The sequence below is a fragment of the Bubalus bubalis genome, chromosome 4 (assembly GCF_019923935.1).
Source record: "Bubalus bubalis isolate 160015118507 breed Murrah chromosome 4, NDDB_SH_1, whole genome shotgun sequence".
Classification (NCBI taxonomy): Eukaryota; Metazoa; Chordata; class Mammalia; order Artiodactyla; family Bovidae; genus Bubalus; species Bubalus bubalis.
In genome coordinates this window covers 22,990,450-23,134,628 of record NC_059160.1, presented here as the reverse complement: position 1 = coordinate 23,134,628, position 144,179 = coordinate 22,990,450, and the positions used below count along the sequence as shown (strand labels likewise).

The 144,179-nt window shown below is 44.2% G+C and overlaps 2 protein-coding genes across 6 annotated transcripts; one reads left to right on the top strand and one right to left on the bottom strand.

Moving 5' to 3' along the window:
* Positions 1-60,946: 60,946 nt before the first annotated feature.
* GSG1 (germ cell associated 1) lies at positions 60,947-80,016 on the top strand. Of its 3 annotated transcripts, none has more exons than XM_025283289.3 (6): positions 60,947-61,320; positions 73,012-73,330; positions 74,794-74,841; positions 75,770-75,922; positions 76,738-76,849; positions 79,601-80,016. In XM_025283289.3, the coding sequence occupies exons 1-6, from the start codon at positions 61,273-61,275 to the stop codon at positions 79,938-79,940; spliced, it is 1,020 nt and encodes a 339-aa protein (XP_025139074.2). In that variant the 5' UTR covers positions 60,947-61,272; the 3' UTR covers positions 79,941-80,016. The 3 variants fall into 3 exon arrangements, with proteins under 3 accessions (XP_025139074.2, XP_025139072.2, XP_006075736.2); XM_025283287.3 differs by having other exon boundaries at positions 74,794-74,964; XM_006075674.4 differs by lacking the exon at positions 60,947-61,320 and adding an exon at positions 68,958-69,124 and having other exon boundaries at positions 74,794-74,964.
* An 828-nt stretch (positions 80,017-80,844) lies between these two features.
* FAM234B (family with sequence similarity 234 member B) lies at positions 80,845-120,007 on the bottom strand. 3 transcript variants are annotated; one of them, XM_044941182.2, is made up of 14 exons: positions 119,877-120,007; positions 119,641-119,757; positions 109,156-109,554; positions 104,987-105,085; positions 101,246-101,434; positions 100,062-100,192; positions 95,098-95,245; positions 94,630-94,771; positions 92,751-92,894; positions 92,526-92,607; positions 90,835-90,990; positions 87,695-87,812; positions 84,822-85,042; positions 80,845-81,343 (listed from the first exon to the last, which is right to left on the bottom strand). In XM_044941182.2, the coding sequence occupies exons 2-14, from the start codon at positions 119,675-119,677 to the stop codon at positions 81,314-81,316; spliced, it is 1,896 nt and encodes a 631-aa protein (XP_044797117.2). In that variant the 5' UTR covers positions 119,678-119,757; positions 119,877-120,007; the 3' UTR covers positions 80,845-81,313. The 3 variants fall into 3 exon arrangements, with proteins under 3 accessions (XP_044797117.2, XP_044797118.2, XP_044797119.2); XM_044941184.2 differs by lacking the exon at positions 80,845-81,343 and adding an exon at positions 83,095-83,932 and having other exon boundaries at positions 119,877-120,006; XM_044941183.2 differs by lacking the exon at positions 119,877-120,007 and having other exon boundaries at positions 119,641-119,870.
* Between the last annotated feature and the right edge of the window lie 24,172 nt (positions 120,008-144,179).

Below are 144,179 nucleotides of genomic sequence, written 5' to 3'. Positions count from 1 at the left end.
AGCCTTGACTAGACAGACCTTTGTTGGCAAAGTAATGTCTCTGCTTTTGAATATGCTATCTAGGTTGGTCATAACTTTTCTTCCAAGAGTAAGCGTCTTTTAATTTCATGGCTGCAGTCACCATCTGCAGTGATTCTGAAGCCCAAAAAAATAAAGTCTGACACTGTTTCCACTATTTTCCCATTTATTTCCCATGAAGTGATGGGACCAGATGCCATGATCTTAGTTTTCTAAATGTTGAGCTTTAAGCCCACTTTTTCACTCTCCTCTTTCACTTTCATCAAGAGGCTTTTTAGTTCCTCTTCACTTTCTGCCATAAGGGTGGTGTCATCTGCATATCTGAGGTTATTGATATTTCTCCCGGCAGACTTGATTCCAGCTTGTGCTTCTTCCAGCCCAGCATTTCTCATGATGTACTCTGCATATAAGTTAAATAAGCAGGGTGACAATATACAGCCTTGACGTATTCCTTTTCCTATTTGGAACCAGTCTGTTGTTCCATGTCCAGTTCTAACTGTTGCTTCCTGACCTGCATACAGGTTTCTCAAGAGGCAGGTCAAGTGGTCTGGTATTCCCATCTCTTGAAGAATTTTCCACAGTTTATTGTGATGCACACAGTCAAAGGCTTTGGCATAGTCAATAAAGCAGAAATAGATGTTTTTCTGGAACACTCTTGCTTTTTCTGTGATCCAGCAGATGTTGGCAATTTGATCTCTGGCTCCTCTGCCTTTTCTAAAACCAGCTTGAACATCTGGAAGTTTACATTTCACGTATTGCTGAAGCCTGGCTTGGAGAATTTTGAGCATTACTTTACTAGCGTATGAGATGAGTGCAATTGTGCGGTAGTTTGAGCATTCTTTGGCATTGCCTTTCTTTGGGATTGTAATGAAAACTGACCTTTTCCAGTCCTGTGGCCACTGCTGAGTTTTCCAAATTTGCTGGCAATAGCAAAAAAAAAAAAAAAAATGCTAAATAGAAGAATGAATAATTATGATTAAATATCTCTAGCAGTTAAAGTGTTTTGACATGGATAAATCCTTAAAAAAAATTAATTTGGAACAAAAAATTAAAGAGAAATTGCCTCCTGAATATCTCTAGCAGTTAAAGTGTTTTGACATAGATAAATCCTTAAAAAAAAGACTAATTTGGAACAAAAAATTAAAGAGAAATCGCCTCCTGAATGACACATGCAGTATGATACCGTTTATATACATTTTTAAAACACGAAAACATCTTTAAAAACATCTTGTTCATAATATCTTAAAACTCATTATCCAAGAAATTCAAATAAAACTAAGTAGATATCATTTTCTCATATTAGATTATAAGAAATATTTTTCTTGGTAATAATATTGACAAAGGTATTATTCCATGAATGCTGATATACTTCTAATAAAGGTATGAATTATAACTAATATTCAGAAAAACTACTTGGCAATTTGGATAAAAGTGTCCATAGTTTTTTACTTTGTAATTATACTCCTAGTTACTTATTAGGAGCAAAAACAAGATTTGTGCTCAGAGATGTTATTTATAAGAGCCAAAAAGGAGCAAACAGAAAATATCCAAAATAAGGTAATGTTTAAATAAATTACAGATTATAATTTATCTGTAAGATAGACTATTAGTAGTCATTTACTTAAATGATGTTTATAAAGATTTCTTAAAGACATTGAGAAATAACTGTCCTCAGGATTAAGTAGCAATATAGAGTATAGACCTGTATTAAAGTGTTATCCCCACTATATAAACATACACCAGGGTCCTCATTATCTACGTAGTCATAATCTAAGTCATCAGAGTTCCAAGACTTAATGAAATGAGAGAGAGTCTGGAAAGCACAAAATCACTTGCAAAGCTGCTAAAAGATAAGAATTCAGAGAGTTAGATCAATAAAAAATTGAAGATAAAGTTAACAAGGGTGATGATAAAATGTGCCATACAAAAGAGAATAATCTGACTAGTAAAATATTCTGAGAGGCCAATAAGGAAATTGATGAACTCTTCAAACATTTCTTCAAAATTGGTCCTTTTTATGCCTATGTTTCAAAATAATCCAATATGAATCGAAATGTGTAGTGTTAAACTATCTTTCATTTTCTTTGTAAAAATTATCTCCCAATCCCCTCCCCTGTCACTTTATTTATTGATATTTTCTTCTAAGAACTGGTGTATAGTTGAAAGTATAACCTACATTTCATTTTAAGAAGGCTTATGATAAAATTACTTTTACATCTTTCATTACATTTTCAAGATGAAAAATCATAAGGATCCTTTTGAAGAACTGTTATAAGATTCCATATATGTGTGTTAATACGCAATATTTGTTTTTCTTTTCCTGACCTACTTCACTCTTATGACAGACTCTAGGTTCATCCACATCAGTATAACTGACTCAATTTCATTCCTTTTAATGGCTGAGTAATATTCCATTGTATATATGTAGCACATCTTCCCTATCTATCCATGTGTTGGCATAGAGGGTAGGAGGGAGACTCAAGAGTGAGGGAACATATGTATACATATAGCTGATTCATGTCCTACAGCAGAAACTAACACAACATAAATAAATAAAATTTTAAAATTGAAAGTGTAAAAAAACAAAAAGGAACTGTTAAAAGACAAATGAGCCATATTAAAAATTTTAAGAGTTTATTGGAGCAAATATTTGTTGGGATCAGGCAGCACCAAACCAGAAATGATTAGGAGCATTCCAAAGTCAAAAGCCAGGGGAAAGAGTGACATAGAGAGCCTGGAGGCAAAGAAAGGAAACTGGTTATAACAGAAGCCTGGGTGACTTGATTGGTTTTCTTAAAGAGATGGGAATACCAGACCACCTGACCTGCCTCCTGAGAAATCTGTATGCAGGTCAGGAAGCAACAGTTAGAACTGGACATGGAACAACAGACTGGTTCCAAATAGGAAAAGGAGTACATCAAGGCTGTATATTGTCATCCTGCTTATTTAACTTGTATGCAGAGTACATCATGAGAAACACTGGGCTGGAAGAAGCACAAGCTGGAATCAAGGTTGCCAGGAGAAATATCAATAACCTCAGATATGCAGATGACACCACCCTTATGACAGAAAGTGAAGAGGAACTAAAAAGCCTCTTGATGAAAGTGAAAGAGGAGAGTGAAAAAGTTGGCTTAAAGCTCAACATTCAGAAAACTAAGATCATGGCATCCGGTCCCATCACTTCATGGTGAATAAATGGGGAAACAGTGGAAACAGTGTCAGACTTTATTTTTGGGGGCTCCAAAATCACTGCAGATGGTGATTGCAGCCATAAAATTAAAAGACGCTTACTCCTCGGAAGGAAAGTTATGACCAACATAGATAGCATATTCAAAAGCAGAGACATTACTTTGCCAACAAAGGTCCATCTAGTCAAGGCTATGGTTTTTCCAGCAGTCATGTATGGATGTGAGAGTTGGATTATAAAGAAAGCTGAGCACCGAAGAACTGATGCTTTTGAACTGTGGGGTTGGAGAAGACTCTTGAGAGTCCCTTGGACTGCAAGGAGATCCAACCAGTCCATCCTAAAGGAGATCAGTCCTGGGTGTTCATTGGAAGGACTGATGTTGAAGCTGAAACTCCAATACTTTGGCCACCTCATGTGAAGAGCTGACTCATTGGAAAAGACCCTGATGCTGGCAAAGACTGAAGGCAGGAGGAGAAGGGGACAACGGATGATGAGATGGTTGGATGGCATCACTGACTCGATGGACATGGGTTTGGGTGGGCTCCAGAAGCTGGTGATGGACAGGGAGGCCTGGCGTGCTGTGGTTCATGGGGTCGCAAAGTCGGACACAACTGAGCAACTGAACTGAACTGAACTGAACGTTTCAGTTTGGTAATCTTGGGGCATTTACAGGTTGAGATTCTGATCTCTTTACATAAGCCACCTCAACATTAGAGCCGCCTCAGTCTCACAACCTCTTTATTTAACCAATTTAATGTATTTATGAAACTTCTATTCCCATTTTAATTGAGTAACTTCAGATGATTCTAGGTTTAACAAAGTCTTCCTGGTTGTTATGTATAGGAAATAAAAAGTAGATAGCACCATCAGATAGAAATATAATGTGACCCACTCATGTCATTTAGACAAAATAATTTAAAATATATTATGGTTAACACAATTTTCTAAAATATTATAATTTCTATACATCAGTTCAGTTCAGTTGCTCAATTCATGTCTGACTTTTTGCATCCCCATGGACTGCAGCTTGCCAGATTTCCCTGTCCATCACCAACTCCCAGAGCTTGTTGAAATTCATGTCCATCAAGTCAGTGATGCCATCCAACCATCTCATCCTCTGTCGTCCCCTTCTCCTCCTGCCTTCAGTCTTTGCCAGCAGCAGGGTCTTTTCCAATGAGTCGGTTCTTCACATGAGGTGGCCAGAGTATTGGAGTTTCAGCTTCAACATCAGTCCTTCCAATGAACATTCAGGGCTGATCTCCTTTAGGATGGACTGGTTGGATCTCCTTGCAGTCCAAGGGACTCTCAAGAGTCTTCTCCAACCCCACAGTTCAAAAGCATCAGTTCTTCGGTGCTCAGCTTTCTTTATAATCCAACTCTCACATCCATACATGACTACTGGAAAAACCATAACTTTGATTAGACAGACCTTTGTTGGCAAAGTAATATCTCTGCTTTTTAATATGCTGTCTATACATTTGTATACATAATCAATATAAAATTATTAGTAAATCTAATAATAAATAAATTTTACTAACTCTCCAAAATACAGCATGTATTTGACACTTAAAGCACACCTCAATTTGGACTAACCTTATTTCAAGTATTATATAGCTCAGGTCTAGAAAAAAATGCATACGAAGTGGTTATGTATAATTGAGGGATTAGATGTGAGAAAATATTTTCATGATTAACATTTTTTAGACTTTGGCTTCAAGTATATCAGACTTTTAGCCTTCTTTTTTCTCTTACAAAGGTAGTATTTTTTCTACATCTCTCATTTATGGCTTTGATATTTAAACAATACATTTTTTTTCTGCTATTTTTTCCTAACGTTCTTCACTAGTTACATTTCATTTCCTACTTTGGCTTTTCTGGTTTTCTCAGCAAATTATTTCCATTTTTTTCCATCCTTTTCTCTGGTAGCCTGGCAAACTTCCACTTCTGAGATCATTTTACAGCAACCCTTGGCCACACCAAGTTAATTTCCTTCTACCCTTCCCTGCTTTCTCATGGGTCGAGATCATTTTTTCATATGTTATTGAAACCATATTATTTTCTTATGAAGCCAGCAGTTCTCTTACATGTCTATGTCTTTTTAAAAAACCCTTCCCAGGAGACTCTTTAAGCTACTGGAATTCACTTTGTTGATTTTCATTCTTTCTCTCCTTCAGGTTTCCTCCTGTCCTTCAGAATCATACATTTTAGAATGCATCAGCTAGGTTGCTAAATTAAAATCTTAAATACTTTATCCCTGAACAGGAGTATCACATCAAAAGTCCTGTTTCCAATCCAGAGCTTTAACTTCTCCACATCTTGCCATAAATGGCTATTTTTCATTAAATGAGCCTGAGAACTTATTTTGTATCACTTCCACACTATCCGCTTTCACAGAGAGAGACACAGAAACTGCGGTGCTACAGTATTGCATTCTGTATTGAACATTTTGGGGTAAGTCATTCAAAGAAAAATGGGGCTTGATCAAGAGATGGTGTATCATTTTCTTGAGGGTAAATTTCACTTTTCTGATGTCCCTAAAATCTCTGAGTTAGATGAGAAAAGCACTGTCAATATACATATTGGGTTGGCCAGAAAGTTTCTTCATGCTTTTCTGTAGCACCTTACAGAAAAATCCAAACAAACTTTCTGATCAACCCAACATAAGCAAAATAATGTTGAAATCTTCCTAATATATTAGGACATATATTTTTATGTAATATATTATTGATTGTACATCATGAATGATATATTCCTTACATATCATTAGAGCTTTCCCTGTGGCTCAAAGGTAAAGAATCCGCCTGCAATGCAAGAGATTCAGGAGGCCCAGGTTCAATCCCTGGGTGGAGAAGATCCCCTGGAGGAGGAAATGGCAACCCACTCCAGTATTCTTGCCTAAAAAATCCCATGGACGGAGGAATCTGGTGGGCTACAGGCCATGGATGGGGATGCAAAAAGTCAGACACGACTGAGCACATTCCTTACATACTATTACTGCAAGACGCTACACACTCAGAATATAGAAGGTACGTGTGTGTGCTCAGTTTAAATAATAGAAAAAAACAGAAAGGGGGAAAATAACAGAGGTGCTAGGGAGAAGTACTCAGGTAGCAGCTTACTGAATACTAATATATTCCTGAATACTAACAACTTACCAAAGTGATTCAGACACAACTTTAGAGACAAAATCTAATTCTCAAAACATCTGCTTGGAAACCCTCAGAGGCCACCCACAGAAAACAAGAAGATCTTTTTTCTCCCCTCAGGGCTGGGAGAGGAAGACTGTGAATAATAGCTTCTTACTGAAGGAAATGGAAAAATAAAATAGAACAAACACTTGAATTTGGGGTGGAATGAATTCATAATAATTTATATTTGATATGTGATGGTGCTCAGGTGCTCAGTATCATCTGACTCTTTGTGACCCCATGGACTGTAGCTTGCCAGGTTCGTCTGTCCATGGGATTCTCCTGGCAAAGACACTGGAGTGGGTTGCCATTTCTTCCTCCAGGGTATCTTCCCAACCCAAGGATTGAATGCATGTCTCCTGCATTTCCTGCATTGGCTGGCAGATTCTTTACCACTAGCACCATCTGGGAAGCTCCATGTGATATGCATTGTGGGTAAAAGTGGTGAAACAGATCAAATGAGGTCATTTGAGAGAACCACATTATCTGTTTATTTTCTGCCCCTCTCTATTTAAGGCTTAAAAGGAGACAGGTAGTCATGCTAAAGATGGTAACATTTTGTACGCATCACTAGTTAGGAGCAGGTGGAACTTCCCTGGTGGTTCAGTGGTTAAGCCTTCACCTTCCAACGCAGGGAGTGTGGGTTCAATCCCAGGTTGGGGAGCTAAGATCCTGCATGCCTCACGGTCAAAAAATCAAAACATATAAAACAGAAATAATATTGTAACAAATTCAATAAAAGACATTAAAAATGACCCCCATTCAAAAAAAAGAGGGGGGTAAAGTACAAACTTTAAAAAATATACCTAGGAAGAGGTAAGAAAGAAAGAAGGGGAAGGAAGAGAGAAAGGAAGAAATTTCAGTTAAGTATATTTCATTTGTAGAATTGGTTTCCTGAAGGGAGGGATAAAACAAGACAAAATATTGGTTACCATTTGATTAAGTTAAAAAAAAACATTTATTGAGTACCTGCTCTGTCCTAGGGCTTCCCTGATAGCTCAGATGGTAAAGAATGCACTGCAATGTGGGAGACCTGGGTTCTATCCCTGGATTGGGAAGATCCCCTGAAGAAGGGAATGGCTGCCCACTCCAATATTCTGCCCTGGAGAATTCCATGGACTCTATTGTCACAAAGAGTCAGACACAACTGAGCAACTTTCACTTTGCTCTGGCCTAACTTGCACTGGGTGCCGAGGAGTGTCACGAGATAACCGGTATGAGAAGATCTCCACATAATGCATAAACATGTCTTCCTTCCCTCCATCACACGCTCACAGAGGATGGTTTAGTTTTTACCCCACCACAAGGCAGGAATCCACATCAGGATGGAGCCCAAACCAATGCCAGGTCCTTCTGGGCAAGACCCATCTGGGGGAGTCTCAGAAGGAAGGCATGATTCCAAAATCCATCTGAGTCTTTCAGAGTCAACTTTAATCCAGAATTATTGTCAGCTCATCTAACAGCCATCTCTGACCATTCCCAGGATTCTCTCTGTCTTCTCATTAACCTCTAAGCTGGCTAGAGAGGAGCTCTGGGGAATGACTCAGGCCAGAACAGAATATTTAGGGAAATGTATAATGCATTATATATGACTAGTAGGTGCCATCTACTTGTGGCAGGTTACTCTCTTCCCCAAGAAAGAACAAAGGTGCTATAAGTTAAGGGAAACTGTGTAGTGCCAGGGCTGAAAAAAGGAAGAAGAGGGACTTCCTGGTGGTCCAGTGATTAAGAATCCACTCTCCAATGCTGGCGTTGTGGGTTCTATCCCTGAGCAGGGAACTAACATCCCACATGCCATGGGGCAACTAAACTACAGGCCCAACTAGAGAGCCCATGTGCCACAACCAAGACCTGAGACAGTGAAAAAATAAATTTTTTAAAATTTTAATTTAAAAAAAATTTTTTTTAAAAGAAAGGAGAAGTAGGGTCTGGGGAAAGCCAAGAACCCTGGATTTGGGAGCCAGTCACCAGCTGTGCACCATTAAATAAACTACTCAACTTTTCATGTATGTTTTCTCAAACTCCAAATGATAATATTACCTATATTACTGATGATTAAATGAGTGAAGAGACCTGAATATTCCAGAAATGTCTAACATAGATGTTAATTAATATTTGTGAAATTATGAAAGAGATATCTGGGTGGGTGAAAGGATCGATTTCTTAACAGCAAAGGGAATGAGCTGGAGAGACCAGAGTTTTAAGAGAGCCTCTGGAGACCAAAAAAAAAAAAAAGGACTAGACTCAGAAAGTTGGAAGCAAGCACCTGGATTAATGCATCCCAGATAGAAGCTACCCAAATAATTAGATGCTGCTCTTTAATTTGGGAATCTGGTATTATATCTGTATAATCCTATTGGGCCTAAACTCTACATGCTGTCTGTGATAGAATTATGAGCAAAGGACATCAGAAGGGAGCCTAAAATCCACCGCTGTCAAGGGCTTTACAGTCTGGGGAGTGTTGTGTTCCAGAAGTAGTAAACATGGGCGGGAGGGAGCTGCCTGCTGACAGCCACCTGGCTACAGTCCCACCACGCCCTCATCCCCATCCTGTCTGAAACTGCCCTCCTGGGGCTGGCCTGAAGCTGGACCAGATTCCACGTAAGCTGGGATGCAAAGCACCTTTCCCTGGACAATCCAGGGAGACTCTGTATTTCTTCTTGGGTCCCAGTCCTGGGTTTCTTTCCTCCTTGTCCAATTGTTTAATTTTGCCATTTACTCTGTTGCATATTTTCAACCCACACAATAAAGCTGTGAGGAAACCAGTCCTGAGCTGACAAACAGGGCTGCAGAATTGAGCTAAAATGGTCCTTTGGATCCCACTCCTGGTAAATCCTAGAATGACCAGCTTTTCCCTTACATCTGTTTCCTCCTGTCAACTAAATGCCAACAAAGATACACAGCCTCTAAAACTTACTTCTATTTTGCAGACAGTTGCAGAATTCCAAGACACTGTAAGAATTTTGAGCAACATAAAGCAGCAATCATTTAAAAAAAACTGCATTTGGCTTTGGACAATTAATCCAGGTCAACAGGGACTTCACTGGTGATTTGGTGGCTAAGACTCTCGTGCCCCCAGTGCAGGGGGGCACAGGTTCAACCCCTGGTCAGAGAACTAGATTCCACATCCCATAACTAAAGATCTCACATGCCACAAAGACCTGGTGCAATCTAATAAAAAAATACATATTTTTTAAAATCTGGGTCTATAATAAGGTGATAATATTTAATGTTTAAATAGCAGGTTGAAGTTTATAAAATGTTTTATAACCATTGCCTCATTTGATGAAAGCTATATAGGTGATGCTATGCTATGCTAAGTCGCTTCAGTCGTGTCCGACTCTGTGGGACCCCATAGACGGCAGCCCACCAGGCTCCCCCGTCCCTGGGATTCTCCAGGCAAGAACACTGGAGTGGGTTACCATTTCCTTCTCCAAGGCATGAAAGTGAAAAGTGAAAGGGAAGTCACTAGGCATGTGTTTATGGTAGGTACCCCCTGATGGCTCAGAGGGATTCTAGACTCCTGGCATTCTTGCACTTCTTTAGCCACTCCCACATTGAATAGAGCTGACCACCATAAGAATGTTGCAGAAATGATGGAGAGTCACACTTCATCAAGACATTGTAACTTTCACCTTACCCTACTCCTGGATCACTCTCTCTGGGAGAAGCCAGCTGCCGTCTTGTGAGAACATTCAACAGCTCTGATGCCTAATTTTATGTTGTTAATTTGATGGGGCTAAAGGAATGCCCAGATAACTGGTAAAACATGATTGTGGGATATGTCTGTAAAAGTGATTCTGGAGGAGCTTAGCATTTGAATTAAAAGACCAAGGAAAGAAAATTGCCCTCACCAATGCAGGTGGGCATCACCCAATCCACTGAGGACTCGAATAAAACAAAAAGATAGAGGAAGGGCAAATTTGGTTTTTCTGCTTGAGCTGAGACATCCATTTCTCCTGCCTGTGGACAATGGCACTCCCCATTTTGGGGCTCTTAGGCTTAAACTGGGATTTATACCATTGGCCTCCTTAACTTTCAAGCCTTTGGGCTCTGAATAACATCACGGGCTTTCCTGGTTCTCCAGCTTACAGACAGCAGATAATGGGATTTCTCAGCCTTCATAAATGCATGAGTCAATTCCTATAATAAAATAAATATCTTTTTATGTCTGTGTAACTATTGGTTCTGGTTCTCTGGAGAATGCTGGGTAATTCAGCAGCAATGAAGAAGTCTACTTAACGAGGAACAAGGGCCTTCTGACAACAGCCAGGAGCAACTTGAAACTGGATTTTCCAGTCCCCATCAAGAATTCAGGTAATTACAGCCTCTCCCTACATTTTTTCTTAAATAACAGCTATATCGAAATATAATTTACATCTCATACAACTCACCCATTTAAAGTGTACAATTAATTTAAAGTGTACAGTGTCTCTTAAGTATATTCACATATATGTGTAACCATCACCCACTGCCAGTTTTGGGACGTTATCATCACCTCAAAAGAAACTTTAGGTGTTATCTCCTATGACCCCATACTCCCCAGCCCTAAGTAACCTGTATTCTATTTGGGAACATTTTATTTAAATGTAATTATATAGAATGTGGTCTTTTGTGACTGGTTTTCTTCACTTAGCATAATGCTTTCAAGGTTCATCCATGTTGTAGCATGTATCATCACCTCAATCATTTTTATGGATGAATAATATTCCATTATATGGATATACCACATTTGTTTATCCATTCATCAGTTCATGGACATTTGGATTATTTTTAAATTTTGCCTACTATGAATAATGTTACTATAAATACTCATATATAACTTTTCATGTGGACATATGTTTTCATTTCTTTTTGGAAGAAATCCATCATATATATAGGAGTGGAATTCTTGGGTCATATGGTAACTTTGTGTTTAACCATTTGGGAAACTGGCAGACTGTTTTGCAAAGCAGTCAAATTATTTTATGTCCCTAATAGCAGTATATGAATATTCTGATTTCTCTACACACTCATCACTTTTTGGTTCTAGTTACCCTACTGAGTGTGAAGTGACATTCCACTGTAGTTTTGATCTGCAATTCCGTAATGACTAACAGAGTCGGACACGACTGAAGCAACTTAGCAGCAGCAGCAGCAGCAATGACTAATTATGTTGAACATCTTTCCATGTGCTAAATGGTCATTTATACATCTCCTTTAGTGATATGTCCATCTGTTCAGTTACTTTGCCCTTTTATTAGCTGAGTTATTTGTCTTTTAATAGTGAGCTGTAAGAGGTCTTTACATATTTTAGACACAAGTCTCTTCACAAATATGTAATTTGCAAATATTTTCCTCCATTCTGCGGTTTGTCCTTTTACTTTCTTGACAGTGTTTGTTGAAGCACAAAAATTTTAATTCTTATGAAATCCAACTTATTCATTCTTTTCTTTTATGGGTTGTACTTTCAATGTCATATCTAGGAATCCATTGCCAAATTCAAGTTCATGAAGATTTACCCTTGTGTTTTCCTCTAAGAGGTTCATAGTTTTAACTCTTACAGTTAAGTCTTTGATCTATTTTTAGTTAATTTTTGTATGTGGTGTGAGATGAGTCCGATTTCATAACTTTTGTGAATATTCAGTTGTCTCAGTAGTTGGTGTCTCACACACACACAGCCATCTGAATAGAAGAGAAACTACACACTTACCTCTCCTTATACACACTTACCTCTCCTTATAATGCCTATAGTGGAAGGCTCGACTGACTAGGGCAGACACGGGTGATTTAAAAATAAGCAATAGCCCAGAAAGCTGAGATAATGCTTCCAAAAGAGCTTCCTCTTATTTCTCAATTGAACAGCCAAGCATACGCCCAGATGTCTCCAAGCAGCCATTCTCGGGGCCAGAAAGAGAGGCTCAGACTATACTCCCCCGTGACCTGAAGATGAAGAGAAGGCTGACAGAAGGACCATGGACCATAAACAACCTTTAGGGCAACTTGGCCCCCAAATCAGGAATGTCAGCTTCTTATTGCTATGATTCAACCAGGGAATTTCAGAAGGTGGAAGAGTTTGGGTCCATTTCAGAGCAACACATAGAAAGAACTGACTGGCCACCCAAAACCTTATCTGAACCTAAAATGTTCTGCAGAATTGGGCAACAAAGTTGAAAGAAACAGCCTTTTCCTTGCAGGCTGTTAGTGCCAAGACTCCTTCTGGTACACTTGTAACTGAGTGAATACAGGAGCCAAGAAAATTAAATGGAATTTTTGGAACTTGAGACTGGGTGTGCTGCAAGCTGAGGACAGAAATATTCAGGTTGATGAAAGTGGGGTGTAGGCTTGTTTGCTTTAGGGTCCTTCCCATCCTCTAGCACTCTGGCCAATGTTCATGGAGTCAGGCTGACTTCCAGGCTTCCTTGCAATGACCAAAGTTCAAAGTAATATGTCCCCAGACTTCTCCACTTACAACAGAGAATATTAACTGACAACCCCCTTTAAGACAGACTAGGTTCTGAAACTCCATATACCAGGAAAAATGGTTCAAAAAACTGAATTTGACACCATATCAAAGAAGCAGATGCAAAAGTACTGATAAGATAGTGATATGGGCAGACTCAAGGGGTACTGCAGAAGGCAAAGAAAAGGCCAGGGTGCAGGCCCTTCATCTCCCTTCAGCCAGAACACGCAGCTTGCCCTCTTCATAAACGTGGGCTCAGGAAAAGATTTAATTTGAGGGGAAAGGATTCAGATAAATGAAATGGATAGGTGATAGATAGATGATAGACAGATATGAAATCCATAAAACATAAAAATCCCTGGGGGTGTAGAAAGAACACTGCAGTGAGAGTTAAGAGACCAGGCTTCTAGTCCAGGCTGCCCCTAGGTGCCAGTTGACCTTCAGCAAGTGATCATAACGTCTAAAGCACCATTTTTTTTAGCTGATAAACGCCCAGTGTGTGCTAAAAGTTCTCTAACAGTCTTCAGGTCCAACTCCAGAGTTGATTCCTTGACTGCAAGAAAGCTCTCTCTGCCTTTAATGACCACAGTTTAAATCCTACCCTAGTCACCCCCTCTTGAGAAGATGGAGTTTTACATGGAGATAAGCCTGAGAACTGTTAAGTCATCTCTTGGCTTAGAAAACCCCTGTAATGGAGCACAAAATTCAGTTTACAGATGGAATCAGCACACTGTACTTTAAGGAGAACTATATGGTGCCCCGGGCCATAATAATACCCCCAATAATGGTAATAATAAAAGCATGCTGTTATTGAGAACTCATCATGGGTCAAACATGGGTCCCAACATCTTATACTTATTGACTCCTTTAATCCCCACAACAGTCCTATAAAACTAGAACTATTAGCATTCCCATTTTACAGATGAGGAAACTAAGGCTCCAAGTAGTTAACTGGTTTATCCATGATGGCAGTGCTGCTAAGAGCAGGAGCAGACTTCAACACCAGCTAGGCTGATGTCAGTAATCTTGATGACTGCCCTGTTCAAAGTGGAAACCAAGATGGCGACCCTGATGACATTTGAAGACTCATGAGAGAAGGGAGGAGAAATTGTAAAAGCAACAAAATACATTGTCTAGCAAAGAGGGAGCTACTCAATAAAAGTTGGAATCCAGGGGGATGCCTCAGAGATACTTCAGTATAGGCTGGCCGGACACACTGGGCTATTAAAGAGCGGTGGCTCCAAGGACAGAGGAGAGACAGAGTGAAAAGGAGTTCTCCAGAGAAATGATGAAATCAGATTACTGACTATTGGCAGAACAAGGGAAAGATAAATAGGCAGGCTCCAGCAGACAGGATGAGGGAGGCATGTTGGCAAGGGCAATTGCCAGAAATTCACACCAAGTATCCAGGAGTCTGTCTGCATTGCTTAATGGATCTAGGATGATTTGAATGGGACTTGTACACTACTGGATTCCTGGTTTAGATCTAAAACCAGGGTTGGTTCTGGATCAAGTGAGCTGACAGAGAGCTCTCTCTTCACCTGCTGAGGCAGCTTGTCTTCCATATTTGTGCTGAATTTTGGTGGAAGAGGAGAAAGGGATGTAACATGAGTTAACATTTAAGACATTCCCTCTGACACTGGACTGATTTTCTAAGACATTCCCTTCCCTGGACAACCTTCACCTTCTAGTCCAGAATTTCTACCATCCTAATCTTTCCCTCACTCCCCTTGAGGTTAAATGCATATTCCATATGGCTTATTTCTTTTGAAAAACTTTCATCCCTTGCTTCTTTCCAACCTTGGCAACAAGGAAGCATCGTTGTCTTTCTAGCTTTCTGGAAAAGCTAGTCTGCAAGACAGAGAGAAAGCGTCCACCCCAGGGCTGAAACTAATCAGGAGCTGATGGCAGGCCTGGTGCCTCCCAGGTGCAAATGACTCAAGTTATATTTGTAGGAAGGAAGGAAGCAAGGAAGGAAAGGAGGGAAGGAGGGAGGAAGGGGGATGAAGGGGAAAAGGGAGGAAGGAAAGAAGAGTTATTTTGATTACTAGTTATAGCTGATTTAAGGATTTAATGATCTCCAGACCATACTAAGGGACTGACCGAAGCCACTGAAAATTATAAAATGAATTAGGTGCATGCATGATAAGCCCTTTCAATCATTTCTGACTCTTTGCAACCCTATGGACTGTAGCCCACCAGGCTCCTCTGTCCTTGGGATTTCCAGGCAAGAATACTGAAGTGGGTTACCATGCACCTCTCCAGGGGATCTTCCCAACCCAGGGATCAAACCCATGTCTCTTATGCCTCCTGCATTTGCAGGTGGTTTCTTTACCACTAGGACTTCCCTGGTGGCTCAGACGGTAAAGTGTCTGCCTACAATGTGGGAGACCTGGGTTCGATCCCTGGGTCGGGAAGATGCTTTGGAGAAGGAAATGGCAATCCACTCTAATATTCTTGCCTGGAAAATCCCATGGGCGGAGGAGTGTGGTAGGCTACAGTCCATGGGGTCACAAAGGGTTGGACACAACTGAGCAACTTCACTTCTCTTTTCACTTTCTTTACCACTGGCACCACCTGGGAAACCCCAAAATGAGTTAGATAATACATTCTATTTACAACCTTGATGGCTGCTTTCTGTTTCTTCAACCCTAAGTCTAGAAATTCTCCTAAAAACAACCTTCCTAATAACAATCTAACTTTATCTTCCTCAGCTCCTATAGGAAACCCTGTTCTCCAGCCAAGTCACTGGATTGGATCTGTCTTTTGAGAATTATTTGCATACCAGTCTCCTGCACTAAAGTATAAGCTTCTAGAGGCCAATGTGCTAAAACATTTTCTATTCACCCCTCCAGGTCCACTTTTCACCTTTTTCCACCCTCTCCTGGAGAGGCTGAACTCTTTAGGCTATTACCTAGATTCCTTTGGCTTCCAGCAGGTTTGGCCAATGAGAGATACAGATGAGAGATTGGAGGGTGGGGAGTCATTCCCTCCTGCCGAGCCATGTTCATTCTGCACAGTGCAGCCTTCCTTCCTGGTTCTCTGCCTCATCCCACAGCTTTGCAAACTATCTATTCATGAAATCTCCATTCGCAGTTTTATTCATCCTGGATCAGTCACGGTGTGGAGCTGGAACTGCTGGGCACACCCCAGTCTGGCGCCAAAAATGAAGCCCACTTTACCGCTCCCTCTACCTACTAGGGCTCCAGAGCCCCCACCCTACTCCCACAGCGGCACCTCCTACCTAATTCCTTTCCCTTTACTGGGATTCTTTTGAAGTGATTAATGTATCTTTCAGGCTTCCCTGGTGGCTCAGAGGTTAAAGCGTCCACCTGCAATGTGGGAGACCTGGGTTCGATCCCTGGGTCGGGAAGATTCCCTGGAAAAGGAAATGGCAACCCACTCCAGTATTCTTGCCTGGAGAATCCCATGGACGGAGGAGCCTGGTGGACTATAGTCCATGGGGTTGCAAAGAGTCGGACACAACTAAGCGACTTCATAATGTATCTTTGAGTTCAAGCTTATAAATCGCTCTTACAATGTACACATGGCTTCTGGGAGGAGCACAGTCTTATCTTGATCATTCCGGAAGTGAGCAAGCTTATCAGACTCATAGGAGAGAGTGAATAACTATGACATATTTTGAGAGCCCATGATTATTGGCCATTATTTAAGTGCTATTGCTTATGGGAGTCCCTAAATATGCAGTACAGAAGATGATGCTTTGGAGTGGGACAAAGGCAGGGAGAGATTGGTGAAGGCAGAGCTAAGGAGGACCTGAGGGTGGGTGACTAGAGGAGGGCGAGGACATGGGGAACAAGGAAAGGGGATCATGTCCAAGGATAGAGAAGGACCCTGGAAAGAAACTGGATTCATTCACATATTTGTACAGGGCTGGGTTGGCCCCACCCTTTCCTTCCTCCTCTCCACCCACCATCACTTCTCTGCTTGAACTGTTGCTTCCTCCCCCTCCTCTTTCCCTCCTGTGTCCTCAGTTGCCACTCATAGAATGTATTGTCTAGGTGACAGAGGAAATTCACATTCACAATTGCTCAGAAAGGTGCCCAGTACCTCTTGTGTGGCATTCAAACAGCTGAAGGTCTGGGAGGGGAAATTGGGAACAGTCACGCTGATGTTCTCAAGAAACCTGGAGTGCTAGGCTGGTAGAAAATGGGTTGGCCCCGCCTTTCCCTGGCATTTAAATAAGCCCAGTGCTAAAATTATCACACTGATAGGGGGTTGGTGACTCTCTGGAGGGCCCCTACAGCTGCTACATGATTCTCTGAGGCACAAGTCTCTTTGTTAAGAAGCAGAGGAGAGAAGTAAGGGTGTGTTCACTCTGACCAAATGTACAGTGCTCAATTCTTGTTTGTGGGATTTGCACCAGAGGCTGCTAGTTGCTTACTGTACCATCTATTTTCACCTTGTCAACTAGAGAAATGACAGCATTTCCCAGGCTCCACTAAGTCCTGACCAATGCGTTATAAGCAGAAGTGGTGAGTGGCAGCTTCCAGGAAATCTCCATAGGACAGTTGCCAGGTGCCATTCCCCCCACCTTTCTTAATTGTTCCTTCTTTCTGCTGTTGGGAATGTGGATGTGATAGCTGGTGCTTGAGCAGCTACCCAGGGTCATGAGATGGAAACCACATCCTGAAGATAGCAGAGTATTAAGACCAAAGTCTGAGTTCCTGAGACTGTGCATGATTGTACCAACCTTAGACAGTTTACCCCCAGACTTCTTGTATTTAAAAGGAAAATAAATTTCTATTTTTTAAAAACAGTTATTTTTGGTTTCTTTGTTATATGTGACCTGATCTGCTTCTAATTGATAAAGCCTCCTTTCAGGCTTTAGCTAAAATACATGAGGTGCTCAGTTGTGTCTGACTCTTTGCGACCTCATGGACTGTAACCCACCAGGCTCCTCTGTGCATGGAATTTTCCAGGCTAGAATACTGGAGTGGGTTGCCATGCTCTCCCACAGGTGATCTTTCCAACCCAGGAATCGAACCAATGCCTCTTGCGTCTCCTGCACTGGCAGGGAGATTTTTTTACCACTAGCACCACCTGGGAAGCTCCAGAGAGCACCCAAGTTATCTTTATAAACTCCTGTCCAAAAATTCCATTGTCATTTCCTTAATTTCTCCAAGGGTTCTAAACAGGAAAATCCACTTCCCTTTCTTTCCAGGGATGTGAAAAAAGGCCACATTTGCATGGTTCCGGAAGATGCTCATCTCACAGTCTGAAAGACAGTCTGAAAGATACACCACAGAAAGTGGTGTATCATCTAGGCTCCCATCCAGGCCAAACTGGTCCACAGATTTCCAGAGAGCATCTGTGTTACAGTCTAACTACTAGATAAGCACACGAAACCCACCAACATTTAGAGCATGAGTGAGCTTAGTAGTGATTCAAAGTTCCCAGATGACGTGGTGACCCTTAGATGAAAAGAGGCTTAAGAAATAGAAACGCATCCTTTTAGGCTAGAGAACACCACACCGTGAGTCAGAACTGGTACAGCAGGACTGAGGCAAAGAATGGTTTCTCTGGCCGTTTCAGGAAGTAGTTAACCCCGGAGGGAAATGGCCAGTGATGAGAAGGGAGGGTCGAGGTTGGCGTGCTGGGAGGGAGCGAACACAGTGTTCCTGATCTCCCTTCCCTCCAGCTATACAAGCCACGTGGTGTGCTTTGGTCCTTAATGGTCTTGCCCTAATGAACCTCTCTTCTCCAGTAATTCTCCATCTTCTCCACTACCATCCTCCCTGTCCTAAACATAAACTCTAGATCTTTCCCTGAAGAAACTCAGTTCTCCCATAGCTACAGGTCTGTGCATACTAGTCTCTGTGTTTAGAATGCTCTTAACCCTCCACCTGTTCGAATGACACCTCCTCAGGGCAGCCTTCCTAGACTTCCTACAGCAATGTTAGAACATTGTTCCTCTGTGCTTTCAGAGTACCTTGTATGTTCATACAAATTTCCATCTTAGGGATAACAAAGGGCTGTCTCCTGCACTATAACTTGCGAGGATCTAACAGCACATGCTCAGTAAACAGGAAGAGAGAAAAGAAAACAAAGAGAAAGACATCTTTTTTTTTTATTCCCCACCCCCTGCAAAATATACCTTAGATTCATAGGATAAAAAAAAAAAAAAAAAAAAAAAAAAAAGGAAGTTCTAGCTGAAATGCAAAGAAAAATGCAGGAAGTTTCTTAGAGTCAGTTTCAGGGATTTTTATGGGGTGACTTCCCCTGGTCATTTCACGTTATGTGCTGACTTTGGACTAAATCTCTGACTAAGATGTGCCACTTCTGTACAGCATCCTGTGGTGACTTCTCTCTGAGTGTCCCCAGACAGAGGGCTCCAGGCTGTGAGCTTCTGAAGGGCAGAGACTTGTGTTCTTCATTTTGGGGTCTCCTGGGCTTAGAACAGTGTCTGGTAGACAATTGATGCTCACTAAAGGTTTGTTGGAAGAAAAATTGAAGGATTCCGGCATTTCCCATCGGCTACACTATTGTGTACGGAAGCTGCCACCCTCCCCTGTAACATTTGTGTCAGTGATCTCCCCAGCAACGGATGGGCCTTGGGATCCCATCTGCTGGCCTCCACAGATTGCCTAGTCCAGCGATACTCAAGATGAGGAACTCACACCAAAATGTCATCACAAACAGCTTCTTTCACATAAAGCAGAGATTGGCGAACTACTGTGTCTCCCCCATCCCAAGCCACATTCAACCCACTTTCCATTTCCTGCCTTTACCAACTTCTGTTTTTTTTTTTTTAATTGTATTGGAACACTGTCACACCCATATGAGGTGTGTCATCTATGGCCATTTTAGTAGCATTGACTAGTTGTGATAGAGACTGTTCAGCAAAGCCTAGAATTTTTTTTTTTTTTTTTTGGCTGCACTGCGGGACATGTGGGATCTCAGTTCCCCTACCAGGGATCCAACTAGTGCACCCCCTGCCCCCCGCAGTGGAATTGTGGAGTCTTAACCTCTGGACCATCAGGGAAGTCTTCCTAGAATATTTTTCTACCTGGCCCTTCACAGAAAAAGTTGGCCAAGCTTTGATCTAGAGGTCTTATTCTAAAATGTCAGTAAAACCTAGCAGTGTGCTTAGCGACGTGGGTGGTTGGCATTTTTGGTGCAAGCTCTTTCCGTGGGGTAGGCAGACCTAGACTACTAGGGGTTTGTGGACTGGCTGCCGTTGACACTTCCAGTCAACCGAGCAGTGGGGAAGGGTCGCTACTACCCATCTGTGGGTTCAAAGCTCAGGCTCCAAAAATGCAGGTCCACCAACTCTACCCTCATAAATGCAGTCACCCAGCACTACGGACGCCTAGAGCACTCCGCCCACCTAGAACATTCCGCCATCTTACGCGCCATATTTAAAAGATAAAGGTGTTGAGAAGCCGCAAAGCAGAGGCCCTGCCTGCAGGTTATTTTGATGAGAGGAGCACTTACGTGTGTTTATGCTTGTTTATCTTCATTATAATTAGGCTGCTAACTCCTCAGGCTAAAACTTGTCTAACCATAAGCTTCTGAGTGTATACTTCATTACTAAGGGTAAATAAGTTAATAACAGGAAACCACCAAACTCTTTACTAGGAAAAAAGTTTTATTTTTATTCAATGCAAACTTTTCTGAAGTAATGGCCAATAATAATAATCTGGGTATAATTTGCCCAGTGTCTCCCAATTTTAGTATCTAATTAATTTCTTGTGAGAAGCTCTAGAAGAGATGGAATACTGTTTGCTTTGTTTCTTGGTGTATGTGTGTGTGTGTTTTAAATCACAAGTGGCAAGTAGTTTCAGAAATATAGATTGATTCTGAAAATGAAAATGATAGCTGCTCAGTCATGTCTGACTCTGTGCAGCCCCATGGACTGTGTGTAGCCCACCAGGCTCCTCTGTTCATGGTATTCTCCAGGCAAGAATACTGGAGTGGGTTGTCATTCCCTTCCCCAGGGGATTGTCTGGATCCAGGGATTAAACCCAGATATCCTGCATTGCAGGGGGATTCTTTACCCTCTGAGCCACCAGGGAAGCGCCAGATTGATTCTGGCTCTGGTTCTAATTCTGGCTCTGCACAAGCTGATCAGTTCAACGCTCTCTGGCCTCCTGGGCCCACAGGCTTCCCTGACACAAGGATGACCTTGCCGGAATGCTGTCCTGTTCTGAACCAGTCCCTCTCTGCTTGGTCAGATTCACCTCCCTGTCCTGACACCCATGGTGTACTTGACTCACTCCCCCAGCCAGGCTGCAGCAGGCCATGAATGCCTGGAGGAGCTCTCTCACAGCCACACCTCCTGCAGCCCTTCCAGAAAGGCCCCTCAAGGATTCCAGCAACCAGCCCTTCCAGTTGGGCAGAAATTTCCTGCCTGGGCAACTGAGAAGCATTATGTGTTGTTTTATTTTAAATGCACTGTACATCCCCAGGCAGCCCCGCCCTCTGTTCTAATTCCATTAAATCAATTCCTTTGGGCCCTTTATTTTTATGCATTAGAAAGGGGCCTGGGAGAGAGGTGGGGCTTCCCTGATGCTCAGACAATAAAGAGTCCACCTGCAAAGCAGGAGACCTGGGTTCAATTCCTGGGTCAGGAAGAACTCCTGGAGAAGGAAAAGGCTACCCACTCCAGTATTCTTGCCTGGAGAATCCCATGGACAGAGGAGCCTGGCAGGGTACAGTCCATGGGGTCCCAAAGAGACAGGACTGAGTAACACCACTTTGGGAGAGAGGTAGGGAGAGAAGCTAAAAAAAGAAGGTTCTCCATAAACAGATGAGCCTTGAGGGTCTCTTGTGCTCCTATGCTCTTTTCTTTCTCCTCTCTTGAATGTGCCACCATGTCTCATCAAATGGCAAGCTTGTATCTGGTCTCCTCACCCCTAGGAGTACGGGGCTGCCTTAACTGAACTGAAATATATAATGTCAAAAGAGTTGGCAGTAATTAAAGGACAAAAAAGACATCTGTGTCTTCAGAAAATAACACATATGCATACTGCTTTTAATTTCAAACTAATAACAATGTCATGTTAATATAATTAATGTCTCATTTATTAGGTCTAGTGGGAAATGAACTGTTCTACATAATTGATTCTCCCAGATTCCTAGAGTCTAACATTTGGGGACTCAAATTCTTTCAACATTTTTCATCGGTATGGAACTCTTTCTAAATATATGGTATCATTCTCTATCTTTCTAAATAGAACTCACACAATCATTTATTTATAGGTTTCCCTGGTTGCTCAGTGGTAAAGAACACACCTGCCAATGGGGGAGACTCGGATTCAATCTCTGGGTTGCGAAGATTCCCTGGAGAAGGAAATGGCAACTCACTCCAGTATTATTGCTCGGGAAATCCCATGGACAGAGGAGCCTGGGGGGCTACAGTCCATGGGGTCACAAAGAGTCGAACGTGACTTAGCAACTAAACAACAAATAATAATATATTTACCCTCCATAAGTGAAAATGAAAGTCGCTCAGTCGTGTTCGACTCTTTGCAACCCCGTGGACTGTGAATTCTCCAGGCCAGAATACTGAAGTGGGTGGCCATTCCCTTCTACAGGGGATCTTCCCAACCAAGGGATCGAACCCAGTTCTCCCACATTGTTGGCGGATTCTTTATCAGCTGAGCCACCAGGGATAAGGACAGAACCATTCCTGTCATTATGTATCTCATACCTGGTGGCATACCCAGTCTTCCAGTATATGTTGGTAGAACAAATAAATGATTATAACCTCCAGTAGTGAACTTTGATGTTCAAAAATAATGAACTGTTGGGCCTGCAAATTATAGAGGGCCATTTGCTTTTACCTTGAATTATGTTTCTTGCATTTTTATTTGTGCTTTTATCATTCTTCTGTCTCCTCCCTCACCATAAAGTTGCCAGCTTCTTGCTTCTGTTTCTAAAAATTTCTCCCTGCCCCATGAATGCACTGGTTCTAATCTGCTGTACAGCAGAATTAGGCTTATTAGGTCATGCCTGAAATAAAACAAAATAGTCTCTAAAAGAGGAGGAATCACTCTATGGATTTTTGATGCCCCTATTGGCCACCCTAAGCCAAGCCCCCCTCCCTCCCGATTTTTTTTTTTTTTTTTTGCTTTCTTCCTGTTTCTCAGCTGTGTTTCATATGATTGCATCTGTTGTATGAGTAACTCCCAGGTAAGTCAAGCATTACCAGAAAAGCGATGATAGAAACTCATAGTAAATGCATCTTTCATGGGTTAGAACCTCAAACTATCCAGGAAAAGAATGCTTCTGATCATAGGAACTGACATCTAAATTAACTGGTTCTTCCAGCTTTACGAACCAAAGCCAACAGGAGTCACACCCCAGACAACAAGGGGGCCCTGATAGGCTACAGGAATCCTCAAAATTCAGAAGTAAACCCAATCTTCCATTTATTGGTGCTTTGAGTCTACTAGGTTTTCCCTCCCTGCGTCCCAAAGATTCCACATTTATCATGCCATCAATCCAGCAGTACTGGGCACTTCCCAAATTTCCATGGAATGGAGAGAATCTCTGTGCAAACAGACAAAACAGATGAAAAGCACATGGGTGGAAATCCTGATTTTGAGTTCACCAAGAAATTATTTAGGCTTCAATCATACATTCTTTCACTCACAATAAGTTCAATGAAGACAGAAGAGAACTGGCCCAAAATAGTGAGGGAGAAAGTGAGGAGGTGAGCTTAGTATCAGCCTTGTTGGACCCTACCGTTGGTGTGCATCTTATATCATCTTGGTTCCAAAGCAGACTAGCTAAGGCATGAGTTTTCTGCCCCCTCAATGGTCTGGTTTAGGGCCAGAGAGTTCCTTGTTGGTCAGAATAAGTGAGAGAAGGGCCAGGACACAGAACTCAGGCCTCCGCACTGCCAGTGACTGCCCTACCAGCTGACCCCGAGCTGCCTGTCCTAGCACTTTTGGAGTCCAATTCTCAGTCTGTAGAGGAAGTGATGACTGTATCCATCAGCTCCTAGGATGGTGGCGACTTTGTTCATTGGTGTTTGGAAAAGCTAACATCATTGGATGAAGGCATTTACAAGTTTTGCGCGCTATTCTTAGCTCAGTCTCTGTACAGTTGGGTTTTCTTGGCTGTGGTAATGGGGCTTCTATAATTTCCCTTTGGAGAACTAATTCCATGACCCTAAGAGTGTCATGGTGAACTGATGCCTTTATAAGCATCTTATGTTTTCCTCAGATTCATTTTTCATCCTATAGATGATCAACACCACTCCTTCAACTCTAAGAAAAATTCTTTGAAAACTTTTTAATTCTAAAAACGTGTGGTATAAACTAGATTTTTCTGGATTGAATACAGGAGTAAACAGTGCTTGCTTAGAATTTTAAATTTTGAATCTTTTAGAAATGATTGTGTTTTTCTAAGTAAATAGCTATCTTCTGCTATCATCTTTTTTAACAACCATATTGGGGTATAGTTGACATGTAATAAAATGCACTGTTTAAATTGTACAATTTGAAAAGTACAGACAGATATACATCCACTGAGCCATCACCCCAATCAAGATAATGAACATACCCATCACCCCCCCAAACTTTCCTTGTGCCCTTTGTAAGCCCTCACTGTCTTCCCTTCCCCCATAGTCTGCATTTTCTAGAATTTTATGTTAATAGGAACAAAAAACATGTGCTTTCTTTTGCCTAGATATTTTCATTCAGTATAACTATTTTGAGATTTATTCCATGTTGTCTGGTATACCATAGTTCACTCCTTTTTATTGCTAAATAATATTTCATTGTATGGATAGACCACTTTTGTTTATCTCTTTGAGTATTATGGGCTTCCCAGGTGGTGCTAGCAGTAAAGAACCCGCTTACCAATTCAGGAGACAGAAGAGATGTGGTTTTGATCCCTAAGTGGGGAAGATCCTCTGGAAGAGGAAATGACAACCCACTCTAGTATTCTTGCCTGGAAAATCCCACAGACAGAGGAGCCTGGCAGGCTACAGTCCATTGGGTCCCACAGAGTCAGACACTATTGAAGCAACTTAGCATGCTTGCTCATGGAGTATTATAAACATCTGGGTTGTTTCCAGTTTGGGGATATGAATAAAGCTGTTATGGACACTCATGTATAAGTCTTTGAATGGATGTATCCTTTCATTTTCTTGGGTAAATACCTAGGAGGAGAATGACTAGGTCATATGGTATAATATTATGTTCTGAATAGATCCTAAATAAATAGAGATTGTGGGCTTCCCAGGTGGTGCTAGGGGTAAAGAACCCACCTGCCTGCAATGCAAGAGATACAAGAGACTATGGTTCAATCCCTGGATCAGAAAGTTCCCCTGGAGGAGGGCATGGCAACACATTCCAATGTTCTTGCCTGGAGAATCCCATGGACAAAGGAGCCTGGTGGTATACTGTCCATATGGTCACAAAAAGTCGGACAAGACTGAAATGACTTAGCATGCATGCATGAAAATAGAGAAAATTTGGAGAAAATCAGGAGCTCCTGAATATAGTTCTCTTGATGCCTGCCAGTGTTGACCATGAAATTTTAAAAAGTATACTTTCTTTTTCTTTCCTTATGATAATAATAGATTTTGCTTTTATGTTATACAAAGCAATTTACAAAATGCCTTTGCATAAGTTGTCTTAACATATCCTCACAAATAATTTCTTCTTCTGTTTCTCTGATTCACTCCCATCGATTATCTCTCCCTGCACAACAATGACATCTCCAAGACTGAATAAAATATTCCAGATGTTTTCTCAGAAGAACTACATGTTCAAATTGCTTTTGCTCCCTTTTTTCTCAAACCCTGGGTCATACCCCCTTGCCAAAAGGTACAGTGTCCCTACCTCAAAAGTGACTGTGCAAGGTGTAGACCAGACCCCCCATTTGCCTGCTCTCAGCTGCTGTCTTCTCTCTCTCTCTCTCATTTCCATGGCTACAGACTCATTAATCAGTAACACTACAGGTTTTATCCTACAAACTTCATATTTGAGTTCTAACTCATTCACAGACATCACCACTAAAAAGTACAGATGCTGCAATTCCCAAACTCTGAATCATCTTACCATGTTGTTTAAGTTAGAAAACAGTATTATTTAGGAGATGCAACTAACCCAACTAACCCTGCATGTTCACTGTTCTATGCCAGGAATCATCCCATTCAGTTGTTGCAGAAAATTTTAGAGAGACCTTTAGAATCTCCACTCCAACAATCTCATCCACTCTCTCTCCATCTCCTCTGCCCTACCTTCTGCCTTTTCTCTCTTCATTCTTTCAACTTCTTCTATGATTTGAAGCAAACTCAGTCAAAGACTACAGCAGAGAATTCTAAAAAGAATGTTTGGCTTTGGGAAAACTGGTTTCCACATGGCAAAAGCTAGATTGTCTCCATCCCGATACAAAAATTTAATTTAATGTGGATTTAAATTTTTCTACATAACACTACCAAAGCACTGAAAATATGAAATGTAAAAAGTAGTACTAGAATGGGAGACATCTCCTAAGCAAACATAGCCCTGAGAATGAATAAAGAACATTTTTAATAGATTGACTATGTAAAATTTCCATTTCTGTGTGTGAAAGATATCATAACACAGTTAAGAAGTAAGAAGTAGGTTGGGAAAAAATACCTTATATATGTGTGTGTGTGTGTGTATACATATATTTAGAAAGATTGCTACTGTTAATACACAAAAAGCTCCCTGCACTAAATTGTACCCTTAAGATGTGTACATTTTACTGTTTGTAAATTTTACTTCAAAAAGTAAGAAGGCCTGTAAACAAATATTAAAGTATGTTATTGACAAACATCTAGAGTATTTAGAGTACAGATAGTGACAACTTATTTTGAAGTGTACAGAAATAAGGTGGCTTGATAAATGAACAAAAGGATGGATGGAAAGATAAGTGATAAAGTAAAAATAGCAAAATGTTAATGATAATTAAATTGATAAATTTTAAATGGTGGGTTCATGGATGTCTGCTACACAATTCTTTCTGTTTTTCAGTATGCTTGAAAATTTTCACAATAAATATTGGGAGAAAGCCCCTGAAAATAAGAAAATGCATATAACTCCAAAGAACAGTAAACAAAGCAAATTAACAATTTGAAATAAAGAAAAGCAAATGGATCCAAAAAAAAGGGGGGGAGATGTTTAATCTCATTCAAAACAGCAACAAATTATAAGGCTTGATAACATCCAACAGAAATACACACACATAGGAGAAATATATGTATAAGGACATTTATTGATTTTTTTGTTTAAAACAGAAAAAAAAAAAAAAAAAAGGTGGAAGGGAAGGAAAGAAACAAGCCAAACACCCCTCCCTGGGGAAATGTTTAATTAGTGACATCTCCATGGTACAGAGGAGACAAGAGACACAGTTTCCATCCCTGAGTCAGGGAGATCCCTAGAAGAGGGCACAGCAATCCACTCTAGTACTCTTGCCTGGAGAAACCCATAGACAGAGGAGCCTGGTGGGCTACAGTTCGTGGGGTCACAAAGAGTCAGACATGACTGAACGACAAAACACATACTATGATAAACCAAAATGGAACAGAACGACTAAAGGGGCATAGCGCTCCGTGGTACAGAAAGCTTGGCAGTACTGGAGATGAGTGAGGTAGTTCTGGGTGCACTGATGTGAGATTCCCCAGGTCTGTTGAAAACATGAATATCGCAGAGTGAATTGTATAAAATGATCGTTTACATAAAATAATAATAGTAATAGAATTATGAACATATGCAGATGCACAGAAAAAAAATATCCAAAAGGAAAGTCAATCTGTGATTCAGCTTAGGAAAGAGTAAAATTGGAGGGAAGGGAGAAGAATCTAGAAGGACATGAAAGTTTCTACCCTGTACACTCTCATCTTATTTGAATTTTTTACAACAAGTTGGAAAACTTTGGTAACTTTTTAAATTACCTAAATTGATCCAAAATGCTAATAATGACTATTCTCTAAATATCCCTAAAACACCCTGTGAAGTTGCACAATTCTGTCAAGAATCCACACATTTTCCCTGACTAACATCAAAAGCCTTAAGTCTCACAGACGAAACATCTGATGATCTTTCATGGGATTTTTCTTTACTTTTCCTCTGAATGTCTCTGCATTCATGTCGATTAAGTTAAAATGGTCACAAGCCTATAAACCATGTGAAAGTTCTTTCTTTTCCCAATTACTCTGCCCGAGGGCTGAACCCAACCCTGGATGCAGAGCCTGGTCTCAGAAGAAACTCCGCTGAGAGAAAAAGATTCTGTATTCTGAGCTAAATGCCAAAGAGTAGATGGGTCAGGGAGGGGGCAGTTTTACAAAAACACTGCACGTCAAAGGAAAGAGAGGCAGAGATGAGAAGTGAGAAGAAACAAGGAAAAGGGAAGTAGAGACAGCAGAGAGGGAGGACAGGGTTTTGATTTTAAAGGGTGAAACATTCTGATCTGTGAAAGAAATTCAGGTGGAATTTCACAATCTTGGCTCGCAAGTGCACTTGTGCATATTGGCTCCATTCAGGAAACCAGAAGAGACTTTCTGGAGGTTTCAGTCATGTCTGATTCTCTGGGACCTCACAAACTGTAGTCCACCAGGCTCCTTTGTCCATCGGATTCTCCAAGCAAGAATACTGGAATGGGTTGTCATGCTCTCCCAACTCAGGGATCAGCACCCACATCTCATGTGTCTCCTGCCTTGCAGGTGGGTTCTTTACCACTAACACTACCTGGGACCCCTTCTGGAGGCAGGTAGAATGGTAAATCAAAGTGAAGCTTCTGTCCATGCAAATATGCAGACATGGATAGAAGAGTAGAAGAGATGAGCGGGGATTCACTCTCTGAAAAATTATGTGTCCGTGATGAACAGGCTTTCTGCCCAGGGAGAACCTGAGCATTTCATAAATATTTTGTCATGAGGGGGGAGGGCATTTAGCTTCTTGCCCCCCTGTGGCTTCTCTGGCGCGGATCGGATGGCTTGCATCTAGAATCTACCAAAAATACCTCTGTCTAGGTGAAGATGTGATGTAACCAGTACCAGAATGTCCGTCATTCCCAGAGCACATGTCTCTGCTGAAGGAGAGACTCCCCCTGTGCTTTTGAGGGAGACAGGTGTTGCCCAGGTCGGCACGTCCTCATGTTACACTTCGGTTCACTCAACACATGTGTACTGAGTACCTAATTAATGCCAGACACTGAGCTTTGCTCTGGAAATGCAAAAATGAGTGGCATGACCCACTCCTCAAGAATCTCACAGCCGGCTAGGTAAATATTTGCAATACGATGGATGTTTGCAAAAGGTGCAGTGTCAGTACAAAGTCAACAGAGATCAACTGCTGGGGAAGGGAAGAGACAGGCCAAATGTCACAGAAGGTAAGCGCTGAGCTACTCTTTAAAAATGAGTAGAAACTCAAGAGAACGAAAAGATAAGCCAAAGACTGCAAGAACACATTTGCCAAGGACGTGTCTGATGAAAGACCGTTATCCAAAATATACAAAGAACTCTTAAAACTCAACAATAAGAAAAGAACAACCTGATTAAAAAATGGGCAAAAAAATCTGATCTGACACCTCCCCTAAGAAGATATACAGATGGGGAATTAACATATGAAAAGACGACCCCCCCATCATATGTCATCAGGGGAATGCAAGTTAAAACAATGATACCACTATGCACCTACTAGAATGGCACAAATCAAAAACACCAAATGCTGATGAGAATGTGGACAGAAAGAACCTTCATTCATTGTTGGTGGGAATGCAAAAAGGTACAGCTACTTTGGATGACAGTTTGGTGGCTCCTTAAAAACTAAACATACTTTTTACAAAGTAATCCAGCAATCACAACCCTTGGTATTCACCCATAGGAGTTGAAAATACATGTGCACCCAGAAGCCTGCACATGGAAGTTTATAGCAGCTTTATTCATAATTGTCAAAAACAGGAAGCAACCAAGATGCCCTTCAGTAGGTGAATGGATAAACAAACCATGGTACATCCAGAAAATGGAATAGCATTCAGCACTAAAAAGAAATGAGCCATCAAACTATGAAAAGACATTGAGGAACTTTAAATGCATCAGTTCAGTTCAGTTCAGTCGCTCAGTCGTGTCCGACTCTTTGTGACCCCATGAATCGCAGCACGCCAGGCCTCCCTGCCCATCGCCATCTCCCGGAGTTCACCCAGACTCAAGTCCATCGAGTCAGTGATGCCATCCAGCCATCTCATCCTCTGTCGCCCCCTTCTCCTCCTGCCCCCAATCCCTCCCAGCATCAGAGTCTTTTCCAATGAGTCAACTCTTCGCATGAGGTGGCCAAAGTACTGGAGTTTCAGCTTTAGCATCATTCCTTCCAAAGAAATCCCAGGGCTGATTTCCTTCAGAATGGATTGGTTGGATCTCCTTGCAGTCCAAGGGACTCTCCAGAGTGTTCTCCAACACCACAGTTCAAAAGCATCAATTCTTCGGCGCTCAGCTTTCTTCACAGTCCAACTCTCACATCCATACATGACCACTGGAAAAACCATAGCCTTGACTAGATGAACCTTTGTTGGCAAAGTCATGTCTCTGCTTTTGAATATGCTGTCTTGGTTGGTCATAACTTTTCTTCCAAGGAGTAAGCATCTTTTAATTTCATGGCTGCAGTCACCATCTGCAGTGGTTTTGAAGCCCCAAAAAACAAAGTCTGACACTCTTTCCACTGTTTCCCCATCTATTTCCCATGACGTGATGAGACCAGATGCCATGATCTTTGTTTTCTGGCTTCCCTAGTGGCTCAGACGGTAAAGCATCTGTCTGCAATGCAGGAGACCCAGGTTCGATCCTTGGGTTGGGAAGATCCCCTGGAGAAGGAAATGGCAGCCCACTCCAGTATTCTTGCATGGAAAATCCCATGGACCACGGAGCCTGGTAGGTTACCATCCATGGGGTCACAAAGAGTCGGACACGACTGAGTGTATCACTTAACAGTTTAAATGCATACTACTAAATAAAAGCCAGTCTGAAAATCCTACATTGTATGATTACAACCATATGATATACCAGAAGTGGTAAAACTATAGAGACAGTAAAAAGATCAATGGTTGCCAGGGGTTGTTAGGAAGGAAGGATGAAGAGACAAAGTGTTAGTTACTCAGTTGTATCCAACTGTTTGGAAACCCATAGACTGTAGCCCATCAGGCTCCTCTGTCCATGGCATTCTCCAGGCAAGAATACTGGAGCAGGTTGCCATTTCCTTCTCCAGGGTATCTTCCCAACCCAGGAATCAAAGCCAGGTCTCCTGTATTTCAGGCAGATTCTTTACCATCTGAGCCATCAGGGAAGCCCTCCAAAAAGGAATTTTTAGGGCAATGAAATTGTACTGTGTGATTCTCCATTGGTGGATGCATGTCACTATACATTTGTCAAAACTCATAGACTGTACAACACCAAGAATGAACCCTAATTTAAACTATGGACCTTGGATGATGATGGTATATCAAAGTTGGTTCATCAGTTTTAATAAATGTACCATTCTGGCGTGGGCATTGATAGTGGGGGTAACCTCAAGGGAGAAGCATGGAGGGTACAGGAACCTTCTGTATGTTCCACTCAGTTTTGCTGTAAATCAAAAACTGCTCTCAACAATAAAGTCTATTGGAAAAAAAAAAAAAAAACATGAGTAGCAGGTACAGCATAGGTACCACACATGCCAACATGGGCTCTTCCTGTAGGTAAGAGACCCAGGCAAAGTCAAGTCCTCTGGATTGTACATGAAGCGCTCCCAATACAAAGATAGACCTTAAAAGATGATAATTATATTAGAAATATCATATGATATCGCTTATATGCAGAATCTCAAAAAAATTATACGAATGGACTTATTTATGAAACAGAAACCAACTCACAGACATAGAGAACAAATTTATGGTTACTGGGGGGAAAGGGTGATGGGGAGGGATAGTTAGGGAGTTTAGGATTGACATGTACACATTGCTATATTTAAAACATAAACAACAAGGACCTGGTTCTCTCTATAGCATAGGGAACTATGCTCAATATTCTGTAACAAACTAAATTGGAAAAGAATTTGAATAACTGAACATATGCTGTACACCTGAAACTGACACGACATTGTAAACCATCTGTACCCCAATATAAAATTAAAAGTTGAAAAATGAAATCAACAGATAAATAAATTTCCTGAGAGTACAAAAAATATATGAGTTATATTTGATGAGTTGGGGAAAGGCAGATCATGAATGTAAAACACTTAATGTTGAGAACAGTACACGGCGGCTGGTATGCTTATTACCACCCTCCTCTGCTTTGTCATCCTCCTCCTTATTATGAACACCATTCCAGAGAGGGGGGATGTGTTTAAGGCACAGAAATAGAGCACACCACAAATCTCTTGGGACTTCCCAGGCCATGTTGTATCTCTGGAACACAGGAATGGAGGTAGGAGCAGGAGGAGACAGGCCAGGTCTTGCTGAGCTAGAATCACTCCCAAAGACCTCCACCTAAACAGAGATGGTCTTAAGCAAGAGAGTCCAAGAGATCAGATTTGTGTTTCTGAAAGACTGGGGGTGGGAGCCAGCCCCGGAGGGTGCTGCCATAGTCAAAGAGAGGAATTATGCTCTTCTGGGCCAAGTAGCAGAGGTGAGAGCAGAGTGGACGGAGGCTGAGCTGGTGATGCTGATAGACTTTCAAGACCACTCAGATGTCACAGGTGAGGGAGAAGAGAGACAGCTAGGGGTTTCTGGTTTTAGTGAACAAGAATGATGGGGACCCTAAGGGGAGGCACGGATCCGGACAGGGCAGTGAGATGAGGGGAAGTGAGCAAAGGGCATAAGAGTTCTCAGTCCCTGAGCACCTCCTGGATGGCCGTGGGCATCACGGCCTCATCGATGATGAGCAGAGGCAGCATTTAGGAAGCTCTGAACATGATCCCATCACCCTGCAAGGCTTCTGCATGCATTATCACGTTTAATCCTTCCATCAACCTCATGAAAGGGGACACTGTGGTTATCCTTGTTTACAGAGAAGGATGTTGAGGCTTCCATTGCCTAAAGTCATAAAAAGTAAGTGGTGGGGCAGAAATCTACACCCCTGTCTTCCTGACTGCAAAGCCTACATCTCCTAAACCAAGACACTCTACGGACTCCATGAATTATCATCACCTCCAGCCCTTTCTCCTCTGTGTGACCTAGAGACACATGGCCTCATCTTCCTAGCAGAGCCAGGCCCCATCTGGATGCATAGCTTGGTGAGGCAGCCCCCATCCTGAGCTGGGGACCCCTGGCATGGGGCAGTCTGCATAGCTGGACTTGGGGTCCCCCAGCCCCATTTCCTAAGCATGGTTCCCTTGCTGACACCTGGAGCAGGATCAGGCTTCAATGAGGACATCGGGAATCTATGAAGGGATTTCAGCGGCTATAGGGCGTCAAGTTTCACTCTGGTTAAAGGACACTTCCCAGAAGAGTGGTCCTTTTCTGGACTTGCTGCTTGCTACCTCCCTTGCCTGGGTGGTGTGCACTGCCCCAGGAACTAAATAAGCCCTGCTGATGGGGTGGGGTTTTAATTTAAAAGTGAGAAGTAAAACTAAGGGATAAAAATTGGACCAAGAAGAAATAAAAGATAGCTGTATATTTGATACCTTGGTCAGGAAAACCTTTGGGACTGTGAAATTTGCTTTCCTCAGCAATGTGGAGCAATAAAAATTGCTCCAGTTAATTAATGGTTCTGACTTTTAGCATAGCAGTTTCTAAATGCCAGTCCTCAGGCCAAGTAAGTCCATGATGAAGTGTCATGGCAAGATGAAATGGGAAAAATAAGGGCAAAGCAAAATGCATATGTGTGTGCGTGCACGCGCACGTGTGCGTGCATGTGTAGACTATAATATACAGATTACATACATTTATCCATGTCAGAGAAGGCAATGGCACCCCACTCCAGTACTTTTGCCTGGAAAATCCCGTGGATGGAGGAGCCTGGTGGGCTGCAGTCCATGGGGTCGCTAAGAGTCAGAAACGACTGAGCGACTTCACTTTCACTTTTCACTTTCATGCATTGGAGAAGGAAATGGCAACCCACTCCAGTGTTCTTGCCTGGAGAATCCCAGGGACGGGAGAGCCTGGTGGGCTGCCGTCTCTGGGGTCGCACAGAGTCTGACACGACTGAAGTGACTTAGCAATAGTAGCAGCAGCATCCATGTCGGTATAAGTTTTCCAACTGCCTTTCTTGGAAAGAACTCTCCTTTATTCTGAAACTATTATCTTCCCATTTTTAGATGATTTTTTTACCTTCCAAGCAACAAGGCCAAGATTCTGGAACAACGATTACAGTTAGCAAACTTTATTTAATCAATTAGCCAACTCTCGTTAAACATCTACCATCTGCAGAACTCTGGGGGTGTCCCAGAAGGCAAGACCAACCAACTGCTGCACTAACGGAGGTCACCCAGTGAAAAAGCTGAGTGCTGGTGATGTCATCAGGAGCATAAGGAATATTGTGAAGGAGAACATGGGGCGTGACAGGAACAGTGACAGGCAGCTATGCCTCTCTGGGACTCTGGGGAGGCTTCATGTAGAAAATGGCACTTAGGCTGAGCCCTGCAGGGTGGGGAGGAATTAGCTGGTTGTATTAACTCTAAGTGGCTGCAAAGAATGAAGCAATGTTGAAATATTGCTCAGTCATAAAAAAGGAACAAAATTGGGTCATTTGTAGTGATGTGGATGAACTTAGAGTCTGTCATATCAAATAAGTCAGAAAGAGAAACCCAAATATTGTATACTAATGCATATACACGACTGAGTGACTTCATTTTCACTTTTCACTTTTCACTTTCATGCATTGGAGAAGGAAATGGCAACCCATTCCAGTATTCTTGCCTGGAGAATCCCAGGGACGGAGGAGCCTGGTGGGCTGCCATCTATGGGGTCGCACAGAGTCGGACATGACTGAAGCAACTTAGCAGCAGCAGCAGCAACGCATATATATGGAATCTGGAAAAATGGTATAGATGAACCTATGTGCAGGGCAGGAATAAAGACGCAGATATAGAGTACAGCGGCAGCTGAGGGAAGGGGTGGGTTAGATGAATTGGGAGATTGGTATGGACATATATACACTACCAGGTGTAAAATAGATAGCTAGCAGGAAGCTGCTGAACAACATAGGGAGCTCAGCTCAGTGCTCCGTGATGACCTGGAGGGCTGGGATGGAGGGGGGTGGGGGAGGGAGGCTCAAGATGGAGGGGATATGTGTGTGCACACAGCTGATTCACTATGTTGTACAGAAGAAACTAACAACATTGTGCAGCAGTTATACTCCAATAATAAATAAATAAATAACAACTTTTTAAAGAGTGAGGCATTTTTTGAGGAATGGAGGAAAGGGGGTGCGGCTCAAGTACCTGGAGGCTGGCTGTGTCACGGGGGCACTCTACTGGTTTACATCAGGGTTAGACCATATGAAGTACTATATATAAAATAGATAAGCAACAAGGACATACTGCAGAGCACAGGAATTATCTTGTAATAACCTGTGGTAGTGGTTTAGTCATTAAGTCATGTCCAACTCTTGCAATCTCATGGACTGTAGCCTGCCAGGCTCCTCTGTCCATGGAGTTCTCCAGACAAGAATACTGGAGTGGGTTGCCATTTCCTTCTTCAGGGAATCTTCCTAACCCAGGAATCCAACCCAGGTCTCCTGTATTGCAGACAGATTCTTTACCGATTGAGCTATGAGGGAAGCCCTGTAATAACCTGTAATGAAGTATAATCTGCAAAAAATACTGAATCGCTGTGCTGCACACCTGAAACTAACACTACATTGTAAATCAACTATACTTCAACATATAAATTAATTCATTTACTTAAATAAGAGGGTCGGGTTAAATAAGCTCTAAGGCCTACCCTGGGCAAACGTATCATAATGATAAATACATAACAGCTGCCATTTATCAAACATTTGAAAATTGGGGTCGTGGTGGTAGGTGTTTTATGTATGTTATCAACTGTCCACTTCACAGCCCCATGAAACAGGTGTTGCTGCTGCTGCTGCTAAGTTGCTTCAGTTGTGTCCGACTCTGTGCAACCCCATAGACGGCAGCCCACCAGGCTCCCCCGTCCCTGGGATTCTCCAGGCAAGAACACTGGAGTGGGTTGCCATTTCCTTCTCCAATGCATGAAAGTGAAAAGTGAAAGTGAAGTCGTTCAGTCATGTCCTAGCGACCCCATGGATGGCAGCCTACCAGGCTCCTCCGTCCACGGGATTTTCCAGGCAAGAGCACTGGAGTGGGTTGCCATTGCCTTCTCCGGAAACATGTGTTATTACTACCATTTTACAGATGAGAAACTCTGAGACATAAAGCAAAATTTCCAAGGTCATCCTCTAGTACCTAGCAGATCCAGGATTCAAACCCAGTTCTGCTTGATTCCCAAATTCATGCTCTTGCCACGAATTGTTGAGCACACTACCATCAAGTCTTAACATGCTCTATGACTTGCTGGTTGTCCCCTGGGTATTCTGCAACCTGGCATTCAGAGTCTCTTCTGTGACGCTCTTCCCCTTGGCGCTAATCACCCTGGCCTCTGGGTTGGCCCAATATTGCCATCCCCCTGCAGCACTCTGCTCATACTGTTCATCCTTCATCTCCCCATCACCTCCTCCCTCTCCCACTGGAATGAAATCAAGTAAGCAACTGGTTGATGACCCAGAAGCAAAACTCATTTGACACAGTCATACAAGCATATGGAAGGAGATGTTACAGGAAAGGATATTTGAAGCCCAACTGGTCTAAGTGGCCTTAGTAGGGGGAATGAGATGACAATGCTCTTGGTGGGCAGGTCACTATCAGGAGCTCCTGCAACTGTGACAACTGGACCAAATACAGTGGGGTAGGAGACACCCAGAGTCAGGCATGATGCTGACCAAGCATGGGAAATGGAATTCCTGAGGCTGTGGAACTGGGTTGAGAACCAAGGCAGGCACATCTGCAATGAGGAACAAAGCAAGAAACATCACAAGAATGGAGCTCAAGATTAGGACCTGGCTCCAAGGAGCAAAGAAGGCACCCAGTCCTTGACGAGGGATGCCTCATACGGGCCAGACCAGCAGCATAACTCCCCAAGTAGGATGAGGGCTGGTTCTATGTGTTGGGAGAAATTTGAGTCTGATATCTTAGGGAACCAGGGAGACCGTTTCAGTGATCTTGGCTGCTTTGGTTCCAGTCTTAGCCCTGATACTAACTAGCTGGGTAACCTTGAGACAGCCATGGAAGACAGTTCTTCTTGGGTCTCTTGTAAGTTTGCACATCATATGAGAGAGGCACTGACAACCCTTTGTTCCAGATTTATCTTTTCAAAGACATTGGTATAATATACAGCCTTGGAAGATAAGTCTCCCTTTGGAACAAAAATCAAGTCTTCATCCCCATCATAAAAGATCTGGGTTCCCTAAGCTCAAGATGTCTCTTCTGTAATGAAACCCACTTTGTGTGCAGGTGCCATCCGGTCCACTTTGCATATTTACTCAACAAATTATTTGCCTTCCTTTCACCGTCTGTCTCAGAGAGACAATACAGAGATCGTAAAAAGAAGTTACTGTAAATACCAGTGGGCTCCATTATTATTATTAATAGCACAAATTCTACAACTTTTCCAAGTTCCAGCTCATTTCTTCATCTCCACGATGACCTTCCCCAGCCCTCCAGGACAGAGATTAGTCACACAATTTATTCATATCGTCAGACATTTTTATGCTTATTTCTTGAGTGTTATTTTTAACTCCTGGACTTTATTAGTGTTTGAGGGCAGAGATAATATCTCCCACCTCTTTTGGATCCAGCATTTGCACTTAGCTTTATGGTAAAGATGACCAGTAAACATTTGTAAATTGATGTCACCATTCTACGTACCTATTACCAGGAGAAGCTTAAGAAAAGTCAATAAGAAAGAATGTTAATTGTTTTTAATCGGTTTTACTGTCTCTGTGATACAGGTTTTATAGCCCAGAGAGAGGGCAGGCTGTTAAAAACTGTGGGATGACCAGCCCATTGAACTTGTCTGAAAGGCTGATTTAGCAGCTCGTGTGTTCATGGGATATTTACATCAAGGGTATTATTAGGCTCAGACTTAAGTATTTATGCATGCAAAGCAGAATGCAATAATTCATATAAGTTCCTTTCAGCAACTCATCATGTGGAACAGTCCATCTGTCCACCCACAGGAAACAGTCAGGGTCAAACCTCAGAAGCCACATCTTTACCCTGTTCCTGGGACCTCTGAGCCACAAAGTGTGTCATCTATTCAAAAACAATGTTAATGGAATTAAGTTCTTCGCTATTATGGTCAGCAAGCAATTACTCTTCTGAGAAAAAGCAAAACTAAGGGGATAAGAACCAAAATTAAGCTGATACTACAAATATTTATTATGCTATTGACATCATTATACATGTTCAGGATATGCAGACAGTTTATTGTCTCTGAGATACTTGTCCTGCAAGGTGGGTAGAGGTACCCTGGTCATAACCTCATCGTCTAACAGTCATGCATCTCAGACACATGATTTACGAAGTACTGAGAATGTTCTCTCAATGAATTGTGCAAAGATGCTAAATTATTTCTAAAGAGTCACCAGGACAAATGCAAAATGCTACTGCCATCAGGTGTGACAATCCACAAAGTAATATGAGTCTATCATTTCACAAACCTGCAAAGGAGGATTTGCACGCCCCCAGTGTTAGACTTGGAGAAGGCAATGGCATCCCACTCCAGTACTCTTGCCTGGAAAATCCCATGGACGGAGGAGCCTGGTAGGCTGCAGTCCATGGGGTCGCTAGGAGTCAGACACGACTGAGCGACTTCACTTTCACTTTTCACTTTTCACTTTCATGCATTGGAGAAGGAAATGGCAACCCACTCCAGTGTTCTTGCCTGGAGAATCCCAGGGACTGGGGAACCTGGTGGGCTGCCGTCTATGGGGTCGCACAGAGTCGGACATGACTGAAGCGACTTAGCAGTAGCAGCAGCAGCAGTGTTAGACTCTGACCACATGACATCATCTCCCTCGCCTATGAGCAGAGAGAACTAAGGCAGTTCTACAGAAAGAATCTTCCTGTCCCTTTATCTCCTGTGTTCTGGTCTAAAGTGCATATCATCTCCTATGTTCCTTAACTTGGATTTTCAAAAAATACCAAGATTCTCAGGCAACATCACAACCTGTGAAATTAAGTGAAATCATGTATGTAATATGTCTGATTCATTATAAGCACTCACCAAACGTTAATTCACTTCTCCCTGAAGAAACCAGAAACTAGGAATAAGAATGTGCCACCAAAGTACTTGGGCTTCCCAGGTGACACAGTGGTAAAGAATCCTCATGCCAATGCAGGAGATGCAGGAGATACGGGTTCAATCCCTGGGTCAGGAAGATCCTCTAGAGAAGGAAATGACAACCCATTCCAGTATTCTTGTCTGGGAAATCTCATGGACAGAGGAGCCTGGCAGGCTACAGACCATGAAGTCACAAAGAATCAGACACAACTGAGCACGCATGTACACACACACACACACACACACACCCCAAGGGACTTCCCGGGGTGTCTAGCTGTGAGGACTCTGTTCTTTCACTGCATGGGGCACAGGTTTGATTCCTGGTCAGGGAACTAAGATTACACTTGCCATGTGGAACAGCCAAAAAAGAATAAATTACAATAAAAAATTTTAATTAAAAAACTAAAGAATGTGCCACCCAAACTCAAGAGAGCAGTGACAGAGACTACAGATCACTTCACCAAATGCTCCATCCCACCAGCCACACGTGGGGCTGAGGGCAAGAGGAGACACAGGCTTTTGTTGCCACTGAAGATGGGAACACACTGCTTTGAAAGTCTGCTGTCTGAAGAGATCCACCCAGATTAATAGAACCTTTCCTAGAGGGTCAGGTTATCTATCCCCAGGCAAACGGCAGATGACACATCCCATTGGGAGTGTTCACGCGAGCCATCAGGAAATGGAATTTTAGCATCTCTTTCTTTCACCAGATCATGAAGGATTTGCAATGTGATTGAATACAGCCTCTGACCATCACAGTTGCGCATGTGACAACCTCCAAATCCCACTAAGCTGTAGGGAAGCAAAATGTGCTCCCTCCCCCAAAATGTACCTCTTTGGCCTGAGGATTAATCTAGGCTGCTTATTTTTAGGAAACAGAAGACTCAGGAACTTTGATCTTCCCCATAACTGCCTAAAAGAATTTAGACAGAGGGAATTTCCTGGTGGCCTAGTGGTTAATACTCCAGGCTTCCACTGTAGAGGGTATGGGTTCCATCCCTGGTCAGAGAAATTAAGATCCCACATGCTGTGTGGAGCAAAAAAAAAAAAAAGATGAATTTAGATAGAGGGCCTGCTCCTGGAATAGAGCTGTCACGAGAGGGACCTGTGAAGAGTATGGGCTGAGTGGGGTAAATTCTGCAGAGCCTGGAGAACAGAGTCTACTTTGGGTCCCATCATTTCTGAATGGCCCAGCAAACAATGGTTTGCCAGGCATTTGCTTTTCTAACTCCATGTGAATTGCTTTCCTCCCCTTCAAAATCCCAAATCCCTACGCCTAACATTCTCTTTCATCTTTAGCTGAAGATGAAATCCCTCTTTCAGCTTCCCTGGTGGTTCAGACGATAAAGAATCTGCCTTCAATGCAGGAGATCTGGGTTCCCTCCCTGGGTCAGGAAGATTCCCTGCAGAAGGGAATGGCAGACCACTCCAGTATACTTGCCTGGAGAATTCCATGGACAGAGGAGCCTGGTAGGTTACAGTCCATAGGGTCGCAAGGGAAGGACCTTGACCAACACTGTGGTGAGTTACCTTGTTTTCCTGGGTCTCTCCCATGTATACTTGTTATTAAACTTTTGTTTCGAGTTCATTCTTGTCAACTTCATTCTTAGACCAACCAGAACTACCTAAGAAGGGTAGAGGAAAATTTCTACCTTCTCAACAGTACAGTCACTTCCTTCCAACCATGCTTCCCAGAGCTGGGGCCAGAGCAAACCTCCAGCATTTCCTTGATTGAGGAACTTTGCAGAGTTAATTAAAAATCGGAAACAATGAGACTGATCTCACAAACCAATATATCATGCTGGTTGTTGTTTATGCCTAAGAGGTGAAATTCTAACCCTGGGTAAGTCAAAATACTCTCTATATAAATTATGTGCAATTATGTCTGACAGCAGATAGAGCTGTGTCAAGAATAAAGAGCTATGAGATCTTAAGATGAAAGGACAGTTCTCTTTGCTGTCTGTGATGTTATTTTGCAGGAATCCCAAGTGACTACCTTTGTCCTCTTTTGTCCTGCACCTTCCTTTTCTCCCATCTGAGGAGATGGAGCTGAAGGGAGCGCTCAAAACCTTTGTCTCTGGTTTTCCAGAAGGGAAGGGGGAAAAAAAAGACTCTGGATTGAGCTTCAAAATTTAAAAATTACTTAGAATAAGCTTTTAAAACCAAAACTTCAGATAACAAGCAATTACTACAGATAATAAGCTCTATCAGAAGGACTTCTTGTACCTGCCATGCAAATGTCCGTGTTTTAATGAGTGTTTTGGCTTCATTTATTCAAGGGCCTTGGAATAATTCTTTAGCATGAAAGGCCCCAGGAGTCTGAAAGGGATTAATGACAGGCTTTCGGTGTTATTATCTTCCCACTAAGACACCAGCAATCTGGGGGGCAAAGGTGAGTCTCCAGCGTGAAGCAGTCAGATGAGCTTTTTGCTGCTTCAGAAAAGCTCTCCAGCTCTCTTCTACCAACAGCATGAAGAAAAAAGAAGGGCAGAGACAGTAAGGTGAAGTGAAGTGTTAGTTGCTCAGTTGTGTCGGACTCTTTATGACGCCATGGACTGTAGCCCACCAGGCTTCTCTATCCATGGGGATTCTCCAGGCAAGAATACTGGAGTGGACAATATCATAAAGTAATTAGCCTCCAATTAAAATAAATAAATTAAAAAAAAAAAAGAATATTGGAGTGGGTTGCCATGCCCTCCCCCAGGGGATCTTCCTGACCCAGGGATCAAACCTGTATCTCCCGCATTGCAGACAGTTTCTTTACCATCTGAGCAACCAGAGAGAGTAAAAACGCTTACAATAATAACAGCACCAGAGAGACTTCCATGTCACCAGGTGCTGTCTTCAGCATCTTCAATTTCATCCTGACAACAGCAGTAAGATTTTACGTTTTCCACATGGAGAAACTGAGGCACAGAGAGAGTAAGTAACTTGCTCGAGTTTAAACATCTTATAAATGGTGCAAGACAGGATTTGAATCTAAGTTGGCTGAGTCTGAAAGCTAAGCCCTTGACCAAAAAAATCAGTCAAGGCTATTTAATCCTGTCCATTTCATAAATGGCTTAACCAGCTCAATTCAGTTCAATTCAGTCACTCAGTCGTGTCCAACCCTTTGCAACCCCATGGACTGCAGCACACCAGGTTTCCCTGTCCGTCAACAACTCCCAGAGCTTGCTCAAACTCCTGTCCATCAAGTCAGTGATGTTTGACCAGCTCAGGTGGTCTTTAAGCCTTTGTTCCTCTCTCTGCACCTCTGTTCTCATCACTGATGCACACCAATCCTGCCCACCATGTCCAAGAAAGCATGTGAATGTGTTGCCAGCCAAAATCTTGGCTCTCTCTTGCAACAAAAGGAAGCTCAAGAAAAAAAGAGGGTATCTGCTGAGCCTGTTCTCAGGTCTGTATAAGAAGCTGCTGTGTCAAGTCAAGGTGGGAGATCTAATAGCTGAAGGCTAAAGGAGGACTGCTTTTAGTTCCAAGCAAGCACTTTCAAATACAAAGTGAAGCTCTTTCAGAAGAGCAGCCCAGGTGGCAAGAGACCAGGAGACTACACCAAATAAGAAATTGCCAAAGGAACTAGAATGATCTAGCCTGGTGAAGAAAAGACTCAGCAGGAAAGGAGAACTATCTTCTAACACCAGAGCTGTTTCTGTGGGAAGAAGGTTGAGGTCCTGCCTGATGGCTCAGTGGAGAAAACCCACCCAGAGGCAAAGAAGCTAATTTCAGCTAATGCTCAGAGCTGTCCAGAGATGATTGCACTGCTAAAACTGGGCAGGACCCTGTGGGGCCTTCCCAGGTACAAAAGACTTTCCGTGTCTCAGCTTCTTATCTGTAGGGAGAAGGCTTCAGTCTCCTAGACCTTCTCTGGGTTCTGAAGGGCAGATTCAAGCAGTTACTAATTAGGGAAGGGAGAGAATGAAGAAACAAAGGAGAAGTAGTCAAGAAACAATAATGCAATGATGGAGTAGAGTCTTGGCCCCCCTCCAGGGATGTGCACAACAGTATCTATGAGTTCTTCTTAGGACCTAAGGCCCCGACTCGGGTGGAGGATGGTAACTTCAGGCTGGGCACATGATTCCTGGCGCACTGCCTGGTTACCTCACCACCAACTAATCAGAAGAAAATGACATAGCCTGCAGCCCTCACTCCAAATGTTGCCTACAAAAGCTTTTCAAAAACCATCAGAGAGTTTGGGGGTTTTTTGAGCATCAGTTGCCTATTCTCTTGTTTGGCCCTGCAATCAACCTATCTCTGCTCCAAACTCCGATGTTTCAGTTTGTTGGTTGGGCCTCACTGTTCATCAGGCACATGAACTTGAGTTCAACAACACCACCTAGTCTTGTATTTAAGTACACACTAGAAGACCACGGGCATCGTCGATAGCAATGCATTCTTTCAGCTGGGTTGGGTCTAAACTGTTACCAAAGGGAAACCCCTTCCAGAGCCCGAGAGTGGGGTCTTGTCTAACACTCAGAAATGAATTATCCAAGATGGCAGATGTACTGACAAAGCAAAAGGCTTTGTTGGGGAGGGGCACCTAGGCAGAGGGCAGCAGGGCAAGAGAACCCAGAACTGCTCTGCCATATGGCTCACAGTCACAGATTTTATGATGATGAGGTTAGCTTTCTGGGTTTTCTCAGGCCACTCATCTTGACTGTGCCCACATTTGGTCCAATTCAAGGCCCTTCCTGCTGGCACACACATCTCTCAGTCAAGATGTTTCCCAGCACGAGCGTTTTAGGGAGGTTGGCAGAACATCTTATGGGTTGGCCTCTCCTCCCTCCTTTTGGCCCCTCCCAAGTTTTCCTGGTTAGTTTTCCAGTGGCAGCACCATGTCCCTTATCAGAACAACTCATGCAAGTGGTTATTTTCATGCCTGGCCAAGGCGGGCAGTTTCGGTCAATGGTTCCCTAACAAAATTACTGGTCACCAGAGCGAGAGAACACAGCCCTTTGGCTCCCGGATAACTTGAGTAGGTTGCAAAACATTTCCAAGCATGTAATTTTTTAATTTGGATGTACCAAACTTTTTGAGATAATAATCCTATGAATGATTTGTAACTATAAGGAATATACTCCGTATCGACTTTTCCATCGTTTCCATTGCGGTAGCTGAGCCCATTCCTTCACAGGCTTGCTCCGTTTTCCTCTATTTGTGAGCTCCCTGCCAGCAGAGAGAGGAAACAGCCCTGGAATGTTGTGCTGAGTGGAAAAGGCAGGAAAGCACTGTTTGACTTGGAATTCCATGACATGTGGCAGGCAGGGTGGAGGACAGACCAGGCTCACTGAACAGGGTGTTCTTTGGGGTCTAGGGAACTTGGTGAAAGAATCTAAGTTCAAAACAAATGGGAGGGACAAGCAGAAGGGATGAGCAGGGACCAGCCTGGTGTCCTGACATGCCTGTCGGAAAACAGCACTTGGGATGAAGTTGCCTTGCCACATGGCTGCACGGCTTTGTTTTGCTTCATGCTTTTTTTTTTTTTTTTTTTAGAGAAAATACGTCATAAACCTAGGGACTGGAATAGTTATATTTAATTACAGTGTATAGGGAGGGAAGAATTAAGAGTAAAAGCAAGCAAAAAAGAGAAACAGTGAAAGATAGACTTATAAGAGACCTCATTGACAGAACATCATTTAGGAAGATGAAGTAAATAGATTTGCACCCAGTCTGGGTACCAGGTCGATGCTGCCTCAATCCGGAGGTATAGCCAAAGCTCTCTCAGGTTCCTTTCTAGTGTAAGTAACATGCTTTGATTATTGCAAGGAGGAATTTCAGCCACTCACAATGTGAGAGAGCAAGGAGTGTATGGCTGGGAGCCACTTCATCCCCTGCTTTGTTATGAGGCTTTAACTGAATCCCCTCATCTCTTTGAGGCTTTGAATCCATGTGTGTCCACATGAAACTTTTAGGACAGCTGTTTGCAAGGCCCTTTCTAACTCTGAAGTTCAGCGAGTCAAACTTTAGGAAATTATAATTTTTTCAAAATAATGTCCCCATTTTTTTTTTCTTTTGAAAAGTCTTTGTTGAATTTGTTGCAATATTGCTTCTGTCTTATGTTTTGGTTTTTTGGCCATGAGGCATGTGAGATCTTAGCTCCCTGACCAGAAATCGAATTAGCATCCCCTACATTGAAAGAGGAAGTCCCAACCACAGGACAGCCAGAGAAGTCCCTAGAGGAAGTTATAATGGCCCTGGAAATATCTTCCTCCAGGTAAAATGAGGAAATGGAGAGAGTAGCAGGAAGGGAATTTGTCTCATGAGCATCTTGGTGTATTTGTAAAAAGGAACAGAGTCAATAAGAAATATAAGCAAAAAAGTCTCTAGACTTCTCCAGGGGATCAATTATCTCTGTCTACCTTTTTCTTGGGCTTCCCAGATGCCTCAGTGCCAAAGAATCCACCTGCCAATGCAGGAAACACGGGTTCAATCCCTGGGCTGGAAAGATACCCTAGAGTAAGAAATGGCAACCCGCTCCAGTATTCTCACGTGGGAAATCCCATGGACAGAGAAACCTGGCAGGCTACAGCCCATGAGGTTACAAAGAGTCAGACACGACTTAGTGACTAAACAACAATAACAATCTCTGTCTTATATGTCCAAAAGGAGGAGCAAAAGCAACCTCAGATATCCCCTTCTCTTCTGGAAATGTCCTTGAAAAATGAGGTGATGGGTGATAATAGTGAGAACCAATAGTGTCCGGACCTGGGAAGACATAATTGACCCACAACACATCAGTCACCAATTTTGTCATTGGCCAGGTCAGGGGTCATTCTCCAAGCACCAGGTGTGCAAATGGGTCACCCAAACCAAGAGTGAGAGCAAAGAATCTGGAAGAAGTCTGAGGAAATGTGGAATGGCCTGGGGGTGGGTAGGGTAGAAACACTCATAGAAGTATGTGGAAGACCAGGAAGCCAGAACAATGAGGGAACGGTTACCCTCCCACAAGGCAATTCTGCTCTGGGATCCTCAACTGCACCCTCAAATACAGCCAGGTGCTGCCTAAATGCTTGCCCTTGGCCGCAGGCAACACTACGCAGAACAGTGACCGGTCAGTGCCGAAACACGAGGTTTGGGTCTGGATTGCTTTGGAAAAATTGATAGCACAGTCTGCGAGCTGGAGAGAGCACAGTCCTGAAGCCCTCTGGATAGCAGCCCTTCCTGGGAACCAGTGGAGTCCTCGATGCTTCAGAAGTAGCTGATTATCATCTCTGGGCAAGAAGCCACCAAAAAGACCCATGCCCGTAGGGGTGGATGACATCATAACACACCTTTGTGGACCCCATCCTGTGTATCAGTGTGCATAGCTTTTATGGATGCCTTCTCACTGGTACTTGGGACAACCCCAGGAAGCAAATAGAACCGACATTATCACCCCTGCTTTAAAAATAAGAAGATGGAGGCTCAAAATGACTTAATGACACACTCCAGCTCCCACAGTTAAGGAGTGTCAGAGCCTAGACTTCAGTCTCTAAATTAATGAAAGGCACTACTTCAAAAAAGAAAGAAAGGAGGCATACCTAGTCTTTCGGACTTCACTTCAGAATTGCTTTCATTCACACCGCTGTGGATGCAACCCCAGGGAGAGAAGTGCATCCTTTCCCAAATAAGAGGCTCCCAAACAGGGAAGCCTGGTCTGCCACAGTGCATGGGGTCCCAAAGAGTCAGACACAACTGAGCGAGTGAACAGCAACAATCCTGGCAGGTCTTTGGCATCTCCCTTGCTGACTCCCCACGTCCCCCACACACAACTCCCCAGAATCACACTTGGTAGAAAAGTGAACAGTCTCTGCTCTCTGCTCTGCTCTGGCACCAGTGAGTAATTAATAGATTGAACACCCATGCCATTCTCACCAAGCCCCACCTGGCTCAGGGGCCACCAAGGAAATGCTGTCTTTATTCTCAAGGAATTTGCAGTCTTAGCAAGTAGAAGATGCATATCAAGTTACACAGAGCAAAATGCTTCACAAAATGTCAGGATTAGTAGGCATACATGAAGTCGAGATACAGATGGACAATGTCTCAATTAGGGTTTTGGTTGTACTTCTACATCTAAAGCTAACTGCCCGAACAAGCACCTTTGCTTTGCTCACTGTCACTAGTTGATAAAAACGTGTTAGCATTTTCACAGGCTTGTTAGATATTGCTGGCCTTGTACCTACTACTGCTGCTACTGTTACAGAAAGGTGGGATCCAGCTGCTCGCCACCAAAAGCCAACAAACAGGCTGGATTGGTGGAAAGGAAAGTTTGTTTTATTTCAGATGCTGGCAACTGGAGTGGGAAGGGCAGTCATCTGTCCAAAGGCTGACTCCCGCTACCCTGCTAAGCAGAGGGTGAGAGCTTTTATAGGTGAAGGTTTTTACATGCAGAAACAGCACAGTCAGCTCTGACAGTCATCTTCAGATTGGTCATCGGCGGTCTGATCAGCGTCATCTTCATTTTTTGGGGTACAGTTAGCCTTCAGTTTCAGGGTCGGTTTGCTTTCATTTCTTTGAGGCCAATTCTCGGAATTGGGGCAGCTTCTGTCACAGCTACATTCTGCTCACCATGCAGTTAACTCCTCCAACTAGTGGGAGTTTCAGTATCTATAAGACAGCTAATAAGATATAGCTCAGACCCTTAAGAAGGAACTAAAGGTCCTTGACTATGCTTAATGACTACATTATTATTACTTGGTCTCCTTGGACTGTTTTCCTTTGTTTCTGTATGTCTTATTTCTTTGATTAAACTTATTCTTTGACTAATGTTTTCCACAGACAAAAGGCAGGCATAGGACATGGAGGGGAAGGATCATAGGGTCCTGCTTGGTTTTACTATCATCAGTAAGATGCTGCACAATTCCTTTCAACCATTTAAATTCCTTGTATATCAATTATGACTCAATAATAATAGCTTTCATGAATGAGATGTTTATGCCTGACACTATTAAATGCTTTGTATGAGTTATCTCATTTCATTGCCTCTAAGACCCTAGGATCTCCACTGTTTAGACACAGAAACTAGACTAGAGAGATTTTGAATAAACCAGCTCCAAGTGCTGTAAGTGGACCAAGTAGATTAGAACCCAGATCAGTCTAAATCCAAAGCTCTTAAGAAGTTCACACTTCCTCATCTTAGCTTTACAACATACTCATGAAATAAGTACAAAAGATTTTAGTAACCTCATTTTAAAGACAAGGAAACAGATTTAGTCAAAGTTTCAATGACTTAACCTAAGAGTTTTGGCACTAACCCTATAATTCCTTTCTACCTACAATCTATGCCATCATCTTTATACAGTGCCAGCAACTACTTATATCAAGAGGGAAGGACAGGCTATTATAATTGACTTGGAGACTGAAGTATCAGCTGCATTTTTAAAAATTATTTTTTCACTGATTTATTTATTTGGCTGTGAGGGGTTAGTTGCTGCACACGTAATCTTTGACCTTCACTGCAGCATGTGGGATGTTTAGTTGTAGCACTTGAACACTTAGTTGTAGGATCAAGTTCCCTAACAGGGATTGAACCCCGGCCCCCTGCATTGGGAGCACGAAGTCTTAGCCACTGGACCAGGGATGTCCTCAGCTGCATTTTTTAACCATGCCTTTTTTTTTTTAAACTGTTCTTTGCTACATGGCTAATATCACCTCCAAATGTCTAAATTCTGCCCTTTACTCAACAGAGAATGTAGATGGTTTAGAATCTTCAAATCCAAGCTAGAAATGACCTGCATTTGAGAAAACTCCTCTCCTGGCCTCTCTCAAAGCCACATGATGCCAGAGATGGTTGGAACCCTGAGCAGACTTTCTTGAGCTCTTATCCACTTAAAATTGGTTATTTTGAAATCACTGATGACTCAACCGACTCCAAATTCCACTGGAATTCCTCTCCGCAAGCCCTGTCCACTCTCAGTTTGCCTCCATGGAGAGTCACCTTCTCTGAACTTCTGCCAAATCTTTTAATCACCCAGCTAAGCCGGGCAAAATGTGTGTCCAGGTCATGCTTGCATAGCCCTCCACCTAGATCTGCAACCCTACAGTAACTTATCAGAAAGGCGTGAGTCATCCTCACGGTCACATCCTCAAGGTCACCCACACCAGTAAAACAATATTAATAAGCCTACCTGGCTGCTGCGTGGGGATTAAATGAGACAATGAGCCAAATTAAAGATGAGGAGCTTAAGTGTATTAACTTTTATTAAAGAGAGTATGACTAATAAGTACATGCAATCAGATTCTTCTTTTAAATTCTGAATTAGAGCCCTTCTCAGCCAAATAATGATTTAAGAAAGAAAAAGACAAGATGTAGAATTATTCACAGAATCAATTTGGATCACCTTGAGCCCCTGATGTCTGGATGGATCAGAGAGAGAAGGCAAGGTTGGGAACTACCTAACCTTCTGTATTAGAGGGAGGAAAGGTTGGCATGAAGAGGTTGTATTTTGCAGACCTTTGCATGTCCCTACATATTCTGTTTTCCTCTGTTATAAATTACAAGCAGTAAGGCACAGGGCCTTCCCTGGTGGTCCAGAGGTTAAGACTCTGAGCTCCCAATGCAGGGGGGCTGGGTTCAGTCCCTCATCAGGGAACTAGATCCCGCATGTCACAACTAAGAGCTCACATGCCATAACAAAAGATCCTGCATAAAAGATCCAGTAAGACTTCAGAGATTAGTGCAGTCAAATAAACAAATGAATAAATGTGCTGTTCAGTCGCTAGGTTGTGTCTGACTCTTTGTGATCCCATGAACTGCAACGTGCCAGACTTCCCTGTCCTTCACTATCTCCCAGTCTGACTCTTTGTGATCCCATGAACTGCAACGTGCCAGACTTCCCTGTCCTTCACTATCTCCCAGAATTTGCTCAAACTAATGAATAAATAAATAAGCAATAAAGCATAAGAGAGGACACACCTTCCTGAAAGAATGTGTATAAGATGGGAGGGTAAGGATGGATATTGAAGTCATTTCACTATGTTAGTTTCTGAAGGCTCCTCTAACAAATTAATACAAAACTTGAAAACCTAAAACAGCAGAAATTTACTTTCTCAGATTTCTGGAGGCCACGAGTCTGAAAGTTGTTTCACTGGACCAAAATCAGGATGTCAGGGGGGCCGTGAGAATCCTTCCCTGCCTCTTCCAGCTCCAAGGGTGTGGCTGCCAGCATTCCTTGGAACATCACTCCAGTCTCTGCCTCCATGGTCTTGTCATCCCCTTTTCTGTGTGTGTCTAATTACCCTCTACTCCTTTTTTTCTCTCTCTTTTATTAATCTATTTTTATTTGTATTTAGATACAATTGACATGTAGCATTATATTCATTTCAGGTGTATAACATAATGATTTGATATTTGTATATATTGCAAAATGACCACCATAGTAAATCTAGTTAACATTCATCACTATACATAGTTACAAATTTTTCTTGTGAAGAAAACTTTCAAGTTCTATTCTCTTAGCAACTTTCAAATATACAATACAGATTTATTAGCTATAGCAACTTTCAAATATACAATACAGTATTATTAACTATAGTCCCCAAGTTGTACATTATATATCTACAACTTATTTATTTTGTAACTGTGGGTTTCCACTCTTTAATCCCTTCACCCATTTCACCCACTTCCCACACTACCTCCCACTTCTCCTCCCCACCTCTGGTAACCAGCAATCTGTTCTCTATATCCATGAACTCAGTTTGTTTGTTCATACTTTGCTTTGTTTTGTTTTGTTTTAGATAGCACATATAAGTGAGATCACACAATATTCTTATATTCCTACAAGGAGCCGTGTGATTGCATTTGGGGTTCACCTGATGATGCAAGGTCATCTCCCTATCTCAAGATTCTTAACTTCACCGTATCTGCAAAATCTTTTTATAGGATATTAGGTGACATTTGTAGGTTCCAGAGATTACCATGTAACTATCCTCTTTTGGGGGGGAGGGGTGCATTTTGAGGCTACCACAACCACTTTATCTGCTAAACTCTGCACCCAGCACTATTTACACCATTTTCGCCAGATCCAAAGGGGAAATCTTGGAGCTGCTGCTGACTAGACGACTCTGCTCGACCTTCAGGAGGTTTCTCTCCAGACCACCCCACAAAATTGTCAGATACTAATACTACTGGGTTGGCCAACAAGTCTGTTCAGACTTTCCTTAAGATGTTATAGAAAAACCCAAACGAACTTTTTGGCTAGCTCAATAGGCCAGTCTGGGCTCATTCAATTAATTTCAAGTCAGCAAATGATAATTCAGTAAGTACACTGTGGGGATTTCAGAGACAATTAAGGTTTTGTTCTTTGCCCCCAAGAAGGTAAACTAGGAGGTAAACCAGGTAAACTAGAGGAAACCATGGTTCCACTTTCCTTTGAACAATAACATGACAAATGAGAGATCAATAAGGATGAAGACCAGGAGTCACGGGGACAGATGCCCTTGCTCCAAAGAGGTCTAATGGCAACTCTGGATGTATTCACGCCAATTTCCGAAGCATAGCCAAGAACTGTTTAGGAGTCTCTAGAACTTTTAATATTTTTTGGTGGAGTGAGAGGAGGACAGAAATAATTTAAAATTCATGGGGAAATTGCAATATAAATAATACAAAGAATAGTCATCTTTCCCCAAATTTATCTATTGGTATAATTTATCATGTGTCCTCTCTCTCATTGATAAATAAATTCTCTCTCTCATAGATAAATAAATTTTTCTAAACCTTCTGGTAATAAATTGCTTACATCAGGACCTGTTCCTCCTGAATATTTTATTGTTTACTTTGGAAGAATAGGAATATTTTTTCACACACTGTAATGCAATTAATAACTTTAGTACATTGAGCACTAATATAATACTTGTATTTAATCAGTTATCAGATTTTTCAATTATACTATTGGCTCAATAAAGTTGTTTATCACTAGTTTTTTTGTTTTTTTTTTTTCCTTCAGAACAGAATCCAGCCTAGGATCAGAGATTGCATTTGATTGTCATGTCTCTTTAATTCCCCTAATCTGAAATATTTCCCTAGATTTTCTTTCTTTTTTGTTGACTGAAGTTTTTAAGGAACATAGTCCAACTTTTTAAAATAGAATGTTCTTTTTTTTTGGCCATGTCTTGCATCACATGGGATGTTAGTTCCCCAACCAGGAATTGAACCTATCCCCTACATTGAAAGGCAAAGTCTTAACCACTGGACTGCCAAGGAAGTCCAAAAATAGAATGTCATTTATTTATCTAACTGCCTATGCTTTTATCAGTGGGCACTTATTAATTTCTGTTTTTTCAATGGTTTATCATGCAATGCTATGCTTAAATTATTTTGGCCTCAAATTGTACCAGATTTAACTGGTAAGAATCCCTTCAAGGTGCTTCCTGTGTCCTTGTGAATACCCCTCATCATTTTTTGTTTTTCAAGAATTTCTTTGCTTTCTGGAAAAATGTTGCAAGTTCATCATGTACCTACCTTGTCCCAGCTCTGGAATTGGCCATTTCTTTGAAGAACTCTTGGAATTAGAGACCAGGGTTTGAGTGTCAGGTGCTCGTTGTTACTGGGGAGTCTTTGCTCCTAGGACCTTTCAGTAGACAAAGCTAGAAAATAAACATGTATTTATATACATACATGGGCTTCCCTGTGGCTCAGAAGTAAAGAATCTGCCTGCCAATGAAGGAGACATGGGTTGGATCCCTGGGTCGGGAAGATCCCCTAGAGAAGGAAATGGCAACCCATTCCAGTATTCTTGCCTGGAAAATCCCATGGACAGAGAAGAATGCTCACGAGAAGGCTCACTGGATAGGCTACAGTCCATGGGGCCACAAAAGAGTTGGACAAGACTTGATGACTAAACAACAACAAATATACATACATGCAGACACCCATACACCTAGTATATACACATACATATGCGTGCGTGTTCAGTCGCTTAGTTGTGTCCAGCTCTTTGCAATCCCATGGACTGTAAGCCTTCCAGGCTCCTCTGTCCATGGAATTTTTCAGGCAAGAATACTGGAGTGCTTGCCATTTTCTCCTCCAGGAGATCTTCCCAACCCAGAGTTGGAACCTGCATACCCTGCATTAGCAGTGGATGCTTTACTACTGCTGCTGCTAAGTCACTTCAGTCGTGTCCAACTCTGTGCGACCCCATAGATGGCAGCCCACCAGGCTCCCCCGTTCCTGGGATTTTCCAGGCAAGAACACTGGAGTGGGTTGCCATTTCCTTCTCCAATGCGTGAAAGTGAAAAGTGAAAGTGAAGTCGCTCAGTCGTGTCCAACTCTTCGCAACCCCATGGACAGCCAGGTTCCTCCATCCATGGGATTTTCCAGGCAAGAGTACTGGAGTGGGGTGCCATTCACCACCTGACAAGCCTATGCATCCATGTACACAAATACATATACATGTGTATATATTCATGTGCACATGTGTATATACATGTATATGTATACGTATGTGTGCATGTGTGTATGTATGCATAAAATCATGGGTTAACCTGATGTCTCTAACTTCAATCCACCTCCATAGGGTTCCTTCCTGCCTTTCTCAGTTCACATTTTGATGTCTGTTGACTGAGCAGCATCCCTGGTAGCTCAGATGGTAAAGTGTTTGCCTAAAATGTGGGAGACCCGGGTTTGATCCCTGGGTCAGGAAGATCCCCTGGAGAAGGAAATGGCAACCCACTCCAGTATTCTTGCTTGGAGAATCCCCATGGACAGAGGAACCTGGTGGGCTACAGTCCACGGGGTTGCAAAGAGTCAGACACAACTGAGTGACTTCACTTTCCCATATAGAATTTCTCACTCCTAACTACATTAGCACATTCCTTCATTTGCCCAACACCACAGAACATCTAAAATAGTTTCAAAATTGCTTGACATATCTTACCACAAGATAATTAAGAATATATACTAAAACAAGTTCAAGAGTTGTTTGCAGTTCTACCCTCCTCAACCTCAGTCAAGACAGAAGGTAAATAGTCAAGCAACCTTTTCATGAATTACTAGATTCTTTCTTTCTTTTGCTTTTTTTCCCCTTCAGTGTGATTGAAATACAACTGGATTCATTCGTTTTCAGTTTAGATTCTTCTTTCCCTTCCCGTCTTGCTTTAACCTTATTTTTGAATATGTAGAAGATTAACATGCTTCCAGAAGTCAAACTATACAAACAACATTATTCACAGAGAAGTGTCACTCCCTCCTGAATCACTTCCAACCCCTCCCTCCAGTAAGTAATCAAGTTGATTGTTTTCTGATTTATCTTTCCTGTGTTTCTTTTGGTAACAATAAGGTATACGTATGTTTCATTTCCGTTCCCTTTTTACACAAAAGATGGTGTACTACGTATCCTCTTTTGTACTTTCCATGCTCTCAGTTAGTATTTCCTAGAAATCATTTGATATTAATAGTTCAGAGTAATTGCCCTTATTTTGCGGGGGTTTTTTTCAAATACAGATCACAGTATTTCATTGTGTGTATATACCATAGTTTATTCAACCCATCTCCTGTGCTTGGAGATATAGGTAGTTTCCAGTATTTTACAATTACAAATAACACTGCAGTGAACAACTTTGTGTATATTTATTTTCATACCATTGAGGTGCAACTTCAACGGGAAATTCCTAGTTGAATTTCTGTGATCAAGGGAGCAAGCACTCATCAGTTCAGTTCAGTTCAGTCGCTCAGTCCTGTCCAACTCTTTGCGACCCCATGAATCGCAGCACACCAGGGCTCCCTGTCCATCACCAACTCCCGGAGTTCACTCAAACTCATGTCCATCGAGTCGGTGATGCCATCCAGCCATCTCAGCCTCTGTCGCCCCCTTCTCCTCCTGTCCCCAATCCCTCCCAGCATCAGAGTCTTTTCCAATGAGTCAACTCTTCACATGAGGTGGCCAAAGTACTGGAGTTTCAGCTTCAGCATCAGTCCTTCCAATGAACACCCAGGACTGATCTCCTTTAGGATAGACTGGTTGGATGTCCTTGCAGTCCAGGGGACTCTCAAGAGTCTTCCCAGCACCAAAGTTCAAAAGCATCAATTCTTCGGCACTCAGCTTTCTTCACAGTCCAGCTCTCACATTCATGCATGGCCACTGGAAAAACCATAGCCTTGACTAGACAGACCTTTGTTGGCAAAGTAATGTCTCTGCTTTTGAATATGCTATCTAGGTTGGTCATAACTTTCCTTCCAAACAGTAAGCATCTTTTAATTTCATGGCTGCAATCACCATCTGCAGTGATTTTGAAGCCCCAAAAAATAAAGTCTGACACTGTTTCCACTGTTTCCCCATCTATTTCCCATGAAGTGATGGGACCGGATGCCATGATCTTCGTTTTCTGAATGTTGAGCTTCAAGCCAACTTTTTCACTCTCCTCTTTCACTTTCATCAGGAGACTTTTTAGTTCCTCTTCACTTTCTGTCATAAGGGTGGTGTCATCTGCATATCTGAGGTTATTGATATTTCTCCCGGCAATCTTGACTCCAGCTTGTGCTTCTTCCAGCCCATCATTTCTCATGATGTACTCTGCATATAAATTAAATAAACAGGGTGACAGTATACAGACTAGACGTACTCCTTTTCCTATTTGGAACCAGTCTCTTGTTCCATGTCCAGTTCTAACTGTTGCTTCGTGACCTGCATATAGGTTTCTCAAGAGGCAGGTCACATGGTCTGGTATTCCCATCTCTTTCAGAATTTTCCACAGTTTATTGTGATCCACACAGTCAAAGGCCTTGGCATAGTCAATAAAGCAGAAATAGATGTTTTTCTGGTACTCTCTTGCTTTTTCTATGATCCAGCAGATGTTGACAATTTGCTCTCTGGTTCCTCTGCCTTTTCTAAAACCAGCTTGAACATCTGGAAGTTCACAGCTCACGTATTGCTGAAGCCTGGCTTGGAGAATTTTGAGCATTACTTTACTAGCATGTGAGATGAGTGCAATTGTGCGGTAGTTTGAACATTCTTTGGCATTGCCTTTCTTTGGGATTGGAATGAAAACTGACCTTTTCCAGTCCTGTGGCCACTACTGAGTTTTCCAAATTTGCTGGCATATTGACTGCAACACTTTCACAGCATCATTTTTCAGGATTTGAAATAGCTCAACTGGAATTCCATCACCTCCACTAGCTTTGTTCGTAGTGATTCTTTCCAAGGCCCACTTGACTTCACATTCCAGGATGTCTGGCTATAGGTAAGTGATCACACCATCATGATTATCTGGGCCGTGAAGACCTTTTTGGTACAGTTCTGTGTATTCTTGCCACCTCTTCTTAATATCTTCTGCTTCTGTTAGGTCTATACCATTTCTGTCCTTTATGGAGCCCATTTTGCATGAAATGTTCCCTTGGTATCTCTAATTTTCTTGAGGAGATCTCTAGTCTTTCCCATTCTGTTGTTTTCCTCTATTTCTTTGCATTGATTGCTGAGGAAGGCTTTCTCATCTCTCCTTGCTATTCTTTGGAACTCTGCATTTAGATGCTTATATCTTTCCTTTTCTCCTTTGCTTTTTGCTTCTCTTCTTTTCACAGCTATTTGCAAGGCCTCCCCAGACAGCCATTTTGCTTTTTTGCATTTCTTTTCCATGGGGATGGTCTTGATCCCTGTCTCCTGTACAATGTCATGAACCTCTGTCCTTAGTTCATCAGGCACTCTATCTATCGGATCTAGTCCCTTAAATCTATTTCTCACTTCCACTGTATAATCATAGGGGATTTATTGTCAGACTTTTCAGTTTTGCCAATCTGACAAATAAGAAATGATTTTCTTGTAGTTTTAATCGACCTGACTCTTACAATAAATGAAGTTGAACATCTTTTCATGTATTTAGGGCCATTTATATGTCTCTTTTTGTGCCTTGCCTGTTTCTGAATTTTGCCAGTTTTTCTATAGGAATTTTGGCCATTTTCCTTCCTTTATTTTTATAATGTTTTCTATGTATTAGGGTTATTAATCTTTTATCTGTTATATGTATTACAGATATCTTCTCCCAGTTTGTTTTTTATTTTGTTTATGGTGATTTTTGCCATGAAGTTTGTTTTGTTTTTCAGTGTAGTCAAATCCATCTTTTATCTACTAGCTGTATTTTTAGGCATAGTTAGAAAGCCTGGTGGCTCAGGCAGTAAAGAATCTGCATGTAACGCGGGAGACCCAGGTTAGATCCCTGGGTCAAGAAGATCCCCTGGAGGAGGAAATGGTAACCTTCTCCAGTATTCTTGCCCAGAGAATCCATGGACAGAAGAGCCCGGTGGGCTCGCAAAATCCATGGGGTCACAAAGAGTCAGACAGGACTGAGCAACTAACACTTTCACTTTTCAGAAAGCCTTTATTTACATCTAAGTTGTAGAGAAATTTACCCATGCTTTCTTCTAGTATTTGTATAATTCATTTTTGCATTCAGATCTCTAGTTCATTTGCAGTTTGTTTTTATATATGGTATAAAAATGGATATACTTTATATTTTTCTAAATGGCTATCAGTTTGTGGCAACACTATTTGTTAGAAGATCATCTTTGCCCTGGTGATTACAGACATCAGCCTTGTCAGATGCTGGGTGTTTATTTGTAGCTGTGCTTATTTCTGGACTTTCTCTTCTCGTCCACTGGTCTGTTTATCTAGCCATGCACCAATCAGTACCACGTTATTTTAAGTGTAGAAGCTTTGTAGCATGCCATATGTTCGGGCTAATCCCCCTCTGACATAGTAAAGCATGCTATAAAGTCTAATGGCAAGGTGAGTAGAGAATCCGCCTGCCAGTCAGGAAAATCCCCTGGAGGAGGAAATGGCAGCCCACCCCAATATTCTTGCCTGGAAAACTCCATGGACGGAGGAGGCTGGGGGGCTACAGTCTAAGGAGTCACAAAGAGTTGGACACGACTGAGCACACACACACACACACAATCCCCCCTCTGAGCTCTTTCTTTCCAGTGTTTTCCTAGCTAGTCTCGTGCATTTATTTTTCCATAGGAATTTAATATCAATCTGTCTTGCTCTTTTTAAATGCCCCTTGGTATTTGTATCAGGGTTCCATTAAATTTATAAATTAACTTAGGGAGACCTGACATCTTGATCAAATTGAGATGTGCCAAGAACAAGGCGTGTTATTCCTTTTGTTCAAGTTATTGCTACTTTTAGATCTGATGTTTTATCTTGGACATTCCCTTAGGTATCAGTCCATTCAACAAAATAATATGTTGAGCAGCTATTACACCCTTAGCACTATATTAAGCACAATAGAAATAAAGAAGTAGGTTCTGTCCTCCAGCAGCTTAGAATTTCATAAGCGAGATGGGCTAATGCCGGGGTCCAGCCCCAGCTGATCCAGGGTATTCGAAGGAGAGACGGCATAGGCGAGGGTCAGGAAACAACTGCTTAATTAAACTTTAATTAAGGATATAAAGAGTAATAGAATAAGGATAGCTCAGTGAGGAAATTCAATGGAGAAAAGAGGCTGAGTAGCTTGGTTTACACGGGAGACCAATAAAACTTCAAGACAAGAAGTTTGCACCACTTACGTAGGCCGCAGGTGTCCTTCCGTTCTCCTGAAGGAGAGGAGACACTGAGGCCTCCCCGGTCGGATCTTAGAAGCCCAGGCATAATTAGCAAGCATGGTGGGTTCCGCGCTCCAGATGGAGACTCAGCCAGAATTTGGGAGAGAGAGTGACATGGGGAGACCAAGTTTCAGTGAACAAGGCCCGCACTTTATTTTCTAAAGTAGTTTTTATACCTTAAGTTATGCATAGAGGATAATGGGGGAAGGGGTGGAGTCATGCAAGGACAGCAGTTCCTGGTCCTAATCGAAGCCAGGCTTTCAAACTTATCATATGCAAAAGTTCAGGTGATTGACATCATCTTCTGGCCCAGAGGCCTGTTAACATTTTAAGAAACTTATTTTTCTCTAAAGGTGATTATTCCAAAGTCAGGCACCAGCCTCCAAAAAAGCATTGGACAAAGCTGCATTTTACATTTCTATACACCCATTATATCAATCAATACACTGCCAAGGACACAGTAAGTAAGGAGTATGGAGACTTAGCAGCAAACATTGGCCCAACAAGTGAAAAACCCTTCACCAATACAATTTCTAATCAATCTTTTAACTACTCAAAGGAATCTGTGTTTAGGCAGTTTAGAACATCTCCTGCCTCTCACAGTTAGGAGGCTCTGAACAATCACATGTGGCCGGAAAAACCTATTCAGGCAGGCTAGAGGATTTCCAAAGGAGTTTGTAGGTTGAAACACTGTCACACCCAGGAATTATTAACTGGAGCTGTAAGCTAACTCTTTTTTCAGAGAGAGGTAGTGGGGGACAGCCCCCCGTAAAGTCAGAGGTGTAGGTGAAAGCAAAAAGCAGAAAGTAGGCAGACTCTGGTTTGGGAGGTAGATGCTCGAGAATTTCCAGGGGGACTCCTGAGGCTCGATCCCGCCTTTGCGTATGCTGAGCCTCCTTCCTCATGAGCTTTGTCATGGGTGGAGCTCCTCACGCTGGCTCCCAGCAGTGATAGAATTCCAGTTGAGCTATTCCAGATCCTGAAAGATGATGCTGTGGAAAGTGCTGCACTCAATATGCAATATGCACTCAATATGCAATATGCCGGCTCCCGGCAGGCTAACATTCCTGAAACAAAGCAAGCAGTGTGAGAGCCTGTGGAAGAAAGCCCCCTATAGCACAGTGAGACCATCCATGCAATGCAGGCTCTGAGGGTGGGCAGAGAAATGATGGCTAGAATAACAGGGCAAGACTTTGGACGGAATTTAGGGAGGGATCATATGCCCTGAAGGTCATGTAGACTTAGGTGGGGTCACAGGAAGAAGAAGGAATCTCAGTGAGGGGTACCTAGGTAAAAGCTCAGAGGTAGACCAATCATGACACTGCACAGGGCAGAAAGCCCCCAGCTGGACCCTTGGTTGGAAAACACTCTTCAAGCCTCAGTGTTAACAGCTCCAATCCTCATTATGTCCTTATTAAAATAACATTAATGAATATCTACTAGTTTCTTAGTTCTTTTGAGTGCTAATTTCTGTCCATCATGACCTTCTCTGGGGATGCTCCAGAGCTGAGCTGTCCAGTAGCCACCAAGCTCTTTAAGCCCTTGGAGGAGTGCAACTGCAGCACTGGACTTCTAATTTTATTTCATTTTAATTTACATTTTAAAAATGGAAGCAGGACTCCCATGGTGGTCCAGTGGTTAAGAATCTGCTTGTCAATGGAGGGGACACAGTTTCCATCCCTGGTCCCAGAAGATCCCACATGGCGCAGAGCAACTAAGCCTGTGCACCACAACTACCGAGCCCGAGCTCTGGAACCCACGAGCCACAACTGCTAAGCCATGTGCCCGAGAGCCTGTGCTCTGCAACAAGATAAGCCATGGCAATGAGAAGCCCACGTGCTGCAACTAGAGAGTAGGCCCGGCTTGCCGCAACTCTAGAAAGCCCACCAGCAGCAATGAAGCCCCAACACAACCATAAATAAAATAATATTTAATAGGAGCTCCTAAATCCTCATTATGTGCTTATTAAAATAGCAAACTAGTCTAAATGAACTAGAACCTTTACTAGCGTACTTTTTCCATTGGACTCAACTTTATTGTTTGAGGGAGGCCTGCGTTTGACATCAACAACAGCAGTGCATAAAATATCATTGTTAGATTGCAGTGTGTGCCTCAATTTTACTTTTTTTTTTAATGTGGCTACTGGGAAAATTTAAATTACATCTGTGGCTCATATCGCATTTCTCTTGGACAGCACTGGTCTAGGGTCTTACAACCCTGTGAGGTCTGGTCAGTGTCCCATGGGAGCCATTCCCGACTTTCAGAAGCTGATAGTTTACTAAGATGCCCAGGTGATTCTTATGCACAGCAATAAAAGCATACTATCTGGAGGACCAAGAGACATGCTGGCCTCTGGGCCAGAGTGGCCCCAGTCCTTCTGAGGGTGGGGGCAGGAGGCAGAGTGAGCGGCAGGGAGACCCCTGCCTGCCACTGTGATGTCACAGAGGCAGCCTCCTGGGTCAGCCAGCCCCACCCCAGCGTGTCCTGGTTATGAGAGGACACCCTCTCCAGCCTACCTCATACCACCTGACCCCTCTGCTGGCAAGAGGGGCTCTGATTCATCTTCACACTCAAGGCTCATCCCACGCAACAAATTAAGACATAACAGAAGAAACACTGAAACCCCTCTGCCTCATAACTTCAAAAGTGAATGAGCAATTCCTCTCAGCTGATTCAAAATGTTTGTCTCACCCAGAAGGTAGGTACCTTAAATTTTGAAATCTCATGACTATCTCATGTGTAGTCCCCTTACTATTGGATGTGTAATATGGGTTATACAAACTCATCGTAAGGAGCTTGAGAATACTCGGTAGGATTATCTGAAATGGAGGAAAAATGTGTTACTTGAGCCCAGTTTTTATTGATAAACCCAGTGATGGCCCTACCTTGGCCTCTTGTTCTTTCATCATCTATTAAAACTTCCATTTCTTCCTCCTTTGTCTCTTATCACACCTTTCCTCTGCTCCCAGGGCAGCTTAATGTCTTCTAGGTCTTTTTTCCCTCTCCATCTGTATGATTTCTACTACAAAATCTAGTCCCTGGCAAAGGCCCAATGGCACAGAAGTGATAGCAGTGATAAACTATCACTCCAGTGAACTGAAAGAGATGCTGAGGCATTCCCATGACCAGCTCCAATCCGAAATCTGCTGGAACTAAGAAAGGACAGCACAATCTTGGGCTCTTCCCGGTCTCAGAATCTGCAGAGACACTTCCAGACCCAGAAAGACACTCACAGCCAACAAAGATATCTTGGCTTGTTTAGTGGAGAAGGCACATCTGGAAGTGACTTGCCTTCCATTTTGAGAAAGTTGGCAACTCCCAACTTGCAGCTCACAGGGTTACCAAAAAGAAAAAAAAAAAAAAAATGATGTTCACTCTCCTATATCTTACCTTTCACAGGGGAGAAAAATGAAACTTACGATTAGCTTGAGAAATAAAATACACATACACACACACACACACACACACACACACACAGAGCAATGTGGTGTGCTGTTTATGGGCTGGAAGTTAGAGATATCTGAAGAAAAGGAGTTTCTTAAAAAAAAAAAAAAAAGACACTTCTGGAGCCTCAGAGAAGAGCTCACAGTTCTGAAGAACCACCAGATTATTGGGCTCAGCCCACTTCCCTGGTTCAGAATCTCCCTAAGTGATTATTAGATCATGAATAGGCCAACCCTCAGAAGTGAATACAGCTAGGACTAGCCGTAGTGGAAAAAAAAAAATTTATTGGTTTACGAGGAGAGATACAGAGGAAATGATGGGAGAGTCCGTTTATCAGTATACACCCGTGAAGTTTAAGGGAGGCAATCTGTTGCCTCATTCTGAATGCGCTCTCATAACTGGGCCACGGGTAAGGGTGACCAGGCCTCGCCTTGACCGAGGGGCGGCCTGGCCTTGACTCAGATGGTTTCCAAGTTGACTCTGCGATTACGAGCGTGTGGCCTTGAGACACGGGGGTTCTGACTTCTCCGGGTAGTTAGGATTAAACGTCCGTGGCTGCTAAGTCGCTTCAGTCGTATCCGACTCTGTGCGACCCCATAGACGGCAGCCCACCAGGCTCCGCCGTCCCTGGGATTCTCCAGGCAAGAACTGCCAAACCGTCTAGGACAGGGACGGGGTAACCGAGGAGGACAACTCTCTTTAATTCGCCTCCGAGAAAACAGTCGCTCAGGGAGGTTAGGGAACTTGGCCAAAATCTTTAGAGTCGTGGGGTGGGGCAGGGACTAGAATTCAGATCTGCTGTGGGTTGGTGGCCTCGAAGTTCCGTCTCTCGGACCCACGAAATGAGGCAGAGACAAGGCCTTTCAGCAGAACAGGAGCCGGGGCGTACCTTTAGGGGAAGGGGTCAGGGTGCGCGGAGACCTTAGACTTGGGTTTCAGCTCCTCCCGACCCTCGGCCCACCGGCTCGTGAGCGGAATTCAGGGGGATGAACGGGGATCTCCGCACTCCCTCTGCCCACCCCGCCTGGGAGGACCCTCAGGACGCCGTCCCCGTCCCCCCAGGAAGATGGAGAGGCCCCGGGCGGGGAGCCCCACCCTCTCGGGACATCCCGGCGCTCCGCCGCTGGGCTGGGCCTAGCCAAACGATTCAAAACAGGCTCCAAGCGTCACCTTGGCAACGCTCTTCCGTTGCTAGGCGACCGGGTGCCGTAGTAAACGGAGGGCGGGCGTGTTACTAGCGGATGGGAGGAGGCCCTCGGGAACTAACCCGACGTTCCGGCTCTGCGACTGCCGGGGGAAGTCGGGGGAGAGGGCAGAGAAGGAAGGGACGGGGTGGGGGGCGCATGCCGGATGCAAACGGGGCACCCCTTGAGAGGCCACTCCCGTTAGGCCCCTGCCCCGCCAGTCTGTCCCCGACACCCCACCACCCCCGCCCCGCCCCAGCAGTCCCCCGAGAGCTCCGTCACCCCCGCGTGAGCGATTGCCCCACAGGATGCCCAGATGGGACTACCCCTCTGATTCACTCCAGCTGCTTGAGGCATGAAAGAAGGCGGCTTCCTCTCCTGGAAATGACTGCATTCGCAAAAGCCCTCAAACAATTCTATTAAAAAGAGGAACGGGAAAAGTCACAGAGAGGAGAGCCCCCGCAAATGATTTTCTTTGGCCCTTACCACTGCACAGAAGTAGGTGTTCCCAGAACTCCGGACCCGTATTAGGAAAACTGGAGTCGTTTTCTTATTCTGTGAGTGTCTGGGGCCATGTGAACATAAAGCATGATTACATTAGGAATTAACCTGAAGCTGGGAAACCCCAGAGCTCAATGTCCTGTAGTGACTTTAGTATTTTGGACACTCGGCATGGGCATTTTAGTGATGTTAGACTTCCCATTAGGGCTGGGAAGCGGATATCAAAATGTCCTGAGCCAACGTTGCTAATCGTCCTTAGTAAATGTGTCATGTGTGAGGCATTGAAGTAATAATTGTAATAAAGGCTACAGAACCTCAGAACTTTGGACATTAGCGATCTACCATCCGAAAGGGCTCCAACCAGGAGGGAATCACAAGCCTTGGGAAAGGACATAACATTTCCAGTCTGTCACTGGCTTGTGAGCAATCTGATTGTACCCCGGTCTCTGTGAACTGAAGATAATACTTGCTCGTGAGATCACTGCTGTTTTCTGGGCTTGGCGCGTCAAACAGCAGGAATGTTTCCACAGGTGGGAGGAAGTGTATTGGCACAGGGTCTGTTTGATGAAACTCAGGGTGCTCCTGTGTAGAAAGGCCTAGGGTGTGTCTGTGGACCCTCTTTGCAACTTCTCCCTGCTCTTTCGTATGTGAAGCAGGAGGATCCCTGTCCCTTTCACCATAGAAGGCTGTTTGGACACTTTAAGATCTTATCTTCAGCCATGGTCTTCCTAATTGTATTTGTGAGCCAGGTTTCCATTATGCACTTCATTCATTCATTCCATTCATTTGTGGCTGTTAGGGCTAGGCTCTGAGGATCAACAATGAATAAGACATAGTTGCCACTGTATCTAGAAAGTCAGTCAAGTGAACAGACCAGCCAAGTAAACCATGTGATGAGTTACAGGAGAAGGCACACAGAACAGAGCAGTGTAGACCAGAGCCAATAACAACTGAAACATTTACACTGTATTCCAACCTTTCGTCTACTTAGTAACAGAAAAGGAGTTAATAGGGCCTGGGTCAGAAATCTGACTCCTGGGAGGATAGAGAGTATACTATCTATGTCCCAAACTAATGGAAATCAACTCTGAATATCATTGGAAGGACTAATGCTGAAGCTCCAATTCTCTGGCCACCTGATGTGATGAGCCAATTAGTTGGAAAAGACCCTGATGCTGGGAAAGATTGAGGGCAAGAGAAGAAGGGGACAACAGAGGATGAGATGGTTGGATAACACCACCCACTCAATGGACATGAGTTAGATCAAACTCCGGGAGATAGTGAAGGACAGGGAAGCCTGGTGTGCTGCAGTCCATGGGGTGGCCAAGAGTCGGACACGAGTGAGTGAGTGAACAACTGTCCCAAACAAACCTTTCTCGGGACAAGATGCCAGAATGGATATATGTGAGAATTAAAAAACAAAACAAAACAAAACAAAACCTGGAATCCATAGCCCCAGGCTTGGACCTGAGGGAAGGGCTGTGCTTTACAATCTTCCCTGGTTCAGGGAAGCCTGGCCTGCAGTCTGTGGGGTCCCAAAGAGTCAGACATAACTGAGCGACTGAACTGAACTGAACTGGTTCAGCATCTCAGCGTTCTAACCCATTGTTTTAATCACTTCTAATCTCCAGAGTAGTCACAAACCAAATTGAATTCCTGTTTACAAAGTATGTGTGGGTGTCCCAAGACCAATTTCTCTTTTTTTTCATACCTAGTAAATGTGTTTTTGGACAGTGCAGGGCACAGTACCTGAGGACCTTAGCAGGGATAGGTTGGTCCCAGCCCTTGGCTTTGTGATGTCACAAACATTCAGTTGCACATACATCCTGTGGAGGTGTCCTGAGGGGGTCAGGGTCCAACATACCAAAGTTCAGTAATGTTCTGAGACACGGAATCTTCTCATCTGTGTTGAGTCAGGAGCTTCTGAGCCTACTCAAATTATATTTATGTGGCATTGACTAGCAATTACTTTAAGAGAAGAAAGAGAAGGAACAAAAACCTAACATGCTCAAATTACAATGAAAGGAAGTGAGTGGGATACTTGACTCTGATTTTTGTGATCAGGCAGGCAAACTCATGCTTTGTCAAAAAGAGGAAATTGAACATTGTGGCCCAGGGTCCTTGGGGAGGGGATGGGGGTGGGGGGCACAGTCAAACAAGCCTGCACACTAACTGCACAGCTTCCTATGGGTACGTGCATGTTAAGTCACTCATGTCCAACTTTTTATAATCCCATGGCCTGTAGCCTGCCAGGCTCCTCTCCCAGACCTAGGCCTTAGTGTTAATCTCTCAGTCATGTCCAACTCTTTGAGACCCCATTGACTGTAGCCCGCCAGGCTCCTCTGTCCATGGATTTCCCAGGCAAGAATACTGGATTGCGTTGCCATTTCCTTCTCCAGGGGATCTTCCCTATCCAGGGATTAAACCCAGGTCTCCTGCATTGTAGGCCGATTCTTTACTGTCTGAGCCACCAGAGAAGCCCAGAGCTAGGCTTTGGGAAGGCTAAAATAATATAATTTGGAAGGCCCTCTTTAAAAAAATAGTACAAAATGACAAGTACAAATTAAATAATAAGCGTCTTGGAAGGGGCCTGAGTAAGTGGGGGACCACAAAGCTGAAGTTTCATCAGCTCCACTCTCTAAATCTACCTCTAGACTTCCTCACGTAACCCATCTGAGACTCTGCTGCTCCCATCTCCTTTTCCCTGGAGAGGGCATATTTCGGGCTATTAAGGTACAGGGGGTGCGGTTTATGAGCAGAGGTAATAAAAACCAAAGACAGGACTGTGCCAAAGGGTGACTCAAGCGGGATATGAGAAGTGTCTCCAAGTATTTGCAGGGTGGAAGCAGAGAGAAGGGAAAAGAATTGGTCACTCTTCTGGGGTGGAAAGGGAATGAGGATACGATTAAGTCAAGAAAAATGTGCACAAAACTCATCAGGAAACATTGTTGAACAGTATTTTCTGGTACCTCAGAGTTGTATTTCCCATGGGAAGTATTTGAGGACCTATTGAGTCACTGAAAACTAAAACTGGCCACAGAAAAATGTGCCACAGGAAACAATCTTACAAGATGTTCTCGAGGGAGCAGCTGGATGGCTCCAGAGTTCATTGTGAGCCCTGAATTCCAGAAAGCTGACGCATGGCTTCTATAGATTACTGTGTGGGGAGGAGGCCAAGGCAAGAAAAGAGAGTGCGAGTCTGCGGGGTGGGGCAGCCACCTCCACCCACCTTTGCTGCTGGTGAGGGGAGGCATGTGATTGAAGAAGGAAAATATGGGAAGATAGTGCCACCCAGCGTTGAGATGAAAACTGCAGCCAGAAACCAACAGCCAATTCAATGGCGAACAGGAATCAGAAATTCTCCGCTCCCTTTTCTTAAAGGAGAGGAGGGAAATAAAGGGTCTTTTGGGTAATACAGACATCACCCCTGGACTGAAGCACGCATGTGTCAAACAGGGTGTTAAATAAGGCTGACAAATAAGGAGAAATACGGTATGATATCCCGGTATGTGGAATCGTATAGTGAGTGAGTGAAAGACAATCAGTCATGTCTGACTCTTTGCTACCCCACAGACTATACAGTCCATGGAATTCTCCAGGCCAGAATACTGGAGTGGGTAGCCTTTCCCTTCTTCAGGGAATCTTCCCAACCCAGGGATCGAACCCAGATCTCCTGCATTGCGGCCCAATTCTTTACCAGCTGAGCCACCAGGGAAGCCCAAGAATACTGGAGTGGGCAGCCTATCCCTTCTCCAGCAGATCTTCCTGACCTAGGAGGAATCATATATGCAGAATCTAAAAAGAAATTATACAAATGAACTTATTTACAAAGCAGATAGACTCACAGACCTTATGGTGGATGGGGGAATGGAAGGATCAGGGGAAGGGATAGTTGGGAAGTTTGGGATATACATGTACACACTGCTATATTTAAATAGATAATCACCAAAACCATACTGTACAGCACAGGGAACTCTGCTCAATGTTACCTGGCAGCCTGGATGGAAGGGAAGTTTAGGGGGAAATGGATACAAGTATGGCTGAGTCCCTTTGCTGTCCACCTGAAACTATCACAACCTTGTTAATCGGCTATATCCCAATATGAAATTAAAAGTTTTTAAAAAATAGAGTACAGAATATATTGGGTGACAGGATCAAGATCAAAGGAGAGTGATTTGGCCAGAATGAGGACTAATTCAAATGCTCCAAGGGGAGCCTGCCTTTGAGTCCCCAAACCAACTGCACAAACACAGGATGTGAGCATCATGACTCGGTTGGCGGCAGATCTGGTCGACGTGGCGGAAGGGCAGGGCAGGGCAGAGAGGCTTTTGCTAAATGTCAGCCCAAAGTAAGTCAAACAGGTGTGATTTTTATGGTACGCTAATCCCCTGATTATATAGTTTTCAGTCTGTTCAGTTTTTTTACTTGTGTGGTCAGAGTGGTGACTCCCAAGTTCCTCGCATGTGGAACCGGAAATTCAGAACTCCATCCCTGGGTGTATGCAAAAAGTTTTCTAAAATTACAGGTTCCTGGGCATCACCCCAGAACCACTATGGCAGCTCAGGATGGAGCCTAGGAATCTGCATATCTTCCAAAGTTGCAAAGATGGTTCTGATGCTGATCAGAATTGACCCCTACTGCTCTCAAATATGGAGCCGACTTTGAGGACTTTACAATCAAGACAAACAGCTGGAATATAGAAAGCACCATGGAAGCGGACAAGGACAGAGAGGAGGGAATGGTCCTTAGGAAGAAACATTTTCAAAAATGAGTGACTTGAGTTCATCTTGACAAGAGGCAGATCCTTGGGTAAGAAGAGAAGACATTCCAGGAAGAAGGAAGGAAGAGCATCTGCCAGGATGAGGAGGATGACGTCCTTGGGTATTCAAGGGAACACAGCAGTCTCCCCACCTTCTCAACCCAATTAATTGGCACAGTTTTTGAGGACAGAAAGCCCCATTTGTATTCCTAGGGGACTGACAACAAAAGATATGCAATCAAACCCTTATTGATTTGCCAGGTTTTTTTGCTTTTTGTTTAAGTTTTAGAAATGAACTTTTTAAAAAAAATTTATCCCTTTGCCCAAAGATTGGGAGAGACATGGTAGATAGCCACAGTATTGCTAACCCAGGGATTTATTTCTCTCCAATCCTCCTCCCTCTGCAGGCTTACCCCCAACACTACCTAATGCACAGATGGTCTCAGGATGTTATAATAATCCTTACTAATGTCACTCACTGGACAGTGGAGACCACCCGTGACACCAGGAAGCCTTTCCATACCCATGGCTCTATGAGGCCCCTGACATTGCAGATCACAGGGCGTATGAAGGGGATGGAAAACCCGACACAAGGGAATGGGAACTGACAAAAGGTACTACAAAGCAACGGTGACTCTACAATGTTTTGTCTGCCATAAAATCAAGCCCAATCCATTCCCACCAGTTTCCTAGGGAGTGGCCGTGCGATGGACACTCAATCACTGTGCACTTTTTAAATTTATTTTTTAATTGAAAGATAATTGCTTTACGGCATTTTGTTGTTTCTTCACTCTGCACATGTAGGTCCTTGCGTCTTTGTGCTGAATCCCAGACCCCCAGTGGCAAGCTCTTCTGTGTAATCGCTCAGGACAACTGGACCATGAGTGCTTTGTCAATTTTTAAATGCCCAAGTTCCCTGCAAGGCAGCGTTTAATCATGAAGCACTCCAAAATATATGATAGAGGGGAGGGGTGGGAGGAGGTGGGAGGGGAATGGAAAGGGAGTTTTCTTTCTTCCAACACTAAACCAAAGGGATTTGGAGCACAGATGGCATCTGCAGTCATTCTGGACAAGCTGTGAGACAAGGACCATGGTCAAGGTAACCAGCTTCCCTCTCTTATTGTTTGGAACATGCATTTCATAGCTGTTTTGCTCCTGATTCTTTTAAGAGATGTGCCAGTCTCATCCATTTGTTGTCCTTACTAGTCTGTGTTAATCCTGAGGTTTTGCCATTAACTTATGTTGATGGAAGAATCACTGAAAATCGGTAGAAATTAATTATTGAAAAGTATAGATTTTTCAACCTATATATTTCCTAGTGGTCTTGAGCCTGTGTCTGAAGCTACACACTGTCCCTTTTTTAGAGACTGAAGAGTCCCCTCGGCTTGGGGCTTGTCAGTACATGCAAAGATAGAACGTGTCTGTGGCCGCTATTTCTTCTCCATGATCCCCTGAAGGAAACCACTGCCAAATTAGATTGTTCTTCTAGATCAAGAGAAAGGCATTTTTAGGGGGAAGAATAAAATATGTAGTGAAGGGTATGGCAGTGTGGGTGTTGAAGACAATTCTTGAAGATTCTTGAATGGATTCTCATTCAGTTATCAAGATAATCGTTGAATGAGGTTCCTTGAGTCTGTCCTTGGTAGATACTCCTGGGAACAGCATCTTTGGACTTCATTCCAAGCTCTTTTTCTTCTCTTTTCAAAACTTTTTATTTTATATTCAAGTATAACTGATTAACAATGCTCTGATAGTTTCAAGTGCATGGCAGAGCAACCCAGCCATCATATACGTGTATCCATTCTCCCCCAAACTCCTCTCCCATGAAGGCTGCCACATAACATGAAGCAGAGTTTCTTGTGCTATACAGTAGGTCTTTGTTGGTTATCCATTTTAAATATAGCAGTGTGTACATGTCCATCCCAAACTCCCTAACTATCCCTTCCCCCTGGTAACTATAAGTTCATTCTCCCAAGCTCTTTTTCATTCTTTCGTTCTCAACTTCTTAAATTTGTTGTCACCTTAGTGCTGCTACAAAGTGGTTGTACTGTGATGAGGGGATTCATGACTCTTATTTCGGAATAACCTGATGAATAATTTGTGAATAGGTATGATTTTACATGGATTGAGGGTAAAATTAAAATCTGATGGGATAGTGGCTAAATCTCCAAGTTATATGGGGTTGAAAATAAAGTTGTTGAAAATGTAGAATTGCCTGAATCCTTAGTTCCATCTTTATACAGAATAATGGGATGAAGATGTTGTACCTTGAAGTCTGTTTCCTATTCAAGCAATGGATATAAAAATAGAAAGGGTAACTAATTAAGAGGAGCAGAACAATGACAAAAACCAATAGGATTTTCAAAACTAAAAAACAAGATGAAAACATTCTTTTGGGAGAAGAAAAGGGGCTCATAATGACTTCCATATCTGACAATATAAGACCACCCCCCTTCCAGGTATCATGGCTTTTGAGACCAAGGTCACCCAGAGTCTTGAACCAACAATTCTTGCTGGAGTTAATTTGTTGAGTGCTTTAAAAAAAAAAAAAAATCTTATTAGCAAATTGCTTTACAGAAGCTGTTTTATCATACATACATTTTGCTTATTGGCTTCTATCTACATATGAATCTGGTATATTTCTTATTGCCATAAAAAACTGCACTTTGTCTGTGGCATGTACTGTTTTAGTCCCTAAAAATTATAAAGAACAAACTGTTATGATTCTAAGATAAAGTTGCCTGTTTAATGTAGAAAATGTTCAGCTGGAGATGATGAGAGAGGCAGATTCATGGGCCTGTCTTATTTAGCTATGGTTTTATTTACATCTCTTAAACTAAGCAGATTTGGGTCTGATTAATTCTGATGTAAGTGATTCCCCTTAGAAAGCTCAAGATGGTTTACTTTAAGAAGTGTCTGTCAGCAACTAAATATGGGCTTCTTTTCCGTTCAGTATATATTAATATAACAGTACAAACTGCTTCATAATGCAAAGTGTGAGACCTGTCATATCTCTTTATTTTTATTAATAAATCAAATTCAATCTGGCTCCACACCACCACTCCCCAGCACTGAAACATCTAACATTGGACATTTTCATCTCACCCTTCTTTTAGGTTAAAAATGACAAGGCCGAGGGCTCCAGCCAAAGCCACGGGGGCTGCCTTCATTCTGCAGCCACCCACCGGGTCGCCCCCGGGCACTGCAACCATACTGGGCAGTGTGGCTGCACCTGCAGGTTCCTTGTCCACCCGCCAAGGACACCCTCCTGTGGCTCCAAGGCCAGGGCACTCAGTGCCCAGCCTCCACGGGTACCACGCAGCCACCTCGCATTTGAGATTCTCTCAGTTCAGGCATAGTGGGTGGAAGCTGCACTCAGATCTCCACCTCTCTCAAAACCCATCACTCTATTTCCTCTCCAAGGGTTGCAGCATCCCAGTTGGTCCTCTGCCCTCCCACCCTCAAGAGCCCGGTGCCTCTATCTGCTCCCCTAGGGAGCATCCTCTTTAACATTCATTAATAGGATAAATGGGCTTTCCTGGTGGCTCAGATGGTAAAGAATCTTCCTGCAATGTGGGAGACCCAGATTCGATCCTTGGGTCAGGAAGATCCCATGGAGAAGGAAATGGCTACCCATTCCGCTATTCTTGCCTGGAGAATCCCATGGATATATGCCCCTTTACTCCTCTCAGAGGAATCTAACACAGGGAAAAGTGATAACGTTAGTCACTCACTCATGTCTGAATCTTTGAGACCCCATGGACTGTAGCCTGCTGGGCTCCTCTCTCCATGGAATTCTCTAGGTATGAATACTGAACTGGGTTGCCATTCCTTTCTCCAAGGGCTCTTCCTGACCCAGGGGTTGAACCTGGGTCTCCTGCATTGTAGGTGGATTCTTTACCATCTGAGCTACCAGGGAGGAAGATATCAAAACCTTATATAGGATAATCATAAATTAAAACCCATTTATAACTAAAAGGAGTATAAATATTTTTTGTTAGATTGGAGGAATGGAGAATTTAACATGTGAGCCATTATTATATGTCAGATAAGTGCCCAGCATTTTGCTTGTATTATTTAAGTAAATCCTCCTAACAACAACAACAAATACCTCCCCACTACCTTTCCCTGAAGACAAAACCAAAGATTACCAGCAGGAACATCTGGTGATCGCCCAATCCTTTTTCTCAACCAGATGCACGCTAGCTCAGTGGCTTAATCACATTACTATCTGATGCTTGTTCAGATTATCCCCAATAAGCGTTTTAATATAATAAGGTCCGGCTGAAATAAACATCATCGCTTCAGCGCCTGCTCTAGGCCACTCCTGGAGCCGAGCTCGCCCAAAGCTACTTGGAGAAAACTCCAAAGGGCTGGTCGAGCCCACTGTGTTGGAGGAAAGCAGCTCCATGGAGTTCAGGGACCCTCGGGGGAGGGCGCTGATCTCGGATCTCAGATGAGGCTCTAACATCAGGCTCCGCGTGTGTGTGTCTTATTACAGATGGGGCTCCCGAAGGGCTTCTCTAGCCAACGGACACGCCTATCTGCCGTCCTCAACATGCTATCACTCAGCCTCTCCACAGCATCCCTGCTCAGCAACTACTGGTTTGTGGGCACACAGAAGGTGCCCAAGCCCCTGTGCGGGAAAGGTCTACCAGCCAAGTGCTTTGACGTGCCGGTGCCCCTGGATGGGGGCGGCACCAACGCATCTTCCCCGGAGGTGGTGCACTACAGTTGGGAGACCGGGGATGATCGGTTCACCTTCCATGCCTTCCGGAGCGGCATGTGGCTATCCTGTGCGGAGATCATGGAAGAACCAGGTAGCTGCCTTGCCCCCAGCCGCCTGATTTCTTGTCCTCCCCGGCAGAGGGAAGTGGCCCTCCCTCGTTCACACCGGCAGGGCTCACCCCTAGCCTCAGCATCTCCCCCCTCTCCATTGTATCCCTTCCACATCAGACTCCTTTGTCATAAAGTCCAAATTCCATCCATCTGGCATTTCACCTCCAGACAGTCGCTGGTTTCAAACAACATCCCCCTTCAACAGTCTCATGCAGACTTTGAAGGTTATGAGACTTCCCATTCCTGCCAGCTAGAGTTGCCATTTAGAGACAAAACAAGGAGACTATCATAGAAAAAGCCTGGGCTCTGACCAGCTGTAACCTTACAGGAACAACTTCACTCCTACGGGCATTGATTTTCTCATTTTTGAGATGCAGGCATCAGAGTAGATGGCCCTTAAAGCATCCTAGAAGCGTGTTCTCATTCTAAGTGTTGTTGTTACCACTGAAAAGGCAGGGCAAGTGAAGCCCAGGGAGGATAAATACATGGTGGAAGTTCTCCCCAGAGGAGCCGCAGACAGACTCTCTCAGGTCTCAGGTCACGGGGCATACACTCGCAAAGCAGGTGCTATGCCAGCATGTTAGGTGGGGGCTTGTCCTCAGGCGAATAGCAGAGGACGCTCCCTCATCCCTGCTCAAAGCTTACAAAGACCCCCCTGTGGTGAAGTTTTCCTAAAGCCCAGAACTGTGTACAATTTGCAGTCTACAGCTTCTCCCAGTTTGGGCTAAGGCGAAAAGGAGATGGGAAAGGATTATAAACTTTTGGGTATATCCATTTATTTTTACATTTTTAATTTATTTATTTTAATTGGAAGATAATTACTTTACAATATTGTGATGGCTTTGGCCATACATCAGTATGAATCAGTCACAGGCATACATGTGTCCCCCCATCCTGAAGCCCCCACCTTCCTCCTCACCCCATCCCTCCAGGTTGTCACAGAGCGTTGGCTTTGGGTGCCCTGCATCATATATCAAACTCCCACTAGCTATCTATTTTACATGTGGTAATGTGTACGTTTCCACATACATGTAAAGTACAGACTTTTGGATTCAGTGGGAGAAGGAGGGGGTGAGATGATTTGAGAGAATTCCATTTATATTTATTATTGTGCCATTTAGCACTGCTGTGACTCCAGTCCAGGAAACAATTTAGAGCCACTCAAGCCAGCAGCAGGAGCAGAAGGGGCTGGTGAACCAACGCTGGAAACACCCCCTGGGTGACTCGGCGAGTGTCCTCTTCATAATCAGGACTTGAGGCAGAAATTAATCTTGGATGACTCTGGCCTATTTTGTTCATCCATCCTTGCATACTTCCCTGCTTCCAAAGAGACATTTATGGCCTGCCTCCCATGTGCTGGGCAGGCCCCCAGGATGCAATTAGGAAAAGCCTGTGTCCCTCAACCAGGGCAGTACCTCACCACCTTGTACCTTGTCTATTTCAGGGGAGAGGTGCCGAAGTTTCCTTGAACTCACACCACCAACCGAGAGAGGTGAGAAAGGACTACTGGAATTTGCCACGTTGCAAGGCCCACGTCACCCCACTCTCAGATTTGGAGGGAAGCAGTTGATGGAGAAGGCTTCCCTCTCCCACCCTCCCTTGGGGCTTGTGGCAAGTATGTGGGTTTGATGATAAATTTAGTTACCATTGAGTTGGGCCTCTGGGGATCTAAACTGTACTGTGATCTCCTGCTTTTCTTTTCTTCTGAGTCTCACAGGATGACACTAACTCCCACTAGGCTGATTCAAACTCCCACCTGGCTGACACTCATTCCTAGGCAGGAACACAAAAAAGCAACAGCAGGGACAAATAAAGTTCCCAAAAAGAAATCTACCAACAGCTCAAACCTACTCCTGTTGCCAAGTAACCATGTAGAAAGCTTGAATTTTTCCAATTTTTTTTTTTTTTTTTTTTTTGCATTTCAGTAACTTTATTGAAAGGTATATATCCCTTAGTACCAAAACATAATGATAGTTGGTTAGGTTACCTCTACCAATGCAAAATTAACACTGATGTAATACATTTTTTTGTAACATAGAAAGGAAGGAATCAAGGCCCGAGGGGAGGAAGAAGAGAAACAAAATAGATGGTTCCAGAATTAAAATTTTTTAAGAAAAGAAATAGAAATAAGTAGCAAAAGTTACATCCCTAAAAGATTTGGTGGAAATTGGATGATTTCTTCTCCAGTCTCCCTAGGAGTATTTACACTGAGTTAAGCATGGTTGTGTATGGGATACTGCGTAGAGTGAGAGCTGATAGCCCAGAGCCCCCTGGTCAGGGACTGTCCCAGCTGCTTTCAACTCTGTCTTCTCCTCTGGTGCTAATGAGGCTCTCCACTTCTCATGGGCAGCATTTGTTCACCGCTCGTTCAGTTATTTAATTATCAGGGTGAGGGTTCTTCTTCCTCTGGTTTCTGACAGAGATCCTATGGTTATCACTGGGAGCCCAGTTTGCCTACATTGGACTTGAACTCATCAGTTTCATCCTGCTACTGACGGACTTGCTGTTCACGGGGAACCCTGGCTGCAGCCTCAAGCTGAGCGCCTTTGCTGCCATCTCCTCTGTCTTGTCGGGTGAGCAGGGTCTCAGGAGCTACAGAGGGAGTGGGTGTCCCCTGTTGCCTTTGAAGCCTAGCCGGCAGCTGGAATCTCTGTCCTAAGGGAAGGAAGGAGCCCCGAAGAAAGCTAAAGAATGGAGCCAGGAGATACAGCACAGGCATCTTTAATTTTAAACCGAAACAACATGCAAAATGCTAGATTACGTCATTACGTACTTTGCAAAATGATTTCTCTCTGGGTTCTTTCTACTTGGAAGTTTTCTCATTATGTACAATACGGTTTGGTTTATTACTTCTGAGTCGTGACATGCAAACAGCTTTGCCGGACTCTGCTGGATCAAGTAAGAGATGCCTGTAAATCAGTGGTCCCCAAGCCTTTTGGCACCAGGGACCAGTTTTTTATGGAAGACAATTTTTCCACAGACTGGGGGCAGGGGATGGTTTGGGGATGATTCAAGCGAATTACACTTATTGTGCGCTTTATTTCTTTTATTGTTATATCAGATCCACCTCAGATCATCAAGCATTAGACTCAGAGGTTGGAGCCCCTAGTGTAGATGATAAAGGAGAGGGTTCACCTTGGGGATGCAGATGGGAAAGACCTAAAGGGAGGAGCAGCCCAGCGTGCAGCATTGACTAGAAATGTTCCCATAGCTCAAAACCGAACATCTGGGGAACCAACAGCAAACATGCCTTCAAGGAGGAACCCCCAGTGCAGGGTAGCCCTGATGCCAGATAGGGAATATGATTTGCTCCCAAATCGTAGTCCCTATAGGTAGATGGCAGTGCCAGCCTTCCTCTAAGGGTGCTGCCTCCCTGTTTCTTTTGCAGGCCTTCTGGGGATGGTGGGCCATATGATGTACTCACAGGTTTTCCAGGCAACGGCCAACTTGGGTCCAGAAGACTGGAGGCCACACGCTTGGAACTATGGCTGGGCTTTCTAGTAAGTGCTTATCACCTCCGCCACCTTTCTCTTCTTCCCCGGTCCACCTCCATTTAATGGCAGCCCTCAACTAGGCACTTGCTCTCTGTCCTCCTTCCTTCTCTCCATCCCTCACCCCAGATACCTGTCAATCATCCTCCAGAGGGCGGGACCAGCAGGCCATACCCATTCTCTCCCCACCTTCCAAGGAGAGGTACAGAGTGGATTCCTTCGGCTTATTTTTTGTGAGGACATTGTCAAGTTTTTCTGCTGATAAAGCTGTTAAGAAGTGCTTCTACACCTGACATGTAGGACGTCCTAGGGAAATGAGACTGATTTTGCATGGTTTATGGAAATGAGGCTCTACATTTTATATATTCTGTTGCCCACAAAGTTCATTCAGATTTTTCCATAAAAGCTTACAGAGAACCCTGAACAAACTTTTCGGCCAACCCAATATTTTATGATTCAAAATACTTGGGAGACAGAGAAATGAAGAAATAGCCTTGAAATCTGGATTCCGTTTCTGTGAATGGCTGCCCACTCTCCTCCTATAATGAATAAGTTCATCCTGCCTCCATTCTTATTCCACCAAACTATGTTAGAAATGAAACAGTCTCCCCGTAGCCCTTAAAGAACTAAGGGCTCAGTTAGTTTGCTGCTGCTGCTGCTAAGTCGCCTCAGTTGTGTTCAACTCTGTGCAACCCCATAGACGGCAGCCCAACAGGCTCCGCCATCCCTGGGATTCTCCAGGCAAGAACACTGGAGTGGGTTGCCATTTCCTTCTCCAATGCATGAAAGTGAAAAGTGAAAGTGGAAAGTGAAAGTGAAAGTGAAGTCGCTCAGTCGTGTCCGACTCTTAGCGACCCCATGGACTGCAGCCTATCAGGCTCCTCTGTCCATGGGATTTCCCAGGCAAGAGTACTGGAGTGGGGTGCCATCGCCTTCTCCTCAGTTAGTTTAGATTTATCTTATTATAAAGAAGGAAGCAGAGACCATGATGAAACACATACATTCAAGGGTAACATCCCCTTTATGTGGGTTTCTTACCTTCTCCCTTGAGGGACACTCTCCATTCACTACACAGATGTCGACTTAGGTCTTCATGAACCATCTGGGCTGAGTGCTAAGCACTTACCAGTGCTGGAAAGACAGTGCCAGGCTTGAGTTTCTGTGCCGAAGAGGCACATGGAAGCCTATACCTGTCTGTCACAGGATCCTATCCCCTTTCCTCATGGTATAATATGGGCTATTGGATTCGGGGGTCTCTGATCTTTCCATCAGCCACCCTACCACAGTTTAGCTCATTTTCCAGACTCATCATTTCTCAGCTTTTGTCCATTTTTTGAGCCATTCTTGGCATTTCAACTGCAGGGCTCAGACTTCAAAACTCCCACCAAAGTATCTTAGTCCGTCACAGACAGCAGAGGGGAACACACAGCAGCGGCACGTGGCCTTCCACTGTCACGCCTCGTGAAATCCACCCCCCAACAACGCCCCCCCAACTCCTGGTGTCCTGGGCTTCCCACGATTGTGGGGCACTTAGAGGTTTGACTTTCCCGGTTCTTAGGAGTGTGTTTGATATGGTTCCCTGGTGTCTTTTTCTCTTTGTTGAATCCATCCAGCTTCTCTCCCATCCTTTACAAATTTCTTTGGGCCAAGAACCACACTGTTTGCACTGTAGGCCTTGTTTCCACTAGAGAAGTCTATACTAATGCCTCTGGATGTGTACTCAGGGTTTCCTGAATGCCTCCCAGAGGCTCAACTAACTCTGGAGACCCTATGACAGCTAGGCTGAAAACCAAGGAATACGGAAGAGGTATCTGAGTGCAGGAAAATCTTTGGCAGGAAATGTGTGTGTGTCAGGCTTCCTTGGTGGCTCAGAGGGTAAAGAATCTGCCTGCAATGCAGTAGATCCAGGTTCAATCTCTGGGTCTAGAAGATTCCCCTAGAGAAGGGAATAGCCGGCTACCCACTCCAGTAGACTGGCAGACTATAGTCCATGGGGTTGGACATGACTGAGTGACTCTCACACACACATGCGTCAGGGAAAGGAAAGAGGTAATGCGTTGGGCTGCGTGTACTGTGTCAGATGAGCTACTGGTCTGTGGAATTGTTGAGATTATATGAGGGTAACTGCAGCTTGGGAAACTGCAGTAGTCCAAAAAATTGTGTGTGGCGGGGCAGGAGTGAGTGTGTGTATGTGTGTGTGTATACACATATACACAGAGCTTCCCTGGTGGCTCAGATGGTAAAGAATCTGCCTGCCAATGCAGGAGATGCATGTTTGATCGCTAAGTGGGGAAGATCCTTTGGAGGAGGGAAATGGCAACCCACTCCAGTATTCTTGCCTTGAAAATCCCATGGACAGAGGACCCTGGCAGGTTACAGTTCATGAGATCGAAAAAGAGACAGACACAACTTAGTGACTAAACAGCAACACACACAAACATACACACGTATAAAATAGGCCACCAGGTATGAAAAAACACAGCACTTACAACGAATCAGTGCAGTGAAAATGAATGTTAAACTCCTGACTTTAACCCCATATAAATCATGGTTTTTTACTACAAAACATTCAGAACTTACCCTAGGACAAACCAAATTCAGACCTCTGCTCTTTATCTATATGTGAAAAGTGACACCCTCATGTTCCTAAATCCCTAAGAGGCATCCCTTAGTTGACTAGTAGGAAGGGACCTTGATATTTTTCTTTCAAACCCGTGAGAAAGCGTCTTACTTTCCCATTTTGTGTGTGTGTGTCCCTAGCACGGCCTGGGTCTCCTTTACCTGTTGCATGGCATCGGCGGTCACCACCTTCAACACCTACACCCGGCTGGTGCTGGAGTTCAAGTGCAGGCACAGTAAGAGCTTCCGAGGAGCCCCAGGCTGCCAGCCGCATCGCCACCAGTGCTTCCTGCAGCAGCTGGCGTGCACAGCCCACCCAGGGGGCCCCGTGACCAGCTACCCCCAGTTCCGCTGTCAGCCCATCCGCTCCATCTCCGAAGGGGTAGACTTCTACTCAGAACTACATGACAAGGAACTTCAACAAGGCACCAGCCAGGAGCCTGAGACCAAAGCAGCTGGCTCATCTGTAGAAGAGTGTTAGGAGTTAGGGGGTTTGGAGAGCAGGCCAAAGCCCTACCTTAAACGTTGCTCTGTGATCAACACGTGCTCAAGCCACAGTCTGTTTCCTGAGTGTGACTTTCGGAGGTTAAGAACAAGGGTATTGAAAGTCTAAGTCCAAGGAGCGCCCTGGCTCCCTTTTCCATCACAGCTCAGTCTCACTGCCCCCACTCCACCGCCCCCCACCCCACATCTCACTCATTCAGAAGTTCTTCTCAATTCAATTGTTCATTATGTGCTGGGTTCTGGGAGATAAAAAAAAAAGGAGTAAAATAGAGATCCTGCCCTTTAGGGGCAATCAGGCTGGTCAGGAGAACAGAGATGGGTGGTTGATAGGGCTCAGCTCAGCCGTGGCGCACTGGACTTTAAAGCCACACACGAGGAGGCAGTACTAGGAGCTATGTCATGTAGAGCGGGTGCCTGCCACAGCGTCCTGCACCCATGTGGTAGGGACCACATCACACTATGTTAATTACACATTATCCTTGGAGAGACCAGGAGACCAGGACACGTGAGAAGGTTCCCACAGCCTGCAGGGACAGGCCACCCCCAAAACAGCCCCCCTGAAGTCCCCTGGTGGCCTAATGCTTAGGATGCCAGGCTTTCAGTGCCATGGCCTGGGTTCAATCTCTGATCAGGAGAGTGAGATATCTGACAAGCAGTGGGTGCAGAAAAACAAAAACAAAAAAACAGCCCACCGAGGCCATGCGGACAGGATAGCGGTTCCCCAGTGGAGAACCCAAGGGACGCTTCCCCAGAGATCAGGCTGCAGCTGACACTCCTCTCTGAGTCTCCGGCTCACATCCACCGCCTCGCCCCTTCTCTCTTCCATCAGGGAGAACACACCATCCTTGACGGCTGGAAAGAATGTGAGCGGCACACACGTATACTCCTATACACAGTGTTTATTTGTTCTGTAACAATTCACATTTTAAATAGTGCTTCCTGACAATGTACCAGCCGGCTCTCCTTAAACACGGGTACTAAGGATGGCCATTCACATTCGAAGGGGCGGGGGGTGGGGAGGGGAAGCCACTGGACCACACGAGGAAAGGTGGCAGAGACCTTCTGGAAGGGGGATGGTGGGGAGGATGTTATCTAGGGTGGAGGGTTCATAAGGGATGTAAAAAGGAGATGCTGGGAGAAGGAACAGCCTTGTGTTCTCAGAAGTCAGTACCGTTTCTAAGTAGTGGTTGATGGGCTCTGCTGGCACCCCGAGTGGAGCGCAAGGGAGGAGAGGAGCCCTTCCTGTCTTAGACGTCTGGTCTTGGGGTTGCCTGAGAAGAGAGGGAAGTTCAGGGACATGTTTGACAACAGCCCAGCAGCCACACCGGTCAGATGAAGCTTCCTCGATCTTTATCCACCATGTACACCCCACTGTACTGGCTGCAAGAGAAAGAGGAAACCTGTGTCCTGCTGTTTTAGCCAGAGAGAGATTCAAAATGATCAGGGTCAAAACAGTCTATGTTGAGTTGGTTTGCAAACACACCACAAAGAATTTAGGGACTTTTTTTTCCCCTGACTGCTACTGATGTGTTTCTGGGACACGCCCAACATAAATACAGTCTCCTACCCTCAACAGTCCCTCTCAAACCAGATTCTCAGTAAACAACTCTGCATTTGACTCTTGCCTAAAGTGGGTGGCTTCCCAGGAAGCCTCCATGGGGCAGGGCACCAAGTGGCCCAGCCCCGGGCCATAGGATGGCCACTCAGGCTTTAGGTATTCAGCTGACTGTGAATTAGTCCTTAGGATTCTCTCCTAGACCAAACTTGATCCTACACCCTTCTAGCCAGGCAGATTCAAACCCTAGAAGTGAATCTGGAATCAATCCCATGCTCCTGGATGTCTTCTAATTGTTCCCCTAAGTTTACAATAAGCTGGACTCACACATGCCTTTCAAAGAGCTAGAACCAAATTTGCTTTCAGGGACTTAAGGCAGAAGGGATGGGAGGGCAGAAACCTGGTTAAAAGACCAGTCTACAGGCTGGGCACCATGGCTGCTTAGAGCTCTGGCTACCAACTTCTGTTAGGTCACAATGCCTACCAGTGGGCAATTCAGACATATCCCTTTAAATCTGGCATCCCAATTTTCTGTAATCTCTAAAGTCGAGTAATCTATTAACACAAGCTAAAAAGACACAGGTTTAAGTCATGAGAGAACCTGAGTGTGCTCAGGGATGACTTATCAAAATTATTCCAGAAAAGTGGTTCTCCTCCAGCTCATGTGGGATTCCCTGCTGTATGAACAATGGTCTAGACGTTTAACAGAGAACCTGATAAAGTAACGTATTCATATAGAAGAAGGAAGAAGTAAGCGCTAGAGATAACTCTAAAGAATTTCACCACTTATAAAAGCTATAGTATTTACAGAGACATTTTCTCAAAATACTCTGCTTCAAGGGCTCTGCAAGGAAGAGGAGTGTACACGGCAGAATGGTTGCATGCTGGGCTCAAGGAGCCAGAGTCAAAGCCCAGAAACAGCTTGGCTCTCGTGCAAGCAGAGCAGAAATTTCCCTGAATAAAAGAGCAGAAAGGAAGATGCCCATGAGGAGAAGATGCTGAGGAAGCAGAGTGGAGATGAAGGGGGCTGAGGCTGCCTGCCTCAGTCGTTCCTGACTTGAGTTTTCCTCTAAGCTGAGGATGGCATACACATAAGCACATCCGAAGTAAACATGATAAAAATGACCATGACTGGCAGAACAATATCAACCGAGACGTAACCTCTGGGCCTTGTTGGTGGAGGGGGTGGGGGGAGGGGGAGGGGTATTTAAACCACTTTTGCTCCCCTTCCGATAGTCAGAATGGGAGAAAATTATTGCAAACAAAGCAACTGACAAAGGATTAATCTCCAAAATCTATAAGCAGCTCACACAGCTCAACAGCACAAAAACAACCCAATCAAAAAACGGGCAGAAGACCCAAACAGACATTTCTTCAAAGAAGATATGTTATTGTTGTTCAGTTGCTAAGTTGTGTCTGACTCTCTGCAATCCCATGGATTACAGCACACCAGTCTTCTCTGTCCTCCACTATCTCTTTGTTCAAATTCATGTCCATTGAGTCGGTGATGCTATCTAACCATCTCATCCTTTGCCGTCCCCTTCTCCTTTTGCCTTCAGTCTTTCCCAGGAAGAAGACATACAGATGGCCAATAAACACATGAAAAGATGCTCAACAACCTCTGAGCCACCAGGGAAGCCCTAACTCATTATTAGAGAAATGCAAACGAAAACTACAATGAGGTATCACCTCACACCAATCAGGGTTAATTGTTATGGTCACTACATCTAGAGAGAAGGAATATGTGAGGAGACGAGACAGGAAGCGTAAGACGAGGAAGAAATGAGAATTCTGGCTGGCTCGTGCTATCCCCATGTCAGTCTTTCTTGCTGCTGCCAAGGTCAGGGGGCAGGCGAGGTACCAGCCGGGGGAGAATAGAGGAGAGAGGCCGAGGGGCCCTCCAAGTCAGAGGTCGGCGACCTGTCTCAAGAGGACCCAAACCAACAAGATGTGTTTCAGACGGATGAAAACCTGGGTCCCTGGGAGCTTAGGATGTGCATATCTAGAGAAGACTTCATCACCACACGAACAGACAAATACACACTCAGGGCATTAGGCACAGCAAAACGTTCCAGGGAAGAACTTCTCTGGAACTTCCCAGCCAGGGTTCATAAATTAGACAAACAAAAAATAAAACAGTAAGATTCACAGTTCCAAACTATCCACACAGAGTGCCTAGGAGAAGGGGTTAATCCAGGGGTCGGGCACGCAGGTAAGATGCCCCAGCCGAACGGGTGGTGCTGTTATCAAAGAATTCCAAGTGCCTTTCCAAGTGCCTGGCGATGGTCACGCAGAGGAGGTGGAAAGGGGTGACAGAAGTCCTCCTCTCCAAAGAATTATGTTTACACCCGCTGGGGAGGGACAGTGCCACTCCATTCACTTCTTCTGGAACTGCAGAGTCCAGCAGCCTAGATCTAGGGAGAAAAGGGCACGAATCAGTGACTTTAATTTTTTTCATGGTAGAGACATGGAAGGGCTCTCAAGGTCAGAACATCCCTCTATTTCCCTATCCTTTTGTTTTAGCCTCCAAAGTTTACAAGTGTCCCTCCAGAAAGGCCCAGAGACTTTATCTTTTTCCACGATACAGTCTTGAACATTGAACTAGGCTGTCATATTGAGGAGGGCAGGGGGTGCATTTTGAGCAAAATAACCACTCAGTCCTATAGAAAATCAACCCTGAATATTCATTGAAGGGCTGATGCTGAAGGTGAAGCTCCAATACTTTGGCCACATGATGTGAAGAGCTAACTCATTGGAAAAGACCCTGATGCTGGGAAAGACCTCAGGGCGGGAGGAGAAGAAGCCAGCAGAGGATGAGATGGTTGGATGGCATCGTTGACTCAATGGACATGAGTTTGAACAAACTTCAGGAGATGGTGAAGGCCAGGGAAGACTGGCATGCTGCAGTTCATGCGGTCAAAGACACAACTTAGCAATTCAACAACAACAATAAGAGTTCTTCACAGTAGGTAACTGCCACAAGCCCTGCACGAGGCTGACATCACCAGCCTTATCCAGGAAAGACCCGGAGTAACAGTAAAAGCCATGACCCCCCCACTTCCAAATGTCTCCTTTAAGAGACAGGGTACCATTTCCAGCTCAGAACAACCAAGCAATACAGTTCAAGGTCATCACTCACCCCTACAAAATAATGCTGGTCCAAAACAGCTGTTTCCTGATACCCAGCAACTCAAGAAGGTGCCCACCCACACGCTTGACCTTCTAAAGAGCAGACTTGGAGTTGGCTGTGTTTGCCCTTCACCCTCAAGAGTAACCACACACTTTCTTTCCCAAGCTTGTCACCTGGTACGGAGAGTCGACGAACTTTATCCTCGAGAGGAATCTGCGCAGCTCCCCGCGGCCGATTTTGGGGGTGGTCTCCTCCAGCTGGACCATTTGGCCTTCCATCAGCGCCCACCGCAGACTGAGCTTGCTGACCACCAGGGGTGCCGGGTGCCCTTCAGAGTTGGGCCCTGTGGTCCTGGTAACGTAAAAGGCGTCTTTCCACAGGTCGTTGATCCCAACTGAGGAAGGATACAAAGGACAGCAGTCAATGAGGACAGAAGACTTGGGCTCACAGGAGAGTGGTTGGGCTCAAGACTCATTTGCTCATTTCCTCCTCTGCTGATTCATACAAGACGTTTACTGAGCGCTAATAAACACAAGGTACCGACTAGACAATGGGCACACGCTGGTGAGCAGCTCGTGGCCAGCAGAGCGGCAAATCCTCTGTCTCTGTACCTGGCTTCTCCAAGGCGGCTACCTTTTTTTACTTAATAATTTATTTATTTTGGCTGCGTTGGATCTTCATTGCGTCTCGTGGGATCTTTCTCTGCAGCACACAGACTCTCTAGCTGTGGCGCGCAGACCTCAGTAGTCGTGGCACACAGGCTTAGCTGCTCTGTGGCATGTGGAATCTTAGTTCCCTGAACAGGGGTTGAACCCATGTCCCTTGCATTTCAAGGTGGATTCTTTACACTGAGCTACCAGGTAAGTCCCAAAGCTACTTCTGAGAAAGCCCAAGATCAGGAAGTGAGGGGACTGGCCAACTGTGGTAGAAAAGGGAGCACAACAAACTAGAAATTCTGGTAACTCCTAGACTGTCAGTACCTCGTGGCCTATGTACCAAGTTAGTGTTTATTCTGCCTCTATAAACCAGGTGTTGCAATAAAAATGGTCTTGATTCTTAATTACCAGTATGCAATGTTCATTGGAACAATGACTGGTTCAAAATTGGGAAAGGAGTACAATATGGTTGTATACGGTCACCCTACTTATTTAACTTATATGCAGAGTACATTATGCAAAATGCCAGGCTGGATGAATCATAATCTGCAATCAAGACTGCTGGGAGGAATATCAATAAATAACCTGAGATATGCAGATGACACCCTAATGGCAAAAAGCAAAGAAGAGCTAAAGAGCCTCTTGATGAGGCTGAAAGAGGAGAGTGAAAAAGTTGGCTTGAAACTCAACATTCAAAAAACTAAGATCATGGCATCTGGTCCCATCACTTCATGGCAAAAAGAAGGGGAAAAAGTGGAAGCAGTGACAAATTTTATTTTCCTGGGCTCCCAAATTACTGTGGACAGTGACTGCAGCCATGAAATTAAAAGATCCTTGCTCCTTGGAAGGAAAGCTATGACAAACCTAGACAGTGTATTAAAAAGCAGTGACATCACTTTGCTGACAAAGGTCAGCACTGTCAAAGCTATGGTTTTTCAAGTAGTCATGTATGAATGTGAGAACTGGACCATAAAGAAGGCTTGAACACCGAAGAACTGATGCTTTTGAATTGTGGTATTGGAGAAGACTCTTGAGAGTCCCTTGGACTCCAAGGAGATCAAACCAGTCAATCCTAAATGAAATCAGTTCTCAATATTCATTGGAAGGACTGATGCTGAAGCTGAAGCTCCTATACTTTGACCACCTGATGCCAAGAGCTGACTAACTGGAAAAGACCCTGATGCTGGGAAAGATTGAGGGTAGAAGAAGAGGGCAGCAGAGGATGAAATGGTTGCATAGCATCACTGATTCAGTGGGCATGAATTTGAGCAAACTCTGGGACTTGGTGATGGACAGGGAGGCCTGGTGTGCTGTATGCCATGGGGTCAACAAAGAGTTGGACACAACTCAGCAACTGAAGAACATGAAATAAAACACTTGCAAATGTTAGTGGTTATGAGTGGTCAGACTGAAGGTGATTTTTCTTCCCTTTTCCTCTTGGCTCCAGTTTCCATGCACTGGGCATGTGTAGTAAGAAAGTCTCTACTGAGCCTAACCCACTCCAGTACTCTTCCCTGGCAAATCTCATAGACAGAGGAGCCTGGAGGGCTACAGTCCACGAGGTCGCAAAGAATCGGACATGACTGAGCATGCACTGAGCCTAAACAAAGGCCCTGAGGAAATATCCTGCCTCTGTTTTATCCTTTGCAGTGAGTTCTGGCTCCTAAGCTCCTACAGGGTTGAGAAACTACTCTGATTTGTTTTCCCAGCACTGGGCGCAGTGCCTGGCCCACAGCTGATGATTGGTAAACGGCTGCTGAAACATTAGCTCCCTGAACCCTTGGGGATGGGATAGCACTGCCCCGTAGCTTCTAGCATTCTAGCATGTTTGGGGACTGTGGGTCCTCACCCTGTGAGCCAGGTACAACCCCAGAGGGCGCTTTTGGGTGGTGGCCCCAGGCGCCATGGTACCAAGGGAAATGCAGGGAGCCGCTCAATGCAGGGAGCCGCTCAGGGCACACCGAGTCAAACCAGTGAGATCAAACCAGGAGATCAAACCAGTCAATCCTAAATGAAATCAGTCCTCAATATTCATTGGAAGGACTGATGCTGAAGCCGAAGCTCCAATACTTTGACCACTTGATGCCAAGAGCCAACTCACTGGAAAAGACCCTGATGCTGGGAAAGATTGAGGGTAGAAGAAGAGGGCAGCAGAGGATGAAATGGTTGCATAGCATCACTGACTCAGTGGGCATGAATTTGAGTAAACTCGGAGTTGGTGATGGACAGGGAGGCCTGGTGTGCTGCAGTCCATGGGGTTGCAAAGAGTTGGACACAACTTAGCAACTGAACAACTTAGAGTCCTGCTCTCATCCACAGCACACACCCTCATCCCCCTCACCTGGCCAACACGTCCCCTCCCCTCCTCTGCATCACCCCCAGGGACTTACCCTCTGAAGCGGTCACAGTGCCAGTGGCATTGGCCAGATCCAGGAGGATGGAGGGGAAGGTGGGATGCAGGAGGTATAGGTGGTGAAGGCTGGGTGGCTCGGGTCCCAGGACGACAGTCTGACAATGAGAAGCAGGGAGAGCAAAGGTCAGTCCACTCTCCCTTGTACAATGTTGCTCAGATGAAAGGATGGCAGAGACAGTGGGGGTTACTCATCCCCTACGAGGCCAAGACCGGATCCCACACCAAGGTGTGTGTGAGAGAAACTCCACGTATGAGAGACATGTCATTTCAAATCTCAAAACATTGACTAAACACTAACTTCATCAAACAACCAGAGCTGGAAAATGCTTTCTCCCTCATAGGAAAAAGAAAGGAAGAAAGAAAATAGGCATGCTCCAGGAGAGAAAATGATAGCGCCCTCACAGTCTGGTGCCTCTGGGAGTATCAGGAACGGTTCTTCCCTGGCAGCAGGAGGGGCTTTGTCAAGGGAAAGCCTGCTTATAAAAACACGGTGAACCAAAGACTCCTGCTTTCACAGGATAGCAAAGCCAACTGCAAGTGTCAAGCTAAAAAAAAAAAAAAAAAAAAAAATCATAAAAATCTTATCTATTCCTGAAATAACTAAGACATGGATCAGACACTCATTAATTAGAAAAACAAAAATCCCAAGATCTCAGTGTCAGTCTCCTGACCCCCTAAGGCAGAGGCAATGCACATCGGAACTTTCTTCACCATCTGACTCCATGCAAGGTTGATATTCTGCAGACACAAGGCCGTAGAGCACAGGAACCCCCTGAATGGGTTACCCAGTGCCTCCCCTTGTCAGCCCTGCTCCTCCACTGTCAGCAGGCGGGGGTCATTTGGGCGGGAAGCTCACAACCCCGCTCCCACCAGTACCCACAAAGCATAAGAGGGATTTCCCGTATCCAGAATCCCACACCATGACAGTTCACATGACAAGAAAATAGCCTATTCACGTCACAGACACCTGTTACCAGGGGAGAAAGCTAGGGGGAAGGGATAGTTAGGGAGTTTGGGGCTGACAGGTACACACTGCCATATTTAAAATGGATAACCATGTGTGGCTGAGTCCCTTTGCGGTCCACCTGAAACTATCACAACATTGGTAATTGGCTATACACCAATATAAAAAGTTATTAAAAAAAAAAAAGGATAACCAACAAGGCTGTTCAGTATAGCACAGGGAACTCTGTTTAACATTCTGTAACAACCTAAATGGGAAGAGAATTTGAAAAAGAAGAGATACATGTATATATATATAACTGAATCTCTCTGTTGTATACCTGATACAACACATTATTAATCAACTATGTGAAAGTGAAAGTGTTAGCTGCTCAGTCTAATCCCACTCTCTGCAACCCCATGGATTGTAGTCTGCCAGGCTCCTCTCTGTCCATGGGACTCTCCAGGCAAGAATACTAGAGTGGGTTGCTGTGCCCTTCTCCAGCAGGGATCAAACCCAGGTCTCACATCTCCTGCATTAGCAGGTGGGCTCTTTATATTATACTATATTTATTTATATTAGCGCCACTCCAATATAAAATTAAAAGTTTAAAAAAAAAGAAAGAAAGGACATAGCCAAAGTCCCTCCTCACTGCCTACAGAATGGAGCCCAAACTGCTTCATGTGAAAACCAAGGTCTTACACCATGTAACCTAAATCAGCCTTTCCCAGCCTCCTATGATTATGTGCCTGCACATCCATGCTCCAAGAACGTCTGTGAAACAAGCTCACACTTCACCAGGCTTTACCTGTCCTTGGCCAATTTCATTTCCCCTCGGACATCATCCTCAAGAGCCACTTCCAAATTAAAACACTTGTCACGAGGTCTCCAACTCGATGTCACCTCTTGCGTGAAAAGCTCCCTAATCGCCGCCCCCTTCCACAAAACGAAGACCCTCCTCCTTTTGTGCGTCCATCTAAACTTTGTAGCTGCACCCACTTAGAGCATTTGTAGCCTGCTTTTGTTTTGTGCTTATTTGTAGACGCTTACATTTGACAGTCATTTGGTCTGAGTCCCTCATTTTATTAAGTGAGGAAACCAGGAAGTTAAATGTTAGGTAGAATGTCCACAGTCATCCGTCAGGGAACGTCAGAGTTAGGACAATCATCAATGGAAATCTGATCCTAAAGCGAGGGACTATATTAGCACCTGCATTAATGGATAAAGAGCGTGAGACTCAGGAAAGGTTGAGTTCTAGAGTGCATGGCTGATGAACTCAGGACCCCCCGCCAGGCTGCCCATCACCCACGGTCATCTGCTTGTCCAGACGGCAGCACTGTCCCCAGTTCACCCTGAGGCCCCTGGCACACAGTCGGTGCTGGTCAACTTGGGTTTAACTGAACTAAATCAGAGTGAGTCTTACTCAAAACCCCCTGGCACCTGGCAGAGGCAGCACCCCCATCTCCTCAACCCCATTAAAGCCCCTCAGGATAGTATTGAAGATGTTCTCAGGGCTTCCCTGGTGGCTCAGTAGTGAAGAATGTGCCTGCCAGTGCAGGAGATGTGGGTTCAATCCCTAGTCTGGGAAGATCCGATGTGCCAGAGTGCAGTAACTACTGAGCCCATGCTCCACATCTACTGAATCTGTGCTCTCGAGCCCGGGAACCACAACTACTGAGTCCACGTGCTGCAACTACTAAAGCCCGTACACCCTAGAGCCCATGCCCTGCAACAAGAGGAGCCACTGCAGCGAGAGAGTAGCACCCACTCGCTCCAACTGGACAAAAGCCCGCACAGAAACGAAGACCCGGCACAGCCAAAAATTAAGTAAGTAATTGAATCAAAAAGAAATCTGTTCTCAAATCTACCTTCTGCACATCAGAACATCTCCCGTGAACCCCCAGGGGAACCTTCATCTTCAGCAGATGGAGAGAGTCAGCGATGACTTAGTGACTAGAAACAACAACGTGGTTTCCTCACAACACTGAGATGGTTTCTGCTGCACAGTGAAGCGAATAAGCCTCATGTACACACACACGCCCTCCCTTCTGGGCTTCCCACCCATCCAGGTCACTGTCTCTACCCGCAACCGCTCAGAAGACAGCAGGTCTAATAAGACCTCCAGACCCAGTCAGCCTCAAGAGCAGGTGCCATCTGACATTAGGCTCACTCACGGGATTGGGCGATGCAGCTGACAGCCCTTCAGCCCAGAAGAGGAAGACAGATTTCTGCTCCACAGTGGCTGCTGACGTGGCCGGAGCTTCTTTCATGTGACACGGGATGCTGTAACTCCACGTGACCAGGCCAGAGTCTCCGTCCACCACCATCACCTGCAGAAGAGAAGGCGATGAGTACGACCCATCCTCAGAGAGACAGCAAAATGCACAAACACAAAACCAGACAAAAACCCACAGACACGCAAACACCATATACATTAACGGAGCTTAAACCAGATGCAAACAATGGGGTGTTCAGGGAGTGTTACGTAATTAGGTCCAGAAGTCTGGACAAGGACATGAACTTGGGCACTCTGGAAGACAGAGAGGGACATGGGGTCCTGGTGTGCTGCAGTCCATGGGGTCACAAAGATTCGGACATGACTTAGCAACTGAACAACAACAACCAGAAGTCTAGACGAAGCCCATAGGACTGCAGGATTCCCGGTGGGAAGGGACATTATAAATCATCAAGGCCTCCTCTCGTTGTCAGATGAGGAAACGGAGGCTCAGAGACAGGAAGTGACACCGATTACTCTGTACTTGGGGCGGTCCTGGGCAGAGCAGCTATTCTGCTGTGGAAGAGCTAAAACCCACGCCTCATCTCTGTCCCTTCCTGCTGGTCACCATGGCCAACCACAGTTAGGGGAACACGATCAGGTGACAGCTCAGTCCTATCCCCTGTGCTTTAGAGTCTGACTCTGCCACGTGCGTCCTGGCAGGTGCAGCTCAGACCAAGGGGAGCCTCAAATTTAAAAGAGCAAACTCTGAACAGGCAAAAAATAAATAAGAGAAAATTCACTCAGTTGTCTCTCTCAAAAGATAATTAAGGGGAATTCAAAATCCCTGGCTGTACGTATATTTGCTCATCACCCCAAATCCCTCATATCTCACAGTTCTAGAACAAAACAGCGTCTCATTTGCCAAAATCCCAGGGACTTCCCTGATGGCTGAGCGGGCAAAGAATCTGCCTGCAATGCAGAAGCCGCAGGAGACTTGGGTTCAATCCCTGGGTCGGGAAGACACCCTACAGGAGAACAAGGCTACTCACTCCAGTATTCTTGACTGGGAAATCCTATGGATAGAGGAGCCTGGCAGGCTACAGTCCATGGGGTCGCAGAGAGTCAGACACGACTTAGAGACCAAACAACAACAACATTGGTGACCCTGGAATACACGCCACCATCCACCTCAGGGCCTCTGGAGCTCCTGAGTGGATCTGCCCCTCTTCTAGAAACGCAATTCAACTGCCAGGCCCTGATCACCTTTCCCTCCTTCATGAAGTCCTCCATGACAACCCACCGCCCCAGCTGGCCCACCTTCTCTGAAATCTCAGTATATAACTGAAGTGGTACATTTATTGATACCAGCCTTTCCCCAGCAAGAGACTTCATTAAGCACATGGACACTGAGAATCCACAAGGAACTGCTACACAAGGAGCAGGGCAGTGAGAAAAGCTTCTGCTGCTGTAGACGTTAGCACTGCATTGTGACTGTTCATTTTACCCACGCAGCTACACTTGGAGTTCTTGGAAGGAAGGGACTGTGTTTTCAGGTTCTTTCTATCTTTCATGATGCCAAGCGCAGGCCTGGACACCAAGTTCATCCTGGATATATGTTCTGACTTGATCTTCATCCCCAGGTTTTACCTTTTTCATCCCAACTCCATTCGGTATCTGCAGAAGGAAATCTATCGTCTCATCATCCGTGAAATACCCCGGAGTAGGCTGGCTGCAAGTGAGAGCAATGTGAGTGATGGGAAGTGAAGGACCAGAAGGGGAGAATGGGACCCCCCTCCCCTTGCACCAGCTCCAGATATTAACATCAAGCAATGGTTCCAGGCGGTTTTGAGTGAGTAGGAGCACATTACTAACCTGTGCAGGCCTTGGAGGCCCAAGACCCAGGAAGGGGTGAGGTTCTGCCCCCGAAGCAGGACGAGGCCTTGTGTGGTTGTGATCAGGAGGTTGCTGCTGTTGGAATCTGGCGCCTTCACCATCTGGAGGAGCTCCACCCCATTGCTGAGTTAAACGAGAGACCCCGACAGTCTCAGGCTGGGGTGAAATTCCTGCCCACACATTCTGACTAATCCTCTAAGTGCAGATGTCTGTACAGACCCTTGCATTAGTCTCCTACCAGTATCTTGTCTTGGGACTTTCCTGGTGGTCCAGTGGTTTAGACTCCATGCTTAAAATGCAGGCAACATGTGTTCACTCCCTGAGAGGGGGAGTGAGATCCCACATGCTACATGGTGTAGCCAAAAAAATTTTTTTTTAAAAAAAGAGGGGCACTCTTGCTGTTTCACTTGAATCTCTTTTTCCTGGTTTCTTTAGAAATCAAGGAGCCCTAGAAAATTTACGCAATTTCAGAAGGAAAAGACAAGAAAAGTGCCCCTCACATTGGATGTTCTGGAAAGATAACAGAGCTGAGAACAATCACAGGGAAGGAGCCAGAGGTCGGGACAGGATGCCTGAAACTATCATTAAGCTTGGACAGCAGCTCATACTCTCATCGTTGTTGTTGTTCAGTCACTAATGTATCCGACTCTGTGATCCCATGGATTGCAGCACGCCAGGCTTCCCTGTCCTTCAGCATCTCCTGGAGTTTGCTCAAACTCATGTCCACTGAGTCAGTGATGGTATCTAACCATTTCATTCTCTGTCACCCGCTTCTCCTCCTGCCCTCAATCTCTCCTAGCATCAGGGTCTTTTCTAATGAGCTGGCTTCTCCCGTCAAGGGGCCAGAAGATTGGAGCTTCAGCACCAGCTCACACTCGACACTTCATCAAATTATTGGCTTGGTCAAAAAGTTCATTTGGGTTTTTCTATAAGATCTTAAGGGGAAACTCGAATGAACTCTTTGACCAGCCCAATATTTCTTCCTTTGTACAACTAGGACCACTCTGTTTAACATCTGTCAAATGCACTGACACAATATGATGCTGCCTAAGAAAATGCTGAGTTTCCCCAGTGGCTCAGCAGTGAAAAATCCACCTGCTATGTAAGAGTTATGGGTTCAATCCCTGGGTCGAGAAGATGCCCTGGAGAAGAAAATGGCAACCCACTCCAGTATTCTTACCTGGGAAATCCCATGGACAGAGGAGCCTGGTGGGCTACAGTCCATGGGGTTTCAAGGAGTTGGATAGGACTGAGTCAGACACAACTTAGCACTAAACAACAACAAAGAAAATGCTAGAAGGTGATCTGAAGCTTCTGGTAGAAAAATAACAAAGATAATTATTACCCAAGCCCAGGGTGAAATGGATAACACCCACTGCATATGACAAATAACATGCTTTTAGTTAAGAAAAAAATGAAGGAAAAAAAAAAACAAAAAAAGATTTCATGGCTATTATTTTTGCCTCTGCCACAATGATTCTTTAAGAGAAAAACTCAGGAACGCAGCAGGGCTGATCCTTCAGCAGAGCTTTACAAGTAGTTCTGTTAAATAAATTCCATTTCCCTACCTGAGGTTCCCCAGTCTCAAATGCCCTGCTCTGACTCCCACTGCAAACAAATACCCTTCTCTGCCCGCTGTGTGCAAAGTGATCACCCACACACAGACATCAACACATTAGGTCACCAGGAGAAGAGCACTTCTAACTCCCTGCAACCAGATTGGGAGGTGGTCCCTGAAGGCCAAGCACCATTTTTACCCCCAAACCTCTGCCCACGTGTCTGCCAGGCCACCAGACACTGAGATTCCAGGCATGCATGGGCCCAGGTCTCACCATGGCAGGACCAGACGGCTGCCCACCTGTAAACATCAATGAGCTCAGACAGGTTGACGGATCTCCGCTTCTCCCACTCAGGTTCCTCTATCTGCAGGGAAGGTGGTAAGCTGTCTCGATTTTGGGCCTGAACGAAAATATCCCGCAGGGCGACAGCCTGGATATTACCTAACAGCACAGAAGAACCAACATGGAGAAGCTGAACTCAACAGAACTTTCCCAAGGGGAGGACAGGAGTGGGAGACCCAGAGCCTGGGCAGAGGGATGGATTCACACAGGGAGCCAGTAGGGAGGTGGCTAAGCAGATGCTGGGCAGTCTTCTCATTGGAGAAGGCGGCCAGGGACAACAGAGTGAATACCCTGTGGCAGGGGGTCCCCAGCAGAGGAGGTGACAGAGGGCTGGTGTCAGAGACTCCAAGCTTTCTCCCCAACACCCAGGGAGACCTCACCACACACCCATGGGGAGAGCAGCAAAAATGAACCTCGCTTCTTACCAAAGCCAAACAGGATGTAGGCGGCCCCGCTGGTGGTCATGTAAACCTGAGGGCCAATCAGGTTGCCCACTCCCACGATGTTGTACTTCACAGGTCGGCCCACGGGGCTCCCTGTCCGGCCAGACACCAGCAGAAAACACAGATCCGGCTGATGAAGTGAAAGACCGGGGTTGAGTCCACAGAAACCCTGTTGTTACTGAATCAAGTCATGTCTCCACAGTCATTCCTTCTCGTTAGCTAAGGGGTCAGAAACACCTCCCAAAGTTGAAAAGCCCAAGGCCACACCTACCCTGCTGTATTTCCCAGGAAGTTAGAAAGTGAAGCAAATGCCCCATTCCCTTGTTAGATACAAGCCAGGGGCACCTGCATGGTAATTTGGGCAATTTCTCCAAAGTACAGCTATTGCTGAGGAGCAGTCTCCTGAAGAACAGAACTCTAGCCTAGAACTACATACAGGACCCACCAGTCACTACCCACCCCTATACCCATAAATTCCCAGCGATATTTGGTCCCACAAGAATCAGTGCAGGCCATGTGCTCCCATTATAACACACATGTCTGGCCTGGCCACTATCAACCTCACTCTCAAGCAGAGATCAGCAAACCTTTTCTGGGAAGGGCAAGACAGTAAACATTTTATGTTTTTCCAGCCAGGTAGTTTCTGCAGCAACTACTCTATTCCACCACTCTAGTGTAAAAGCAGCCATAGACAATATGTGAATGACTAGGTATGACAATAAAACTTTATTTACAAAAACAAACAGTGGGCCAAACTTGGCCTGCATGCCATGGTTTGCCAACCCCTGCATAAGAGGGTTTTCTTTTGGGAATAGAGGCACTGGTTGAGAAATACAAGGACTATATTGCTATCTTGATTTCAGTAAAGCTTTTGACTGAGTTTATTGTCATGAATACTTATGGACAAGATAAAGAGATATGGTTCTCAGTGTACCCCGAGAAGGGGCCAACGCCAACCCAGAGGGAGTTTTAGTGGAATATCACCTCACCCAGCTATTATCTTATTCCTATTATTCATTCTTTTATCAAAGACATGAATGAACAGAATTCAGGTTTATCACAAAGCTGAGAGAGATAACTAGTATGCTGTATGACAAACTGAAAATTCCAACAAGTCTTAGGCTGGAAGGTGGGTCAAAATCTGGAAGAAAAAAATTGGCCCGTTAATTAAAAGACATGGATATTTCATGGTAACAAGACTTACTGTGGTGATCATTTTGAAATATATAGAAATACCAAATCGGTATGATGTACACCAGGAACGAACATAGTATTGCAGGTTAATTATATTTTACTTCAAAAACTAATTCATAGAAAAAGAAATCAGATTCATGGTTACTAGAGGCAGGGGGTGGGAGGAGGGGGCATTGAAGGAAAGCAGTCGAAACTGACAAACTCCAGATATAAGATAAATAAGTATTAGAGATGTACAACATAATAAATATAATTAACAGTTATAAGTCATATACAAAAGTTAAGAGAATAAATCCTGAGTTTTCATCATGAGGAAAAATTTTTTCTATTTCTTTAATTTTGCATCAGTATGAGATAATGGATGTTCACTAAACTTATTGTGGTCATCGTTTCATGATGTATGTAAGTCAAATCATTTTGCTGTAACACCTTAAACAGTGCTATATGTCAGTTATACAGTGCTATTATGTCAGCTATATCTCAATAAACTGGAAGGAAAAAAGAATGAAAGAAGTAGTGGGAAAGATACGGGTGTTTTAACTGATTAAAAACAAAAACAGGAAGGCTATCACCATCTTTGGCTGCATTTATACATATATGGAGTCAGTATCAGAAGAAGTAACAATTTCTTTATTTTATATAACTGGTTCTATTACAAACAGAATCCTGTTTTCATTTATGGATACCACATAAAAGAGATAGGGACAAAGTGGAGTGAAAAATGAAAGAAATCAAGAAAGAAGGGGTCTGGATCATGTTGCATGAGGAACAGTACAAGAAACTAGCTACTCAGGCTTCCCTGGTGGCTCAGACAGTAAAGAACTTGCCTGCCAATGTAGGAGACACAAAAGATGCAGGTTCGATCCCTGGGTCAGGAAGGATCCCCTAGAGGAGGGAATGGCTGTCCACTCCAGTATCCTTGCCAGAAGAATTCCACGGACAGATGACCCTGGTGGGCTACAGTCCATGGGGTCACAAAGAGTCAGACACGACTGAGCGACTAACACTTCCTCTTTTTTTTCAGCCTTGACAGTAGCAGGCTTTAGAGGAACCAGGCTTCCAGCAAAAGAGCGTTCATGTAGAAGAGGATTAGATTCATTCAGAGTGTTCTACGGGGCTGATGTGGGCACAATGAATGGAAGCTAGGAGAAAGCAGATTTCTCACCCATAAGACAGAATTTTCTAGAGTGAACCAAGAATGAAATAAACTATGTCACAAATCAGTGCTATTGCCATCGGCCTGAGGACTCAGAGGGTATGGCTGCCCACGTGTCTGCAACAGTGCATCAGTGACTCCAGCGCAGTGTGAGAGAGTTAATGTCATGGCTTCCAAGGTCCACTCCCTTTGACATGCTAGCCCAGATGCACTCTCTAACCCCAGCCGGTCCAGACGTCCCAAGGCCGCCTCACTCTAAGCCCAGATCTAAGAATGCCGCCCCTCGAAGTCAAAGACCCGACACGCCTCATTCCCCCTTCCACATCTACAGCGGACAGCAAGCGTGTTCCTCGGGTTCTTTGTCGCTGGTACAGAAGTCAGAAAGGTCAGTATGAAGATGAAGCGACGGCTCTGAACCCACCACTTCTCCAAGATTTTGCTACTCCTGCCTATCACTTTCCAGACAGAATGGAGACTGGTCCACATCCACACCCCTACCCCCACCACCAAAAAAAAACCAGGCACAGAGTAGGACCAGGTGAGAAGTCAACTCTTCTAACAGAGCCTCCTCAGCATGGAGGGCCCCTCAGTCAGGTCCGAACCATTGTCCTGTCCCCTGCTGCTGGCCAGCAAGAAGCCAGACGGAGGAGTCAAGGCCAAGATTTATAACCTTGTTTGGAACATGTAAATCTGTCTGAGGTTTCACTGTGCTTCTGCTAACAACCATGCTAAGTCGCTTCAGTCGTGTCCGACTCTGTGTGACTCCACAGACGTCTGGCAGCCCACCAGGTTCCCCCGTCCACCGGAGTGGGTTGCCATTTCCTTCTCCAGTGCATGAAAGTGAAAAGTGAAAATGAAGTCGCTCAGTCGTGTCCGACTCTCAGCAACCCCATGGACTGCAGCCTACCAGGCTCCTCCATCCATGGGATTTTCCAGGCAAGAGTACTGGAGTGAGGTGCCATTGCCTTCTCCGGCTAACAACCACAGTTCCTTAAAAAAACAAAAGAAAACAAAAACTAAACTCCCCATACTTCCCACTCCCTGAGAGATGAACCTTCTGAGACTCACTCCCTGATGAATGGCATTGTTAAAATGTTCCCGACTCCCCAGTCTCTTTATGCACAGCTACCAGAATGTAAAAAGATTATGTGTAGAATTCTAGACATTTTGGTTCAATCTTCTCTGAGACCAACTGGCCAACTGAAGAAAAACAAACAGAAAGGACCCCTAAAAGTGACTCATCTTTGGAAATTTCCCTCACGATCTCTCTTCTTTTCTCTCATCTCATGAACATAAAGTATCATCTGAGGTACCAGTGCATGGCTCCTGAAACTTGTGACTGGTGGGGCATTCTGAGTTAGTTTATGGTGCTCTGGACAAAAAACCATAAAGTACTGACAAATTTAATTCCATTCTAAATAATCTCACTTGCATATTTTGTACTAATAACTTCATTCCATGTATGCATTACAAAAATCGTGAGGTCTAGTCAAATTACAATAAGCCACAATGTCCTATAGACACATTTATCCACAAACATTCTTGGCCAATTGTTCAATTCTTCTGTCCTTGAGCCTTTTCTGGCAGATTCAGGCTAGACAGTCCGAGAAAAAGTCTAAAAGAGTCTGACAGAAGTTCTGAGAAAAGCTTCAGGAACAAAAACTTAAAACTGAGACAATTCTGACCATTAATATATTCTTTCCTGTGATTTAGGGAACATACTATTATTTTATCTGTGCAGAGAGTAACTAGTTGCCAGTCACTGGAATTCCAACAAAGCAAAAATTGAGGAGCAAAATTTAGGGATTACTGTACCAGAATCAGTCTGCAGTCAGAGCCTAAACAACAACTCTTTTTTTTCTGGTCCCTGTTTTTATTACTTATTTCACTTACAATTTTATATATGTATGCATATATATATATATATATATATATATATATATATCCTATGGACTTTCTATCAGTCTGTCTCACTGATTTATAGTTGCAATAAAAGTTAAACATATTAATATATTCCCATTCCTTTGTCACTTATGTCTGAATGTGATAAGATGATAAGAGGCCAAACCAACATGCCTCCACAAACCTTAGTTTCTTCACTGTCACATTTTTAACTGGTTAATGCCCAAGTTCACATGTCAACCCTTGTATGTCGAATACAAAGAGACAAAGCTCCACTGTAAAATCAACAATACAATACATACTCTTGGTGAAAAATAGGCACCACTCCAGGCATTTGAAATATGTTAGTTCTAATTTTCATAACAATCCTGCAAGTAGAATAATATCCCCACTTTACATACGATGTAACCAGAGCTAGGACAGACTCTGTGGTTTACCAAGAGCACAGAGCAGTAGAGCGGGAATTCAAACACAGACCTATTTGGCTCCCAAGCTCCACCAAGCTCCACGTCAATGGAACCAGGTGAATGGGTTCATACCAGCAATTTATTCACCTGATCTCACAAAGAGAATTTATTGAAAGCTAAGCCCTTGTAATGAGGCGGTTTCAAGCAGTGTTTCTAATAATGATACTAGGAAGTGACCAAAGTTGCCTTCCCTGTAAGAGACAAGGACCACTGAGCATGGCACATACCTGCAACTCCCCAATGGCCAGAACCGCAAGGTCTCTAACACCATCTTCATCCACGTCCGGCAGTACCACGGCTGGGGCGGCCAGGGTCCCGTTGGATAAGTAGTTTGGGTTTAAAGTCCACATGGCTTTCCCTGGGGAAGGATCAATATGCTGATCACAATGAGCGCTTTCTGCCTCTGCAAAAGGCAGATGCTAGGCTCCCAGGCCAGAAAAGAGACTCCACGGGCTGAGCAACAGACAGAAACTCCTACATTATTTTTCTATTTAGTTTGTATCTTGCTGGGGAGAAAGGCAGGGAGTGTGAACCGAAATCTGCAAGCATCTGGCTATCAAGCCCATATAATAACCCAACACCTGGGTTTTTTAGGTAATATGGACATAATGAAGTTTGTTCAAGAAAGAAAAGCCCCCTTGTCTGGAATGGAGGAATTGATCTGTTAAAGATGATTCCAAATACTAAGGAACTGTCCAAGGACAGCCAAACAGAAGCCCAACCTACTCCTTCTGGCACATGTTCAGAGGAGTAGAGAAACCATAAAAGATGACTTCAGTTCTGGAGTTAACTCACATGCAAAATGTTTTTTTTCACTCAGAAGAACCCCATTCCCAGACTCCAATCTTTACATCTAGGAGGGAGGCTACTTATCCAGCTTTATTTGAGTCCAAGGTTAAGAGGACGCTGGAAGTATAAGACTCTGTAAGGAGCCTTCATAATACTTGACTTTTTTCTATCTCTTTTGTCACATATGTCTGAATCCAATAAGATGAGAAGAGGCCAAACCAACACGCCTCCACAAACCTTAAGTTTTTTCACTGGCCTATTTTTAACTGGTTAATGCCCAAGTTCACATGTGAACCCTTATATATCAAATACAAAAGAGACAAAGCTCCACTGTCTTCTGTACAAAGAACACAGTAGGGAGATTATTTAAAAACTGAAAGCCCTGGGGCAGTTTCTGTTTGGATAACTCAGTTTAGCCCTATCCTATCACCAAACAGGTTGAACCATGGATGTGATACTCTACTTAAACCCTTTCTCTTATTTCCCCTAATATCCACCTTCCAGAGCAGGAGATCAGACATCCCACCATGGGTGAGTGGAACGGTCCCTTCCCTACCAGACTGTTCTAATCGAAGACGAGGGCTCCCAGGAGCAGGGCCCTCTCGTGGCCAATGATCTTTACCTGATGTCCCGTTGAATGCACTGAGCATCTTGCGTGTCCCCGTCACCAGGCAGACAGTTTTGGCCATGTTCCCTGGTGTCAGATCCAAACAGGTAATATCTCGGGCTTCCTCAGGGAGGGGACTAGACCACAGTGTGCTGCCGTTCATCCCCGAAAGGCACACGAGGACAGCAGGGGGTCTTGAGACACCTAAAAGCACACAAGAGACGGCAAAGGGAGGAAGCCAAGGAGATGAGAAGGAGATACGAGCAGGGGACCAGAAAACCTAAAGGACCTGCGTGCTCAGCTCCCTCCCGTATTTCTGGGAAAAAGGTCTGCGAATGGGGCACCTGTCACATCTGTGCAACACATCTCTCATGTAAGGTGAGCTGCCGTGACCTCCTCCAGGGACCTGTGTGCGCCTTCACTCTCACAACATGTCTATTGACATGTCTGTCACCTTGGTCCTGCTAAGCAGGGGTATCCTTAAGGCTAAAGCCTGTCACATTCATTTTTGCATCCTCAGTGCTTCGCAAAGCACCTGGCACAAAAAGCAGCCAACTGCTTTCTGAATAAAAGGAGCAAAATCAAGAACATGAAAAAGGAGTGGTTGGAAACAAAACAAACAAAAAACCCAGAAGGCAAGGTTATGCTCAAAAATTCAAAGCTGATTGAGGGACTTCCCTTGTGCTGGTGGTTAAGACTCCGAACTTCCAATGCAGGTGGTGCAGGTTCGATCCCTGGTTGGGCAACTAAGATCCCACATGCTGCACGGTGTGGCCAAAAAACACGAAAATTAAGACCAATGTAGAATATGTGGAGAGAAGGGAGCAAAGTGCCTGAATTGTAATCACTGCTAGCAAATGCTGAGAGCAGAAAAATATCTTTTTTAAAACTAAACCGGAAGATGACACATAGCGATGATATCAGGAGGTCCCCTGGTCTAGAGTTCCATGGACTCAGCTGATCTGGTCCCAGCAGGCAAGAATACTTGGGCAAACTTAGTACTGAGGTCCAAGGACAGCTGATAAAGGATAAACGCAGTTCACTTCTTTAACAATCCTCTACGTTAGGCAGCAACCCTATCAGAAGCATCGTGTTCTCTCTTGCCAGTTTCACATTCACTTTCAGGACGGGCAGACGGCCCAACTCACTTCCCCATTTCTAGCAACAGCTAATAAGGACTGGACATGTAAGTTTTACAGCTTCACTGTACCTAGTCCTTGAAACTGTTAATTAAATATATACAACCAAGGGGACTTACTGGGGGCGTGGAGTGGTTAAGACTCCAAGCTTCCACTGCAGGAGACACGGGTTCAATGCCTGGTTAGGGAAGGAAGATCCCACATGCCACATAATGTGGTCAAAAAATTGAAATAAACAAACAAGCTAAAAGCAAGTAACAAACTGGCTCACTCTTTCAGACCTTGTTGCTAGAAGCAGCAATTTACATGGTAAATTGTAGCAATACATGTTATCTCCCAGACTTCCCAGAGATTCTCTCATTAACAGACTTGGCTGTCCTTCCCTCTTCACCTCCCTACCAACTCCACATCAACTGTGTGACTCATCTTTTTCTGGGTGGTGATGGGTAATCCCTTCTCTACCAGACCACGACTCCTTGAAGCAGAGGCCACTCTCCTTGTTAGCTCAACAGAACCAGTGCAGCTCTATGTAAGGAGCACAGCAGGTCATATAAGAAACGCAGTCCTCCTCACATCCAGTGGCACAGATCTTTGAACCCACTGGCTGGGGTTACGCGCACGGCAGTCTGACATAAGGGTCAAGGTCATGAACTCCCCAGAATCTCCAGGCTGTACAATTTGGATCCCAGTTCTACCACTGCCAGCTGTGGGGCTTCAGGCAAGCTCCTTCACCTCACTATGCCTCAGTTTTCCCCATCTGCAAATAGGGATAACATTAGTCTGACTTACAGGAACACTGAGGGACATCTCCATTCATAATATGTATATACAACAGTGCATAGCACATACAAAGTACCATGTGTTCACTTTATTATTATTTTTTATAATCTATAACCAAATCAGGCTGGTCCATCTTATGTCCAAACTCATGGCCTTACCACTGAGTCCTGATATATAGCAAACCGTGCAAAATACCAAATGACTAAAAAAAAAAAAAAAAATCTCTAAAAAGTGAATGGGGAAAGTTTTTACTTCAAAAGCTGATCAGTCATAAGCGGGAAAAATATATAATTAAAGTTCAACCATATAAGTCAATTTCTAGGCTAGAGGTTCTTTCCATAAAAAAAAAAATTATACCCAAATTGCTTCTATATATTGCACAAGCCCTGGGAAGATATTTCTAATGCTCTCTACAATGTACCTAAACTTTTCTTTCAGGGCCTGAACAATTAAAAAGTAGCTAGGAGGTTGTGCATGCGTGCTCAGTCACTCAGTTGTGTCCAACTCTTTGTGACCCCATGGACTATAGTGGAGCCAAGCTCCTCTGCCATGGAATTTTCCAGGCAAGAGAAATTTTCTAGGCAATTTTCTCCTACTGAAGACAGTTGCCATTTCCTCCTCCAGGGGATCTTCCCAACCCAGGGATCGAACCGGCATCTCCTGAACTGGCATCTCCTGTGTCTCGTGCATTAGTAGGCGGACTCCTGGGAAGCCCTAGGAGGGTGTTCTCTGCCTCCAACCACAGCTTCTGTATCAGTTTACAGACTGCAGTTCCAATCCACTTAAATGAAGACTGCAGGACAAACCCAAAGGCCCCATGTACCTATACTGAAATGTAACTTTTTTGTTTCTGCAGTTGACATGTATCAGCTGGGGTCCCCCAAAAAAACAGCCCACTCAAGTAGGGTAAGTTGTGAAGGTTTAATAAAGACATAAAGATGTGGTCAGGGTGTAGAGAAATCACAAGAGACAATACAGTCCCTCAGAACTGTGACCACTCCCAGGGCCCAAGAGACAGGGGAGGAAGGGAGTGTCAGAAGCCAGAAAAGGAAGGTCCGTAGGAGGACCACCTTGAGATAGACTGTGACCTCTGATCAAGGAGACCCAGCGGGGAAAGCCCAGGAAATAAATACCCTCTTGTTACTCTGCCTCTCCTTCAGCTTATGGCCTGTGCTCCCCACTGGCCAAACCTAATGGAAGCCTGCAGACTGGGGAACCTGCTGACTTAATGCATACAGGTCCGCTTCTCATCCCTCAGGGAGTAGGATGGGGAGCAGAGACAGAGGAGCAAACAGATGGGGTCAGAGGAAAACACCTAGGCAAGACGTACATGCGTAAGGATATGTTAGAACATCAGTAAAAGCTTTCTTCCAGGGATGAGAGCCTATGTTTATTATCATCTAAGAGGCCTGGTAGAACTGACTCAGGGAAAATTCAAGCAACCTAAGTGCTGGTGCTATTCACGGCAGGCGTGTGGCCAAGAAACCTTGTCTCTGGATCTCAGGGTCATTGCTGAACAGGGAGGCCACTGAAAGTGCCCTGCAGCTCTCACCTGCCATGACTTCTTCAAACAGGCATTATGTACAAGCTCCTGCGTGAACTTGGCTTATGTTTAATGCCCAGGGATTCTAGCTGCCCTTAGTGAGAGGCACAGGCAGAAGTGGGTCTGTGTATCATATCATATCTAGGGATGACCAGGTTCATCGGGTACGAGGGATCGCCAAGGGCTTTCTCCTCACTGTAGACCCATCAGCTCACAACCCCAATGCCTCTCTTATCTCACACCCTCCAATCAACCAGCTCTTCCCACCCAGGCCTCCAAAATCCACCCTCTTACCGGCCGCACTCCCGTTCCCTGATGGTACGAAGGAAAGGAGCACATCTCGCAGGCCGTCTCCATTTACATCCGCCAGGTCCAACGGCGACAGGTCCCCACCTGATGGACACAAGAGACACAGAGCCCTCAGCAAGTGACACAGACCAGCTCCCTGCTCCAGGCTGGTCAGGGAATGCGCCATAAAAACCAGGCAGATCTCAGCTCCTAGATGAGATACACAGACCCAGTTCTGCCTGTGCCTCTCACTAAGGACAGCTAGAATTTCTGGGCCTTAAACCTAAGTCAAACATGAGAAGATTCTGGAAGGTGGAGAGAAGGCAGATCAGCTAGGGATGGTAAGCCCCAAGTAAGGACAATCTGGGGGTTCCCCTGGGCTTTCTTTGACCTCACATATCCCAGGCAGGGTGCTGCAGAAGCTGGCACCGCAGAAATGCCAACAGGGACACAAGGAAGGCCCCAGAAAAGCTGGTCTCCAGCCAAAGGACAGGAAAGGTGCAGCCCAGCAAGACGAAGAAGTTTTCAACAATAACCATTCTACTCCTGGCAAAAACCACAGATAAAACTGTGGCCCCACCCAGGCCCACAGGACAGGCCAAGTGGAAACCCTTTACAAGTAACAAGGCCCCTCTCGCCCCCAGGTCATGTCAGAGAAGTCGGGTGAGGAGGCTGGACTCTCATCCTCGCCCAGCAGCAAGCACTCAGGCTTCCACACACAAGGGAAGCCTAGAGTCCTTCCTCCACCAAGCATTCACGGGGCAGCCCCCCAGCCCTGGTGTCCTCAGAGGCCTGGACTTCCTCGTCCACCAAGCAGTGACAAGGTAGGCAGCATCACTCCTCCACACACACACACACAGTGTGCAGTCAGAGGCTGACTGTCAAATTCAGAGAGAATTCACACGTGGCTGGTGGAAGTGCAAACTGGTACAACCACTATGGAAAATGATTTAAGATAAACTCCTAGACGTGTGGGCTTTCCAGGTGGCTCAGTAGTAAAGAATGTGCCTGAAAAGCAGGAGACACAGGTTTGACCCCTGGGTCAGGAAGATCCCCTAGAAAAAGGAATGGCTACCGACTCCAGTATTTTTTTTTTTTTTTCACTCCAGTATTCTTGCCTAGAGAATCCCATGGACAGGGAAGACTGGCAGGCTATAGTCCATAGAGTTGCGAAAGAGTCTGACACAACTAAAGCAACTTAGCACGCACACATGCCTAGATATACAACACACCCCGCCAACCAGCAATTTCACTCCCAGGTTTATGCGCAAAGGAAATTCTTACAGACTCCATCAGGAAACACATTCAGGAATCTTCTTAGTGGTACTGCTGCTGCTGCTTAGCTGCTAAGTCGTGTCCGACCTCCTTTGCAACCCCATGGACTGCAGCCTGCCAGACTCCTCTGTCCATGGGATATCCCAGGCAAGAATACTGCAGTGGGTTACCATTTCCTTCTCCAGGGTAGTGGTATTAATTTTTTTTTTTCTGGTATTACTTTTAAAAAATAGAAACCACCTAAATGCTTGCCAACAATAAAATGGATCACTAAATCACAGGATATTCACACCATGGAAAATTAGTGGTGAAAATAAAGAAATTCTAGTGACAGTACATTGATAACAGATAAACCTCAAACATTTTCTTTAAATATGCTGAACAAAAAAGCAAGTCACAGAAGACCTCATGATTATATTTATATGACGTTCAAAAACAAGCAAAATTAAAGGATGGATCATTTAGGGATACAAATCTATGTGGCAAAACTTTAAACACAAGGAAAGGAATACCGACAGGAAACTCAGGACAGCGGAACCGTTTGGCGGACAGAGGGGATAAGGTGAGGAGGTGAAGGACACATGGGGAATTATAAGGTCTATGTGCACAGACTTTTCTCGGCCTCAACCTCAGGTGATAAGATTGTTCTTTTCTCCTGCTATACGGAGAGCATCTTTCTTTCACCTGGGAGTTTCATCTCCTGCTTTTAGGAAGGCTCGAAGATCAGTGGCCCTCTTGCACCTGTTGTTGTTCAAACACCTTCAACATACAACAGCCAATCCACCAAAGTGCCACAGTTGGGCTTGTGTGTTCTGAGCCCCTTCTGCCTGGTTCAGTTTACAAGAGACAGGACCACTCAACACTAACAGTTAGATGGGATCTCCAGACTTGATTCAGAGTAAGTTGTATTAAAGAAACCTGCTTTACCACCTAAGTGTCCATCAACAGGAATGGATAAAGATAAGATGTGGTACACTGCTATATTCAAAGTGCATAACCAACAAGGATCTCAATAAAGATACAGCACATGGAACTCTACTCAAATTATGTGGCAGCCTGGATGGGAGGAGGGTGTGAGAGAGAATAGATACATCTATAGGTATGGCTGAGTCCCTTGGCTGTTCACCTGAAACTATTACAACATTGTTAATTGGTTATATATCCTGATACATAACAAAAAGTTTAAAAAGAAAAGATATATACCCTGTATACAAATATGCATGCTGCTACTGCTAAGTCACTTCAGTCGTGTCCGACTCTGTGTGACCCCAGAGATGGCAGCCCACCAGGCTCCCCCATCCCTGAGATTCTCCAGGCAAGAACACTGGAGTGGGTTGCCATTTCCTTCTCCAATGCATGAAAGTGAAAAGTGAAAGTGAAGTCGCTTAGTCATGTCCGACCCTCAGCGACCCCATAGACTGCAGCCTACCAGGCTCCTCCATCCATGGGATTTTCCAGGCAGGAGTACTGGAGTGGGGTGCCATTGCCTTCTCCGATTACAAATATGCATACATATATACAATGGAATACTACTCAGTCATAAAAAAAAATGAAATTTGCTATTTGCAGCAACATGGATGGACTTGGAGGGTATTATGCTAAATGAAATAAGGCAGACAAAAGACAAATACTGTTCAGGATCACTTATATGTAGAATCTCAAAAATACAACAAAACAGTGACTATAACAAAAAAAGAAGCAGACTCACAGCTACAGGGAACAAACCAATGGTTACCAGTGGAAGGGCAGAGCAACACAGAGGATTTTTTTAAAAGAGGTTATTATGGGATTATAAGAAACTACAGGTGAGAAACTTCTGAAAACTGTAAAGCACCATAAAATTTAAAGACTCTTTCCTTCAATAAAAAATATAATTAAAATAAAAAATAAAGAAACCTGCTCCAAAATGAGTCAAATAGCCAGAATTACTTGGGTAGCACTATTCCAACCATTAAGAGCAGGAAAAAAAAAAGTTACTGCAAGAAAGCAACTCTCTTTTTCTGGAAAAGAAATTATTTCATAAACAACAGTGTCCTACTGTAAAGCACAGGGAACTATATTCAATACCCTATGATAGCCCACAGTGGAAAGAACCTGAAAAAGAAGCTATAGATACAGATACAGCTGGATCACTTTGCTGTACGGCAGGAACCAATACAACATTGTAAGTCAACTATGAAAGTGAAACTGTTATTCCTTCTGTCATGCCCAACTCTTTGTGACCCCATGAACTGTAGCCCACCAGGCTCCTCTGTCCATGGGATTCTCCAGGCAAGAATACTGGAGTGGGCTGCCATTTCCTCCTCCAGGGAATCTTCCCCACCCAGGGATTGATCCCAGGTCTCCTGCACTGGAAGCAGATTCTTTACCCTCTGAGCCACCAAGGAAGCCCCCCAAATCAACTATATTTCAATAAAAAAATAAATTTTTAAAAATTATTCAAAAATTCAATTTAGACTGGGCTTCCACAATCAGCGACCGCCCAAGTGCCCTACAGGAGCCCTACAAGGCCTCTGGCCTGGCCAGGACAGGAGCTTTACTTTCTTTGTGAATCCTCCTTCCCCCGGCTCTGCCCTCCCCTGATCCAGCCTCAGCTGCACATCTAGAGCCCAGCAAACCAGGGCTTTCTCCTCTCTGTGTCCAAATAAGACCCTCCCCCAGTAGAAACACAGCCAGCCATCCTCCCAAAATTTTGGAACTGTACTGATCCATCTTTTTGTCTTATGTCCAACCTTAACTTCCAAACCATCTCTGCACACAGCAAGAGAAATGGTAGGTGACACGCGTTAACATGTAAAGACTTGAAGGAAATTTTCAATGTCATCAGGCACTTTCCAGAATGACACACGATAGAGTTTTACAGACTGAAACCCCCTACCCTACCCCCTCCAGCCGCTTACCTCCCTGGGGACCCAGGTGGCGGCTCCACGTGCTGTGCAGGTCTCGGGGGGGACAGGGGATCAGGAAAGCACACACGAGCACTAGGACCATGGAGACCACCAGCATCAGCAGAAAGACGGATGTGCGCACACAGGACACGACGGAGGAGGCCGCCTTCTGCTCCAGGGCCCCCAAGGGCTCCAAGGGGTACCCCTCGGGGGTAACCTCGGAGAGACGTGGCTTCCCAGCCCCTGCAACCTCGGCATCCGAGTCGGGCTCCGGTGCCTCCCCCAGGGGGCTCTTCCCATTCTTGACCCCTCCGTTCTTCTGCTGCAGGTTAAGCACCAGATCATCTTCACTCTCATCGCTGTCGGCCTGTGTGAGGGGGTCATACTCCCCCAGGTCCGGGCTTTTCTTCCCTGAAAGACAGAAACCCAGACGGTCAAGGGGGACTTGCAAGGAAGACCCCACAGTCAACACATGGAAACTGGAAACACCTAGGAGAACACACAGAACAGAACAGGTCTAGGCTGATAAGCCTGGACCGCGGAGCCATCTATAAAAACAGATGCCAGTGAAAGGGGGAAAGGATGGGGGAGAAAAAGAAAGAAAATCACAGTGTTCTGGAACAGGGCTCCCCAACAGAGAACTGGGTCACACAGCAGGAGGCAAGAGGTGGGTGAGCAAGTAAAGCTCCATCTGTATTTATAGCCATTCCCCATCACTCAGCTTCCCCCGTGGCTCAGCTGGTAAAGAACCCGCCTGTCAATGCAAGGGATGTGGAATCCCTGGGTTACGAAGATCCCCTGGAGAAGGGAATGGCAACCTGCTCTAGTGCTCTTGCCTGGGAAATCCCATGGACAGAGGAGCCTGGCAGGCTACAGTCCATGGGGTTGCAAAGAGTCAGACGTGACTGGGCGCTTGTGCACACACTCACATACACACTCCATCACTCAAATCACTGTCTGAGCTCTGCCTTCTGTCAAATCAGAGGCGGCATTAGATTCTTATAAGAGTGTGAACCCTACTGTAAACAGCCCATGAGAGAGATCTAGTATTCCACCAGACCAGTCCCTGCTGCCAAAAAGGTTGGGCACTGCTGTTCTAAAATTATCACTTTCATGAATTTAAGAACATTCGAAAAGAAATAGAAAATAGCTAACTTCAAATACTAGTTTTTTTAAAAAAGTTGTTAGTTTGTGTGATTCTCAGTAACGAAACGACCATGGCTCTTCCATGGGTCTTGCATACACCTAATGTGTATATTTCCTTTGATTTTCGTAGAGTGGTGATGTTCCAATCTGTCCCATGTCTCCTCTAAACTTTTAGAACCATTGTTCTCTACACACCGCTCCTCACAGGCCAATATGTGTGACTTCCCAGTAGTTTCTGGGCTTCGCAGGTGGCACTAGTGCTAAAGAACCCTCCTGCCAAGGCAGGAGACATAAGAGACTCGGGTTCAATCCCTGAGTCGGGAAGATACCCTCTAGGAGGAAATGGCAACCCACCCCAGTATTCTTGCCTCTGTCCATGGACAGAGGAGCCTGGTGGGCTACAGTTCATGGGGTCCCAAAGAGTCAGACACAACTGAAGCGACTTAGCACAAAACTGTTTCTACAGAAACCACGAAGAAAGTCAAATGCTGAAAGTCACCTGGAGACATCTTACCAAAAACTTAGTTTTGAGAATCTTCCTGAGAGTCTAACACCCTTTCAGTGCATGTTTCAGTAAACAGTGGTTACCTGAAAATTGCTATTCTGATCCTGCAGGCTGGGAGTGGTGGAATCTAGCAGGCACGTGGAGATGGAGGACTTGTCTTGACACTAGTTTACACAATAAGCACCCCAGTTTTATTTAGACCGTGTCTTTGCTGGGGTGGCAGGAGGCGGACATTTACGAGGGTAGAGGGGGTTAAACCTTCCTCCTCCCAAGCTGCCCCCTTCCCTAAGTGCCAGCAACTGGAGGAGTTTATGCCTTTATTTCAGGCTTATTATGGTTGTTTAGTCACTAAGTCATGTCCAGTTCTTTTGCGACCCTATGGACTGTAGCCCACCAGGCTCCTCTGTCCATGGAATTTCCAAAGCAAGAATACTGGAGTGGGTTGCCATTTCCTTCTCCAACGGATCTTTCCAACCCAGGGATTGAAACTGTGTCTCCTGCATTGCGTCTCCTGCATTGGCAGGCAGATTCTTTACCACTGAGCCACTGTTATGAGGATTAAATAATTCATGCATGGTTCTCGGTGCTGACGTAAAAGTCAAGCTCAATAAATTTCAGCTTCTGTTATTACTGTTGGTATTCTATCTCTCCTCTGCCCTCACCCCATCTCCTCATCCCCAGGTTAAATATCTCTACCTTTTCAACCCATTACTTGAAGAAGCATTATTTCAGGTGTCCATGACACCCCGGTCCCTCTCCTCTGGACACAACATGTCCATGCTCTTCAAAGGACAGTTCCCAGACCTGAATATGGTCCCAGGGGTGCGGTCTGACCAGTGGAGGGCAGAGGGGCCACTACAATTCAAAACCTGTAACTAGGATCAAACCAGTCAATCCTAAAGGAAATCTACCCTAAATATTCATTGGAAAGACTGACACTGAAGCTGAAGCTCCAATACTTAGGCCACCTGATGCAAAGAGCTGACTCACCGGAAAAGACCCTGATGCTGGGAAAGACTGAAGGCAGGAGGATAAGGGGCGACAGAGGATGAGATGGTTAGATAGAATCACTGACTCAATGCACATGAATCTGAGCAAACTCCGGACATAGTGGAAAACAGGGAAGGCTCGCGTGCTGTAGTCCATGGGGCCACAGTCACAACCCAGCGAGTGAACAGCAACCACCACCACCTAGGGTCAGGCCAGCTTTCTTGGTCGTCCCATCACTGATTCAGCTAAAACTGATTCAACAACTGATTCAACTAAAACTCCAAAGCACTTTCTACATATGCTCAAGCCATCCTACAATTACATGATTTTTAGCATCAAGTGACAAATTCAGCATGAACACTAACTGAATTCCATTTTCCTAGTCAGTTTCCAGCATGCAACAAATACGGCCTAAAACAGCATCTCTGCCAAAGTGAAATTACGACTGTAATGCTAGTGAAAAAACAGTTTAAAGGCAATCCATTTTCGCTTTATGATCTACTATCACAGGGAAGACGAGAACTTGACTGCAAATGCTGCAGAGACTGGTAAAAATCCTTTAATAAATCTATAAATTACAAGCATTGTTTGAAAATCAAAGCCTCTGTCGAACTGGTCCCTCTAAAAAGATTATGTGCTGCTAGTTAACGATGGCAAAGGATGGCCTTTCTGTCAGTCTCTCCCTAGAACCAGAGGGCAAGAAAAAGAAACAAAAATAGAAAAAGAATAAAAAAGGAAACAGCCACATCCCCAAACTGTAATTTATGAAAAGTCATTGCCAAAGGCAGTGAAACTTGCATCCAACTGAGGAAGTATATTAAGAATAGGGACATACATCTCAGGTCTCCAGCAAGGAGCCGAGTTCACGCAATTAATAATAGTGATGACATGGATGACCAGTGGAAATGTACTAAGAGCTCCTACGCCAGGCACTGGTCCATGCGCTTACAGGGGTTAATGCATTTAATCCTCACAACCACCCCAGGAGGTAGGTGCCATTATTATCCCCATTTTATCAACAAGAAGATTAAAATATAAAGAGGTCAGTTGCCTGAGATCACAGAATTAACAAGAAAAGCCAGGATTCAACATCAGGCAATTTGATTAGAATCCACGGCTCTAACCAATCAGTTGTGCTGCCTCCCTCGTTCCCCAGATATAAAGCCAAACCAAATAATCTTTTGCTCAGAAAGACAAAGCGTGGGGGTCCCAGAAGCATCAATGAGCCTCATTCAACACCACAGTGTGAACAGCCAAGATAAGACTGAAGAAGAAAGAGAACGCGCTTTTCTCTTTACAAGAAGCAGGCTGGCAGCGCGGCAGGTTAGAAAAGGTAACATTGGCAGTTCTCAAGGGGCGGATTTTTTTGGACAGTGTGGGTCCAATCAGGAGACAGAAACCAGCCACTAATTCAAACAGGACAGTTTCATGCAGAGACTGATTAAACAGTGAAAGGAAAGTAAATATAAATCTGGGAAGAGAAATCCAAAAGGTATCATGGAATGGGGAGACTGTAGCCCAGAAGAAGAATTGGAATTTAAAGGGTCCAGATCCACGTTTACAGATCAGACAACAAAAGCGAATGTGGAGCTCAGGGTCAATAAACTGACAACTGGCACAAGTAACAAGGGACTTCCCCAAGGGCTTACAGTGTAAAGAATCGGCCTGCAATGCAGGAGACACAGAGAGTCAGGAAGATCTCCTGGAGGAGAGAATGGCAACCCACTCCATTATTCTTGCCTGAAAAACCCATGGACAGAGGAGTCTGGTGGGCTACCATCCATGGGGTCGCAGAATCGGACATGACTGATCATGCACGCACAATAAGAAACAAAGAAGTAAATGCTAAACCAGCATTCTGAGGCCCTGCAACAGATGCCAGCCTGTGACGAAAGCAACATCCACAAAGGAAGAGCGCTGGTGGGAAAGGGATTCGAGTTGACAGCCTAGCTTAGGTTCCAGCCTCAGCTGCCCAAATTCATTCAGCCTCTGCCCACCAGTCAGCCAATAGCTGGCTGTAAAACAGCCGCCCATCCAAATACGAATAGAAATCAGAACACAGCCATCATTAGTACTCAGTCCATGAGCTACTGCAAAGTTCTACAAACACTCAAGAAAGAAATTACAACAAAACCCAGCAAACAAAAACCCAGCTACAGAACAAATGCTGGACAAGTGATACCACAAAATGGAAGAAATAGTGAACAGATACTTCCCCCTAGAATCCAAGAAATTCAAGCAATTGCCTTCTCTGAAATAAGGGCTCATGGAAAAACAGAACATTTCTAAGAAGAAATGATGATTCAACAGAGAAGATGAAAAGTAAACAAGGAGGACTCAGGAAAATGATGGAAGGAAAGAATAAAACAATCTTACAAAGGATATCCTTATTGGGATCGGCAAAAAGAGCCGAAATGGCTGAAAAGAGCATCAGAGATGTAAAGGTTAGACTGTGAAAATCAAGCAAGATGAAACTGAAATAACAAGGGCTGGCAGTTTTGAGCACTTACTATACTCTCTTTCAAGCCCTTTACCTGCCTTAGCTCAGTAAATTATCACAGCAACTCTTTGAGGCAGACACAATATTATCTCCATTTTAAAGATGAGGAAACTGAGGTATGGAAGTTTAAGGCCCATAGTTAAACAGCAAATAAGCGATAGTACAAGGATTCAGTCCCAGGCAGTGTGGCTTGAAGGCTGTACTATCTCGGCACTTCATAAGAAAAATAGCAAGGTATTTAAAAGGACTAGAAAGAAAAGTACAGATATAGAGGATAAAAGTGATCCAATCCACACGTAACTGAAGAAGAAAATAGAAAAGAGAATGGAACCAAAAATGATTTAAAAGACATACGAATAAAGCTCCTGCAGTTAAGTGTTAGTTGCTCAGTCATGTCCAACTCTCTGGGATCCCATGGACTGTAGCCCACCAGGCTCCTCTGTCCATGGGATTCTCCAGGCAAGAATAGTGGAGTGGGTTGCCGTGCCCTTCTCCAGGAGATCCTCCCAACCCAGGGATCGAACCCAGGTCTCCTGCATTGCAGGTGGATTCTTTATAATCTGAGCCAGCAGGGAAGCCCATATGAAAAAGGTTCCTACAGTAGAGCAAGACCTGAAACTGCAGAATAAGGTGTCCACTGAGTCTCAAGAAAAACTGATACAGAGCAATCAATACTGAAATATATCCTAGTAAAGGCAAAGAACTTCAAGGACAAAGACAGACTCCTATGAGCAGCCAGTCAGTCCAAGAGAAAAAAAAGCAAGTCACAAATGGTGGGAACAAAAACCAGGCTGACTTCTCCACAGCAAAACACATTACTAAATGACAGTGTGGCAATATGGAAAAATCCTCAAAGAAAGAAAAGGAGACCGCAAAATCCAAGAACTGACCCAGACATGATATTTCTGAAGTACAGAGGCAAGCACAAAAGATCACATATGCTTTCTTTAAGGGATCACAGATTACAACCAGTGCTTGGCTAAATTACAGAGGAAAATAAATATTGACTTTTTTACTATTAATATGTATTTTTCCAGAACATGCAAAAACAACCTTCCACTTAATTATTACAGCAAGTTTCAATTACAGAAGTCCTAAGTAAAATATTTTTTCTATCTATTCACAGAAAAAGAGTGAAATATATAGTACATCACTTGCCTAAAGTTATACTCAGGCTGAGGAGTAACATCCAATCCATGCTTCAAAGCTCAGGGAACTTTACCAACATCTTGTCTGCTGATTTCAGCCACCACCCACATTTTTAGTCAATGAAAGGTTTTCAGAAAATAAAGAGAGGACACTGATTTCAGAATGTGCTTAGACTCTCAGTTGTGTCCAACTCTTTGCAACCCCCCTGGACTGTGGCCTGCCAGGCTCCTCTGTCCGAGTGGCTTGCCATTTCCTTCTCCAGGGAATCTTTCTGACCCAGGAATAAAACCTGTGTCTCTTACATCTCCTGCATTGCCAGGTGGATTCTTTACCACTAGTCTCACCTGGGAAGCCCAATTTCAGAATGCTGCCGCTGCTGCTGCTAAGTCGCTTCACTCGTGTCCGACTCTGTGCAACCCCATAGATGGGAAGCCCACCAGGCTCCCCCATCCCTGGGATTCTCCAGGCAAGAACACTGGAGTGGGTTGCCATTTCCTTCTCCAATGCATGAAAGTGAAAAGTGAAAGTGAAGTCGCTCAGTCGTGTCCGACTCTTAGCGACCCCATGCACTGCAGCCCACCAGGCTCCTCCGTCCATGGGATTTTCCAGGCAAAAGTACCAGAGTGGGGTGCCATTGCCTTCTCCAGATCATAGTGCTAATGATGAAGATAATAATGCCTGACACTTACTGAATAATTAACATATATCAAAGGTCAACAAACTTCTTAAGCACATCCATCTCTTTTACTATCCCAAATAACCCTACTGTATGGCTAACAGTGAAAGGTTCCATAATAATATTATTAGTACATATGAAGAAACTAAAGGTTAAAGAGAATCTTATAAAGAGTGGATTAATCCAAGTCGGTCTCATGCTCTTCACCACCATTCTGTTCTGCTTCCTTACACATAAAAATAGTGAGGATGTCATTGTGGTGATTTTGCAATATCTACAAATATCAAATTATTCGTACACCTGAAACTAATACAATGTTATATGTCAATGATACTCAATGTAAAAAAATAAAAAAACAGTGAGGATGTTAACTAAAGTAACATTATACAGTAGCCAAAACAGGATAACAGCTTCACAGACCCAACTACAGAGTACCCAAAAAGGGCTTTCAGAAAGCAACTTCCATCTAATATAAAAGCTAACAGTTGTATTTGTGGTAGAAGGGAGAAAGGGCAAGAGGGAGAAAAGCAAAAGCATGAGAAAAAACCCCCAAAGACCCACATCACCTAAAAAAAACATAAAAAAAAGAGCTCAACATTCGAAAAAGGAACATCATGGTATCTGGTCCCATCATTTCATGGTAAACAGATGGGGAAAAAGTGGAAACAGTGTCAGATTTCATTTGGGGCTCCAAAATCACTGTGGACAGTGACTGTAGCCATGGAATTAAAAGACACTTGCTCCTTGGAAGAAAAACTATGACAGCGTGTTAAAAAGTTGAGACATCACTTTGCCGACAAACATCTGTGTGGTCAAAGCTATGGTTTTTCCAGTAGTCACGTACGGATGTGAGAGTTGAGCCATAAAGAAGGCTGAGCACTGAAGAATTGATGCTTTTGAACTGTGGTGTTTGAGAAGACTCATGAGAGTCCCTTGGACAGCCAACAGATCAAACCAGTCAATCCTAAAGGAAATCAATCCTGAATATTCATTGGAAGGACTGATGCTGATCCAATACTATGGCCACCTGATCGAAGAACTGACTCACTGGAAAAGACCCTGATGCTGAGAAAGATTGAAGGCAGGAGGAGAAAGACAACGACAGAGGATGAGACAGTTGGATCCATCACCAACTCAATGAACATGAGTTTGGGTAAGTTCCGGGAGTTGGGATGGACAAGGAAGCCTGGCGTGCTGCAGTCTATGGGTCACAAAGAGTTGGACACGACTTAGCGACTGAACAACAACAACCTGGACCTAAAAGTGTCAAGAGTGCTTAGGGCCCTACTGCTGTTAACACACACAGGTCCAGGACCAGACTGTGCTTCCCCGACCCGGTCAGCTGACACACTTACTGCATCTGAATACTCCAGGAGTAACAATGAAGCCTCAGCATGCAAAAGAGCTCAAGAGTTTCAAAAGCAAGATTTTTTGTTTTGCATTTCCAGCCTTTGAGAATGACAATTAGCTATATGAGAGGGGGCGAGGGGCTTCCCTTGTGGCTCAGCTGGTAGAGAATCTGCCTGCAATGCAGAAGACCTGGGTTCGATCCCTGTGTTGGGAAGATCCCCTAGAGAAAGGAAAGGCTACCCACTCCAGTATTCTGGCCTGGAGAATTCCATGGACTATACAGTCCATGGGGTCGAAAAGAGTCGGACACTACTGAGCAACTTTCACTTCACCTCACTTCAGAGGGGGCATGAGGGGGGAAAAGAATCTAAAAGAAAAGGAGAAACAAAGCTAAATATGTCTGACATCCCATTACCCCTTGGGAGGATATCTATGCTATGCTATGTAGGCGTGCTCAGCCATGTCTGACTCTTTGTGACCCCATGGACTACAGCCTGCCAGGTGCCTCTGTCCATGGGATTCTCCAGGCAAGAATATTGGAGTGGGTTCTCATTTCCTCCTCCAGGGGATCTTCCCAACACAGGGATCGAAGCCGAGTCTCCTGAGTGGAGTCTTTATCACTGCGTCACCTGAGAAGCCCATGGGAGGACACTACCCTACACTAAGGATATACACGGCTACTCTCTTCAAAATAAATCCTGCAGGTTAAGGGTTATCCCCATTCTATTCCAGTGTTACATACACACTCCAACAGAGAGATCAACGTTCCTTCCAGAGTTATAATGAGACCATGTGCAAAGAAAAAGTGTCTGAAGTCATGAAATCTGGGGACAGAAATGCAAATTCATATCAAATTCACAACCAACCCAGTGTCAGCTGTGGCACAACAGAGCAGACTGGAAACTCCTTGAGAACAGGGACCCTCCACTGGGCATCCGCCAGCCACCCAACCAGCCCTCTCTACCCATGCTGGGGAAGCAGCTGCGTTTCTCACTAACAACTTACCAGCAAACAAACAGTTTATAGTTTAATGTTTAAAATGTATTTAGGTGGGACTTCCTTGATAGTCCAGTGGTTAAGACTTTGCCTTCCAATGCAGGGGGTGTAGGTTTGATCCCTGGTCGGGGAGCTAAGATCCCCCATGCCTCACAGCCGAAAGGAAAAAAAAAAACCAAAACATAAAACAGAAGCAATACTGTAACAAATTCAATAAAGACTTTAAAAATGGTCCACATCAAAAATAACAACAAACAAACTTATTTAGATAAAAGCATACATTTTTCTAAAGCCTTAAAATCTAAAATTTATTTGAGCAGAATAAATATACTTTTATTAAAATAGCAAGTTTCTAGCAGGACAGTTCCATTCTGGAGGTTTAAAAGGAAAAACAAAACCTTGGAGCTGTTGCCCCCAAGTGCTGAATTAGCTCTGACTTCACCACTAGTGCCTCCTTAAAAGAATATTCCATCCATTATCTGCAACTTACCAGTGCAAATAAATTATCCTCATAAATGCTCAGGCTTGAGAGCCTGAGGCTGAACAAGTGGAACCCAAGACCCAGAATCTAAAGTCAGAAGACCCGCCATGTTCAAGTCCAGGCTTTTCCTATGCTGTTTGTGCGACCCTGGACAAGTCAATTTGACAGATAATTTATTTTTTAGAAGGGGAAATACCTGTTCCACCTACCTCACCGCAGCATCAATGCTGTCATTAAATGGAGAGGCTGCTGCAAAGGGGTCACTCGTCATCCTGCCGCCCTCTTGCCCCCAACCCCCAGTCCAGCCTAAGACGGAAAGAGTTGGAGACCCTCCCGTAGGTCCTTCGCGGCGCTCGGTAAAGGATGCTAACCTCATCGCCCTCCCCTGGGGACGGCGGCGACGCGCGCCCAGACATCCGCCGCCGCCGCAGCGCCAGGCCACCATCCCGGCGCGCCTTCAGGGTCCTTCCCCCAGCGTTTCCCAGGTTCGCCCCGCGCCGGCAACCTCCGACCCGCCAGGCGCCTCTTTTGCCCCCTGGTGGCGCGTGGACCCCAGCCCGCGGGGGGTGCACCGTCTCGCCTCCGCTCGCCTGCAGCTCCACTCGGGCTGGGGCCAGACTCCGATAGGCTTCGTCCCCGGGAGCCTGGAGTCCCCAGCCCCCCAAGTCCGGCGTGAGCGGGGTGGTCGCGAGGTTGCAGCTTACCCGGGAGCTTGAGCGCCCTGGACAGCACGGTCGCCATGGTGGAGGCCCCGGTGCGCGTGCGCGCGCTCACGTCCTGCCGGGAAGTGTAGTTCGCAGTCGAGGTGCGCGGGCCGGGACCTGAAAAGGTGGGAGCCGGGCGGCGTGGCAGGGCCTGGAGGAGGCGTCCGCTGCCGCCTCCGCGCCCACGTGCGCGCTCCTGCCCCTCCACCCCGCCCCCTCCGGGACAGATGCCTTACTGGGCAGGTCACGTCACCGCGCTGAACCTCACTCTCCTCCTCCGTGAAATGGGGATCTGATACAGCCCGCGGCTTGCAGTGAGCACGGAATGAGATAATAGATAGGAGGCAAGGGTTGTGAAATACGCCTGGGCTTTGGAGTCAGACGGGTTTGAATTCCGCCCACATCCCTCGCTGGGCAAGTCACTTGTATGACTAAGCTTCAGCTTAGATATGGAGATAATAGCACCTACTTCAGGAGCATATTGTGAGGATGGTATTACATAATCTATTTAAAACGCGTAGCACACAGCAGGCACCTAGTAAGTGTGTTTCTCTACGTTTCTCAGGTTAAAGGCGAGGTTTCCCCTGGAGCTCTAAGCTTCATCTCTGGTTACCAGTTCTTTACAGGGATCCACTCAGCACCCTACCCCGCAGCTTCCAGCTTGAAAGGTCTAAGAACGCAAGATCAGACCTGTTTCTTCCCCTCAGGCACCAAGAGGTAGGCATTTTAGTCCAGGAATGCTGAAGACATTATTTATCTTAGAACTGAAGCAGACCTTAGAGACTTCGTGTTTTACTGAAGAGAAAACTGAGATCTATAAAGGTGATGTGACTTGCTGCTGCTGCTAAGTCACTTCAGTCGTGTCCGATTCTGTGCGACCCCATAGAGGCAGCCCACCAGGCTCCCCCATCCCTGGGATTCTCCAGGCAAGAACACTGGACTGGGTTGCCATTTCCTTCTCCAATGCATGAAAGTGAAAAGTGAAAGGGAAGTCGCTCAGTCATGTCCGACTCTTTGCGACCCCATGAATCGCAGCACGCCAGGCCTCCCTGTCCATCACAAACTCCCGGAGTTCACTCAGACTCACATCCATCGAGTCAGTGATGCCATCCAGCCATCTCATCCTCTGTCGTCCCCTTCTCCTCCTGCCCCCAATCCCTCCCAGCATCAGAGTCTTTTCCAATGAGTCAGCTCTTCGCATGAGGTGCCCAAAGTACTGGAGTTTCACCTTCAGCATCATTCCCTCCAAAGAAATCCCAGGGCTGATTTCCTTCAGAATAGACTGGTTAGATCTCCTTGCAATCCAAGGGACTCTCAAGAGTCTTCTCCAACACCACAGTTCAAAGGAATCAATTCCTCAGCGTTCTGCCTTCTTCATAGTCCAACTCTCACATCCATACATGACCACTGGAAAAACCGTAGCCTTGACTAGACGGACCTTTGTTGGCAAAGTAATGTCTCTGCTTTTGAATATGCTATCTAGGTTGGTCAAAACTTTTCTTCCAAGGAGTAAGCGTCTTTTAATTTCATGGCTGCAGTCACCATCTGCAATGATTTTGGAGCCCAGAAAAATAAAGTCAGCCACTGTTTCCACTGTTTCCCCATCTATTTCCCATGAAGTGATGGGACCAGATGCCATGATCTTAGTTTTCTGAATGTTGAGCTTTAAGCCAACTTTTTCACTCTCCTCTTTCACTTTCATCAGGAGGCTTTTAGTTCCTCTTCACTTTCTGCCATAAGGCTGGTGTCATCTGCATACCTGAAGTTATTGATATTTCTCCTGGCAATCTTGATTCCAGCTTGTGTTTCTTCCAGTCCAGCGTTTCTCTTGACGTACTCTGCATATAAGTTAAATAAGCAGGGTGACAATATACAACCTTGACATACTCATTTTCCTATTCGGAACCAGTCTGCTGTTCCATGTCCAGTTCTAACTGTTGCTTCCTGACCTGCATACAGGTTTCTCAAGAGGCAGATCAGGTGGTCTGGTATTCCCATCTCTTTCAGAATTTTCCACAGTTTCTTGTGATCCACACAGTCAAAGGCTTTGGCTTAGTCAATAAAGCAGAAATAGATGTTTTTCTGGAACTCTCTTGCTTTTTCCATGATCCAGTGGATGTTGGCAATTTGATCTCTGGTTCCTCTGCCTTTTCTAAAAGCAGCTTGAACATCAGGAAGTTCACGGTTCACGTATTGCTGAAGCCTGGCTTGGAGAATTTTGAGCATTACTTTACTAGCATGTGAGATGAGTGCAATTGTGCGGTAGTTTGAACATTCTTTGGCATTGCCTTTCTTTGGGATTGGAATGAAAACTGACCTTTTCCAGTCCTGTGGCCACTGCTGAGTTTTCCAAATTTGCTGGCATATTGAGTGCAGCACTTTCATAGCATCATCTTTCAGCATTTGAAACAGCTCAACTGGAATTCCATCACCTCCACTAGCTTTGTTCATAGTGATGCTTTCTAAGGCCCACTTGACTTCACATTCCAGGATGTCTGGCTCTAGGTCAGTGATCACACCATCGTGATTATCTGGGTCATGAAGATCTTTTTTGTACAGTTCTTCTGTGTATTCTTGCCACCTCTTCTTAATATCTTCTGCTTCTGTTAGGTCCATATCATTTCTGTCCTTTATCGAGCCCATCTTTGCATGAAATGTTCCCTTGGTATCTCTAATTTTCTTGAAGAGATCTCTAATCTTTCCTATTCTGTTGTTTTCCTCTATTTCTTTGCATTAATCGCTGAGGAAGGCTTTCTTATCTCTTCTTGCTATTCTTTGGAACTCTGCATTCAGATGCTTATATCTTTCCTTTTCTCCTTTGCTTTTCGCTTCTCTTCTTTTCACAGCTATTTGTAAGGCCTCCCCAGACAGCCATTTTGCTTTTTTGCATTTCTTTTCCATGGGGATGGTCTTGATCCCTGTCTCCCGTACAATGTCACGAACCTCAGTCCATAGTTCATCAGGCACTCTATCTATCAGATCTAGGCCCTTAAATCTATTTCTCACTTCCACTGTATAATCATAAGGGATTTGATTTAGGTCATACCTGAATGGTCTAGTGCTTTTCCCTACTTTCTTCAATTTCAGTCTGAATTTGGCAATAAGGAGTTCATGGTCTGAGCCACAGTCAGCTCCTGGTCTTGTTTTTGCTGACTGTATAGAGCTCCTCCATCTTTGGCTGCAAAGAATATAATCAACCTGATTTCAGTGTTGACCATCTGGTGATGTCCATGTGTAGAGTCTTCTCTCGTGTTGTTGGAAGAGGGTGTTTGCTATGACCAGTGCATTTTCTTGGCAAAACTCTATTAGTCTTTGCCCTGTGTCACTCTGTATTCCAAGGCCAAATTTGCCTGTTACTCCAGGTGTTTTTTGACTTCCTACTTTTACATTCCAGTCCCCTATAATGAAAAGGACATCTTTTTGGGTGTTAGTTCTAAAAGGTCTTGTAGGTCTTCATAGAACCATTCAACTTCAGCTTCTTCAGCATTACTGGTTGGGGCATAGACTTGGATTACTGTGATACTGAATGGTTTGCCTTGGAAATGAACAGAGATCATTCTGTCGTTTTTGAGATTGCATCCAAGTACTGCATTTCAGACTCTTTTGTTGACCATGATGGCTACTCCATTTCTTCTGAGGGATTCCTGCCCACAGTAGTAGATGGCAAACAAAAGTTCTAAGCGATCTCTCACTTGGACTGCCTCATTTGCATGAGAAACAGTCCTAGGACTGTCCTGTGGGGGTAGTCCCAGCATTCTAACAGTTATCCCCACTGCACTTTACCCCACGCAAAAATATAATATCACTCATGTCAACAGAGGGAAGATTCTGGAGCCAGGCCATGTTTGCATGAGCATACATGGTGAGTCGCTTCAATCTTGTTCCACACTTTTTGACCCCATGGACTATAGCCCAGCAGGCTCCTCTAACCATGAGATTCTCCAGGCAAGAATACTGGAGTGGGTTGCCACACCCTTCTTCGGGGGATCTTCCCCACCCAGGGATCAAACCTGGGTCCTCCATACTACAGGTGGAGTCTTTACCTTCTGAGCCAACAAGGAAGCCCTTCTGAGAATTAAATGGACACATGCAAAGCACACAGAACCATGTGTGCCACTGCGTGTTTTGTGTTAGCTCTCCTTTTTATTAATAATTTACTACTTTTTGACAATGTAATTACTTAATAATAAATTTAATAGTACTTTAGTTAGTAAGTTAAGTCGCTCAGTGGTGTCCGACTCTTTGCGATCCCATGGACTGTAGCCCACCAGGCTCCTCCATCCATGGGATTCTCCAGGCAAGAATACTGGAGTGGGTTGCCATTTCCTTCTCCAGGGGATCTTCCTGACCCAGGGATCAAACCCAGGTCTCCCACAATGCAAGCAGACGCTTTAACCTCTGAGCCACCAGGGAAGCCCCCTAATAACTTAGTAATAAATTTAATAATACTTTAAGAGATTAGTAAAATTAGTTGTTTATTCTTTGTGTGTACTACCATTCCCGAAACGTCCACTGACACTTCTCTGGAGGTATGATTAAAAACCACGTTTGACATCTATGTGGGTCATCTAAGAAAAGCACCATGACAGGTCACAGTAAACCAGTAGAGGCTTACCTGATATTAGATTAGCTAACTGGAACACATTCTTGAGATATAAAGACTGAGAAAAATAACCTTTAAGCTGAGTAGAATCAGTTTCTGCTGTAGGATAGGAACTTGAGTTTCTGGGAGAGGATGCCTGTGAACTGAAATAGCCAGAAATACAGGAGAGCAGGGAAGGAGAAAATCTGTCCATTTTTCTTAGTGAAAGTCCCTTTTTATGTGATGAAAGTAAAATAAATTGTATAAGGGAATTTCCTGGCGGTCCAATGGTGAAGACTCAGGCTTTCATTGCCTTGGACCGAGGTTCAGTCCCCGGCCAGGTAACTAAGATCCCAAAAGCTGCACAGTATGGCCAAATTTTTTTTTAACTTTTAATTAAATTGTACAAAGTTTGATTAAAACTTTGCTTAAAACTGTACTGTTGGGACATCCCTGGTGGTCTAGTGGCTAAGAATCCACACTTGCATTGCAGGGAGCACAAATTTGATCCCTGGGTCAGGGACCTAAGGGTAGACACTCCGCCTGCAATGCAGAAGACCTAGGTACGATCCCTGGGTGGGGAAGATGCCCTGGAGAAGGAAATAACAATCCACTCCAGTATTCTGGCCTGGAGAATCCCATGGACAGAGGAGCCTGGCAGGCTGCAGTCCATGCAGAGGCACTGAGCCACTAACCCCTTCACGTTCACTTTTCAGGAAACTAAGGTCTTCCAGGTGTGGCCCCCCAAATAAATCAAACAAATAAAAATAAAATTCTAAAAAAGAAAAGAGAATAATAGCATGCATTAAAAATATATATCATCACCCATAGCACTTACATTTGTGCAGCACATAAGTGTGTGAAATTGTATATGCATCCCACAGATACGGCATCTCTAGCCCTTTTTATGCCTAATCTTTTGGGCATTCCCCCTTTCCCCATCATCACCCCAGCTCTCCCAAAATGATTTTCAGGGAGACACAGATGCCAAGGAGTCCCTCCCTCCTGGCTCCTTGACCTCACCTCCTCTTTGGCTCTATTAACTCCAGAAATCTCTCCCATCCCCTGCACTTTTTCCCCCCATTTTAACACAGGAACCACAGCTTAAAACAGTGTTTCTTACATTTAATGTACTTTCGTTCAATTACAAGAAAAAATTCAAAGCAGCCACCAAACAAATCAGAATCCTCGACTTTTACCTAAAGAAAACGTGTGACATGCTCTCTAGTCACCTGGCGTTAAGTGCCTTGCTGTGCAAACCACCCCCCACCCCACCCCCCACACTGAGGGCACCCTGGAAAATGCAAACACCTGGGCTTCCTGGCTTTCTTACCTGACCTCTCTAGGAGGAGTGAAACAAGGGGGGCTGGGGAGACAAGCCTGAAGACAGCCCCCCCTGTCTGACCACTGTGCCTGCCATGAAGAGAAGAAATTCTATATCTGACAGTCACAGCTGAAGCCACGGAACTTATTCTGGTCTCCCTACAAGGATCTGCACTGGGATTGTTCTTCCTCAACCTTCTAAGCTTCCAGTACTTTGTGGTGGAAAACCTATTTGCTGATTTTTATGACCATTGTGATGCCCAGTGCGTTAGTCCCTCAGTCCTGTCCAACTCTATGACCCCATGGACTGTAGCCAACTAGGCTCCTCTGTCCAGGAGATTCTCCAGGCAAGAATACTGGAGTGGGTAGCCATTCCCTTCTCCGGGGAATCTTCCCGACCCAGGGATTGAACCAGGGTCTTGAACATTGCATGCAGATTCTTTACGGTCAGAGCCATCAGGGAAGCCCTCAGTTCAGTCAGTTCAGTCGCTCAGTCGTGTCCGACTCTGCGACCCCATGAATTGCAGCACGCCAGGCCTCCCTGTCCATCACCAACTCCCGGAGTTCACTCAGACTCACGTCCATCGAGTCGGTAATGCCATCCAGCCATCTCATTCTCTGTCGTCCCCTTCTCTCCTGCCCCCAATCCCTCCCAGCATCAGAGTCTTTTCCAATGAGCCAACTCTTCGCATGAGGTGGCCAAAGTATTGGAGTTTCAGCTTTAGCATCAGTCCTTCCAAAGAACACCCAGGGCTGATCTCCTTTAGAATGGACTGGTTGGATCTCCTTGCAGTCCAAGGGACTCTCAAGAGTCTTCTCCAACACCACAGTTCAAAAGCATCAATTCTTTGGCACTCAGCTTTCTTCACAGTCCAAATCTCACATCCATACATGATCACTGGAAAAACCATAGCCTTGCCTAGACGGACTTTTGTTGGCAAAGTAATGTCTCTGCTTTTGAATATGCTATCTAGGTTGGTCATGACTTTCCTTCCAAGAAGTAAGCGTCTTTTAATTTCATGGCTGCAGTCACCATCTGCAGTGATTTTGGAGCCCAAAAAAATAAAGTCTGACACTGTTTCCACTGTTTCCTCATCTATTTCCCATGAAGTGATGGGACCAGATGCCATGATCTTAGTTTTCTGAACGTTGAGCTTTAAGCCAACTTTTTCACTCTCCTTTTTCACTTTCATCAAGAGGCTCTTTAGTTCCTCTTCACTTTCTGCCATAAGGGTGGTGTCATCTGCATATCTGAGGTTATTGATATTTCTCCTGGCAATCTTGATTCCAGCTTGTGCTTCTTCCAGCCCAGTGTTTCTCATGATGTACTCTGCATAGAAGTTAAATAAGCAGGGTGACAATATGCAGCCTTGACGTACTCCTTTTCCTATCTGGAACCAGTCTGTTGTACCATGTCCAGTTCTAACTGTTGCTTCCTGACCTGCATACAGGTTTCTCAGGAGGCAGGTCAGGTGGTCTGGTATTCCCATCTCTTTCAGAATTTTCCAGTTTCTTGTGATCCACACAGTCAAAGGCTTTGGCATAGTCAATAAAGCAGAAATAGATGTTTTTCTGAAACTCTCTTGCTTTTTTGATGATCCAGCAGATGTTGGCAATTTGATCTCTGGTTCCTCTGCCTTTCCTAAAACCAGCTTGAACATCTGGAAGTTCATGGTTCATGTATTGCTGAAGCCTGGCTTGGAGAATTTTGAGCATTACTTTACTAGCATGTGAGATGAATGCAATTGTGCGGTAGTTTGAATATTCTTTGGCATTGCCTTTCTTTGGGATTAGAATGAAAACTGACCTTTTCCAGTTCTGTGGCCACTGCTTATTGCTCAAAAATCTCTGAGCGTCCTCCATGGGCTCATAAGCACATCTGATCATCTGGTACTTCCCATTCTCTAGACAATATGTTCCGTTTTACTGGTCATGGCTCTCCTACAAGCTTTCACCACTTCCTCTTGAAATCAGTACCTCTGTGTCCACAGCAGCTGCCACCCCTCCTTCCTGGCACCACTGGAGCCGCCGCAAGCCTCATGGCCATTTCTGCCTCCTTTCAGAAACTGTTACTTCTTCCTGTATCTCCCACCAGCCAGTGCCACCTCATATTTGAGCGCTGTTGAAATGTCAAAGCTGTTCAGGGCAGAGGCAGGTGGGAAAGACTGTCTTCTTTCTGTGTTACACTTGATTAGAAAAACAAATGCCATGCTGCCTTTCTTCAAGGTCAAATGTAGTATTTTCATTAAACAGTGCTATTTGTTTTTACCCAGTGAGTCAGTCGGAGCAAGATTATTGCCATTATCAACAATCTCAAAACTTCAGTGGTTTTCAAGAATCAGGTCATTTCTGCTCATGGCAAGGTCAAGGTGAAGGTGGGGATAATCAGCCCTGAGACTCTATTCCTCCAGGTCATTCAGGGAACCAGCTTCTTCTGCCTAGTGCTTCTTCCTCCCTAGGGCCTTCGAGTCCCCCACTGGATCATCTGTATCTTCTGATCATGCAGGAAGCTTTATGGGCCAGGACTGGAGGTGATATATGTGACCTCTGCCCACATTTATTTAGCCAGACCTTAGAAACAAAAATCTGCCTGCAATGCAGGTTTGATCCCTGGGTTGGGAAGATCCCCTGGAGGAGGAAATGACAACCCACTCCAGTATTCTTGCCTGGAGATATCCCATGGACAGAGGAGCCCAGCAGGCTACAGTCGATGGAGTTGCAAAAGAGTCAACACAACTGAGCGACTAACTAGATGCAAAATAGGTTTGCCAGGGAGGGTATGGGTATAAGAAGGAAAGGAAACAGTTTGGCGAGCTTTGAGCTAGTCTCTGCAACCCTAGTCACCCCCTATCTTTACAGGATACAGACCTGAGTCCTCGGTTTTGGGGAGGGTCTTCAGGCTCTGCTCTGCTTAGAACCATTCTTCTTTTCTAGGGACTAAAGCTTTGCTCTGGAACTGAGCTTGTTGTCCTGAGTTAGGACTTGCTGTTGCATCCAAGGACAAGCTCTCCTGGGAGGCTCCTCAGCCTCTCCACAGATGACCATTCCTCCATCTGTCAGCAGGGCCAGGACCAGTCTGAACTCTCTGGCAGACATGCCTCAGGCTCAGAGTATTGTCCCCACTGCTACAGGGGTACCAAACAGATTGAATCAGGGAGCAATACCTATGAGGTCAAAAAAGAAAAATACTATGGGCTTTCCTGATAGCTCAGTTGGTAAAGAATCCGCCTGCAATGCAGGAGACCCTGGGTTCATTCCTGGGTCAGGAAGATCCCCTGGAGAAGGGATAGGCTACCCACTCCAGTATTCTGGCCTGAAGAATTCCATGAACTGTATAGTCCATGGGGCCACAGTCAGACACAACTGAGCGAGTTTCACTTTCTTTCACTATAGCAAATAACAGTGATAGCATGGGGATTACACTGGTGGTGCAGAGGATAAGAATCCACTTCCCAATGCAAGGGACACGGGTTCAATCCCTGGTCAGGGAAGATTCCACATGCCAAGCAGCAACTAAGTCCAAGCTGCAACTATTGACCCCCAAGCTCTAGAGCCCACACACCACAAGAAAGAGTAGCCCCCACTCTCCATAACTAGAGAAAAGCATGCCAGCAGTAACAAACATCTAGCATAATCACAAATTTAAAAATAAGTTATTTTTATTTATTTATTTATTTTAATTTTATTTTATTTTTAAACTTTACATAATTGTATTAGTTTTGCCAAATATCAAAATGAATCCGCCACAAGTATACATGTGTTCCCCATCCTGAACTCTCCTCCCCCCTCCCTCCCCATACCATCCCTCTGGGTCATCCCAGTGCACCAGCCCCAAGCATCCAGTATCGTGCATCGAACCTGGACTGGCAACTTGTTTCATACATGATATTTTACATGTTTCAGTGCCATTCTCCCAAATCTTCCCACCCTCTCCCTCTCCCACAGAGTCCATAAGATTGTTCTATACATCAGTGTCTCTTTTGCTGTCTCGTACACAGAGTTATTGTTACCATCTTTCTAAATTCCGTATATATGAGTTAGTATACTATACTGGTGTTTTTCTTTCTGGCTTACTTCACTCTGTATAATAGGCTCCAGTTTCATCCACCTCATTAGAACTGATTCAAATGTATTCTTTTTAATGGCTGAGTAATACTCCATTGTGTATATGTACCACTGCTTTCTTATCCATTCATCTGCTGATGGACATCTAGGTTGCTTCCATGTCCTGGCTATTATAAACAGTGCTGCGATGAACATTGCGGTACACGTGTCTCTTTCCCTTCTGGTTTCCTCAGTGTATATGCCCAGCAGTGGGATTGCTGGATCATAAGGCAGTTCTATTTCCAGTTTTTTAAGGAATCTCCACACTGTTCTCCATAGTGGCTGTACTAGTTTGCATTCCCACCAACAGTGTAAGAGAGTTCCCTTTTCTCCACACCCTCTCCAGCATTTATTACTTGTAGACTTTTGGATCGCAGCCATTCTGACTGGTGTGAAATGGTACCTCATAGTGGTTTTGATTTGCAGTTCTCTGATAATGAGTGATGTTGAGCATCTTTTCATGTGTTTGTTAGCCATCTGTATGTCTTCTTTGGAGAAATGTCTGTTTAGTTCTTTGGCCCATTTTTTGATTGGGTCATTTATTTTTCTGGAGTTGAGCTGTAGGAGTTGCTTGTATATTCTCGAGATTAGTTGTTTGTCAGTTGCTTCATTTGCTATTACCTTCTCTCATTCTGAAGGCTGTCTTTTCACCTTGCTAATAGTTTCCTTTGATGTGCAGAAGCTTTTAAGGTTAATTAGGTCCCATTTGTTTATTTTTGCTTTTATTTCCAATATTCTGGGAGGTGGGTCATAGAGGATCCTGCTGTGATGTATGTCAGAGAGTGTTTTGCCTATGTTCTCCTCTAGGAGTTTTATAGTTTCTGGTCTTACATTTAGATCTTTAATCCATTTTGAGTTTATTTTTGTGTATGGTGTTAGAAAGTGTTCTAGTTTCATTCTTTTACAAGTGGTTGGCCAGATTTCCCAGCACCACTTGTTAAAGAGATTGTCTTTAATCCATTGTATATTCTTGCCTCCTTTGTCAAAGATAAGGTGTCCATATGTGTGTGGATTTATCTCTGGGCTTTCTATTTTGTTCCATTTATCTATATTTCTGTCTTTGTGCCAGTACCATACTGTCTTGATAACTGTGGCTTTGTAGTAGAGCCTGAAGTCAGGTAGGTTGATTCCTCCAGTTCCATTCTTCTTTCTCAAGATCGCTTTGGCTATTCGAGGTTTTTTGTATTTCCATACAAATTGTGAAATTATTTGTTCTAGCTCTGTGAAGAATACTGTTGGTAGCTTGATAGGGATTGCATTGAATCTATAAATTGCTTTGGGTAGTATACTCATTTTCACTATATTGATTCTTCCAATCCATGAACATGGTATATTTCTCCATCTGTTAGTGTCCTCTTTGATTTCTTTCACCAGTGTTTTATAGTTTTCTATATATAGGTCTTTAGTTTCTTTAGGTAGATATATTCCTAAGTATTTTATTCTTTCTGTTGCAATGGTGAATGGAATTGTTTCCTTAATTTCTCTTTCTGTTTTCTCATTATTAGTGTATAGGAATGCAAGGGAAAAATAAGTTATTTTTAAAAACAGCTCACTCTCCCTCTAATGTTTAAGAAATAACAGCAGGGAGATGGAGAAAAGCAAAGGAAGTGCTCAGCAAAAATGTGGGGATGAGATGCAAATGCTAAGGACCCTATGATACCAGCCTTGCATTTAGAGCAGGAAGTTTGAAAAGGGGAGGTACAAGTGGCATATTTACTTCTCATCACAGAGAACCTCACTCTCTGATCAGGAGTTGCATGGCTTATACAAACAGGTTTATGTTCTGAGTTTAGTTCAGTTCACTCGCTGAGTCTCGTCTGACTCTTTGAGACACCACGGACTGCAGCACTCCAGGTTTCCTTATCTGTCACCAACACCTAGAGCCTGCTCAAACTCATGTCCATTGAGTCGGTGATGCCATCCAACCATCTCATCCTCTTTTGCTCTTTCGTCCCCTTCTCCTCCTGCCTTCAATCTTTCCCAGCATCAGGGTCTTTTCCAATGAGTCAGTTCTTCCCATCAGGTGGCCAAAGTATTGTACCTTCAGCTTCAGCACCAGTCCTTCTAATGAATATTTAGGACTGATTTCTTTTACAATTGACTGGTTTGATCTCGCTGCTGTTCAAAGGACTCTCAAAAATCTTCTCCAACATCACAGTTCAAAAGCATCAATTCTTCGGCGCTCAGCTTTCTTCATGGTTCCACTCACACACATACATGACTACTGGAAAAACCATAGCTTTGACTAGATGGACCTTTGTCGGCAAAGTAATGTCTCTGCTTTTTAATATGCTGTCTAGGTTGGTCATAGCTTTCTTCCAAGGAGCAAGTATCTTTTAATTTCATGGCTGCAATCACCATCTGCAGTGATTTTGGAGACCAAAAAAATAAAGCCTCTCACTGTTTCCATTGTTTCCCCATCTATTTGCCATGAAGTGATGGGATCAGATGCCATGATCTTCGTTTTCTGAATGTTGAGTTTTAAGCCAACTTTTTCACTCTCCTCTTTCACTTTCATCAAGAGACTCTTTGGTTCTTCTTCGCTTTCTGCCATAAGGGTGGTGTCACCTGCATATCTGAGGTTATTAATATTTCTCCCAGCAATCTTGATTCCAGCTTGTGCTTCACCCAGCTGGGCATTTCGCATGATGTACTCTGCACAGAAGTTAAATAAGCAAGGTGACAATATACAGCCTTGACATACTCCTTTCCAATTTGGAACCAGTCCATTGTTTCATGTCCAGTTCTGTTGCTTCTTGACCTACATACAGGTTTCTCAGGAGGTAGGTAAGATGGTCTAGTATTCCTGTCTCTTCAAGAATTTTCCACAGATTGATGTGATCCACACATTCAAAGGCTTTAGTGTAGTCAATGAAGCAGAAGTAGGTGTTTTTCTGGAATTCTCTTGCTTTTCTGTGATCCAATGGATGTTGGCAGTTTGATCTCTGGTTCCTCTGCCTTTTCTAAATCCAGCTTGAACATCTGGAAGTTCTCGGTTCACGTACTGTTGAAGGCTGGCTTGAGGAATTTTCAGCATTACTTTGCTAGTGTGTGAGATGAGTGCAACTGTGTGGTAGTTTGAACATCCTTTGGCATTGCCCTTCTTTGGGATTGGAATGAAAAGTGATCTTTTCCAGTCCTGTGGCCACTGCTGAGTTTTCTCAGCTGGTATATTAAGTGCAGCACTTTCACATCATCTTTTAGGATTTGAAATAGCTCAACTGGAATTCCATCACCTCCACTAGCTTTGTTCGTAGTGATGCTTCCTAAGGTCCACTTGACTTTGCACTCCAGGATGTCTGGCTCTGGGTAAGTGATCACACCATCGTGGTTATCCAGGTCATTAAGATCTTTTTGTATAATTATTCTGTGTATTCTTGCCACTTCTTCTTAGTATCTTCTGTTTCTGTTAAGTCCATACAGTTTCTGTCCTTTATTGTGTCCATCTTTGCATGAAATGTTCCCTTGGTATCTGTAATTTTCTTGAAGAGATCTCTGCTGCTGCTGCTGCTAAGTACCCTCAGTCGTGTCTGACTCTGTGTGACCCCATAGACGGCAGCCCACCAGGCTCCTCCATCCCTGGGACTCTCCAGGCAAGAATACTGGAGAGGGTTGCCATTTCCTTCTCCAATGCATGCATGCATGGTAAGTCGCTTCAGTCGTGTCTGATTCTATGCGACCCCATAGATGGCAGCCCACCAGGCTCCTCTGTCCACAGGATTCTCTAAGCAAGAATACTGGAGTGGGTTGCCATTTCCTTCTCCAGAGAAGAGATCTCTAGTCTTTCCCATTCTATTGTTTTCCTCTATTTCTCTGCATTGATCACTGAGGAAGGCTTTCTTACCTCTCCTCGCTTTTCTTTGGAATTCTGCATTCAGATGGATATATCTTGACTTTTCTCCTTTGCCTTTCACTTTTCTTCTTTTCTCAGCTATTTGTAAGGCCTCCTTAGGCAACCATTTTGCCTTTTTGCATTTCTTCTTCTTGGGAATGGTTTTGATCACCGCCTCCTGTACAATATTATGAACCTCCGTCCATAGTTCTTCAGGTACTCTATCAGATCTAATCTCCTGATTCTATTTGTCACTTCCACTGTATAATCGTAAAGGATTTGATTTAGGTCATACTTGAATGATCTTGTGGTTTTCCCTACTTTCTTCAACTTAAGTCTGAATTTTGCAATAAGGAGTTCATGATCTGAGCCACAGTTAGCCCCCAGTCTTGTTTTTGCTGACTGTGTAGAGCTTCTCCATCTTCAGTTGCAAAGAATATAATCAATCTAATTTCGGTATTGACCATCTGGTGATATCCATGCATAGAGTCATCTCTTGTGTTGTTGGAAAAGGGTGTTTGCTATGACCAGTGCGTTCTCTTGGTGAAACTCTGTTAACCTTTGACCTGCTTCATTTTGTACTCCAAGGCCAAACTTGCCTTCTTGACTTCCTCCTTTTGCATTCCAGTCCCCTATAATGAAAAGGACATCTTTTTTTGGTGTTAGTGCTCGAAGGTCTTATAGGTCATCATTGAATTCAGTTCAGTTGCTCAGTCATGTCCAACTCTTTCCGACCCCATGAACCGTAGCACGCCAGGCTTCCCTGTCCATCACCAACTCCTGGAGTCCACCCAAACCCTTGTCCATTGAGTCGGTGATGCCATCCAGCCATCTCATCCTCTGTTGTTCCCTTCTCCTCCTGCCCTCAATCTTTCCCAGCATCAGGGTCTTTTCAAATGAGTCAGCTCTTTGCGTCACGTGGCCAAAGTATTGGGAGTTTCAGCTTCAACGTCAGTCTTTCCAATGAACACCCAGGACTGATCTCCTTTAGGATGGACTGGTCAGATCTCCTTGCAGTCCAAGGGACTCTCAAGAGTCTTCTCCAACACCACAGTTCAAAAGCATCAATTCTTCGATGCTCAGGTTTCTTTATAGTCCAACTCTCACATTCATACGTGACCACTGGAAAAACCAAAGCCTTGACTAGATGGACCTTTGTTGACAAAGTAATGTCTCTGCTTTTTAATATGCTGTCTGGGTTGGTCATAACTTTCCTCCCAAGGAGTATCTTTTAATTTCATGGCTGCAATCACCATCTGCAGTGATTTTGGAGCCCAGAAAAATAAAGTCTGACACTGTTTCCACTATTTCCCCATCTATTTCCCATGAAGTGATGGGACCAGATGCCATGATCTTCGTTTTCTGAATGGTGAGCTTTAAGCCAATTTTTTCACTCTCCTTTTTCACTTTCATCAAGAGGCTCTTTAGTTGATCTTCATTTTCTGCTATAAGGGTGGTGTCATCTGCATATCTGAGATTATTGATATTTCTCCTGGCAATCTTGATTCCAGCTTGTGCTTCACCCAGCCCAGTGTTTCGCATGATGTACTCTGCATATAAGTTAAATAAGCAGGGTGACAATATACAGCCTTGACGTACTCCTTTTCCTATTTGGAACAAGTCTGTTGTTCCATGTCCAGTTCTAACTGGTTGCTTCCTGACCTGCATACAGGTTTCTCAAGAGGCAGGTCAGGTGGTCTGGTATTCCCATCTCTTTCAGAATTTTCCACAGTTCCTTGTGATCCACACAGTCAAAGGCTTTGGCATAGTCAATAAGGCAGAAATAGATGATTTTCTGGAATTCTCTTGCTTTTTCAATGATCCAGCAGATGTTGACAATTTGATCTGTGGTTCCTCTGCCTTTTCTAAAACCAGCTTGAACATCTGGAAGTTCACAGCTCACGTATTGCTGAAGCCTGGCTTGGAGAATTTTAAGCATCACTTTACTAGCATGTGAGATGAGTGCAATTGTGTGGTAGTTTGAGCATTCTTTGGCATTGCGTTCTTTGGGATTGGAATGAAAACTGACCTTTTCCAGTCTTGTGGCCACTGCTGAGTTTTCCAAATTTGCTGGCATATTGAGTAGGTTATCATAGAACTGTTCAACTTCAGCTTCTTTGGCACTAGTGGTTAGGGCATAGACTTGGATTACTGTGATACTGAATGGTCTGCCTTGGAAACAAACAGAGATCATTCTGTCTTTTTTCAGACTGCACCCAAGTACTACATTTTGGACTTTCTTGTTGACTATGAGCGCTAATCCATTTCTTTTAAGGGATTTTTGCCCACAGCAGTAGATATAATGGTCATCTGAATTAATTTCACCCATTCCAGTCCATTTTAGTTAACTGATTCCTAAAATGTTCACTCTTGCCATCTCCTGTTTGCCCACTTTCAATTTACCTTGATTTGTGGACCTAACATTCCAGGTTCCTATGCAATATTGGTCTTTACAGCATCAGACTTTACTTCCATCCCCAGTCACATCCACAACTGGGAGTTGTTTTCGCTTTGACTCCATCTCTTCATTCTTTCTGGTGTTATTTCTCCACTCTTCTCCAGTAGCATACTGGGCACCTACCAACCTGGGGAGTTCATCTTTCAGTATCATATCTTTTTTTCTTTTCATACCATTCATGGGGTTCTCAAGGCAAGAATACTGAAGTGGTTTGCCATTCCCTTCTCAGTGGACCACATTTTGTCAGAACTCTCCACCATGACTTGTCCATCTTGGGTGGCCCTACACAGCATGGCTCATAGTTTCATTGAGTTAGACAAGGCTGTGATCAAAGTGATCAGTTCGGTTAGTTTTCTGTAATTGTGGTTTCCATTCTGTCTGTCCTCTGATGGATACGAATAGGAGGCTTGTGGAAGCTTCCTGATGGGAGAAATTGGCTGTGGGGGAATCTGGGTCTTGCTCTGATGGGCAGGGCCATGCTCAGTAAATCTTTAATTCAATTTTCTGTTGATGGATATTCCCAGAGCATCCCTTAATAAAACATAGGGGCTCAAGGTCATCCTACAATTTGTTCTTACTCTGATATGGAGAAGGAACAATTTAACTCAGTAATCACTGGACACGTGGCATTGTGGTAAGTACTGGGGACAAAGAGGGGATTGTCTTCTCCTCTATCTGACTTCTAATTACTGGAATATTTCATTGCTCAATCCTGGTATCTTTCTTCTTGTCTCAGAAACTGTATGTCCATTTCTTTACATCTATTATTACCCATTTTATCTTCATCTAAACGTCTCCATAGACTTCCAAGCTTGTGTGTACCAACTGGCTACTTGAAATATGTATTTGGTAATGTAACAGATATCATAATTAACATGTTCAAAATAAAACTGCTGTTTCCCCACTCATCAAAAATAAATAAACATAAAACAATAGGGCTCATCCAGCTTCAACTCATATAGACTTCTAATCAATAGAACTTTCTAGACTAGTCTAGCATAACCTAGACTATAAAATACTTTCTGGGCCCTGAGATTTAAACAAAGCCTTAACAAGTCCCTAGTTGGCACATATGTTGAAGAGTGACAATTGTAAAAAGGATAACCAACAAGGACCTACTGTATAGCACATTGAACTCTACTCAATATTCTGTAACAGCCTAATCAGGAAAATAATTTGAAAAACAATAGATACATACATGTGTATAACTGAATCACTTTGTCATCACACCTGAAACTAACACATTGTTAGCCAACTGCTGTCCAATATAAAATAAAAAGTTTACAAAAAAATAGAAAGACAGTAATTAAGGACAGATCCACCAGAATTGACGCTTTCAAACTGCAGTGCTGGAGAAGATTTTTGAGACTCCCTTGGACTCCAAGGAGATCAAACTAGTCAGTCCTAAAGGAAATCAACGCTGAATATTCATTGGAAGGAGTGACGTTGAAGCTGAAGCTCCAATAGTCTGGCCACCAGATGCGAAGAGCCGACTCATTGTAAAAGACCCTGATACTGGGAAATAATGAGGGCAAGAGGATAAGGAAGAGACAGAGGATGAGATGGTCGGATGGCACCACTGACTCAATGGACATGAGTTTGAGCAAACCCTGGGAGACAGTGAAGGACAGGGAAGCCTGGCATACTGCAGTCTATGGGTCGTAAAGAGTCGGACATGGCTGATCAACTAAATAACAACAAAAAATGGAAAACTATTTGCTTCACTTATAGCATACTAGCCAAAGTAAAAACCCCTTCAAAATGGTACCTGATTCTTGATAGGTATTCAGTGTTGAAAGTGACTGATATTTGGCCAACATTTGTTCTAACTGGTTGGGAATTCCTAGCTGATTAGTCAGACATGTTCTGATTTGTCAGGACATGTACTGATTTGTTAATATTTATATTAGACCTTGGTTAAGTCTTTTTAGTTCTACTTCCTGTTCACTGATTGACTCCTGAGTAATGCTCTCAAAGTCAGTAAGTTAGAGTACTGCTGATTGTATAACTAACATACTAGAAGACTTCATTTTTCTTCCCTTCTCAGAGGATTTATCATAAGCAGCAGTGTTGTAATGATTTGAATATCTGTCTACCACAAAACGTTGAGTTATTTAAGAAAAGAAATGAGATTTTTTTTCATCTTTTTTAGCCCTACACAATGCAAAGCACATTGTCTCAGGTGTCTGTTGGATAAATTGGAATTCATGAATGAATATCACATTATTGAGAAGGATAAAGTCAAGTTAGAAAAAAATCAATTTTTAATCAGGGGATATCACATTTTGTAAATGTTTTCTTCTTAAGTTCACATTCCTTGATTCATGTAATCCAGATAGTCTCAAGTTCTTTCACTGCACCTCTTGGTATCAGTGCCATGTCCAAGCACCCATCTTGTTTGACTTCAGGAAACCCAGTCCCACTGCACATGTAACCCTCAAAAATGCTTATACACTCCATACATGCCTCATGACTGTCAACTGGCCCTCCAGTTAGGTGGACTCAGCTTTTCTAATAATCACCTCTGGTCATCTCTGCATCTCCACAAGACATCATAATAGAGAATAAGCAACACTGACACTTGCTATCAAGGGCCCTAGAGTCCACTGGTTACATCCTTCTCAAGGGCCATGCCTGGCCAATTCTTTCCCCAGAGTTGGATATGAAGTAGTGAACAAATTCAGCAAGACCCTTCCCTTGAAAGACCTAGCAATCTAGTAGGGGAGACAGACATTAAGCAAGTTATAAATAGTCTTATCATTTTGAATGGTGATAAACACTATGACTGAGAGGAACCCAGTACCATGAGTCAGTTACACGGGGAACACAGCTTAAGTGGGGGGTGGGGGCGAAGAAATGACTCTCTGAGAACTTAAGACCTAGAGAATGCGTAAAAGTTGACTGTGCCCAGGTCAGAACAGAGCTTGGTTTTCTGGAGGAAAGCAGTGGGCCTGGAGGACAGCTGTGCAAAGAGCTTGTGGTAAGAAGTAAGAGGTAACAGGAGCCAGATCATACCAATGACCTCAAGGCCTTGACCCTGAAAGACTTTTATCAATAAAAGTGGTATCATCTTGTTGTTGTTTAGCCACTCAGTCGTGTCCAACTCTTTGTGACCCCCATGGACTGCAGTATACCAGACCCCATGGACTGCTTTCCTGTCCTTCACCATCTCCAGGAGTTTGCTCAAACTCATGTCTGTTGAGTCGATGATGCCATCCTACCTTCTCATCCTCTGTCGCCCTCTTCTCCTCCTGCCCTCAATATTTCCCAGCATCTGGGTCTTTTCCAAAGAGTCGGCTCTTCGCATCAGGTGACCAAAGTATTGGAGCTTCAGCATCAATCCTTCCAATGAATATTCAGGGTTGATTTCCCTTAGGATTGACTGGTTTGATCTCCTTGCTGTCGAAGGGACTCTCAAGAGTCTTCTCCAGCACCACAGTTCAAAGGTATCAATTCTTCGGTGCTCAGCCTTTTTTATTGTCCATATAGCATCTAGCTGGCTCCTATGTGGAGAGAATAGAGGAAACCAGAAGTGGAGACCAGGCACAAATTCTGACTCTTTACCTGCTTTTCTGTTTTAGCAAGAAGGAAAGTGTGGACACTGTTTATCTTTCTAGTATACAGCCTGTTAACACTTAAAAAACTCACATTCCTTCTCCCGGGAGCCTGGCTGTAAATGCGAGTTATCTACTCCCAGCCTGACACCTGCCTGCCACTCCCGCAGCCAGGCACCCGCAGGACTGAACCATCTGAAAAGTGAAAGTGAAAGTGAAGTCGCTCAGTCTTGTCCGACTCTTTGTGACCCCATGGACTGTAGTCTACCAGGCTCCTCTGTCCATGGGCCCTCTGTCAATTGGATTCTCCAGGCAAGAATACTGGAGCGGGTTGCCATTTCCTTCTGCAAGGGATCTTCCCAACCCAGGGATCAAACTGGGTCTCCCAAATTGCAGGCAGATTCTTTACCCTCTAAGCCACCAGGGAAGCACCATCTTTGGACTGAACCAAATCACATACAGACACCACGGCTCCCTGGACCTCTCTGCCCTGAGTGCCCCAGGCATCACTATCACCTTAGATGACAGCCCAACACACACGTATGGAAATAAACTCTTTCCTTCTACATTGATCTGTCACAAGGAAAAGTAAATGGCCATCATATGAGGTATAATATATAAAAAGTAAGTTCTCCTTAACATACAATCATACTGAATACTAGCCATCATTCACATGCTGCATGCTGTTGCTTCGGTCGTGTGCGACTCTGTGAGACCCTAGGGACTATAGCCCGCCAAGCTCCTCTGACCGTGGGATTCTTCAGGCAATAATACTGGAGTGGGTTGCCATGCCCTCCTCCAGGGGATCTTCCCGACCCAGGGACAGAACCCACATCTCTTATGTCTCCTGCATTGGTGGGTTCTTTACCTAGCGCCACCTGGGAAGCCCCAGCCATTATCACTCCTATACAATTAACAATTTCAGCTTTCCTTATTTGAAGCATATTATAATAATGTAGGTGTTAGTTGCTCATTCATGTCGGATTCTTTGAGACCCCATGGACTGTAGCCCCCCAGGTTTCCTTTGTCCATGGAATTCTCCAGGCAAGAACATTAGAGCGGGTTGCCATTCCCTTCTCTAGGGGCCCTTCGAGACAGGGATCCAACCCGAGTCTCCTGCATTGCAGGCAGATTTGTTACTATCTGAGCCACCAGGGAAGCCTATATAATAAGGTAACTTCTGAATTACATTAAACCTAAAAATTATTTCTCAAATATTTGTCATAAAAATTATTTTGTAAATATTTTTCATCATCACCTTATTATTCCTTAAATATTTTATTATAATCTGTCTCTAATATAATCTGATAAAACCTGATTGCCATGTATAATACTTCTGGCCATTCTTCTGGGTTTGGCAACAAGCTTAGTTCATCAGCCTGGGGTTTGTCATTTCCAGGGTGCTATCTGAGGTTCTGAGAGGAAAAATGGCAGAGGCGAGAGGATCTAAGCAGTCATAGACTATGTAGACATTGTGAAACAAATGAATCTCCTCCACCTTTGCCACCACAAATATTTTTATTCATTCTTTTTTCTTTTATTTTGGTTTCCTTCCAAGCACTTGTCCTTAAAGAGCTAAAGGCTCTGAGAAAATTTTCCAGAAACTGTGTGTATAAAGCTGCCTTTTATGTATCCAGTTCTTCAAATCTCATTCATTTTACTTTCTTATCATAAATCTTCTTTATTTTAGTCATCAAAACCTCTACATTTTATTCTTTCATCTAAGTAATTACTTTTTTATTCCCTTACTCCATTCTTAGAGACCACAGGTGGGGACTTACAGATGAAATTTTGCATAAAGGTATTCTCTCCTTCCCAACACAACTGGGTCATCTATTTCTTTGTATGAGTTGGTCTTAAATATTTTTATTTATTTATTCGGCTTCATTAGGTCTTAGTTGTGGCAAGCAGGATATCCTGTGGCATGTGGAATCTAGCTCCCTGACCAGGGATCAAACCCAGATCTGTGAATTGGGAGCATGGAGTCTTAGCCACTGGACCACCAGGGAAGTCCTTGTATGAGATAATCATGAAAATCTGAGTTTTATTCTTCACTTGGACAACTTTGCATGAAGCTAATCTTTCCTCTGCTTCCACAGTCTTAAAATCCAGCACTGGTCTTATTTGAGGAGATACTTTGATATGGGTTTTTATATTTCTCTCCATCACTTTTTGGAGGAACACTTATTCCCAATTCCAGATATCCATACAGCAGCATTTTCGCTAGAGCACCATGGAAGAAGTGTTTTCTGATTGGTGAGGTCAGCAAAAAGGAAGGAAAGCACATTAGCATGGCTGCTTCCCCTTTGGTACGTATTCATTCATTCACTTTTTAAATTATTCATTCAACAAATATTTGAGTGACTGCTACTTTCTGGCTCTATTCTAGACCCACAAACAAAATAATGGAGCCAGATCAGGGACAAGATAGGTAAATAAACAAAATATACAATGTATCAGATGGTGATAAATGTTATGGATAAAAATAGAATAGGGAAGGGGAAAGGAAGTGTGGAAGTGACTGGCAATGGGGGAGGAGATTACCAATTTTGAATTTGATGGTTAGAGAAGACCTCAGTAAGAGGGTGACATTTGAACCTGGATTTCAACATGGAGATGGCAGGAATAGCAGGTGAAAAGCCCGAGGCATACCTGGACTGTTTCAGGACCAGCAAGAATGTGGCTAGAAAGGATGGTTCTAGGGGGAAATTAGCAAAAGATGAGCTCAGATATGGCCCGAGCAGAAACAGGTTATGTGGACTTTGCAGGTATGAACAAAAACTGGCTTTTAGTGTATATTAAATAGGGAATGATTTAAAGTTTAGGGGCACAGAAGTGTTGATTTTAAAAGACTTAGATTTTATCACTTCTATGTGGAACCTAAAAAAAAAATGGTAGAAATGAACCTATTTACAAAGCAGAAATCGAGTCACAGATGCAGAAAGCAAACTTATGGTTATCAAGGGGGAGAGGGGCAGGGAGAGGGATAAATTGAGAGATTGAAATTGACATACACACACTAATATATGCAAAAATGCTACGTATTAAGGACCTACTGTATTGCACAGGGAATTCTATTTAATACTCTGTAATGACCTATATGGGAAAAGAATCAAATATGAATAACTGACTCATTTTGCTGTACAGCAGAAACTAACACAATATTGTAAATCAACTAGGCTTCAATAAAAATAAATTAGTAAATAAAACTTGTTTTAAAGGGATTCTTTTGGGTCAGTTTGCTGTTCTGAGAATAGACTATGAGGATGGTATGAGTGATGAACAACTTTTGGCCACAGCAATCATTCAGCCAAGAACTGATGGTGGCTCAGACAAGGGTGGTGGTCCCAGAGGTGAAAAGTAGTGTTAAGATTCTTAATTTATTTTGAAGGTAGACCCCTGGGGAATTGCTGACAGATTGAATGTGAGGTATGAGAGAGAGAGGAACCAAGGAGGCTTTGAAGCTTTGGCCTGAGCAACTGGAAAAGGGGATCAGAGGAGAAGCAGGCTGGAAAGGGAAGGTCAGAGGTTTGTGCTGGGATGTGCTAAACTGGACATCCAATCAGAGGTGCAAGTGGAAATGGGGACTAGGCAGCTGATATAAGGATCTGGAGTTCATAGAGAAGCCCTCGGGGCTTCGCAGGTGGCGCGAGTGGTAAAGAACCCGCCTACCAGTGCAGGAGACCAAAGAGACGCAGGTTCAGTCCCTGGGTGGGAAAGATCGCCTGGAGGAGGGCATGGCAACCCACTCCAGTATTCTTGCTTGGAGAATCCCCATGGACAGAGGAGCCTGGTGGACTATAGTTCATGGGTCACAAAGAGTTGGACAGGACTGAAGCTACTTAGCACGCATGCCTAAGGGAGGATGTAAATTTGGGAGGCATTAGCATATAGCTTATTATTGAATGAGGTCACTAAACGAGGGAGTATAAAGCAGAGAGGAGGTGAAGCGAAGGGAGGAGAGAGTGGGCCCTGCAGCATTTCGGCATCATAGTTCAAAGAAAACAGGTTGAACCAGCCAGGAAACCAGTGGGAGTAGCCAGTGAGATCAAAGGATGACCAAGGGAATTTGGTGGGAGGCAGTGATTGGGGGTGAAATGCTGCAGAGAAACCAAGGAAGGGAAGACTAGGAGTGACCTGCCTGCTTTGTGAGCATGCATTTTGTTCTCCTCTCTGCTGTGGCTTAAGGAACCTGCAGTTTTCCTGCTATGCCAGACTAAGCAAGCCTCTCTAATTCAAAGAAAGAATGTGCAAGCCCTTTTGGCCACAGATCTAAGCTGTGTCATTCAGTTTAGCTTTCTTTCCACAGTGAAGCTGATATTTTAATCTCTATCTGCCCATCTCTTTGGTCTCTTCTCCCTTGAATCAGAACTCTGCAGGGAACATGGGTATGAATTTACTAGCCCCCAAAACCTTCAATAGCCTCAAATAATCTTTTTGTGTGTCTTGGTTTGATAGATGTTAAGTTTTGTTCTTATATTAAATACAATGGGTTTCCCCAGTATTATTTTCCCTTCTTCCTGTTCTTAGAAAGATTCTCTCCCAAACTATTTTCTTCTTCTCCAATTTTTAACAACCAATGTAGGAGTACAGATAGGGTTTCTTAGGTGGCTCAGTGGTAAAGAATTTACCTGCCAATGCAGGAGACACCAGAGACACAGGTTCAATCCCTGGGTGGGGAAGATC

Excerpts from the sequence above, each read along its gene's own strand:
- GSG1 (XM_025283287.3), top strand. The coding sequence starts at position 61,273 with ATGAGCAATTCCTCTCAGCTGATTCAAAATGTTTGTCTCACCCAGAAG. Across the intron at positions 61,321-73,011 it reads ATGTTTGTCTCACCCAGAAG|ATGGGGCTCCCGAAGGGCTT; the intron begins GTAGGTACCTTA and ends GTCTTATTACAG. Across the intron at positions 75,923-76,737 it reads CATCTCCTCTGTCTTGTCGG|GCCTTCTGGGGATGGTGGGC; the intron begins GTGAGCAGGGTC and ends TTTCTTTTGCAG.
- FAM234B (XM_044941182.2), bottom strand. The coding sequence starts at position 119,677 with ATGGCGACCGTGCTGTCCAGGGCGCTCAAGCTCCCGG. Across the intron at positions 90,991-92,525 it reads ATGGAGTTGGGATGAAAAAG|GTGATGGTGGTGGACGGAGA; the intron begins GTAAAACCTGGG and ends TCTCTTCTGCAG. Across the intron at positions 87,813-90,834 it reads CAGCTGCATCGCCCAATCCC|ACTGTCGTCCTGGGACCCGA; the intron begins GTGAGTGAGCCT and ends TCTCATTGTCAG.